Source organism: Falco peregrinus, chromosome 12 (genome assembly GCF_023634155.1).
Source record: "Falco peregrinus isolate bFalPer1 chromosome 12, bFalPer1.pri, whole genome shotgun sequence".
NCBI lineage: Eukaryota > Metazoa > Chordata > Aves > Falconiformes > Falconidae > Falco > Falco peregrinus.
The window spans coordinates 13,787,054-13,931,232 of NC_073732.1; the positions used below are offsets into that span (position 1 = coordinate 13,787,054).

Genomic DNA, 144,179 nt, shown 5'->3' on the forward strand with positions numbered 1-144,179 from the left:
AGGTAGTCTTGGATCATTGGTAAAATCCACCTGAAATCAGAGATGAACTTTGCGGCTGGGTTTCACTGTTGCCATAGGCCAAACCAGCATCTCAAATCCAAACATAACCTCAAACTAAGGAAGTGGAGGTCAGACAATTGTGGCTTGGGTTCATGTCTAGTTTCTACCAAGTCAAAGGCTTCCCTCTCGAAAACAGAGTGCTAATGATCAAGTGACAATCCAAATGCAAACAAGAAAGAGGCACCAAGAAAACATCTGGAAGCAATACTAGTAGGAAGAGAACATGGAGACGTGGCCAAATGCTTCACTGCCAAAATGGGGGGAAAAAATAAAAATTAATGACAAGGGGCTTTTCCCTGCCTGCATTCAAACAGTGTCAACACAGCATCTGTGTAGAATAAAAGACTAGGAGAGAAAGTATATACGTGGCTAGGGAATGAGGAAAGAAGAAACTGCTAGAAAAGCAACTCCAGAGTAGCTAAGGAAAAGGCAGCTGATTAACATGCAATCAATTGAGGTCTACACAATAAATAGCATAATCAACATTCACATACATCTGTCCAATAAAGCCTGTAAGAGACACCATTTTTCCTAAACCAAGTTTATATCAGAAACTACCATCTGCTGGCAAAGTTAAATTTCTGAAACCTTTCTTGCCACAATCGATCTGTTGATTAAGCATCAGCATAATGCAAGGAGTCAAATTAATGAAAGCCGGTGGAAACTTTTACATTAATACTTAGGCTACAGTGGCTGCTGACACAATGAATTTAAATGAATTCCAGAGACTGGCTGGCAGGGAAAACATGTTGAAGCAGAGGGAAATTTTTAAAGCAAATCTGTGCTTTTCCTGAAAAGGTAATTGTTTCTGAAAAAACAGCTACTTTTCACTCCCCTGCAGCAGCTTGAACTTCAACAGAAACATTGCTCCTTAGTCCCTGGCCAGTTCTTACACACACACAGCCCTTCAGGACAGACTTCCAAATATTAGGAGATTGACAGAGATGCAGCATAAATATTTACTCTGTTCTGTGTGGTAGAAAGTGAGGGGCAGTAAAACACAGGTTTGTTACTTCTTATAAAAAAAGAGAGAGAAATGCACATTGCCAAGAGCACCCATTGCTTGATTTCCATTTCCCAGCTCCCAACCCCTCTCTGCTGGAGGCTGAGGCTCCGGGTGGGATAGGGGAAGCCCACTACTGCCCAGCCGCAGGCAGGGCTCTCCATCTGCGTCCTCAGGCATAAGCTTTGGCACACCCTTCGAGCCAAGCTTCTTCCTCACAAAGGGCTGCAAATACAGGAGCCGACAACCCCTCACAAAAAGTCAGGACACCGAAAAATCTGTTGTCCATACGAACCACTTTTAGAAGAGCTGGTTCTGCAGCTGAAAGCATGTTTAACCTACTGTCAAATTATATAATGGAGCAAGGCACAAATTACGGCCTCTTTCCAGCCCCGCCTGAAGCAAGTTTTACAGGCTTTATTCTTCCTCTGAATCACTTCAGCTCTGGTACAGTCTTCCAGTTAAAAAGCCATTTCTGAAAGTACCCTCATCCAAGTGACAATTCAAATAAAATATACTACACACAGACATTTATTTGTCCTTAATAGCACCCTCCTTGATGGATATATACTTTCCATACATCTAGGAAATGAAACTTGACCAGAGATGTGAAGAATTTGCGAGGAGGCAAGATCCAATGAGTAAGCAGCTGCTTTATTAGCAGCCATACAGCTCTTGATTTAGAGGCTTCATTCACTTAGAGCTGAGGAACATCTTCTGTGCCTGATGCTATAAATTTCAGTCAGAACCAAAAATGGCAACAGGACATTTTTGTTGTTGTTCCCAGCTGTGTCACCTGAGTCCAACAAAGCTGAACAGGTGACAGAGGATCCTCTGGCAGCAGCGTAGCAGTCCCATCCCTCGCATCCACATCTCCTCCTTCGCTCCTGCAGCAGGGATGGCTGTCAAGAGAAAACAGAGCCATGAAAACAAACGGGTCTCCCAGCGACCGCCCGGCAGCTCTGCATCTCTCAACTTTCCACCGATGTGACGAAACCCTGGTTTCTCCAGAACTGCTTCATACTTTCAAAACTATCTGGACTGTCAGATCTGCATTCATCCCTGGCCAAGAATGACCTCTTAAGATAAACACAGCATGAGTTACCCAGCTGACAGCCCAGCTGTGGTTGAAGAGTGCTGTAGGATAACCAGGGCATCCAGCAGGACGCTGGAGAAGACCAACACGGTGGTAGTTGTGAAACAGTGCTGACACGTGGCACAAGAGCAACTCAACGTACCTTAATGTTTCCAGCAACCTGCTTTCTTTTGAAAGAAAGCTGTTCTTTTCCCTTACCCCAGAAGTCCGCTTTAACCTGACTCAGTACAAGCAACCACAGAAATCCCTGGGCAATTAAACAGATACTTGATACGTTTTCCATTCTTATAGGAAAGAAGATTCTTAACCCTTTATGGTCCTTTGGTTTTTAGTGAATTTAGAAAGAGCAGAACCTTAAGTAACCACCAAACAAAATAAGGATTTTTTTTTACTGGATTAATCTTTAAGGCTAGTTTAGGAATTTATTTAGTTTCGGTTATTATTAAAAAAAATGCTATTTCCTGTCACCACATCTAGAAAGGAAAACCTACAGCATGAAAAGGCTCCATGTGGTCCAAAATTAACTTTTCAGCTCACATAGAAGAGGGAATTAGTAATCTCTAACTAGAAAACAATTCTGCAGCTGTATTCTCTGATCTGTCACACCCGTAAATTCAAACACCAATCCAAAAAACTCAAACCGCCTTTACTCTCCAAGAAATTGCCTTTTCTCCTGGTAATGACTTCCTTTGACAACAAAAATTACATTGAAACAACTGAACTTTGCCAACAGAGAATTTATGAGATAGAAAGTGAAATCTTTGTGCTATCAGAGTCAGCAGCTCAAGATCTAGTCCAGAGCAGTTAAGGGAAATAGAATTATTAGCAATGAATATTTATAATACATAATAGCCCAAGTATTTTACTTCTAAGGTGTAAAATGTAAATCATTTTTCCATTCTGTTTTTTCCCCTGCAGCCTACAAATGACATAACCAGTTAATATACTCATTGAAGTATACAAAGAGTTTCCATCTAACTTCTTCCTACTTGACTAAAATGAGTAGGCAAACCCATCAAACTATAGCTGATAAAAATGGCTCTACCCAGCTACCTCTTGTTGAAAGACTTCAGGAAATGTTTAAGTTCTTTTTTTCACCTAGCTTTGACAAGGTACAACCAAACATATACGTTAGTGGTCACTTGAAATATTTGATGGTGTTTTGGTAAGGACTGGAGATATAAAAATAAATAAATTTAAAATATCAGGGTTTCAATCTTTGAGACAGTAACTGATTTCAAAGAATCAAGATAGCGTTTTACATTTAATGTGGTGAAGTAATGGTTATTTTCTCACATCCAAACAATTAGCAGAAAGGCTTAGAATAGGGGTACCACCTCTCCAGGTACTTCACACTTGCCACATGCACCATACTTAAACAGCACATCCAGCCAACATCTAGGAGAACAATAAACAAGTTATTTGCTCCATCATGTATTAACATGACCCCTATATATTAACATTCAAACGATGGCATAAAAGTTAGAAATAACATTTCATTAGAATGTCAAATGAGTGTGTGAGTGCCAGGCACAGGAAAGATTGTGTAGCATAGGGAGGTGGAGGGCTCCCCGCAGACAAGGCGAGGGAAGAGAGGAGATGCTTCCACAGCATTGCTTTGGCTGGCGTCACTCTTGGCTCCTGCAGTCTGGGAGAATTTGGTTTCATACCAGAAGTCATTTTTAGAAAGGCACAGAATAGGACCAGGGAAGAGATCCCGCACTAGACATCAGCTTGTTGGGAAAGTTTTGTCTTACTTTTTGCTCTGCACGTTGAGCTGGCAGAGAGCTCTGTCTGGTATTTGAAGCATGTCCCTCCTCACAGCCCCCTCCAGTCCCGCCGCCCCCAGACTCGAGTAGGGCTGCTGGGAAGGCACTTTGATGAATCGTGGATGCTCGCCTGGCTACTGAGTCACTCAGTTGGAGGTCAAAGCCAAGACTGCAAACCGAGACTCTGCAGTCTCTTCCCAGATCTGCTGCCAAATGCTATGAACAAATCAATTTTTCTGAGCCTCAGTTTTGCCATCTACTTACAAAGTACATTGACGCATTTAGATGAAAGGCTATACAAGTACTTCTCTAGTACCAAACACTATTTCATCTTCTCTCAGGTTATAAATTGCAACTACTACCTAAAAATGTGGATAGGCAAGTATTTCTCATGGGGTTTTGGGTAAACATGTACAAACGCACATGGCCCAAATGCGAATATATTACTTAAGACAAAGTTTTAGAATTCAAGCCTAGTACTATGTTTCAGTATTTTTGTCTATTAGGTCTATCCTAATTTCTATTATCCAGACCCCATCCTGTCTTTAAAAGCATCTGTAAAATTCGATTTTGGCCACAGGATGGCAGACAGAGTATAAAGGCACTATTTTATCTTCAACTTTTACTCACCAGGAAAAAAGTATATACATAAAGAAAAGGCTTTTTTCTTTCCACTATTTGCTAATATTTTTATTAACTAGGTTAAATACTTTGACCTCCCCAGCAAATTACAGAATAGAGTTTATAGACCAGACATATCATGAAATTAAATTGAGAAAGGTCATTTCCAAGAAGAACCTTAAGTCAGATGTGCAGAAATTCATTAATTTGCAGGTATGCCCCCAAAACAGATTGTTCATACATAGTGGTATTTCATGTTAAAATTACTGTTTCCTTTTAACAGATTTTTTACAGATTATTCTTGCAAGCAGCACTAAGTAACCACCAAATTAATTAAATTATGTTGTTGTGGTATATTTACCCAATACATACCCAAGATAGCAGAATAAATGACCAGAAGCTTAGCAGAAAGGTTACTGTAGGACTAGCCAAAATTCACTCCTAAATTAAAGCATTTTTTCTTTCTGCTATTATACTCTAAGTTTAATGAATTTGAGATTTTGAACAGCCTTCTGCCCCAACTTCTAAAAAAAAAAATGAGAACAGAAAACACAGTTAAATATTGCAGAGAGCTTTCTTTGAGCTTCATGTGTTATCATTTAAACAAAGGATAATGCACTCCAACTTGCAAAGGGCAGCAGTTCAAAGAGTTATAATGCTCTTTCAAATAATTTCCTGAGTGATAAATAAGTACAAGACTGACACTGTGCAAAGTCATTAGTCTACCATCAGTGCAAGTCTTTACACGGCACTGAACCTATTGCTGTTCTGGAAAGGACAGGGAAGTTTTTCTTTGGCATTTGGTTTCAATACGTTAATTTCCGAACCGAAGGCGGGAAGGAGACAAAGAGAGGAACTGGAGCCTGGAGAAGCATACCATGAAGAAACCATGCTTCACATTTAAGTAGCATTTATATTGCCAATGGTATTGGCTGTGTTGTTGGAGTATTTTCTCCTTTCCCACAACACTCTTCTGCAAAGAAAAACATTCATAAATCAAAACTTAAACAGATTGGAAAGCTAGCTGAAAAGGATGATTATTCTCTTTATCAAGGTTCATTTTATACAGAAGACTACCAACATGCTGAACTAAAGCCAGGTGGGAACGCAGAAAGCAGCTCTGTATCCACAACCAATTTCCAGGAATCTTAGAGGAAAAGTGAAATGTTTAATAAAGTGGTAAGGAAGGACTGCAGACATCTCTGAAATTGCTTTACCAGTGGACCACAGGCATTTAGGAAAACACAGGATTCAAGAAAGAAGTTGGCATGAAGTAGGGAGAAATGCCATGTCTTAGTATTCTGCTTGTACCACGAGACATTCCACCAAGCAACATACACAGAAGGCAGCACTGTACAGTAAAAAAATACTGAATCAAAGTTATCTAAAAGCTGATGACAATGAAACATAAAAAGAAAACTTAAATTGGGCTGGAGGGATGGAGACTTAGGCATTCCTATTAGTTGCATTATGAATAATCCTCAGTGTTTCAGCTGGCCAAACATGACAAATGACAGCACAGAAGTTTGTTGGGGATTCAGCCCCTTAGAGCAGAAAATAAAAGACAGCAGAGGATCTAACTTCTGACATGATCAACACATCTCACTGTCCATTATAGCTTGGCAAGTAGACTGAAAATACACACTACACTTACTGCTATTTTTCTCATGAATGGCAGACCGTGATATGCAATGTTGTCGCTAGCTTACTCAGTTCCACTTGCCTTGCACTTTTTCTAAACTCATTTCCTAGGCATGAAGATTTGTAACTTTGTTTACAATCACTTGGCTCCATTATAAAAAAGAAAAAAGTTTTGTTTCCTAGTGAAAAGCAAAACTGCATCCCAAACTAGTTTTCTTCAGCAGTTTTTTTTTTTTTGGATCTGCAAGCTACATTAGTGAAAGGAAAACATTCTTATGATTAGCAATAAATACTCTTATCTCTTTTTAGGTATTTAAAAGAGAAAAGATAAAAATCCAGTAAAGTTTGCTGGTTTTGTCATGAGCAAATGTTCTGTGGAAGACATTCAGTCCAAAAGAGCTTCCTTGGCTTGTCTTTGAAGTAAAAAAAGTAGTACTACAATACAGCATGCTGCACACAAAATCTTTAGCTTGAAGATAAACACATCAAAAACAAAAGAGCAGAAGCAGTATTTTTACATACGGGAAAGATAAAAAATCCAACCTACATTTATAAAATCAAATTAACTATACAGTAGCAGTATTTCATGTATGAGTTACTTATAATAAACACAAGGTTATCCTTCTCTACAGTTTCTTCGTGAAGTAAGGAAATATTTTTTGGCCTTATGAGACCAATTCCTTTTGTGTTAGCAAAGAGTTGCAGTTTTACTTTGTGCATATTTAACTCCATTGCCTAAAGAAATAATTCTTTATGAGCATTTGCAGAAAAAAATAAGCTTTGCTTACTGCAGACCTCCTATATCCCTATAACAGGAATTTCTTTATATGTGAAAACTCAGATTATGCATTTCATCTATTTCCTTGAAAGAAATTGTTCACTTCTCATGTGCTAATACATTTCTATATTTCTAGTGATTTCATCTCATGTGCTAATACATTTCTATATTTCTAGTGATTTAAGTTGCTCAAGAACTCTATTAGTTTCTTTCATTCCCTTTCAAAAAAAAAAAAAAAAAAAAAAAAAAAAAGCATAGCAAAACACCCCAGATCAATGCCATGGAAAACCCACAGAGAGTACACTAAACAGACTCCTCTCTTCCCAGGGCTTTACTCTGTCTCAGTGCCTCCACTTGGATGTCCATCAAACCCTGGTGCTACTCTACAATTGCCAGCCTGCTCCTACAGGTTCACAAGAAATGCATCAGAAACAGAGTGCTCTGGCTGGATTTCTAAAATACCAAGACAAGAAAAGCTTCAGTCACCCCTGTAGCAAGGAAGGTGTCTTGAATTCAAAACTGTAAGAACAAGGTGAGATTTCAGCATCCTTTGAGATAAGCCTTTCATTCAACAACTGTCTTATTTATCCTAAATGAGGAGCTTCTCCAGGAAAACCAAGAGAACAGAGTTGTGGGATTTATTTTATCTCAACCCTTGGCCGCAGTGGTCTCAATATAAAATAGTATCACCTGCTTCACAGGAAGCAGATAAATTACCACTTTAGATGTAAGTATTTTGCAAAAATGTTATCAGCTCTTAGGTACTTGCAAGCAAAGGACACTTTGAAGCCTTACGCACACACCAATTCTAGCTGAAATTAACTTGTATCAACAACCTGCGTTTACAAATGTAGTCAGTTTCAATTGCTTCATGCATGAAATCTGTTGGGAAAAAAACACTTCTTTTTCCCCCTCCCCCCGCCCAGTTAACATTGATGAACTTACTTGCCATAGAGCTTTAATGCCAAGCGTGAGACCTGGTGGGCATTAGAGCTCCATGCAGTATTGCATGCTGGGGGCTTCTCGGCTAAGGAATGGAAACCAGGTTAGAAGTTTGCCCTTAGTTTTTAATACATAGCTTTAATGATTGTTATGGATTAATCCCAGCCGGTAACTAAATAGCACGCAGTCACTCGCTCACTCCCCCACGGTGGGATGGGGGAGAGAATCAGGAGAGTAGAAGTGGGAAAAATCATGGATCGAGATAAAGCCAGTTTAATTGGTAAAGTAAAAGTCACGCACCCAAGCAAAGCAAACCAAGGAATTCATTCACTGCTTCCCATGGGCAGGCAGGTGTTCAGCCATCGCAAGGGAAGCAGGGCTCCATCACACAAAATGGTTACTCATGAAGACAAATGTCATCACTTTGAATGTCCCCTCCTTCCTTCTTCCCGCAGCTTTATATGCTGAGCGTGCCACTCCATGGTACGGAATATCCCTCTGGCTAGTTTGGATCAGCTATCCCAGCTCTGCTCCCTGCCAGCTTCTTGTGCACCTCTTCAATTTCCCATGCTCTGCCAGTGAGAAGTCCTTGATTTAGAGTAAGCATTACTTAGCAACAACTAAAACATCAGTGTGTTATCAACATTATTTTCATACTAAATCCAAAACACAGCTCTGGAATAGATACTGAGAAAAAAATAAACCCTATCCCAGCCAAAACCAGGCAATGATCACATCATTTTTGGTTGTACATGGAGAAAAGACACTTCAGGAAGAAAGTCTGTGATTAGGAGCTCTCCCCATGCTGTTCTTTTTTAGTATTATTTTTAAAGAAAGTTAGATTTGTATAGGAATAGGTCTTCAGGCTGCAGTATTTTAACAACATTCCTCAAGTGCCTCCTCAGGGTTCTGGTCATAAAAATACTCCATGTAGGGAGTAGTTTTGTTGTCTTAATGCCTGCAAAGTTTTCCTCTCCTCTGCAATATAATCTCAATTTATTTTTATTTTTTTAATGAGCTTCTGATTCCCAGCATTTGAATGCTGCTATAGCTTTATAATGTTCTTTTGTTCCCTTCAGACTAAAAGTAAATAGGAATGGGAACAACTTGCCAAGAACAGATCCATTTATTTGCTCAAACAACATTTCATGAACACCTGCACAGTCATTTTGGAAACATACTGGTATCTCCATTTAGCCTTTCGTGTCTGTGTTACCCAAACTCAGGTAGATTATGTCTACCTAATGATGAAAAATGCACAGCATTTCCCATACCTCTGTGTTCAGCTAAAGAACATCTCATTTTCCTGCTTTTGCCATTTGAACAACTAATATGGATCAATTAATTAACAGAAAGTTCATATTCCCTTTGTGTCAGTGATATTTAGAGAAAAATCAAGCCTTGCCTTTGTGCTGTTCTGTGCTCTGTAATTTTCAAAACAAGGGAACCATCTTTTTTCAAGTCTTAGCAGCACAATGAAAAAATCCTCTTTGTAGAACAAGGCCAAGATACAGCTAGGCTACGGAGAAGATCCAGCATGGGTTTGTGTTTGTACACACACACACACATACACTGATGGACTAAAAAGCTCTCACCAAATACACATCATGACAGTGAAACACCGCAGCCTTCACTTTCTCCAACAGCCACCAGCGATGCTGCAAGTCAGGATGAAAGGCTCGCTTGTAGGATCTGAGACTGCACTCACCAGTGGTCCTCTGTATCCATCTCATCCCACTGGCTGTATATACTACAAAAAAAAAAAAAGTTTAATCGGGAAACATCATCTATGCTTTTCTACAGAGCGTATCCATCTCAGTTATACCCTTGATAAATAATAGCTTCCTAGATCTTATCCTAAGGCATCTTTCATTACCACAGAAGCAGCAGTTTAAAATTTACATTTCAAGGACACTTCAAAATAAAGATCCCTTGTCTCTGTCTTCCTTGCTCCTGCCTGCATTTATGCAAAAGCCATCGGCCACCCGGGCTTTTTTTTCCTCTTTTTTTCTTCTTTTTTTGTCCCTGCTGGAAAGCTGACATCTGGCAAACACATGAGATGCAAAGGGGGCACAGCTTAGATGGAAAGCGACATGCACACATATGCCTGAGTGATGGGGGCATGGGCAAGGAGTCTAAAAGAACAAAAAGTTCATACTTCATATGGCCAAAATGCTCTTATGCAGATAAATGCATGTGATTGAAGTACCAGAACTGAGAATTTCCACTTTTTGCAAGTAATGCTATCAAAATCTCCATTCTACAATTCATGATGGCACAACAAAGACAATTCTGATACAGCTGGATCTGGAAATAAAGGTGAAACACTATTTTATATACCGTGACTTGTCCTACTTTATATGGTACATTTTTGAAGAATGACCAAATAGCTCCCTGGTGAATCACAGTTTGCAAAAGTGATACAGAGATTACATGACTCTAAATTTGGCTGTGCCAGAAGTTTGTTGTTACATTGTGCACCCACCTGCCTCTTATATTCACCCAGTACTTCCAAAGGTAAAAAACCTAGCTTTTAGTAGCTTACGCCTAATACTTTCTGCCTCAACTTCTCATGCTTTGCCTTTACTTCAAGCTGGAAAACCTTCCTTTAAAAAGCTCCAATGGCCTTGTGGTTTTGGGACTTGAAACTCATTAAGGGACACCACTTCTTACAGAAACAGCTTCAGTTACCACTATGCCAAAGTTAGAAGTCTCAGGGGAAAAAAACAAGTTAAATCTCCCAAAATCCTCATGTCCTGTAAGCTCAAAGACTTGATAGAATTCAGGAGCTAAAACACCAGAGGAGTTCATCCTTACTAAGCATGCTCTGCTTTCTCCAAGCTTGCTATACACACCCTGGGGCAATAAGCTGGATGCAACTTTGGCAGCAAAACAAAAAAACAAACAAAAATTCTCTGTAATCAGTGTGCTGAGTGCAACCAGGGACTGCAGCAGGATACAGCTCTCTCAGGTACCCTCACCAGCTCCATCTCCCCACCCTCACTGCTGACATGGGAGGATGAAGAAAGATCTATCACTGAAATATTAACAACCACAGTTGGATACACCTTCCTCTTGCAGAAAAATAACAATTGTTATCAGTCACCAAGTTACTTTAAGGAAGAAAGACCTGAGCACAGCAATTCCGCTAGTTCTGCTGCTATATTACATGGAAAAAATCATTTACTTCATATGCTTGGAAGAATATGCTTTAATTTAAAACTGGAAGCAGTAAGGTTTCAAACCTCTTTTTCACATACCACCAGTGGATGACGGTACACTGTGAGAGCTTAGCAACCCAGGTCTGAAAAAGTTGAGAGCCTGAAATGCTAGTCAAGCCCATTTTGAAGGGCAGGTCATGATGTCTTAAGGTATTAAGCATGGTAACCCATCTCATGGGCTTAAAGTATTCCTCACATTAACTGCCATTCCAACTGAAGCTGTGAAAATGCAATGTTTTCATGCCCAGGCTGTACTACACATGTTGTAGTAAGGAAGTAGCTTATATTAAATTTGCTCTACCTTCTTCCTCTCTATGCTCCCCACTTCCAAAAGAATGCAGAAACAAAATTGTGCAAAGCTATTACTAGGTTGAGCAACTCCTTTCATGACTAAGCAAAATTCTTGAACATACAAGAATTCTGATTTCAAGCCAAAAGACTTGTTCCTGAATAAATTAGTTACTATGCAACTACACATCTCACTTGCCAACTTCAAGCACTCTGAGACATTCAACAACTGTGAAGCAGTAGTAAGTGGAGCAAGCAAGCGCAAAGGGAACAATATTCAGGACCCAAGACACAAGTGCACTTTTTCAAGAAAACGCATTTTTCTCAGCTACCAAGGTGGCATGGCATGGCCCCAAAGCACTGCCTGTGATACGGCCAATATCCTCCATGCTGGCCGGGCTCTCAGCTCTGGTACTTCTGAAGTTGCACTGGTACCAACAAAGGCTGTAACCATGCTGACTGAAATCCTACTTTTTAACTGTTGCCTTAATATATTAAGTATCTTAAGATGAATATGCTTTTATCAGCTGATCTTTCATCCAATTCCTGTGCAAAACAATCCTGAGGGGCATTGCTTTAAACAGAGCAAAACAGCTTTTCTGAAGCAAAGCTCAGTTCAGAAGACTAACTTCCCAGAAGCAATAAATTACCAAGGGAAAAAGAAAATTATGATTGTCTCTCTACATTTAGCAGCCTTAGCATCATGCCAGGGTATCAACTGCTTCTCAGACCTCCTCCTGTTAGTTTAGGACCAAGGTGCCGTGGGAACACACTGCACAGCTCTGTGCCAATAGCTGCAGAAGGAAGCGATTACATGGGGTGAATTTTGAATTTTCCTGAGCTTTGACCCATCCCCTCCTCATCTTGCCCTTCCCTCAGCCCCAAAAATGCACTAGGACAGCCATCATCGATGTATTTATACAGATCTTAAAAGAGATGTCAAATGGGATGATAATTACAGGGGGGGGAAGAAAAAAAATAAAACAAAAAAGCCAAAACACAACTAGCAAATAAAATGTTTCACTGAAGACAAAAGCATCTCTTTCCAATTGTGTTTAACATTTGATTTGTATGCAAGAGCAAGGTTCTTCAGTACTGTTGAGCAGGACTACATACTTCTTTAGATCCAGAATAAATTTTTACATTAAGAAACAGAAAGTATTTGGGAAACAATATTGGAAAGCCAACTGAAGTGACATTTCCACTATCTGGGTACAACAAAATCCTGCACCATCAACTCTCATTTCACTTTTAGTCTTGGCTGGAAACTGATTTTCTATCATCAACCATCTTTCTTGGCAGCAGCTAGAGGGGAGAAACAGAACAACTGGGACTTCCTGACAGTCATAAATAAATTACATATTCCTGCAACTCTACAGTTAACTCTGCTAGCGCAAATCTCAGCTTTATGTTGTTGCCAATACCAACTCTACACTTTATGAAGGCTCTCCCCTCTAATTCATTTTCTGGTATGGGATCAAAATATCACATATTAAAAAAAAAAAATTGTCGAGTAATTTATCTGACACTTGAGTCACAGGGGACTACTGAGACAGGTATCGTCTTCCCTTTCACTCACAAAAACAGCAGAGCAATCTACTCTGCCATGCAAGAAAGTGAGGATCCAGGGAAGTGAAGATTAACAAAATACAGACTTCTTTCAGAACTGGATCCACTGAAGAACACATCAGAAATAAATCAAAGAAAACTGAAATCCATATATTCTTTAAAAAGCTCATTGCAGTAGCTGAAAAGAAAAATCTGAACAAATTCTTTCAAGCAGAAACACAAAAGCAAAACTAATACATGCACGTGGGAGGAAGAAATAATACAGGTCCTTTCTAGACTTTTCTTCCCCTTAAAATGTCTTTGTCTCCTCATTTCTTACACACTGCAGAAGAGAAGCTGTTGTGGAAGCCCTGCATTGAATTAATATTTATTCCATGAATGCAGTAGATGTGGGGAGAAAGCTATTACAAAAGAAAAAAGGCACAATCAAATAGATTTCATTATTATTGCCTCACTGAAAATCTATCTTCTTTTGGGGCTTGCCATAGTCTTAGTCCTATCAGCTCACAGTAAGAGTGGAACATTAATCTTTTGGGAAAAAAAATGAAGAGACAAATGCATACTGGTATATACTTGTTGCACAGTGATGTTAAGATTAAATGTGTAAAATACTACCAAATGCCCTGAACATTTTTTTTCCAGAGTACAGTTAGAATAGCTCATGAATATGAAATAAAACTAAGCTACACTCAGTCTTATTTTAGTTAAAAATATTAAGAATTCTCTTACCTATATACTGCTCTCCCACCTCTTACCCACACCACAGTCCCTTCAAGTACTTAACAGTGAAAAATAAAGCTAGATGAAAGCAGAACAAATCAAATACTTTACAAATGTCTCATTTGTTGCAAAGCACCTTTATGTCCTTGTACTCCCAAAGTTTCTCACACACGGCTGGAATTAAGGTTGCTGCTTCCCTCCTGATGCATATATCTTCTCTGTCCCAAAACAAACTTTGTTAGGAAACACAATGAGTCTTTAAGTGCTTTTAAAAGTGATGAAAATTAAAAATAATCTCCTAATAGTGACAATTCTGTTTAGCCTGTGCATGCTTGTGTACTCACATGCTAACAGAACAGCAGAGCTTTCAGAACTAATTCAGGTGTACTGTTAAGAACAAACTTTTTTCTGGAATCTGTCAGTTCCTAAGAAGTTAATGAGGACACTTGCACACATGCCGCCACCCACCTTAAAGGCAGTTGTCGATGTTCCCAAAACTTCATTAAAAGAAAAAGAGAGAATCTTAGTAACATGAGCATGGCAAACACGTTTTCCCTTCCAACAAATGTGCAGCACAGTGAATGTAGCATTTTGAGTCACTACATGACAGAGTGAATTAATAGTTGCAAACAGAGAAATTTAATAATAAGTAAGGATAAAAATAAACATTTAAAAAAATGACCAAGAACTACAAAATACAAAATTAAAATACAAGTTATGGGGAAAAAATTGTTTCTGCAAAAGAACTTCCCCTTTGTGTTACAGGATTATATTTTTGTGGGTTTTTTCCAAGGAAGCTCCTCACAAAATTAAACTGTCTGTAACTGATCCAGTGGCAAAAACATTATTGTGTTCTGAGTTATCCTAAGAGACCACAGGGGAATGCTCAGAAAAACATGATTAACAAAGGCTGCTTTCATTCTGAAGACCTGAAGATTTTCTTATCTGTAAAGTTTGCCTAAGCATACACTCACTAAGACAGAGATGTTCCATGTCTGGAAACAAAGTTGAGGGATATCAATCTCCAAATATTAACCTAAAATGAAGAAAAGTTGACAATGTAAAAAGAAATTAAAAGAAAGCAAACAGTTTCCTGTAAAAAGTCATTCCTTTTCAAGCCAGCTCATTTTAGTACATTATTGGAGTCACCACATTTTGATGTATTTGCTTCAGCATAACTTTAAGTATGGCTACAACCCATTCCTCAAAAGAGCAGAAGAGGGAAATAAGCAGACATGCTTATTTTTCATAAAACAATAATCCCTGAACTCCCCTCCAAATCCTTTCAGCTCCAAATAAAGTTTCTGTTTAGGAAACTTGATATTAAGCTTCTTCAAATATTACCAGGTAAAAAGTGAACTACTGTTTAGATATCAAAAAGTCTCTATAGAAAACAGGAAGGTTGGTACAGAAGACAAGAAACATCCAGCCTCCTGGGGTTGTCCTGAAAGTGTAATGCAAGGTTTGGTACACAGGCACCAGCCCACATAAGAAATAATTTCAACAGTAACAGAGTAAATAAACCAAAAACTGACACATAGAGGAACCTCTGTTCTAAATGTATCTACAGCTCTTTTAAAACAATTCTTTAAAAAAATTAAATATAATTTCTGTAAGAACAATGACAACATGCAAAGAAACAACCTAATACAGTCAAGTGAAAGCTGTACATTAATTTAAAATTACCCTTTATTTTTCACAAGTTTTTCCAACATGTTGTGCATTTTAGCACGGTAGACTTTGAGATAGTTAGCTTCAAGTTTCTTTAAATTACAAACAGTAGATACAGTAGGAATATTTTAAACTGATATCTTTAAAATAAACGGCAAGTTAAGACCCTTAGTTTTAAAAGAGAGACTGCCACCATTTCATTTTCCTGATAAAAGATTCAAGTAATTTATGTAAGAGTAGAAAATTGTCTCTATAAAACATCCTATTATTAAAATTTACCAGCATTCTGAAAATAAACATCAATTTTCCAGTATCAATTGGGTGCAATTACACATTTAGAAAAATAACTCATTTTAAATGAAGGCCACTTGGTGAAGAAAAGTAAATTTTCAACAGGATGAATTCTCAAAACAAATTATAAACCATTTTAAACTAAATTATTTAATCCTTGCTTCATCTCAGCAATTTATTTTTTTATCTAATGGTGTACACTTCAGTATTGAAAATGAATGAAGAAAACAGGCTACTGAGAAGTTTTCCCTTCAGTATATACCAGCATGTGGGATTATGGCTTATCCCCAACAACTGTATACCAGATTCACTTAATTTTGGTTTTATGCTGTGGTTTTTAATTGGTTAATACCAAATACACACCACAAAAACTTCAGCTGTGTCACTTTACTAAATGAAAACCACAATAAATTTTTCAGACAGTATTGTATCTAGGGTTGTTTGGGGTTTTTTTTCAACAAAGAAATAGATTCATCATAAAATGTTTTTCCATTTTCCCTCCTTACCTACTCTTCAAGACAGCAGAATGGAAAAACAAGCAGGACATGTTTACTTTACGACTCAAGGCTCAGAGCAGATATTGAGAAATCTTCAACAATTTTAGAATATTTTCTCTTTTTTCCATTCTTTTAGCCCAAAGTAACTCTGCTGTCTAGGAACAGTAACTTAAAGTTTCTTTTATCACCATCTTCCAGAAGAAATCTATAAATAAATGTTTACATAAAGAATCAAACACTGCTGTTGGAGACGGCAAAAAAAAAAATAAAATAAAATTAAGGATCAATAAATGATACTGCAATGTATCTTGTGCCATTCAAGATAGGAAGTCCTTCATGTAAATGAGTAAGTCTTCCTGGGTGCATGAAACTCCATCCTTTCCTGGGAGACTCAATAGAGCAGTTGTACCTAAGAAATTTACATCCACCTCCCTGTAGTAAAAACACAAACAAAACAAAACCCCAAACATTTACCTTGTGTTTTAATAGAGTAAGTTCCTTTTTATTCATTCATATCTGCAAATATTTTGCTATTATTAATAGACTGTTAACTATTCTTCCCACCCCTATTAACAAGGTTGTTTAAATGACACCATCTTCAGAGCAAAACATAACAGACATGCATTTGCAACCAAAGATTTCTCCTTGCTTTGCTTTAGCATTCCCTGGATAACAACTCATTCAAGCAGCAACTCTGACAAACAGGTCTGTAATAACTTTACTGTAGATGACACCAGAGAGAAGCAAATCATGTTCACAGGCCTTGTTCCAGAACTGCATCCCTGCCCAAGACCCATTTAAACAAATCTTAAATTAATTAATCTGGCTGTTGCTTTCAAACTGAAGGTGTATCTTCTACTGCAACCCTGCCCAAGACCCATTTAAACAAATCTTTAATTAATCTGGCTGTTGCTTTCAAACTGAAGGTGTATCTTCTAAAATACTAACTTTGACAAACACAGTTACAGGTGTTAAGTAGGACTGTGAATAATACAGGTTTATAAAGAAAACAGGTTAAGTTTCTCTGCTAGTCAAAGCTGGCTATTACTGCCACTGCCCTGCCTCTGGGAACTTTTCTTTGAATTGATATTGGAGTAGAAAACAGTTTATCTCAGAAAAAAAAAATCAGGAACAGCTGAAAATTTTCATTCTGTGGCTGCTCTAAATAAAGAATAACTAAAAAAAACTGTTAAGAAGCCATCTGAGTCAACTTTGGACTATTGAATGTATTTTGAAAAACTGTTTTTCACTGTAGAGAAATGAAGCATTTCAGAAATGTTAAAAATGAAATTGCTAACATCTCCAAAGTTTTCTGCCCCACCATTTGAAACCATTTTGACCAACTCAGCCTGACTGCATCAACAGTTCGAGATCGTGCAATCTAGTAAATGCAATACTTGTCAAAAAACACCACAGAATAATACCTCTCAATTTGGGATGCACATCTTTTTTCCTTTTCAGTATGGTCTTTAAGTATAAACATTTGCGTTCTAGTTTGGAAATTCTACTAGACACTCAAAGGACAACATTTTTTAAGACAGTAAGTTGTCAACTTACTTGAAAGTCCTCCCCTACTTTGTTGAGAGCGATGTTGATTGTGAATGTAGAGGAGTCATGGTGAGGTCTGAGTGACCGTTGTCTGTCAGGGCTATATTTTACAACAAAATTCAATAAAGCATAACCCTGAAACAAAATACACAGTCAGACTTCAACCTGTGAACTACTAAGTCATACATAGGGTTCTTGGTTTGGTGTTTTGGGTTTTTTTTTTTTGTTAGGGTTCTTGGTTTGGTGGGTTTTTTTTGTTTTGGTCATTTGTTTTTTTTGTTTAAAGCCAAGTTACCAACTCAACAACATTCTATAACTACTGTTACATCATGTATAAACTCCCCAACCAAACCAAAGAAGGTATATTCAATAAAATACTTTGAATCAGTCATGCCATGAAATTACCTGCAAAAAATTTAAACCCATACCTTGGTATAATAGCCAGCAAACACTTTCAGTGTAACTGGTGCAATGAACTCTCTTATGAAATGCAGCCATTCATTATCCAGTCCAATTTGCTTCATATGGATATCATCAGTTGGGACGTTTTCATAACCTCCAGAAATACGGCTGTCCTAATGAAAACACCATAAAGAGCCTTGAAATATGGATATGGAATACTTCTGGCACTTCTACAAATGCTTATTTGAAATCTACAGAATCACAAAACTGAAACAAAGCAATGCTTTAGTGGGTATATGTGAGCTTCTTGCTGTACAGTAATTTCACAGCTAACTGCTGAGGGGGGAAAGAAAAAAAAAAAGCTGAGGTATCAATGAGGCTACCAGTAAGCAAAATTTGTACATTTTTTAAAAGGTGAGTCAATATTTGGATATGTTGCCTGTAAATAAGGACTTCCTGAGGTAATGGTTTTATTTATTAGAGATGCAGATGCAACTGAAGTTATATCAGATCAAGAGAGTACACTGTGAATTACTACTGTTATAAATAACATAATAAATTAGTCATTAAGGTCATGCTTATATAGTCTGACACTTACTTGGTGTTTTCCACCAGACCATTGTCCAAAATGTTCCATTTCTTCTACCAATTCATCACAGGCAGTGTCAGAAAATATGGGAAACCAAAACACATCTGGACATGGCTACAAAAGAAGAAAAAAAAAAGGGGCAAGAACAAAGGACATCTTCACTTTTCCTGGTCACTAAAGAATATCAGCTCTTCTCATCTGAGACATAATTCAGATACATTTAAATAATTAAATTTTGTCTTGATCCACAAGCATCTTCTCACAGAATGAAGCAAAAACTACAAGCTACCTTGTAAGCCATGACCCAGCATTAACCACTGTGGCAGAGTACCCATGTATTCTGTGCCTTGGTTGCTCTAAATAACTACCCTGATCTTCCACGTCACAAGCTATTAGAAAAACAGTTTAAAAGTTAACATTTTTTTGAACACAAACCCAATTTGTCCCAGCTTCTTAAGGAAGTTCATTAAGTCACTGTCCCTAATCGTCACAGTCCAACACTGGTACAGCAATTACCACCTTAGAAGTGTTCTGTACAGAACAGTTGTCTAAAGCAAGTAGCCAGGCAGAAAACAAACAAACAAACCAAAGCAACAAAAAAGCCCAAAAAGACCTCTGTATCCAACGAAAGGTTTTACCTTGGATTCATGGTTGTCAGACCTTAGGAATCCATACAGAAAGGCACACCCCAAGGAAAGTATCTAGATGGGCTTGCCTTCACTAGACACCAGAAAACACAGCAATCTCCTACAGAAATTTTATTAGGCCTTCTGCTAGTCGTACTATGTAGTTCAAATAAATAAGCTAAATACATCTGTATTTTGGAGAAGGCAGTTATTTGCAGAACCACATAATTCTAAGCACTCCAGCAATCATTTTTGGACTCTTCTGATCTAGTTTTCAAAGTGGCAAAAATCCAGTTCTGATCCAAAACATCAAAAAGTTGTTCAGCCGAAGACCAAAACAGCATTTGCATGGAAATAGTTACCATATGTCAATTTATTATCGGTCAGTTCCACAAATTTTAAGACAACTGCTTATACCCACCTGTTCCACTATATTATCAGTGAATATCTTTGAGTAGTTGGGATTTATATAGGTTTCCTTCCAATCCTAAAAAACACAATTTTAAAACATTAAAACAAAAACTAATTTATAAGTGACAAAAAATAATTTATATTCCACTAATTTGCTCTACTGAAAGCATTGGAAACAATTGAACCATTTCTTACACCCATAAATGAACTGGTTCTTAACATGTTAAAAATCATGAAACCTGTTACATTAGGGCCATATCTCCAAATCCTCACACCGGTCATCAGTTGGCTAGTTGATATGATATAGTGCCATTTGCTTAAATGGGTGTCAGAGGACAACTTTTAGTACACACCCAGTATTTAGCACATAATGAACAATGTTCTCCATGTAAAGTCTTTAAATCCTGAGACCTTTATAATACATAAACTTTACAACTTTTTCAAATAAAATAACCATTTCATCAATAATTAGATGCATACCACAGGATTTTCAAATATCTGCCAGAGGTCATTGTTGTAGTGGGAGGTATTGTAATTGGCTGTAGAAAGAAGTCTTCCAAATTCATGTCTGTTGGTAATATACATAAAAACACCCTATATCAAGCAGAGAAAATGTCATTAGCGAAACTGTCCACCTTAGCAAAAATTATGTTTTTAAAAAGTCTGTTTATACATTTTATGAAAGTGTAGTCATAATACTTATATATACATATTATACGCATGCTGTTCATTCAGCTTCTTTAATTTTCAGTGGTTGATTCTAATCGCCAACTAGCATTCGTAATTTGTTTGCAAGCATTTTGCTGAACTTATTTTCTAAACACATTAAACAAAACCATACATTGTTCATAATGTAAACCCACACACAGTTATAGAAAGGAAAATACAGAGAAGCGCTCGGCTGATTTATTTTCCAGAAAACCTAAGCAGACACACTGGAAGCACCTGTTCTCAAACTGAAAATACTCATACAAGAAAACCAGCATCTAGGGTTTGGTTTCCAATTAAAAACTGAAAGAATAAGCTAACAATAACAGGGCTAATGGAAGTCAGAAGAAACTTATTTCAGAGTATTCACTACATGATCCTTCTGGTGATCTGGCCTGAAATAAAAAGATATTGGCAAATACAGCATATAAAAATATTCAGATCAGGATACAAAACAGCTCAGCAGTTTGAAGTATGTTCACCTGAGTAAACATTGTAAAATATATGCAAGATATCAAGTGTGGTAAGATACAGCTTTATTATCAAGCTCTTAACAGAAATCATCAACAAAACTCTTGATTAAAAATAGTAAAAGAAAATAGTCTTTTTTAAAAGAAACAAGTTCTATGGGTTGTTGGGTTTTTTGTTTACTGTTTTTCAGACTAAAACTTAATTTCTTAAGTGTTTGTGACTTTTGGATTTGCAGTAGATGAAGACATTACCATTTGGATGATTTGGTATTTCTATGTTTTTGTCTGAAAAAGAGTTAAACTGTTAGAAAGGTAATGATTATGTTAAACACATGCCCACTTTTGGGCACTTACCAAATCGTAAAATAGCTGCTGCAGGGAGAATAAGGAGGGTCTGGGTACAAGAAAAACAGCTTCAAGTGACAGTGTGGTGCCTGAGGGGGCCTGACAGACCTGCTAGCGATTTGAGCTTTAGTCCTTCCCAGGACTGCTGAATGAATTTTAACTACAGAAGCACATCTTCAGCACACCTTGACCTCAGAAGCCCTGAGAAACCCCGCTAAGGAAACAACAAGCCTCTCTAAGATGCTTTGAACTGGTCACCTGTCCCTGGCAAAAACTTGAACCTCAGAAGACTGAAGAGAAAGCTAGAGCAGTATTTCATTAGAGTAAGTGGACAGAGGAGAAGTATCTTCTGGTGGTAGAGTAATACTGCAGGTAATAATAACTAATGAATAAAAAAAAATAATAAAGCAACACCTTTGGGGGTCTGAGCATATGGAATGTTTCCGAAGAAGGGGAGTCTTTTTCCCTTTGTAAAGTCTAAAATGAAGGAGAATCATCACATCAGTTTTCTGATACATCAGCTCTTTCTCTTTTTCCGACTACTATTAGGTTTCCACAGTCACATCAGGGAAATAGCAGCCTTTGATCTAAAGCTGATATGCCTTTACAGACAACATGCATCTCCAAGCAAAGCTCATAATACACATGTCAAAGCTGTTTCCACCAGCCCCTTCTTATCTGCTGCAATACAAAAACAAGCACGTACCAGACCATCTTACAGCACAGACTGAGAAAAAGGAAGAGAGAAAGCAATTTTCTGATGAGCCAGTCAGATTAGTTAAACGAGCGCACAGGAAGCACAGGTTTGCAATAACTGATGCTGGGAAGGTTTGAGTACAACAGAATTGGATGGGGATGTTCTGAAGAATCAGTACAAACAAAGGAGATCATGCCTTGTTATGAGGGAATAAAAAAATTAATACTTGCCAACTTTTCTTGTTCAATTCAGCAAAATTATTTTTCAGTGCTATAGTGTCTGGAAATAGGTCTGGTTTAGGTCTTATTTGTTTCTGTGCTGAAACTAGTGTAAATATCAGTAGAAATGTGGATTTACATATTCATAATTTTACAGAACAAAGAAGTTTCCTCTCATTACTTACAGCTTAATGCAAGTAACAAATTGCTGATACAGTTTTAATCTATCTGGAAAAATTAATGAGTAATTCATGCTCCTTAAGAAGATTCCTACCATTTCATAAATCACTTAGGCTTTTTATATCAACACTGCCCATCATTCATTTAAATATGTATCTACTTAAATATAAAATTGCAAAATATTCCAACTTAGTCTGCTAGAAGTTTTACATTTAATAAAAACGTGCATTATAGAGATGCTCTAAATGCATTGATAAGTTTGAAGTCATACACAGCAAAATAGTTGAGCCCCTTTTTCATCTCTTGAGGTTGCACCAATAAGGAAGGTATTTTAACCTCAACAGGAATTTTCAGTGAGTTTAAACAAAAAACATCATGCAGTCAGTGCACCAGTGCACTGGCCTTGCAAAAACCTCTGTTCTCAACAATGTCAAAAAATACACCTAAAGTTTCTATGTCACAAAAATTGGCCAGTACTTTGAATTAGAAAATATAATATCCAAGATCAATCAAGTGAAGCAGTCAAGTGTAGCAGGACACAAAGAAGTCTATGTGTATTTAAAGGCAAGCTGTTACAAATACACCTTACCATTTCCCTGGCATTCCTGCAGAAAGCCATATCAGGATCCAACTTATCACGCATAAAGTAGTTCTTTTCTTTCATCTCTGATCTGAGAGTCTGTCCCTTAATTAAGTATATATTAGCCATATAAGGAATGTTCCATACTCCTCTGTAAAAAAAATAAAAATCAAATGCAAATAATTTAAATCCATGAAAACTAATTTGTTGCGTATTCTATCAAATCAGTGCCTCTGTATTTGCTGACAAGACTGATCAAGTTTCAAGGAAATGAAGCTGAAAGGTTCACAAGACATTTGAAAAACTACAGCTGAACACTATGGACATCTCTGACAGTAATTCAACTTTTATGAAGTACTGTTAAGAAATAGAAAGGTCAAATTCTGTAAAGAGTTTTAACTACAAATGTACTTCATGCTTCCATAGTTAAGGCAATCAGTCAATCTTATAATATTATTCTACACTACCAGATGGAGAAAGTAATTCTAAACTCATTTAACAATCTCTTTTAAACTTCACTGAGGTTTTACACAGCTGGTCTGACCTCCTCACACAGAAACACACGGACCACAGCAGGCCATGTATTTATGTGAGCTGGGCCAATATCAACAAAAACTCATTGCTGTTCACAACGCTCACTCTGCAGATTCCCTCCCTCCCAGTGCCACGAGCACATCTTTCAGTGCTTTTGAAAATGAGCCAATCCTATTCAAACAGTTAATCTGTTTCAGACCTCTTTGTTCTTCCAGGGCAATGAAAAGGCATCACCACATGGGAAAGTCAAGCTTAGAACAACTTACATCACATTCATTTAGGGGAAGGATAAACCCAAAAGGTTATGTGAAAAAATGTATTTCTCAAGAGCTCCTTAGCATATATCTGACCTAATATACAGGAAGAAACACATGAAAAAACTATAGCTGTTCAGTTAATTATGCATTTGGCCAAAGAAATTAAGAAGTCATTTGATGAATGCAACAGTCACTTCTTTTGACCAAGGTTCCTGGGATACAGAGTTTTGGATTTGCTATTTGTCTTGCCATTTTCTATGTTATGCACTGCTAGAGTAACCAGACACAATCAGACAGGTACCAGTAATGACTATGTCCATTGCTAATACCAGCTCATTGTGTTAAACCCTTTGCTTTTTTTATTCAAGCTGTGAATTGGTAAAAAACAAATGGGAAAACAAATGCACTTCTATGAAACAGGAAAATCTAAGCTATATAACTAACCTCTTCAGGAATAATACCCTATTACATGAAAATCTACGAATATTTTCCTGATCATCATACTGGGTGCCTTGACATTAAACATTAGTTCATATTACTTACACTCTGTTTCCTTGGACAATATCAACATAATCTTCCGATCGAGCATAATAGCCATCTGGGCTCAAAGCACCCCAGAAATTGGACCAAAGCTTCCCATGACGAGTTACAAGTGGAGCAATTATCTTTCTGTAAAGTGACATATTGAACAAGAAAATATGAACTGTAATGCATAGACTACATGTCAAAATATACCGGCTTTACTGTTTGAAGTATAGTGTAGTTAAAACATCAATGAGCTGAACTCAAAGCTGGAAGAAACAGCATCCAAGCACCCACTGCCCAGAAGCAACATCAGTGTAACAGAAACAAAATTTCCTATAAATCAGAGGTGGTTTGATTTTCAGTCACACACAAAAAAAAAAAACCCTGCCCATAATATAATGGCAAAAAGCATCACAAAGTCAAAGGCATGGAAAAAACCCCCAAAAAACCAAAAAACAAAACAAAACAAAAAAAACCAAAAATAAACACCACAAGAAAACCACAGTGAGACTTGGCTTACCCAGAATTTAACAGTCAAAAGGAGAAATATAAGTTGACCAGAATAAAAAGAATAAAATGACACTTTGTTTCAGAGGCTGCCTACTGCTACTGCTAGATATATTTTGCAAAGTTTCTGTTTCTTCCACCTAGTGTACCTGGCTTTTAGCCTGTTTCTACAATAATAAATAGTACAAGTAATATAGTGCAAAGAACTGTCAGCCACATCTTCACTTAAGCTCCATGCTTCTCACCAGTAGGTCAAAACAGACATTGATAATTTATCTTTCTGTGATACACTTGAGATTCCCCAATTTGTTAGGAACAGGCAAACACCGCCTACCTACTTAACATGGGACTTTACAAACTGGCAGAAATGAAGTGCACAGCATTCCCAGTGGGCCCAGTTTGCTGAAAGCTACTTGCTGGTGAAGTCACAGCTTTGTATAACTGAAGAGATCGTACTAATACAAGGAGAAATTAGTCATTAAACTGCTTCATCTCCAACAACCTTTCACTATTTTATTGTGTCTGTAATTTAAAAAGAAAGCAATAATACTGCAACACCAGAGTAGTAAACTCTGGGGAGTTTCTGTTTGGTTTGAGGGCTTTTTTGTTGTTGAGTGGGGTTGTTTGTGTTGGGTTTTTAAGTGTTTTGTATATGACCAACTTTGACATCATTAGTCAGTGAAATCCTAATGCATTTCATAAAACTTGCTTACACCATACCATTCTCTTCAGAGGAACCTTGAAGCATTTGAAATTCACATCAAGAATTGCTGTTTGCCAGGAACAAAATGCTTTGTGAATCGTTCACCTCCAAGCTCATTATGAACTATGGCAATCAAATACCACAGGTAAACAAAGATAAACAAATAAACAAAGGTAAACAAATACCACAGGTAGCTCTGCAAGAACAGATGGGATCTTATTTTCTCTGGATGTGCCCCAGAAAATCCTTTAAAGCTAGAGGAAATTCTGTAAAATCAAGAGATATACTACACCTGTTCTGTTCTATTAGTAGCCTTAAAGTTTTCGGGTTTGTGAGCACGACATCTGCATCTATGCTGAAGTAATATTCACATGCTTTATGCTGGCGACAAAGGTCCCTAAAAAGAAAAAAGGGAATGATTAACTCACACATAACCAGAAAAGATGAACAAACAACAACAAAAAAACAACTCAACAACCCCAAACCACAACCAAATGCTCTACTCATACATGGCAGTAAAAGCCCTCTGCAGTATAGTATTGTAAAAGAAAGGTGTCTTTAGGCTACAGTATCATGATCATCTACAAGAAGATTTAAAGACATGGATCAGATGCCTTATATTTTTATATTTTAGGTCTCTTTGTTCAAACTTTCTTCTGCTCAAAGGACTTAAGAATGACTTTGTTTGTATCACAGTAGAAAGCAGAGCTTTTTATACCATAAATTTAAGCAATCCCTGCACTTCAAACCTGATCACTGAAGATGTAGTAGTAATTTGAGCCAAATTTTTAAAATACTGAAATGCAAAAATGGTCTTCCCACTACTGCTGAAGTCACGGGGTTTAGACACACACCTATAGTTTAAATCTTTAGCCAGTTTCTGGTTTTGTCTTCACTGACATCTTCACTGACAGTTTACCTTATGTATACATGTTTTTATGCCAGCAATTCCTTAACCAGCACTTCCTCACATAATTGTCCCAATTGAAACCAGCAGATTTTATTTTGGCCATAACACAGTCCAGCAATTAAGTGTTTATGGCACTGTCCATTACCAGCCTATTCAGTCCGAAGTTTTACAACTACTGAACACAATGTAAGTAGCTTTATTTACAATTATTAATAGTAACCCAACTTTTATATTGCACTTGACATTAGATGTTAGATTTCTTCCAAAAACATTCCATTCCTTTATCCCCATTTTACTAATGAGGAAACTAAATCTGAGACACCAAAGAACTTGATGTCAGTCTGGGGTTCCTGACAACACTGGCCAGCAATTCCCCAAAAGCAGCTAAACCTTTTGCTGCTAACAAAAATATGAATGGAATTAATGTTTTTAATTATGAAAATGTGAAAAAAACCAAATTGTACAGATTTATATACAGTTGTAAGCAAACTTGACTGAAAAATTGATCACATAATTTAAAAATGTACAATCCTTCAACTTTTGCCTTTTTTTCCCCTCACTCTCACCTCCCAACTTTAAATGCAGAGCCAGTGAATTCTATTAAAACTATTTTTATATATATATATATATAACTATTAAAACAATATGTTTAGTGTTGAAAATCCTTCTGTTCTTCATTCACATAACAATCCAAAACACAAAATGCTAAATTAAACGTTTTGGTCTAAGTCACACTAAGTCATGCAATAATCTACTGAGAACTCTCAATTATTGAGACTATTTAAGGCATTACTGCCTTATTTAGCTGTAATACAAATCACCTACAATGAAGCCTTCAACTTCAACCTCTGAAACCAAGAATATTAAAGATATGTATTGATATTCTATATATTTATTACATGTGCATATACAGATATAAAAAGACCAAAACTCAAGGCTAGTATGCTGACTGTACTTCAACTCATTTTCCCCCTATTTCTAAATAGCAATGAAGACTGCATCACCAAATGGCAAAGCTTAACATTTAAAGCATAATAATTTTCCTTGCATTCCCAGATTCAAGTCACCAAGTCAAATGTGAAGTATTAATTTTGCCCTTGCACTTTAAGGTCATCTCCACAAAACACTTCAGGCTTCAGATATACAGAAAAAGAGTTGTAAAAGTTTGTGTCAAAACTTACAAAGCAAGCCTACTCTCTCAAGAAATTCATTGGCTTTCAATATTGCCAAGTAGCTTTCTCAAGAAAATAAAAGTAATCCTGCATATTCTCATGCTTTAAAATATTACCTTCTCACAGTGTATGCTAACCTCTCCAGATGCAGGAATCCCAGATTGTATGTGAAACTACTATGTCCAGGTTGTACCAAAGAACAAGTGAAAAGTGCTTTCTAGCAATACTCATAAGTTCAGTAATATACTTCCTAACTTAAATTCAATGGCTAAACCGATTTGGCTAAAATCTACTTGCTTTACACTCCACCTGCTTATAAACCAAGAGCAAATGTTAAAAAGAAAGCTATATTTTTGTACGTAACTTAAAGCCATTTCAGTGTAGCAATTAACAGAAATCTAGTAGAAGGCCAAGATTTTTTTGTTGGAAGCATTAAGTGAAGCTCAGCAAATCAGTTTAAAGTATTTTGCAATCAGAGAAATGTTTAACTTTGCTTACAAACCACAAGCCCATCTGGAAGAGTGACCTCATCCAAAAGGGAAAGTGCCACTGCTCTTCATCAAACTTTCCACTGAGACACTCCAAGGAGCTAGCTGCTTTTAGCAGTAAGGTACATGGTCTACCCAATTACTTTACCATTGAGTCACTTAAATTTTGGGTGGGGTTTGCTGGTTTGTTTGGGGGGGGGTTTTGAGACAGTTTGAATTTGCAATTAATCTATTTATCATTTTTATACCACTCACAGTTTAGAAATAAAAATCCAAATGTGGACTGTTAGTCCAAAGGGAAAGCACTTACAGCATTTGACAGACCTCTGAAAGAAAACGTGTCCCAGATAAAAGGCTGCAGCACTCACTGAAACACTGGGTGACACTCGCTGCCATTTAGGGTTACATTTTGCATCACTCCAGATAGCCACAACAGTATAAACAAACTCTTATCAATCATCACTAAAACCAAACAAACACAGCCACAAAACAGATAAAGCACTAATGTTTAGTTTTGCATCTCAAGCTTCAGTATTGTTACCACAGTTACCACACCTGGAAGCTACTGGTATCAGATAGGGGTGGGAAAGCTGGTTTTCTTCTGCAATACTCAAATTTCAAGCTGTTCCACTTCCATCTGAGCCTGAAACCCAAAACTGCCAAAGTGTTCAGAAGAAGCAACTCCAGAAAACCCAAGTCTCCACCAGATATCACTTGACATCTGGGAGACACAGGTTTAATTCCTGCTCTTTCTTCAACCATATCCAAGATACTTGCCCTGCTTGAAGGACTGAAAGGGAGTCCACCTCACGGCTGATCAATGCCAAATGGGAGCTCAGAGACAAGGACTTAATATCCTTTCTCAAGAAACACACAGGAGACTCCAAATTCAGCTCAAAGTTCAACAGTGAGGTCAGTGAACTCTCTAACCAATTCTGATCTCTCTACTATTCTTCCTGAAACTTTTGAAAACTTCCAATGTACAATTTCATTAAAATGTGCATGTTCCTACTCAAAGTTGAGTTAAATCGTATTTTTAAAGTTCACAAAAAAGTCCTAGCTAGTTCTATTACTAACATTTTTGAGTGAGGATAAAAAAAAAAAAAAACACTCAAAGAAAAAGAAACCCTGAAAAACTGTAAGTATTTGGGGAAAAAAAGATTATGGAAAAGCCGCCTTTTATAAATAAAACCTCAGAGATGTGAATGAGGTAAATTCCTGTGTTTCCTCAGTTTCTGTTATTACTTGAATAAATTTCATATTGTTATTTTACATTATCTGCTATAACGAGTCGTGTAACAGCTGGGTGAAATCTCATCCCCAAGCAAGGCGAAACCACAAATGAGCTTTTTCCTAAAGAAAAAAAGAACCAGCTGTAAGAACTCTAATATATTCCTTGTAGACAAAGGCTATAAAAAAAGACATGGGAATGCTATTTTAGGGTTTCAAGTGATGTACATGCAGAGAACAGACTTTGACAACACGCAGCTAAACTCCTCTTTATTTTCCTCCCTTTTTATTGTTTCAGCCCACAATACAGAAAGCTGTGCACTCCTGTTTGCCCGTCTTGTTGGATTGTAACAGGTTTTTGCTGACTGCACAATTTTAGGTCCTTTTCAACACCTATCCAACTTTCACAAGCACAGAAGAGAGCTTTCCAAGTCAAGAAGCAGCAAGAAAGTAAATGCTTCAATTATTCTTTATTGCGTAAATGAGAAAATTAGACAGAGGTTTGCTGCATGGCTACAGGTGATTTTTTTTTTAAAAAAAATGTTATTTTCTCATATCTATTTTGTCATAAGAGAGTCTCATTTACCGAGAGCCTCATTGTGATTTAGCATCACTTTTTACTGAGCCAAAAAAGGGAAGAAAAGAAAGAGGTAAGGAGAAAACTGACCCAACTGTGTTATATACTTGAAAGTATTCTGCTGAAAACAAACCAGAACTTCAATGCTTGAAGTTCCCTCTATCTCTGTATAATTTGAAGCCTGTTTTACTGCTTCAGATGAATAGATTTTGTGTGGAATGTGCAAGTGAGGAGACAAAATTAATTCTAAATCTACTGGAAAGTAACAGAGACGCTAAAATCGGCTAATTTGGAAAAAGAGAAAGCAAGTGTTTAAGGCAGATGGAACAAAACTATCAGTCAACAATGCAGATAAAGGCAGGAGAAAATTAATAAGACCACCAAATATATCAATCTCTGTAAATCAAATCATCAAAAAGGTTTGAAGGATCACTCTTTTCAAGTTATTCCCATTGCAGTATTAGTTAGGAATAAATGAGGTTATTTATGTTGGAAGCCAGCTGAAGGCTGAAAGCAAATATTTTTTTATGGTAACTACCTGCACTTCCAAGGTACTTTTTTTGAGGAAAAGTAAAATGCAGTTGTGCCAGAGGAGTGGCAATGTTCATAAGGGCAGCCAAGCAGAGCAGAAGTACAAAGGAAGCAGCAAATAAACTGAACTTGCTTCAGTCAAATCGAAAGGGGACGTCAAGTTGTATCTATATTGCTCACATGAAAAATCCTACTAATAACACTCATACTTTCAGGATGATTCAGTATTTTGGCATGGTCTCATTCCATATTTTCTCTATATGGTACATATCTCTAAGAGAATCTTTATTAAGGAGGCTTTTCAAGGGAGGAGCAACATGGGTGAAATTCAATCTGGACAATGGATAACACATCACAGTGTAGTGTATCCAGTGGTACTCACCACAAGTATGTATGATTATCTCTCTGCCTTACATAACAGAATTTTGAGTGATTTTCTGCAAATATACATTTAAATCACTATTTTTTATCCACAGATCAAGCAAAGACCATATACCATATCAAAACCTCTGTCACATACGTCAGTAGGTTCTGTCAAAAGATGACAGGTTTAAAGATCTTCAGGTGAGATTTAGTTACAGTACAGAAATTTATTAAAGATTCTGCCTTATGGTGTCTATATAACAAAGAGGAAAAGGCAACTGCAGAAATTCTACCTCAGTTACATGTAGTGTACGCTACTTCAAAAAGTTTGCAAACATGATACATTTGTTTAAAGTTTACTGGAAATAATGATTTGTAAACACATGAATGGCTGTTTACACTAACATTGGGCAGCCGTAGTGTTTCATAGAAAGGCTACCGGAGAGGCTTGGACCTCAGCCAAATATCAGTTTTTCAGTGGCTTCAGCACAACAAAGCCCCATTCACACAAATTTCCAAGAACATCATCACAGAGACTCAGGACTAGACCTTCATTCTTTCAGCTGGTGCCATGAACAGCCTATGCTATGCTCTTGGCCTCTGAATATAAAAGAAAAGGGCCTTTCAAAATTAATTTCTCTGCTCTGACACTCATGGAAGATTTGGGAGAAAAGAGTGGAAGAATTATGTGAGGACAGAGCCTGCTCAAGAGCCACAGCGATGTCTTGGTGGGATGCTGGTGTGTAAAATTCCATAATCTGACTGACAGGACATACTGGGAGAGGCACAAGCAATGCTGTGGTAGTAGCCAGTGCTGCAGCCACTGAAGAGACATCTTGACAGGCAGGTCTGACATGGTATGCATACTCCAAAGGTCACATTTAGGTCTAGCAAGTGCCAGGTTTAAAAACTAAAGATCTGGATTCCCTAGTAGGAACAAAAGGAAAAAAAGAAAAAAAAAAAGCAAGCAGGACCAAGTATCAGAAAGTCAGTTGCCTTCGCAAGTCCTTTTTTCTTCCTCCTGAAAGCAGGAACTTCTAGTAGAACACTTCTAATGGATATTCCTGTCCTTTGAACCATAGGAAGAAATATAGTTCTGTCACCTGTATGGCCAGGTCAAGCTTTAACCATATTTTCACTTGAATATAATACCATTTAAAAAAAGAAAAAGGGAGTTGGGGGCAGGTGTGCCAGGGCTAGATGACTAAGACAACAGAAGTGCAATTGTTAAATGCATATCCAGTGCAAGAGGAAATTCTATTAGAAAAAACACTCTGATGTTAGCTTGAAAAGGTTTTGGATTAAAAAAAGAAACAAACATTTTTAGAAGATACACTGCAATTAGAATTTCAATTTACATTTGCATCTGCTTCCACATTTTTTTAAATTACTACTACATATAATTTTCTGCACAAACTTTAATAAAAAGTTTGTTGTGTTGTATCATCCATTTCAATAGCATTGTTTGCAAAATAAATATTTAAACTATACAGTTCATACTCATCATGTTTTAACATACACCCATGTTTGAGATAACCATAATGTAAAAAAATTTGACACCTCTTATTTCTTTGTAGTCTATTGTCTACGCCTTCATTAGAAGGCATGATGACAGATTATCACAGTAGTCCAAACCAGAGATGTTTTCACAATGACCAACAGCTTTTTATATTACACAGAAACTATAAAAAAAACTCAGTTCATATCTAGATGTTGTTATACCAAAAAACTTCTGCTTCTGTATCTTACAATGTAAAATTGTTAGCGTTTAAGATGCAAAATAGTATACATAAAAGGTGAAAAAATGTTAGTGTATGCATCATTATAACAGATTTATAAATTAGAATTTACATTCCCATGTTCCGGGCTTCTGCTTGACTGAGATTTTCTTCAGGTCCAACAATTTTTATACTTCTGATAATGTTCTTGGCTTTTTCCCAGAATTTCTTGATGTGCTTTTCATGGTAAACCTCCTGTAATCATGTTAACATTGTTTTTAGTGAAAAGTACAAGTTGTTGTGAAATCATACACACAGAGTCCAAGAACACATTGTATTCTATCCTAAACATACAGATGGCAAACAGCATTTTAAGAATATTCCAGTACAACTGTCATTAAAATGAAGCTTGTCTGTTCAAAATTTCAGCAAAAGAATCCAACACATCAGCAATATAAACCAAATCCATACTTCCAGACCAATGATGCAAGGTTCACAGAATGTTTATGCAATATTTTTTTCAGAATATTTTATGATCTTCAAAACCATCCTACAACCTCAGTGGCACACAAGTTTTTTATGGTGTTCCAGAATGGCTTTAGAAAGGGAGCTGCCACCTGTACCCAGGTGGACAGTCACAGCAGTCATTGTTTCTTTAAAACATGGTCACAGTGATTGTGTCTAATTTCTAAGTACCCTACCTGTAATTTAAAGACCTCAGCTGCAAGCAATGCTTCCAACCCAGTGTTCTCATTCACAGCTTTTATATATTATGGCCGATATTAGAGTAAGTATTGGGTAGGCTTTTCCCCCCCTTTATGATAAAAAAAAAGCTATTCAGTTTATGTTCATTTCAAATACCATATGACTTCCGGTTGAAGCAAAAGAACCTAGCATAGCCTACGATTCCTATGTGCATATTCCATTTAACATCCCCTTTATAAAACACACTGAAAACTTTAAAGATAAACTCCACTTCTATTCAGACTTTTTGTGCTACAATATCAACAGTATTGCACGCCAAGTGAAAAAGGGCAAGATTATATTTTTCCTCCTATTTCTCTTCCAGCCCAGCTGGGTTTTTCTGGTTTATGGGTTGTTTGGGTTTTTTTTTGTTTTGGGGGGGTTTTTTGTGTTCCCACCCCCAAAAAAAGACTTACACACATCTGCCACCTCACTCAAGAAAACAGCAATACTGAAGTCACTGGTGAACTATCAGTGACACCAGATCATTAGGTAATTAGCAAAAAGCATTCAAAAATATTCAAAAAAGCAATTCATCTGTAGTGCCATTCAAAATACACTTTGATATACATGTCTTTCCCATGGCACCGAGCAAGAGAACCAAGAGAAACATAAACGCAGTGGGGTATCAATGGAAAGAAAAGCAAATCCAGTGTCAACTATTGGATAGTAGTTTATTAATAACATGCTCTAACTTTTGGTCAGTCCTGAAGTGGAGAGGCAGTTGGCCTAGATTATTATTGTGGGTCCCTTCAAACTGAAACTATTCTATTCTTACTCTACTTTGTTATCAGTACTTCCCCCAGAAGCCCACACTTTAAAATGCAAATTTTTTATTAGTGAAAGAAAGAATCTAAGCAGCTTCTTTCAAGACTTCAGTAAGCACTGACACTATTTCATTGCATTTGTGTATTTTTTCCACTTCTGCATACTGAATTCTGAAAGATTATCTCTTCCTATGCAGTTAACTATGTACATATATAGAATCCATATGTTCTCTCACACACTTTCATTCATAGCATAATTTCCAAAACTGAAGCTTGGCACTATAGTAACATCATACTTACATTATTATGAATGAAGATACTGAGTGCCTCCTTTGGGTAGTCCAGAGTCAACAGTCTGTCTAAAAATTTAGGTAGGAAAGGAGTGGGTTGTTCAATGAAAACACCAATTTTTACTCTTGGATATTCCTAAAAAAAATGATATTTTGACACAACCAATAAGACTTGCCTCCTTTCTAAGATTAATTATACTAAAAAGCAACTTAAGTCATGTTGTAGTAACTTAAGACTACACAGTCTTCAAACAATCAAAACCAACTAGCTCAGAACTGCTATGACCCCTTTTTATTTACACTCACTTCATTAAATAAGCAAAGACAATGGATTTAATATTGCTAGAAAACTCTTCAAATTCCAGTAACAGAAACAGGAAGTAGAAAATAACATATTATGTTTTTTTAAAATTCTTTCTTTAAAAAAAGTATTATTAAAATGTTGAAAAAATATTTAAGAAAATACACCTAGAACTACACTGTAATTTCATTTTTTTTGCAAGTAATGTACATACGTTACATTTGCAAGAAAATGTAAGGAAGACTAGGTTTTTTAGAAGTAGTTAAAGAATAAATACCACAAAACATTTTACTTATCTGATTATTTTTTATTTTTATGTGTTTTCACATAAAGCATTTATGTTTTAACGTGAATTCACATCTTTCTGTACAGTGGTATTAATTCCTGGTTTGTATGGGCTTGATAGGGAGATCATGACTACTAAAAAAACTAGACAGCACTTCTGTGTATTCCTAATATATATTATTACACTATGCAAGACAAATTTAATCTTCAAAGGCCTCGACTTCTACACAGACATAAGACTATTAAACAAAAAAAATTTCCACCTCCAAAACAATTAGTATAAACGTCTAACCCACTACAAGGCTTGGAGAGAAACCTTACACGAGTATAAAAGGCTGCAATTTAGCTTTCCTTAAGCAAGCCAACACCCACTTGAAAAGTGTCTGGATAAACCATTAGTGCATGTTGAGATTTTACTGCATCACTGTCTACATCAGAAATCCAGAAACATACTGGCAAATGCACTAGATTGGAAACATTAGGCATCAGTGTTTACCCTGACTACCTCCTATTCACAATTTCATCTGCAAACCTAATACATACTCATGCAGACATCCTAATAACTTGAAAACTGATGAAGACAAGTACACTGACATGTCCTGAAAAATGCAGCTGTGATTCTCTGGCAACCACTCCACTAAGGCTGGTGTCATGGTAATTGGTGCTGCTGATTGCAAGCAATGAGGAAAACTGTGTGTGCCATCAGGCTTACCAAGCTGCACCTGCACATTGCTACCAATACTAGAACTGCTGCATTAACCTCTTTTGACTGTTTCTCTAATTCTGAGCCATTTTCCCCTTACTCTCCAGGATAAAGAGAAGCAGGTTCAAGCTGGACCTGCAAGGGTTATAGGGACAAAAAGGAATTACTGACACTCCTGCAGCACACTCAAGTGTGAACTGCTTGGCTCTACGCTAAGATCTGTGTAGGATGACTGAGGTAAAAGTAAGTGTTTAAAGAACCAAGAGTAAAAATTCCGGCTAACTGTATCTCCTCAAAGCAGAACGCTCTGCTGTGTCTCCCATTTCTGATGCATCTCCCACCACATCTCCTCAAAGCAGAGAGCTCATCAATCTAGATCCTGGCTCACCATACTATAAGGAGTTGCCACTGCATAATCTGAATCTAGGTCACAATGGACAATTTTAATAACCAGCATTTTGAGTATATCAAGTCAGAAATTTTGGTTCTTCCCAGTTGTGCCTCAGCAAAAACACTTTGGAAATATCCAGTCAGTACCAGGATGTAATTTTCTCAGTTTCACTAAGGTCATGCATTTGCCTTTTAAAGTTTACTTTCTCACAAGCAGTAGTTGAGCATATGGCAATTTTTGAAAGAAATACAGGATAATGTCCCAGTAAAATCACACTAAGTCCAGGAACTCTTGCACAAGAGTCACCAGTGAAGCCAAAAGATGAGCGAGGTCATTCTTTCCACCTGCACCAGGAAGTCTCCACACCAGTAACAAGCTTCAGGATTTAGGAAGTAGCTCTCATTTAAGAGACTAAATCTGTTTTCCAGTTTAATTTAGGTTTAAGCAAAAAAACCCTTAAGAAGTGGCAAAAATTTACACTTATTGAGTCAGGGTGTGTTCTTCAATTTATTTTTCATTACCCTACTTTGTCTCAGGCAGGTAGCTAATTTGGGGGTGGCACATGCTGCTGACATTAGCAGAAGAATGCAATTACTGAGTGCTTCCACACTTCAGCTCTGATCAGAGCACAGGAGGTCCTACTTCTGTGAAGATGACAAGGACTAAAAGCAAAACACTCTGCATACATGGCTCTCAGCTCCTTCACAGGTAACCCTGAAGCTCAGCTTTTCACAGGTCATGCTCCCAGCACCTACTCACACTGACCTTGCTAATGCCTTGGGCTCTTCTGCTCATCCATCACAGACCAACCTACATACCCTATGGCAATGCTTCCACCCATCTCTGCCTTGCACGCACCTACCCCTGACCTCCACAGAAGGATAGATATCCCCATGTCCATGATGGAAAGCAGTATTATTTCAGCTCCTTGTTCTACAGTGGAGTTTATCCATTTTGTACTGCTAAAAGCAAGATCTGTGGGTAAGCCCAGCCCAAAACATTGAATTTGCAACACCTAAGCTCATCAAGTCAAGGACCCATTCATGTCAGAATTCACCTAAAAGAACTCAAAGCCCAAAACATAGCTGGTATCAACAAATCTTATCCTCTACTTGCTTATGAGAACAAGCAAAATCCTCAGATGAGTGTATCAATGTATAAAGTTAAATAAAACAATATGAGAAGAACTATTAGAGGCACAGAGCTGGTATTCTTCTTTTCACTGAAGATTTCTTGTTAAGTAGCAACCAGCCAGGCCTGAACAGAAAGCGCATTCAGAAAATGAAATATTGCTTGTGCTTAGAAATGCCTGAAGTAAACATTCTACAGAGGCCAAGGAAAAGTCTCGTTATTTCTGCTGGCAGAGTGAATGAGGTATGAAGTCCAAAGAATGAATTACAGTAAGGAAGACACATTCCAAGTAGATGTACATAAGCTATAGGAAGCTATCCAGTAAATCATTGCAAGTTACTCCCTATTACTGGCTTTAAGATTTAACTGCTTCCCAACTACATTATAATTAACACCACCATTAGGAAAAACTTAGACAACTTTTCCTCAGGTAAACTGTATCTTGGGACTGCAAACACTATTTCAGTAGAACAATCATTCAAGTGTTGTAACTTCAAAGCAAAATTAAAATAAATAAAAGATGTAAAATAATCTGAAAGTTATTACAATTCCAGCAATAACTTTTTTAGATTATATTCCAGTCCATAAGCTACTTATTGTCCAGAAAATTTTTCACTTTATTCTTTCATTGCAAAGATAGTATGAGAGTAGTAGTGGATTGTTATCTTTAACATGACCTTCTAAGACCTGTTCTAATGCCAATCTTCAATACAGAACAGAAATGAAACAGCTGCTGGAAACAGCCTATTAACAATAATCAGAATGTTCTTTAAGTACAAGCCTTACATTTCAGCATGGTAGATCTTAGTATTTACTTTGCCTAAAATTTACTGAGTACAAGCTGAAATATTCATAAAGACACTAAAGACGTCATGCTTGGAGCCCGAATACTGGATACACAGAGTCATGTGTACGTGTATGTTTGTCCTACAAGAATTCTGAAGACTGAACTGATATCCAAATCTCAATTATATGAGATTTATTCTACAGAAACACATTTACATATACAATACAGATATCTGTATCATGCTCTACAAGGTAGTTTTGACTGTTTCTCAGTATCTCTCAGAAAACAGTAACTAATCGTGTTACAGTTAACTTCTACTCGTAACAAATTGTTAAATTGGTGCATATCAAGTTTTTTGTAGGCCTGCAGTTAAAAATCTGAAATATCTAAAGAGCTTTTCTACATCCCCCCAAGTTTTCATTATTCGCTTGAATCTTGCATGATTCAAAAATCATTCATTCACCCTCAGTGAATAGAGGTAAGGATCTGGAGGGCTTTTGGAGATGGAATCATCTTCAGTAATATGGGGGAAACCTATATTAAAATGCGTGACTACAAACATTTCTGAAAGTACTGATATTTCCAGTAAATTAAAATTCCATCTTTGCAGTTTCATATACCAGAAAAAAAATGTCCTGAGGTGTCTACAAAATGTAATATTGCATACAAAAGCCACTGCCTCAGAAATCACTATAAACCTACCAACTGCATTCAAAATAATTTTGTTCTAGTGAAAAGTATTCTTACCGTTACTGTTGACAAGTCTAGTAAGTCTAAATCACAAATACTACAACCAGTTTCCCGTGTCCAAGCATTAGGAATATAGTTTCCCAAATAGTTCAAGTGAATCTGGTAAATAAACAAACAATTCAGATTAATGAAAGGTGCTTGCAAATAGCGTTTTGTAGTTTTTAAATAGCATTCAGGCTTACTCATTGAATCTCTAATACCTACAGGCTATTGACTGTCCTTTTTTTAATGTAAGATTTAAAAAAAAAAAGCAAACACCCCAGCATACAAAAATATCTGGGTAAAAGCTTTTTCTTCTTTTTATTTACAAAACAGAGATTATATTCTCCTAGCATTTACATTTATTGCTTCAGCTAAGCCAAAAATTTGTTGCAAATATAACAACTACCAACTAAATGCTTGTATGACTTTCAAGACACAGACAACAGAACATTCAGCTCTCAAAAGCTACTAGGCATGATTTCAAGCCAAAAGAAAAGATTATAGTTTAACTCTTTTTCCAAATCTGAGAATCATTAACAATTTACACAAAACAGAAGGAGTGAATATATGAAACACACACAGAAAATGCAGAAGACAAATGCCCAGATGATGTGTTTTTGACAAGTCATGGCAAGATTCAGAAGCCAGCCAAGGGGATACTTTTTAAAGCAGCATCTAGCTTCTTAACACATTTTTAATTGGTACCAAGCAAAACATGTACTTTTTGATGGGCTGCCTGGGTTGCCCTGTTCACCTGGATTCCACAGGAAGTTTGCACAGAACTTCACTCTTCTCTACTGCCATTTGCAACAGTAAAGGGATCTCTTACCCCAGGGAAAGTCTGCTATTCATTCCTGCTCTACTGCCCTCAAAAAACTGGAAGGCTAGAATATTATTTTGCATAGGAAACACTCCGGTGCAATACTCAGTCTTGATTTTATGATATTCTGGGTGTTTGTTTATGCATATTGAAAATCATTCTGGACAGATTTTAAATAGAATTGCTTGACTTTAATTTCAGAGATGTACCATAAAGTCTACAAAAATTAATATTTCACGAAAAGCCATTGCACTTGAGGGACACAAAAAAATAAATTACATGTCAGTATAATTTGGTATCCATTTCAAAGTGTCTCTGACCAATGCTACTTACTAATCTGCAAATTGAAGAGATTAAATATTAAATACAAACCTGAAGATTCTTATGAACAAAGAACTTTTACTATTTGGAGTTAATTCTGGGATTACTTTCATGCTAGTTTTTTCACTAGTTAGTAAATACTTTTTCCAATCCTGCTATGCTACTGTCCTCTTAATTCTATTCCATGTTTAAAACAGAAGAATCTAATCACATTGACAAAGTGATATTTAGCAAGAGTTTCCTCTATTTTTAAAACTACATCATTACATGCAGAGATTGATTTTTGTTTAATGTAGCGTAACTCGTGGATTAGTACAAGGAGCTCCAACCTCAACTGCTTGCCCAACTGTAAAACACAGTACCTTTCTTTTCATTGGCAAAGTGTCAGCAAAGCCAGTATGATAGACAACTTGAGGATTTAACTGAGGGAAAAATAACTCTAGTAACATGGAAGAAATTGGTCACGTATTTCACCACTGCTGAGTAGTTACACACCAACCAGATAGTGGTATCAGTATATTCACTAATTCTAAAGATGAAATACAGAACAAAAACTAAGCAGCAGCAGTCATTGGGATATTAATGAGTTTCAAACTTTGATTCTCCTGGGAGGCATTTTTCTGAAAATAAGGAGCTACACTAAGGAAAATGTATTCAGAAGAATTTAGAAAGTGGCCATGCCCCATCCTTCAGCCAACAGAAGCTGCAAGAAGTGGTACACCTTTACAGTTCTTTGCCATATAACATAAAAATGACCAAATGTAGCCGTTTCTCCCAGAGAAACTGTGCCAGGCCCGCTGGACCACTGAATCCTTATACATGGACAGAATCTGCCAAAACAGCTATTTCACAGGACAGACAGTGCTCTACCACGAACCCAGAGCTCATGAGCCATTGGTATATTGCAGGCAGTGAGCAGTGACACTGAAGATGCGACAACAGAAGCCAACCACGCATGTTCATATATATACACACACACTTACACACATACTTTTTTTTTTTTGCTTATTTTCTTATATATGTGTATACAAACACACACCAAGGTCTGTGGTAGAATCACATGTGTTATTGTTTTGTACCCTAGGCTGTCACTCTTTAGACTTCTCTCACCCTGAAAACCTATTCTTCTGATTACCATTTAATAACCAGATAGACATTCTTCACTAACTTCAATAACTGTTTTGCGATAGCGAACAAATTAACATAAGCTTACTTGCTTCTAATAACCCATGCTACAGTGAATTTGGGAGCAGAATGAGTTGTTTCAGCAGCGATATCAAGTTACAGTGACAGCAGAATAACATGAGAGCTATTAGAATGTGGGGGTTATCCCTGTAATTCTTATTAACATTAATTGAAAATGAGCAGTGGTGGTGTGCTATGACTGTTTCAGACTCTTCCACCATTGTTTTTGCCTCTATTAAAATTGCCATCTCTGCAAAAAAAATAAAACCGAACTGTCACTCACTTTAGTCGGACCATTTCCATGAATAGTGACTGGTAATGTGTCGTACACTGAATTCCTTGCTCTTACTTTTCCTTCTTCAAATTTCAAAAGCACTTCATCTGCAATTCAATAAAGATTGCACAGTAATAACAGTTTATAAATAACAGTTAAAATTTCAGAGCTCTTTAAGATCTTGCTGATACAATATACCTTGCTGTTGCTATTGTTGTCCATGTTACTTAATTGGAAGCTTTTGTCCATCTTTTCAACTAGATCTTGGATCCTAAGCCCTTTATGCTAAATAAGGTTACATCAAAATTCAGAGTTTGTCATCAGGTGCCTTCAGTATTTGAACAATATCTGCTTTAAACATAAAACTAATTTTGTGCAAATGTTATTTATATAAAAGTCATAGTTATTTCAGATACGATCTGACTATTCTTGCTCCATAATTGGAGGTTAAAGGTAAGAAAGGCAGTTTGCACAGATGCCATTTCTCAATTTAAATTCATGACATTTCAATAAAGGAAATTCTACATTATTCCACATTCCATTTCATTACATATAGCTATTTGCTTAAGAACATCTAAAAAGGCATTTTAATTACAACCTTACTCCTGTAATTAGGTTTGTGAAAGGCAGATAGAAAAATGGTTCTTAACTTTGTGTTTATTGCTAGCTTCATTTATGGAAGCTTATTTTTGTTTATTTGAAATCAAATATTTTATAAATGGGAAAAATCAATATTAAACCCGAAAGACTTGTAACTAATCTGACAATCAGGTTTACATCCAAATACTTCTTTTAAAAAAAGTATACGTTTAGGGAATGCTATTCATGGTTAAGCAAAGAAAGCATTAATAACAGTTAATAGAACACATATTGTGCAAATCATACACTTACCAACAGCTCCATTTAGAGTCTGGAAAATTGTACATTTGTGGTCCAAAGTGATGTTAATGCGTTCCTGAAATAAAAGTACCAAAGATGCTGAGGCATTCTAAAAGCCAATGTTTTTACAGCAACATTGCAGTTATACTGCAGTGGCAGCAAGTATCAAGCAAAGCTACCTATCAGGCTGTTAGATATAACTCATAATTTTATATTGCTAATTATTTTATATTCCTGAGTTATGCACCTGTATAGCAATCAGTTTTATATGTGTAAAGACTTTATATAAACTTGAAGGATAAAGGTCATAACTCTCCAAAGAGACTACGGTTTGGCAGTATAAGCCAAATAAAATCTGTGTCTTATCTTAAAAAAAAATAAAAACTAAGAAGTCTTGGCCAAGCAACAAAACATACGGTGTTTCACAGTCTCAAAAACGCAAAAGCCAAATTTAAGTATCATGTCAGAATATAAAACACCAGTGGTTTCAAAACATGTTCCTAATACTGTATTTACTAATCCTGCCTAGATCCTTATTTAAAGTACCATGTTATCAAGTTTCAACACGTTGATCAAAGCATATAACCTCTAAACCACGCTTAAAAACCCTTCTGCAGATAATTTTGGATGACCAAACCAGAGTGTTTTGTTACATATTCTACAGCATTAGACAGTACCATACAGAGAATTAGTGCCAATGTATGGTACAGTATTCCAAGTTAAGCACCATGGAGGTATTTTGAATCACAGTGCAGCAGCACACTGTGTAGAGGTACACATTTTTTGCCTAGAAGACAATCTGTTTAGACAGCTAATTATATTACTACTGACTTTGGTGCAGAGTCAGCTTTAATGTCTCTACACTCTGTCTTTTCAATTGCATATGTAGCATCTGACTTACATAAAATCAATTCAAACATTAAGCGCTGGAAGGAATGTCCTGTGAGGAGCAGCTAAGGACTTTGGGTTTATCTAGTTTGGAGAAAAGGAGGCTGAGAGTCAACTTCATTGCTCTCTACAGCTCTCTGAGGGGAAGTAGAGGAGGAGATGCTCATCTCTCTTCCTTGGGATCCAGCGTCAGAACATGTGGGAATGGTTCAAAGCTGTGCCAGGGGAGGTTTAGACTGGGCATTAGGAAGCATTTCTTTGCCAAGAGAACAGTCAAACACTTGAACAGGCTTCCTAAAGAGGTGGCCGATGCCCCATGCCCATCAAATATTTAAGAGGCATTTGGACAATGCCATTAATAACATGCTTTAACTTTTGGTCAGCCCCATATTAGTCAGGCAGTTGACCAGATGATCACTGTAGGTTTTTTCCAACCGAAATATTCTATTCTATATCTGTACCTGTATCTAAACATGCTTGATGTTTCAGGCATAACTTAAGGGAAAGCATACATGTATTTCAGAAACTTAATTTCTTCCTTAAGCATACAAATGCTCAAAATCAACCTCAAAATTCTGCAATATCAAATTCTTTTTGCACCAATACATTGTAAACTTTCCTTAGCTCTTTTCTTCCAGCACCAGGGCCATGCCTCTGACATCTATCACACTCTAATGCTGCTACACAGCAGAGAACTTTATTAAGCTAGGGCACAGAGAGTCTTCACCTGAAATTTACATTGCAGCTTTATTGAATCATCTGCACAAAAAGCTGAAGAGTCAGAGGCAGCTGCAGGCAGTATCTGAAATGGCAGAGGGCCAAAATATAAAACACTGGATCAGCAAGTAGTTCAGTGACACCCTGGAAAAATGCCACATTCTCCAGCCATCAAACTGCCAAGTACCTGCGACCTTCATTGAGATGAATGCGTCCAACCATATACCTCAGAGCTGTTATTTCTAACAACGAAGTACAACCTGCCTGGATCTGCAGACAGCCTGAAACAATATATCAAGTCATGACCCTTTGGAAGCCTGTTCATCACTCCGACAGTAGGAACCTCTGGAGAACAAACGTAACTGTCAACATGGCACTCAGGAATAAAAAGACAGCATTCCTTTTATTTTTATCTCCTGATGTTTTATGAGGAGCAGCATGTTATTTCAAGCAGAAAGAAATGAGAAAGCCAGTCGCTACCTACCCTTGCCAATGGGTCAACATAGATTTTGGTGTAAAACAGCTGGTCATCATCATTATCCTGCAGATTCCATTGCTGCACAATACGATTTATATATGGAGCATAACCAATAAATCCTGCAATATAACACACACATAAGTTATTTCTATAAAAAGCACTACCCTGCCAATGTTGTCCACCAGTCAGGGACTTCATTCTGACTGTTTGGTGCCAAATGAAAAGTATGAAATTCATACAACTTGGCTCAAAATCCAGCTTTCTTCCTGTGATACGTACCAGTTCTGTTTTCAAGAGTTCATAGTTGAAGAGTTATTTTTATAGTAATGCTATATTAAGGGGGAAAAAATACGAAACAGATCTTTTCAGGATGGTCCTGAGACCTCCAATGCATGAGATTAGACTACTACTGTTCCCAAGAAGCCCATCTGTGGAAAAAGTTTCATTTTCATCCATCACTTCTTGCTGGCAGAGAAGCCCGAATCTATTATTGCCAGAACTACAAAGAAAATTCAACTCAAAACCAATATATGTTTAAGCCAAAAAAAAAAAAACCAAAACAAAACACACACACAAAAAAAAGAAAAAAGATAGGGCAGACAGGCAAGGTAAAGAAGTGAGGGAAAGGAATAAGGATACTCCCAGATCTGCGTGTCACCCAGACCATGTACCTAGAAGTGACATACTGCGCTCTGTAGCAGTTAAACAGTAGTATCAGTGTCAGAACACGTATTAACCAACTGCAAAATTACCACCAAAGCTGGCATTTAAAGGAGGATTCCAGAATTAACATGTCACAGATTGCCAGTTACTTCTGTTACTTCCCTTGGAATGAACTGCCCAAGCCATGCTCATGGGCCAGGCAGAGCTACCTGTACACCTACACTGTATACAGAGATCCCCAAGAACAGAGTAGCCAAGTCAGGAAATTCTGTGACCCAGCTAAACTGTGCCTATAAATAGCATGTAACTGCTTTGATTGGGGTCATACCCTAGGTTGAATCTGCTTCAGAAACCATCGGTGGCAACTGGGTCATCCCTGGACAGCATTTCATTGCAAGGCACAGTTGCTTGCTAGGCTGTTACTTTATTTACCTGCTTTTTACAAGTTATTTCAAACTTAAATAATATTGGTTGGCAAGAAAACTATTCCTGAGCACAAAAGAGAAGCTATTCAATTGGGGAGGGAGAGGGGAGGTGGTGAACAGCAAATCCAGTCCTTGATTTTATACTTGGGGAATCCAGGAACAGTTCCACATACCAATACATAAAACAGATAACAGAAGTGAGTCATGGTCAAGTTCAAGAGTTTAAATGTGTTCCAGAATCACACTTACCTCCTGAGTTCAGGAATCGTTTTCCACTCCGGACAACAGGATACTTGTCAGCTAGCCTTTTGTCGGGCCAAATTAGTCCATCTGCTGCAAACACCACTTTATGATTAGTTGCCTGAAATTTCTTTACCAGTTCTTCAGGACCTCCCGCAAAGATAACATCATAGCTGAGAATAAAGAAAAGATACCCACTAGATTAGTTTAATTCTAATGCTTCTGTGTTCAAAACAACAAGTGGTTGGACTATTCAAGTCTTAAAAAATCATACAGACAGCCCTTTTATTCTGAAAAATGACTCATTAAATCATGTTTTTCCACCATGTAAAAGTCCTATACCTTTCTCGAAAAAAAATTTCAGTCAATCCTATTTATCTAGTACAGTTTCCCCTTCTACTTACTTTTTTTAAAACCTTCCACATTTTAGACATCTTTTCCTCCAGATTTTGTCTACCTGAAATTGATTTTACATTTCATGTATCTTAAGTTAAAAAAAAAAAGTACTTTCCCCTTTAGAAAACTGTTTATGTGTTTAAGAAAAAAAACAAAAAGTCAAAACAGCAGATGAAATAGACTAGGACTGAAAGGTGATTTAGGCAACTCACTGGGAAACTCTAGATGTTCTTGCTCTAAAACACAACAGCATTGACTTCCTTCTGAATAGTCTTATCAAGAATGTACTTGGATATTTCTCAATAAAGTCTAATTACCCATAAACTTAAACTGTGTTGCAACCTGACAACGTATAGATCTCTCCTTCAACCTCTTTAGTGTGGTGAAGACTTCAGAGGGCTTCAAACTTCACAATATATATTTATGAAAAACTTCACCTGCCTTTACACGTTCATGAGATTTGACTCCCAAGTCCTACTGAGGACAAGACCTAAAGGTGGAATGCTCATCTTTAAAAACAGCAGTTACCCACAGCCAAAGGTCAACACTGCCCCAAAACAGGAAGAAACACGTGCGGGTTTGGCAAAGGTCCTGTAAGAATGTAGTATCACAAGCCTAGTGGCTTCTTGTTGTTAAACTGCATCTAAATTAATGCCTCAAAAATAACAAAAGAACAACACAAAACCTAAAAAAAAATTATATATTATTAAATTATGCAAAGTATAAGGTTTGTTTCTTTGTGCTTGAGATCTCTACATATAGCATTAATGTGCAAACTACTTCAAGGTTCATTTTACACAGCATGAAACCCTGACACAGGAACACTGGAATGTCATAGATTAGTTTCTGGCTGAAGAAGCAGAATATTTGTATTTAATGGCAGCATCTCAGCCGCACAACTTCCTCATCTGAATGCAGGTATATTCTTATTCCACACATCTACCTTGGTAACTGAAAATCATCAGTTCTGACACATAAAGGAATGTTACAGCTACCAAAAAAAAAATCAAAAACTCTAATCTTGACAAAGATTTTCTTCTTGCAAAGTCTTTTAGCTGTGCTAAGAAGGACAGCAAAACCCCCATCTGCAGTACACAGAACTTTTTGCATTGCAATGTATTACACGGCAACATGGCCAACAGATCAGCCATTACTGACTTCTGGTACTTCTTTATTACAGTTCTGAAATTATTCAAAAAGTCTTCTTCAAAGGGGATTTCATGCAATTGGCCTAGAAGAACTGAGTAACAGCTGGCTTACAAATGCAAAAGAGAATATTTCCACTGCAGAGCAAAGTACGAACCCTGGAGAGGAAGTGTGTTATGTAGTCTATATAAAGTAAGTGGTTTTCTGAAAACTCTCACTGTTTTGTTTTTCTGTAACTTTGGCAGAAGAATGTATGAAAAAAACACTGTACATTTTGGAGCTTTCCCAGCTTTGCAGAAACTGCCTGTTTCTGCCCAAATATACAGGAATACAATTCCCTCCCTTTTCCATTCAATTGGTGTAGCCCAATTCAAAGCCAGAATGAGTATGAAGAACAAGCAAGAAACAGGAGACAAGCTGAAGACAGACAAAAACAGAGATTTGTCTGAGGCTTTAACTTAATAGCTTATGGCAGGCTGTGCTTCTCCACTTTGATCAGGTTAGTGCTGCCGCTGCAATGACTTACAGCTGTGGGAAGGAACCAAACACCCCTGAACATTGCTTCCAAGGACTGTCATTCTGTAAAAGAAAGCTGAAGTTGAGGAACAGGCTGGGCTAGCCACAGGCTCTGCTTATGAAAGGGATATGCTAACTTAATACAGAACAATTTATAATACAACGCACAGTACAGAGCTGCTAAACTGCATCACCAGTTACTGTAAACTTCACACACTAATGGATATTATGCAGGAGTATGAATCCAGCATGGACTTACATTTCCACTAATTTTCATGGACCTGTGTTTTGTCAAGAGATGACTTACTGCCATCACACCTCCTCCTGGGAAGGACCTCTACCAGCCTTCAGCCCCTTGCTGCCAGTCTCCCCATCAGCTGCTTTATGAGGCACCTGCTTTTCTCTCCAGGCAGCAGGAAAACTCCTAGAGTCAAATTGAAACCTATAAATCCATCATTTGCCTTGCTTACCTGCTATGTCAGATTGTGTTCAGTCTATCCAGCACTCAGTGCTTACTGTAAAGGGGATTCACCTCAGGTCTACACCACCAATCACAAACTGGGTCCCAGGACTATCCTTGCCAGTTTATATTGCTGTTATGGGTGATGCACATGACTTAAATAGGACTTCAAAATTTAACAGGGCATAAAAAGCGTGGCTATATCCAGGAAAAAGCAGGCTGCCTTGGCAAGCTGGAAAAGCTCAGATAGTCTTCTATTTATTCTTCATAAATTCTTCCAATTAAGTAGAAAGCAAGAAGGAAGAAAAAAAAAAATCGGAAAAAAAAAAAAAAAACAGAAAGTTTCCACAACTCCAATCCTATTTCCTGAAGCTCCCAGATGGCAGATGCTTGGGGCTGGAATCCACCCATCCCTCCTCCTCTTTTGCAGCAGCAAAGCATACCAGCTACGCACCCAACGCTCCCAGAAACACAAGGAAATGGCAACAGTGGCTCAGGTCCTCTAGAATCAAACAAGCAATTTTTACATCCATAGCTTTTGTAACAAGGACTTGTTACTATTGGAACTGCAGGTTAAGAGCTCAAAATACAAACAGGAGAGGGCTTTCTAGTAACCTGCAATTCGGGTCCGGTATCTCATCTTATTTAACTAGGCTGTCCAGCCACACTGCCATTTTTTCATTTACACTGTATCCCCACCAGGATCGCACCTCAACCATTTCAACATATGCAGAAAATGTAATTACCCCTTACCTCTCAACAGATGTTTTAAAAACACACACACACACACACACACACCCCAAAAACCTGAAAGGTTTCAAAAGTGTTTCACAATACAAATAGATGGCTGTGGGAGTTCTGGATGAACAGTCACAGCATCCACCATTTTATCCAGTCTACACTGGCCATTAGCCAGTTCAATCTGAAGTGGTCCAAAGTAAACCAGTAGTTGGCTCTTGCAAAAAACAAGGCTAATTTGAAGAGCAAAATGCTTTGCCTGCAAATGGAACACTATCTGCACCTAGACACAAGCTGTCCACAGTTCAAACTATTTCCAGAATTGAGAGCCATATAAAAAAAACTGCTAAGAAAAAAAAAAAGAGCCCAAGAAGCTAAGTTTAAGTAAACAGTTCACTAGAAATGCTTTGCCTAGTTACAGTAAGTAAACCAGACATTTCCTTTCCCCACCCCCAAGATTAATATTCCAAAAGCTTCACAATGAACATAATGAAAAACATTTGAAAAAGAAAGGAAGTTCACTATATTTGTCTTTTCCAAACTTATCGCTACATTGATCAACATTTAAACTGCAAACCAGGACTCCTGGAAATGAAAAAGCCCCTTAGAATTAAAACATGATGTTGGAATCTGCAAACTATTTTTTTTTTCCCCCTATCAGGCATCAGTTCCACCAGCTTTAAATCAACATGTACTTGGGATTATGGACCTCAAGAACTCGGGAGGCCTTAAATTCTGTGATTTTCATGACAAGAAAGATTAAGGTATCCACACTTTGACACACATGGTCCTCTGTATTCTCTCATTCATGCCAGCAGACAGTCTACCCCTTGAGAAAGTAAATTATATGGGAGAGGAATCTGAGCTATACCCAGATCTGATAATAAATCAGCATATTTTACCATACAGGGAGAAAAATGTGGTAAAGCAGGATAATACGTTTGAAAACAAAGAAATTCAATGTAAGTAGCAACCATTTGGGAAACATTTGATTCACCTGAGCATTTAGTAAAGAACAAAATCTCCCAAATTAATCTTTCAAAGTTTGTTACTGCATGACCACAGGACAACACTATGAACAAATGTAACATATTTACATTTAGAAAGATACTTTTTTTACTTAAACTGATCAATAAGAAAAAAATTACAAATTGAATGTGTATCCCCAAACCCAATGTTACTTTTACTATCAATTAAGTGTACAAACAAAATATTCAGCATAGTAAGTTTCCCTTAAAATGCTTCTTTGTAAATTGGTTAAGATTATTTAGACATTGGCTTTCTAGCTCCATCTTCTACTCATCACAGCCAGTAAAATTGAAACAGAAAACTGAGTAGCATCTTTAAATTTGCTACCAGTTTAATACACTATTCCAACCGTCCTGAACTCTTACGTTATGCAAAACCACAAATTAACTTCTCAGTAAATAACACTGTCAGACCACTTTCCCTCTTGTGAGGATGTCTGCTGTACAAATCCTGCTGAACCTCTACCTTGCAAAAGGCTCCCTAAAATTCTTCAGCTGTCAAATTTTAATAAGCAAATGACAGATTAAAAGCTGAAAAAAATTCTGGAGCATGCATTCAAACATGACTTGGTAACAACGTCATGAATCCATACACAAACTTTTCCAAGCTTGCACTCCGCTACCTCCCCCAAGGCTCCCTGTCGGCAATCAGGGCTTCACGTCCCTGACTCAAGACTTGGTCCCGTACCTTCCTTGCAGCCATTCTTTTAGAGCTGTTATCCCATTCTGGTCGATGCCAGCATGGAAGAGCTTAGGCAGCTGCTGTGAGCTGGATTCTTAGCTGCTCTGATCATGCTCTTGTCACAGGAGCAAAAGAGGGGTGGGGGGAGGAAGAGGAAAGCAACGGAAAAAGTGGGATTTGAACATGTTTGAGCTCCCTGTTCTCTGTGACAGGGAGAAACCTATCTGGCCTCCAGTGAGATATTCAAGCATAGCTGTGCTATGAGCTATATAATCTGGCACCTGCAGCAGCACCATCCCTCCAGCCTTCCATCACACAGCGCAGGCACCAGGGGTATATCTGGCATCAAGCCTCTTGTTTCGCTTCTCTAAGATGTAGAAGAAGTTCTCCTGTTAAGTGCTTTCCTCAGGGACCCATTTACCAGCTTCCTCTATGTCACCGTTACTTCATGGAACAAGATCACACCCTGGTCCCTACTGGCCACTTTGTTACCAGAGCTCTTTTGCTCTCCCCATCCCATTCCAAACTCCCAGCCCACAGCCACGTCCTGCTCTGACCACAGCTGAACAGGGAGAGGATGAATGCTTGCCTAAAAGCCTATCAGCTCCCAACATTTTTTCACCCCCTTGAGGCACAACTATGAACACCTCTTACATCTGTAAATCTATTTAAAAAGTAATGATTGCTCAAAGAGCAATCTACTATTTTTATGAATGGAGAAAAATGGACGTAAAGTCTCTCAAAAAAACAGTGAGGGGGGAAAAGCGGCATGCACATCAGAGCAGCCACGTTTGCATGCCTACCCAGACTAAAACATAAAGGCAACAAGCCAGGTTTGCTCACCATTCAACAAACATTACAACTAAGTCCTCTTGATCAGCATAGCTTTCTATGGCTTCTTTCAGCAAACGAACTTTCTGCCCTCCACCAATAGAGTTAGGCAGCTCACCACCTTTCCACTCTTCACCTTTTCCAAGTACCTGGGAAAAAAAAAAAAAAAAAAAAACACAAACAAACCACTTTTTGCTAGTACCCAACAACAAGAGGCTTTTTAAAGCAGACTCTTATTGAAAACAGATGTTAAATCAGAAGCAACACATTAAAGCATAGCAAGCCAGCATTTCCAGCATTGTACATCTTCCATGTCAGAAGCAGCATTCAGCACAATGACATCACTGCAAAAACATGAGACAGACATTTCTTAACCAAATAAGAAACCAGCAATTGCCTGCTAGCACCATTTATTCAAATGTAACTACTTCAGAGAAAAAAAGTTAGTAATTGTATTGGGAAAACATTCTGCATGAGACCTTTAAAAGTCAATACAATCACTTTAGGAACAGAAAGTATAAAAGACCGTGGTGGATCAGGGTATCAGTAATACAAATTGCAAGCTCCAGTCTTTCTGAAATCCTTTCAGAACACTTTGGTACAAGGAAAGCATAGGTTCCCCAAAATACAGCTGGCTGCTAAAAAGAGCTAAACAAAACCCCTCCATAGCCAAGCACTATAGAAAATTACATTTCCAAAAAAGAAAATAAGACTTAAAACTTTTTGTGGGTTTTGAATATAATGTTTTTGGAACCTAGAAAACGCTACATTGTATGATGTTTTGGACATCAACTTGCAAAACCAATAGATGTATCCAGAGCTCAGGCTTTTTGAGTGCTTTAGTACAACATTATCATACTATAGGTTCTCTCAGTCTTCCAGTTCAGTGGTAAGTGTCAGACTTCACAGACCCAAATAATTTCCCATTTATAGTATAGACCAGGGGTCCTCAAACCTTTTAACCAGGGGGCCGACGTGCGGATGAAGTGGCAGGCAGTCATCTGCGACTGCTTGGTTTCCCCCCCAACCCCTGGCGGGGGGGATGGGGGGGGGGGGCTGTAAATACCGGGGGCCGGATTGAGGACCCTGGGGGGCCGCATCCAGCCCGCCCCTGGTATAGACACTGTGGTAGAGTAAGGCAGAAAAATTTCATAACACCATCTGAATTCCTGGATTTTCCCTTGCAGAACATATTTGTGGGTAACATTTAGAAGAAGGTTAGTACCCTCCCTTTTTCCCAAGGTCACGCAGAGGCCAACCTCAGTATGTGACATACAGAGACATGGAGCAAGGCAGAAAAGTCTGGCAGGAATGATAGAAACATTTTGTACTCTTGGAGAATTACAGGTTCCGGGTAAAGACTGAAAGTTTCAGTTGTGACCCTCTCCTCTTCCCCACAGGAGGGATCCAGCCTTGTTTAAGGAAGGAGAAGACATGCAGAGCCCTGCATAGTGCAGTGCAGCTTCCAGAAGTATTCACACAAACAACATCAGCAACACTGAAAAGCAAGGCTATATGATAAAGCATGACAGAACCTTTAAGTGACTGAGGATGCTTTTCACAGTAGCTACTAATCTATAAACCAGTTCCTAAGGAAGTGGAAGAAGCACCCTCCTGTGGTTGTTCAGAGGGGGACCAGCAGTCAAGCAACAGGGGCAGCAGCAGGGCCACATGCAAGTGCCTCAGCTGCCCCTGAGCTCTGTAACTGTTTTACTTTGCCCCATCATGCAAGGAAGCTAATGCAACTTCAGTTACTACTGCACTATTTCAGTCTTAAAAAGCTGTGTAGTATAAATATTTGGTATGGAAACACACAATACCTTTACTGTGTAGTTGAAGTGCTTTGCAGTTTGTATAAAACGGTGAAAGCCATCGGTTTCTTTAGTTGCTACAGTAAAAACTAGTAGTTTATCTGAGGGAGGAAAAGAAGAAATGTGTATTAATATGTTTTCAGGACACAGTCTGTAACAGAAAAATGCACTGAACAGCACTGGATCAAGCAAGGCGCTTTATAACTTGCCTGCATCTCACTCAAAGGCAAATATACTGTCATATTATAGGTGTGAGACAGAATCCTTGTCCATAGCAATGGTTGTTTGATAATGTTTTAAAATTATCCTCAGGAAGGGGAAGTAAAGAAATCTATCTACTCTGTAAACAACTAGCTCAAGATGTGAAAACAAAGCTCGTATGACTACTAGACAGGAAGGAGTCTTCAAAACAAAAATAACTTACTACTTTTTGGTCCGAAATAATCCTGTGACCTCTTATCACAGGAATGAATGGTACCATAGAACTTCATCCAACCTCACTAACTCCCCTGAAAGCAAGTGGTTCACTTTCTTCATGAAAACAGGGCAAAAAAAGCAACCATGGAAACCAGTCCCCCAACAGGCAGCATTTAGTGCTTTTACATGTTTGAGCAGAGACAAAAGAGCCAGGGTTTGGAGTTTTTATTCAGAGCCTCTGTAAATTATAGCAGTGCTAATTTTGCCCTCTTACTGCATGCAGGCAAATGACTGTGCAACCACGTTGGGTTGGTTTTTTTCATATCCCTGAGCTTTTAATATAGTTCAAATGAGGCCATGATTTCCCACTGAACAGCTTCCAGATTAAACTATTGAATAACATTCAGCACCCTATGCAATACACTGCAAAATCAAGGTCCATAATTCAAAGCTATGAGAAAGACAGTACCCCTATCCAACATCAAGTATTTAATCAGACCAGCCTGGATCCCAGAGCACACTGCAGTTCCCCATTTGGTCTGAGTTCAAACAACAGCTGTCCTCTAAACAGAGCTCATGAGATCAATCCTTACAAGAAAGTAAAATTTATCACGTCTAGTGAGCCTTTCACAGTGCCTGTTGTTGTTTCACTTGCCCAAAGAACATCATCTGGGTTTATCTTCACCAGCACAGTAACATGTGCTAGAAGTGGCTGCTGTGAAAAACATTATTAACCCTTCAGCTCTGTCCACCACCACAGACTTAGCAGCCATCAGACACCAGAGATGTTATCCCTGAGTGTATTCAAATTTATCACCACTTACCATTTTTTTTTATTTGACAAAATTAAAAAAGATGATGGTCTGCTTCCCACTTTGGAGAAGTGCACCTTGCAAGTTACTCATGTGATGCTCTACAGCCTAATACCAGGGCACTTCAAGCATAGCTCTGCTTAATAGTACCTGTAAGAGCACAGACATAGTTTGCAGAGCAACATAAACCACACTTTTTCTAAGGAAATTCAATTCTGTCTCAAGTAGTCACAGCAGGCCAACTATGGAGACTAGTCTCGGGAGCCAGTGATACCGTTTCCACTTAGATTCAGCCCTAGTCAACAGGTCACTTCCAAGAGCACTCCCACCAGGGTCAGAGTGGTCTGGCTAGTCCATCCTCAACAGCAGCTGTAACAGTGTACATGAGGAAGAGCAAGGATAAGACAAGTATGTATGATGCCTTCTCTGCTTTTTCTACTAGTCTCAGTTTACAGGTTTTCCTGACCTGGATGGGGTTTCCATATATTCTGAAACACTTGGTCTACCCCCATGACCTTGCTCTTACCTAGTCACTCCTTGAACTCACATAACCTTTAAGCAGTGACAGTACCATGTGCCCAGCACCTACTCCACAAAAAAATCTTCTGTACCATCAGCAGGGCTCCTACAGTTTTTATCTGACACTGCCCAAGTTCTTCAACTACAGCCACCGTCTCTACCTGCCCTCCCCACCAGGCACAATTATTTATTTTTTTTTTGGCGGGGTGGGGAGGGAGGCTCCGTTCCCTCAGCAGTCCTGGTGAAGATTTTAACTCCCAGCTCTACTGAACAAGACTGACACTCCTACAATACAATACACAGCAAAGCAGAAACTTGAAATACCTGAAATGTTTCAATCAACTGAACACCCAAAAGTTTTGGGAAGACAGTTTTGTAAGATTAGTTGCTCCATCTTTCTCCTAGTTAAGTGCTAGCAGTCTTTTGTAGGCAAGAATCAGAAGAAAATCCCATGAGTACAAATGGCCAGAGGACCTCCACAGAGGACTGCAGTACAACCCGTTCACAGACACACTGACTCACAGACAGACATAAACACAGCAATAACAGCTCAATACCTTCAAACTTGTTCATTCTAAAGGTCATGCAATCTAAAGTAATTCTACAGGAGTCACCACAGAATAAAGAAAGAATGTGGTATCTTACACTGTGACTAAAACAGAACTGAAGGCAGAGGATAGGATTTTTCTCTATGGAACAGACTAAGTTATGATTAATTTTTTGTTCATGCACTGCATTTTCAAATTAGAGGGAAGCGGAAAAATCTGATCATACCAGACTGCATCACCAAGCCAAGTGAACCCATTATTGAAAGTTTCCTAGTTGACCAGTCAAGCACTGACTATAACCACAGAATTTGGTTTGAGGTAGACATATTTCACACCTACACCTTCCTGAGGAATGCTAACAGCAGGGATTTAAAAAAAAAAGTATCTGTACTTAACAACTTAATGTGAATGACAAGATGTGGGCTGCATCAGATTCCTCCAGTCACCAAGTGAAAGAAAATACTGTCAACATACAAGTACAGTTTGGCAAGCAAAAAATAATCTACTGCTCTTCATGGGATATTGTTACTCTCTTTTTAATGGAACCCACAGTAATTCCACCCGTATGTTGTTCATGTATTTCAAGATTCACTATGCAGCCTGGTATCTTACTTGAGTTTTGTGGAATAGGAGGAAATAAAATGATGTGCCAAATCATAAGCGATTTCAACCTGAGCTATATAAAAAGGAGAAATTTTGAGCAGACAAATAATGCGGTTTATATTGGTGTGAGGCTGCAACAGAACTTGTACAATGCACACAGCCAACGAAGCAACTTAAGCAGGCTGACTGATTCAGGTTTGCAAACAGTCACAGAACAACGAAAAGCTATTTTTACAAAGGTATTCTTCACATTGGGAATGTTTGGGGGTTTTTAGCATGCTTGCCAATAGCTATTTTTTTCAAATTACAAACGAAGAGGTTTAAAAGGCTTTATTTCCATGTTGTTGCTGCACCACAGAATTTTAGGTGCACACGGTACTTAAGTAATTTTTAAGTGCAGCAGAACTGTAATCATAGCATTTAGAGTTCCTTTAGAATTAGTTTCTTTATAGACTACTTGGTCTTTGTGGGAGTTTTTTTAGCAGGGGGGTGCAGTACATGTTGGTTGTTTGGGTTTGTTTTATAGGTTGTTTGTTTCAGGTTTTTTTTTTTTCTCTCCAAGTAATCTGTGTCTGATCAAAGAGCAGAGAAACATGCTTTTATTCTGTCTACAGTATGTATGGACAGGCAACACAAACTGCATTAAATGACCGTTATCTTGGCACGTTATAAAGGGTATTATTAGCCACATGAGAAAAGTAGCAGCCTCTCTTCCAGCCAGCAAGACATTACAAAAAATATTAATGCAATTCCTGTAGGCTCCTGTGACTTTATATGTAGGTGACAACTTGCACCAGTTTCACTGGCAGAGTTCTACTGAGTGTAGCATGGGATGTATTTGTTTCTTCCAGCAGAAGAAAGTGAAGAAAATGCTTCTGGACCACCAAATACTTCAGGTCATTTCTTTTTAACCTCTTAACTTCATTCACTTTGAAAAATCTATTCCTTGTTTGCTACGTTTAGGTACAACCGCCTCTTAGAACATCTGTCCCATTTGCATCTAGTAACACAAATCTAAAGTGACTTCCATGAAGTCACAGGATTGTCAACGTGCAAGCAACACAGATCCCAGGGGAGTAAGTTTATCCAAGTTCCATTTTCATTTCAGGAGGGGCTCAGCTACATCTGTTTTAGCTGCAGCCACCCAGTGTCCCTGCTGTGCAGCGCAGGTCTGCTCCCAGGAAGAGCCCTGCCAGTGCAGAGGTTCAGTGCAGCACCAGAGCCCTTACCGCAGGCTGATTCACACACAAAAGTCGCACAAGAGGTTGAGTGACTGGCCCAGAGTCCCCAGCAGCATCACTGTGCTGGCTCCAGGGCTCCAGCTGTGCAATGAAGACCTAGGCGTAGCAGTGGAAAGCTGCCTGCAATTACGGAGACCCCAAGTTACCACTGTGGCCTGGTATTCCCCAGCCAGAAAGCCACAAAATTCTGTCTTTGCAAAAATCCCACCATGAATTCTAGCTCAGCTAGACACTGTTCCTGCTTCACCATCCACTTTGGCACAAACCCCTGCCCTGCCCTCCACCCAAGGGTCTACCCTAAGGAGCTCTGCCCTATGGTCTTACATACAGACTTGAGCTACCCAGTTTAAGTCTACCCCACTCACAAGGGAACACACACACTCTGTAATATTTTCCAACAAACAGTAACAGCATCCTCAAAATGCCAACATATATGAAACCAAGAACACAGCAGGCAGTCACAGCCCTCCACACTTGTGGGGTACTGAGATGCTGCTGCTGAGGGTATGGGCTGCTGGGTCAGGCTGGGCTCCCCCAGTGTGCCAGAGGCATCTTAGCAGTCACTGGAGGGGATTACCAAGCTTGGCATTTATTCCCACAATTAAAGTCAGTTTGTGTAAAAAGGAAATGCAAACCCTATACTGAAGTTCAACAGGAAGACATGGGGGAAAAAAAAAATTCTGAAGAGTTTCATGCCAGGTATGAGGGTGCTGAAGTTACTACAGTGCAATTACACCAAACAGCTTTCAGATAGTTACATTCACAAAACAGCTGTTCTGTTTTGAGAACAAGCCTCAGAGAGCATGCATTTGGCCAAGAAAAGTATATCCAGTGACAAATAGAATTAATTTTTGCATGCAAAATAGGAAATCCTTTAGCACTCAAGTTGTGAAAGACAGCACTGCATATAGAGCACATGCAACATATTAAGAAAGCCAATGAAGGTTTACCAAAACATCTCACTCTTCTACTCAATCTTTTGTGTTACTACCATCAGGGATCTGACTACACCATAAATATTTATTTCCAGAAATAAGAACTGTAAACCAGAGTCTTTGTCTTCAGTGAATTGCCTGGCAAAGTCTCAGTTAGGGACTGTCACGGCAGGACTGCTTTAAGTGACCTCTCTCTTTGTACCTTGGCAAAGTACGCAAAGCAGCGCAGTCATTCCTCACACACCCACATGGTTCTTATTTATCTTGAATGAACACTGACAGAGATCACTACATAATTTCTACCAGGGGCTGTGGGCACTAATACAGTAGCTTCAGAGCAGCCAAAAATGAGGATATTGCTCACAGCCACACAGGAGCTGACATTTAGTCCTTGGATTCAAGGCCATGGATTTTGCTGGAGTAGGAATGAGCTGTAAGATCAAAGGACATCTGTGCAAGGTACCACATTATACCATTAAAATCTGTCTCTCTAGAAGTAGTATCTTGCAGTGGTAAACAAAGGATATTTGGTACTGGGAATATGGTTTTATCCGTATTCTAGTGTCTACATAAAACACAGCCTCCTTTCTTGTTTGCAGATTACATCCCACTCAGAACTGCTCAGAGTAACAACTGTGTATTAATCTGTCCAGTCAATGAGCAAAGAGATGTACAATTGCAAAATAATTCACCAAAGGTTTCCAGAAAGCAAACTGTTGCTAGAGATCATGGAAAAAGCTTATACTTCCAGCTCCCAAGAGTAGCTCTGTGGATTTAAAAAAAAAAAAAAAACCAACAAAAAACCACAGAATTAAAAAAATGCAGACTGTTAAAGTAATAACCTTGGCAGTGATCTGCATGACCTTAATCTAAGGCACAGGCTGGACAGATACCTGGAAAAGAATATGGATGAGATGGATACCTGGAGGAGGCACATGGATGCATGCCCATCAATTAAGCTATGTAATTGTGCCTATTATTATGTCTCCTGCACCTCTGGACACATGGGAGACCAACAGGATACAGTTTCCCACAAGCACAACAAAAACAAAACAAACAAAAAAATACAACAAACCCACAAAGAGGATTTACCTTGCCTTTACACCACATGGAAGCACGCTTCTTTATCATTGAGAGACACACTAAAGCACAATACAACTGAAAAAGTGTACAGTAATGAGGAATGTTCAAAAGGAAGCTGAACTGAGAAGTAGCTGTCAGAATGACAGTAAACAGCCCCAACTAACTGCAAGACTTCTGATTGCATTTCCACTATTATTTCTTGTTTCCACAGGTTAAATGTTTAAAACAAAAATAAATAGCAGGGGGAAAGTTTGTTTGGGTTTGGAATAAAGTTTTCAGTATTGAAATTCAGTATTAGCCTTGGAAACAAACAGGCAATCTACACCATGCATAATCATCATTTATGAGTCCCGACTTGACCACGCCACTTTCCCTTCCAGCTTCTGTACTCAGCCAGTAATGAGAAGTTGAACTAGGGGAATTGTCCTCAACAAGTTCTATTTTTCCTTCCTTATACGCCTCACCTAAAGCACATACCCCATCAACAAAATCCATGTTCTGAGACTTTTACAGTAGTCTGAGTTAGAAACAAAAAGTAATTAGCAGTTTCCTTGACCTTCCCATCCACTCTGCTCCCCTAAAAGGGGAATACTTTTGCACCTGGAGGAGAAATCAGTCCTCAGCTTTGCCCTTCAGCTTCTGGCACACCAGAAGCTCCTGGTGGGTGCTTTCCAGCATGTCACCAGCCCTGTTTGGAGAACATGCCATCTTAATATCATTGCCCTGATAAGCATATCGAGTACAACATGTTTGTGTTCTCAAATGAAAGGATAATAGTGCAGGTTGAGCTGTGTGCAAGTCAGCTTACAGTATGTGAAGGCATGATCCATAACTGGGATTCAAGATCTAGATTCTCATAACTTCATAATAGAACTGGTAAATTTTGGAAGAATAAAACTTTAAACACTATTTAGGAATACAGTGTCGCTATACAACTAACATCCTGGGATTTCTCTAACAGATGAGTTAGATTTCTGGAAAATAACCTGGAAAACGTACAATACTCTACAATATCTTCTGAACAAGACAAAACTTACTGAGATTTAATAAAAAAAAAAGCCAACCTGCCGATATAAAGCTTGTTGGAAAATATTTATAGGCTCAATTGCTGTTTCCGCCATAAAACTGAACAACATAACAGTGAGTTCCCAATTAATTGCAAGACTGTGAAAGAGCTTTTAAAGAGAAGGCAGCATGAGGTTTAAGCCCACAACAGTAAAAAAAGCATTCAAAAAACTGAAATGGATCACTGGACTACACAATATTGTATGGAGTCAATACAGTCATGATAACCAATTCTCCTCCCACACATTTGATGACTTTACTAAATCCAATTCTCTCATATGCTTCTGAGCCTTGCTGAAGGTTGCAGATAGCTGAAGAGTAACAGATGGTGCCAGCAGTAACTGCCCTTCCCTGTTTATGTGGGCTCATACTGTATGTTCAAAACCCAAAGAATTGTTATGCCAGCTAAAAAGTTGAAATATCAAAGAGCACTTTCAACAATCCAGATTTTTAGCACAACATAGTCTTCCACTCAAGAAGGCAACATTAGATTCCTCCAAATGCAAGACTGACTTCCCCCCCCCCCTATAAATAGGAGCTATAGCTTAAATTTAAGATTCTATGTCAAATAAAGCTTTTGAAAACCCGCATACTCTGAAAAGATGTCAAACAGCTGGAGGCAGGAGAAACCCATCATATGCAATGGGACCATGACTGTAAGTTATACCTACGCACATATACTTGGTTAATACAATCCAGCAGCAAACAAAGATCTTAAGTACACAACTGAAGAACACAAAGTTTAAACACATGTATCTACCCAGTGCCAGTTTATATGACATACATATGGTCAAAGAATGTAATAAGCCAACAGAAGAATTTCTGGTCAAATAAAATTTTTGGCATAAAGACGGAGAAGATCGAACCATCTGACAGCTGTTTATTTTCCCCTGAAATTCTTTAGAAACACAACAATATGCTGGAATAGCAAACATGACAATCTTCTCAGGAAATAAATATGCATTGCACTCCAAGAGGGGGAAAGATGACTGGTGCATAAACAACATTACTTCATATTTGAAAGTTCTAAGGGTTTTTTAATCTGATCTTTATACTCTACAGCCAACTTCTATTCCACACCGAACAATTTGCTGTGTGCCTGCACTCATACCAGTTTACCACTTCCCAAAGAGACAGGCTAGGATTGCTGTTAAAAAATATCCTTGGAAGGGAGACAAAACATTGTTCAAAAACTCATGAAAGATTGGAAAGTATTAAGATTTAAAATAAAAGATGAAATCAGAATTAACAGCAAGTTAAGAACAGTCATTGGTTGCCAAACACATAGTATGTACTGATTTCCTATACCAATATATGTTCTTGCATGGAAAATATGGATTTCTAAGAACCAGTGCTTCAAACAAATCTTAAGAGACAAGATTTTGAAGAAGCGAACCTTCCTGTGCAGACCTCTTCTGGAAGTTTGGTCAGTTTTCCTCTGTATCACAAACCTCCTGTTAATCACTGCACCTCAATACATACATGTCTTTGCAAAATACAAAGAGCAGCACAAACTTTATTTATGTAATTTCCAAAAAAGTACGATCCTTCTTCACTAGCTATTAGCACACTTGTACTTTCTCAACTTTAAACCAGACAAATTAAACCAAAGTAAATAGAAGTCTGTCTTTTGATGGTATAAGCAGAGTTATTGCAGAACTAATGCAGGTACGCAGGTATCACCTCTGCTACCACCTGATCCGAAAATAGCTCAACCTGCAGAATAAGAAATACTACCGCCTTTAAACTGTTGGAAACAGTCGGCATTTATAGTTATCAGGGATCACTCAATGCACGGCCTGTCTGTGTACAATCATTCCTATGCTCCTCCAGGTTATTTGCAGACCTTGCTAAAGTTACAGAGCAATACCTATTGGTATCAAAACTCCCAACCGTCCCAAGCCAGGGAGTAGAACTGGTTATGGCAGGAAGCTTTCAGAAGCTGTCTAGGGAAAGAAATATACAATGTATAAATTCCCAGTTTCAGTTACTTGTGAATAGCTGGTACTGTTGCAACTTCCTTAGTCACAGAAAATGTTGCCTGTTACAGGGTTCTCCCTCCTCTCATGTGTTTTAACGAGAACAAAGAAGCTGACTTAGCAGAAATGCGTGCTTGTATTAAGCAATAGCTGCTCTGAATTTTTCCTCATAAAATAGCATTTATGCTAGATTAGCATATGCCAACTGACAGCCCCTAGACAGGACACTAAAAAATTTTGGTTTTGCTTTCTACCAACTGAGTCCAAACTGAAGTTCTCCAAGACTTAGAAACTGACTCATTGTTCAAGAGTCCCATTATCATTAAATGCCACCTGCAATCTAAATCCATTTAGAAAGAGGTGAACAGTGCTGTAGCAACTGTGCATTTCAGAATCTAAAGGGTTTTTTTATGAAAATACTGAAGATTTCTCATGCAAAGAAATTCTCTCATGCTTTAACTCACAGGCCATAGGAATGTGAACAGGCATTCCTCTCTTCCATGCATACTGCCTCAAATGGCAAGCCTGCTGAGCTGCTGCTTACTGCCTGTCTTATCACATCATTTCTGATGTCATGTAGATACAGAGTCTAAAATGTTTATAATGAAAATGATCAACTGTTGAATACAGCCAGTTTAAAAAAAAATCCACCATTCACAGACTACATCTATTTTTCTGTATATGCATATATACATATACACACTTTCAGAAAAAGATTAGCCATTACTCTCAATATTAATACACAACTGATTTCAGAAAACATTTAAAAGCTGATTCTGTCTCAGTTTTTCATTTACTTTCTTTTCATTTATAAGTATCAAATACAGTCAACAAGAGCTCATTAAGGCCTGTATGTGCACTCATCAATCACCCATGTCAGTCCTGGGTGCACCACTGGCTGGTGCTCAGGTCCACAGTCACTCTAATGCAAGATTTCCTTGTTTTGATAGCTGAACAAAACCAGATACAAGCAGCAGTAGTCAAGAGTTTTTCTATCAGTTTCAGCAGACTTGGAGGAGACCCTGTTTAATGAATCAGTTATTCAGTAGTAAAGTAACAATGAGACACATTCCTTAGTTTCCAGATAAGGAAACAACTAAAATCAACTGTTTGTAAATGACATCATTGCCATGCATGAAGCAACTCAGTCAACAAAAGCTGCCTAACAAGTGGGGAACAGATCAGGTTACAGCTGTTTATTAGTGCCCAGATAGCAATCAAACCACAAAAATCTTCTGGAGAGTGGGAGCAGATGGAGTCATGGCACAGGCTGGGTCTTGCTTGAACACGCTGATTGGATGGCCCTGCTATAAACTGTCATTGGGGCTGTGCAGCTGAGAGCAGGACACAATTAACATCAGCTGTCTAAGTGAGAAAGTTTACTCAGCTTCTGCCTTGCCCTCTCTGTCTCTCTCATAAATATGTATTCAGAGAAGAGCACGCTTCTTCTTAAGCTGTTGTCTAGCAAATCCAGCTGTTTAAACAGAAGCGGTCACACACAGCACCAGGCATTGTTAAAGTCCATTTTCTGACTGCCAGTCAATCCATCAGTGAAATTCAGCAGTTAAGATCTGCAATAACAGTTTCTCCTTAGACTAGTCTTTGCTTAAAAAAGGAAAAATTGAAGCTGGAACAGGAGCCATCCTGAAAACACATTAATTGCCCATGCCTGCACCATGGCTCATGTTGTCAGCAAATGCTACCCACCCCCATTAGTCAGTTCCATTTGAAAGTGCTGCCCTGCAGCTTCACATCTGGCCCCTATGTCCAGGCACTGGACGTGTAAAATTCCCCAAACAGGAACACAGGCCATGCAACCCTGGAAACAGAAAAATAACATACTTTGTAAAGATCCATCCTCTGTATGAACAAGCAACTTAAACACCACACTTGTAAGATACAGGTAGTGCACTGCCTTGAACAACAGAGTCCTTCAAATCACGAAACAAGCACCAAAAACTTCTGAACTACTTATGACACAAGACACCATGACATGTCATGTATGACATTTAATTAAAGATGCTTTTAACATCCAATGCTTGACCCACGAACTTCAGTTACTAAGTTTATTGGCCTGGTTCTGACTGAACACATGTACAATTGCTTTACAGTGATGTAAAACAGAATTAATAAACTGCTTACAAGGACAGCCTAAGGAAACACTTTGCTGTATTGAAGTGTCACGTGAAATTACAAAACTAAAGGTAAACAACCCATTTTTACTTTTTTGCAAACAAAAAAAAAAATTAAGAAGATTACAAAAATAATTCTATCAGATGCAGATTATTTTCTGCACAGGTGATTTTGGTGAGAAACCCTAATGGCCTCACTCAGTACATCAACACTTAGACCCACAGGTACAGAATTAATTCTCAGGAATGGCACTTAAATGCCAAAACTATTTTTGTTCCAACATTTTTTCTTTTTTCCTTACAGTTTGTTTGCATTAAGTACAAATGCTGCATATGTCAGCTTTAAAAACACTTGCAGTTTTACTGCAATAATTAGTACTACCATCAGAAAGAACTCCCCATGCCCTATCCACCATTTTTTTTCCTCGTATCTATTTCCTAAGAAAATCCACAGTAGACCAATAGATTGCAGTTTGTCTAAGAAGGAACCCTGGAACACTTTCAAAGGGCAGACCATAAGACCTGGTGAGCCAACCACTAAAATAAAGTAGGTTTCTTCAGAACTGTCCTATAAATTTGCATGTAACGTTTTAAGCCAAGGCAGAGTTCTACTGTTTAGCCTTAAACTATTAAGGAAATTGGTCTGTAATTACTTTATACTCCATTACAAAAACAGTCATGTGTTTCAAAAGAAATTATACAGTAATCAACAGTACCTTTAATTTTGGTTCAAGTAGAACAAGAATTAAATGATCAAATATGTCAACTATATAATTTGTCAATAATCTAAACATTTCAACAATTAGTAGGTATCTAAGTTTCTGAAGTCTCAGTGCTCAACTGAAAATATATCATTACAATATTACATCAAAAACAGGCACACAGGCATGCACACATGCTGACAACACAAAGCCAAATTACTCTGATCACCAAAGAAAAGATTTACTCTGTTTCTTTAGTGAACTTCTGATTTGTTAGATTTTAATTTGTTTGGGTTTCCTTCTACTACAAATTGTAAAAGGAATGCCGGCTCCTGGAAAAAATATAATATCTGAGATGAAACAGTGCCCTTACATATTTACTCTCCTCATAACTGGTATAATCCATATTTTGAAAACTGAATTCACCTTAAGGAAATACTTCAGAAGCAGTTCTATTAAACCACCTAAAGTTAGTTGTGGTGTCGGGCTGTGCTTGCAAGCACGTATTCCTTGATGATTAAGTGTCATTTATTCTCTAGAGCTACAACATTCCCACACATACAGACACATTCCTGCTACCGATCTGTTTGGTCAAGTTCTGTTTTGTGCTGGAGAGAACCATGCTTTATGTCCCTCAACTATAAAAAACTGACATTATAAATGAAAACAAAAATGCCCTTACTGTGACCATACTTACTCTTCGTGACAAGGGACTTAACTTGAGTGAATATAGTCATGTAGCATGTCAAGTAATTTATACTTCAGAATAGCAGCTCTACACAAATGGAAAGATACTGCTTTTGATTACACAATGTAATACTGCTAATTCAACAGACAAACTAAACGCTTCCCCATGAAGAGACTGAGTCACTTTTGCTTAAGTATGCAGCAGTGAGGGAAACAGCCAAGAACTCTGACATAAATCATGATTCTCTAGAATATGCTACCAACATAAAGAAAGCTTTGTTAAATAATCTGCTAGTTTAGATCCTTGACAGGAACACATTTCACATAAAGCCTCCCTGGTAGTCATTCCACTGTATATTTACTCTACAAATTACATCAAATGCTGATGATAGAGGTCACAACTATTTTACTTTTTCTTGTTTTAATTAGAAATTAATTTTACCATCAAAGTTGCAGTTATCTTATCCAATGCCACTGTATATTGCAAAGAGAAGCAATGTCACATCCACCACTGTGGTCTCCCTCCACAGTCTAATCATTCCCTCCACCTTAGGAAAGAATGAGAAGCCTGGCCAAAAAACTTCTAAATTTTTACTTTTTTTTCCAACAGAGACTGGCTTTATATAGTCTCTAAACCAGATGCTACAAAGAACTCAGACTGCCAACTTTGGGTGTCTTCAAGGAAGAGTATTTTCAAGGCAAAAACACAAGATAGAAGAATGACTTTGCTGCTTTGCACCTCCACAGCCACATTCACTTACTTTTCACTAATTTACACACACACGCTACACACCGTTTCATTTCTTATTCACCATTTATTTCAAAGCTAGAGCCTAAATGTATCTACACGAGCAATCATCACCCATCTGAAGTGGAGGACACAGATGCTACACGCATTTCTCAATACTCCCCGGGCAGCTGGGATGATGGTGCCCCAGACACAGGCAACCCAAGTGCTGTTTCCTGCTGGATCGGGTCCGGGGTGCGTCTCTCTCTGCCTCTCTCCTTACCTGTAAGAGGTGAGGGGCAGTGTTTCCATACAGGCCCCACAGCAAGGGCACAGAACTCCCATGAGACCTAGAGGAAGTTTTTCCCAACACAGGCTCACATAGCACTTTTAGATACTGTGCTGACAATATGGGGCGAAAGTAGCATCACTAGAGAAGCAACAAACAGAAAAACCAGGCAGAGACACGGAGGCAGGCATAAAGTGCTGTACTTAGTGCCTCTATTCCACCCAGCAGGCCAAGTACTTTCAATACTTGTAGCAAGTTAAGATGGTTGAATGACCAAATTCCCTTGCTTGCACACCACAGGTGCCTCAGAAGGAGAAGCCTTTCAACCACTCACTGCGATCACTTTGGCTGAGCCCAAGAAAAGTCAACAGAAATGGCAGGAGCACATGCTGTATCTCTGAGGAAGTCCTCCTGCAGTCAGGCCAGGCAGCCATTACTGCCCGAAGCATTTCTGACCGGCATTCGAGGGCACCAGGGCGGAGTGAGGCCTGCTGGCTCAGAGCGCTGCCGAAGCCTGCCCAGCTGCCTACACCACCTGCCCGGAAAGCCGGCCGCTGCCGGGGCCCTCCCGGTTCAGGAGCACACGCAGGCAGCAGAGAGCACGGGGCCCACCTCCGAACCTGCTCGCTTGCCGCCATTACAACCTGCGGCCCCAACACCTCAGCACAGCCATGCTCCAGCCAGCCAGGTGCCCACAGCCGCACTGGGGAACAGCCTCAAAGGCAGCAAAGGTATTTCCCATGCAGACGGCTCACTAATAAAACATTTTAGGTGGGAACATCACGTACGTCTGCTGCCAAGAGCAGCATCTGCTTCTAGAGCAACAACAAATGTCTTTTCCACTCGTGCTCTGCACATCCTGGATGCATTAAGAGATAAGCAACATGCGTGCAGCAAGCACAACACAACAGAAGCATTTTAACACTATCATTTTAACACAGAAACTTTTGTATCTTCACTATGCAGAAGCCTGTTTCAGAGCTCAATGGTGCTCTCGGCAATTTCTGGAAACACAAACCTCCAGTGAAGGAGCACAGGGGGACCCCTGCAAACGCAGCTCACTGCTCCAGTAACCGCTGGTGTGCAACAGGCAGCTCTCTCACTATAACTTCTCCAAGTCTGAGTGAAGCAATAAAGTCTCATTAAGAAATAAAGACGCAGCTTGGCAAGTCAGTTTCAGACACTCTTGTTACAGCTTACTTCCGAACCAAGAGACAGTTATTTACTGACTGCTTTAAAAGCCAATGCGCAAACTGCAACTTTGCCTGCTGCTTTACACCATGTTGTACAAAGTACCAGGAGACTAGAAATTAAAAAACAGATTTCTAGAACTGGAGGCACAGTAAGGGTCTGCCCCTCTTCAAGCAATACAGCACAGACTCAGGGCAAACATTTAAGGGTTAAAACTGGAACTGAAAACAAGTAATGCAGCAGGCAGTGTCTGGGGTCACGAAACTACTCAAGCAGCGGTTCCGAGCAGAGCCTTCTACAATTCAGGCTACACAAGTTTAAGTCAAAAAGAAAAACCTCCTGTGTGAACACCTACATACAAATGTATCAGTACTTTCTAGCACTATAATTTGTGTAGCATCATTGTTATTATTTATATATACTAGTAGTCTCTTTTTTTGTTTGCTGAATCACACAGTGTTGTCTGGACTATGTACTCGTTGCTTTTCACGCCTTTGAACACCAGCAGGATTAAAGAAAAATCCTTACCATGCCAGCTATTAGTTTATATCAGCTTAAGATCCCACATCTCAAGTACACAGTTAAAATAAATGCATTATTTAAATAGACATGTTTGAGAAAATAAAACTATGATTGCAGTAATGGATTTCCAAAGGAGTTTGACTTGCAATCTCACTGCCCTGATGACAGGCATAGGAGCTCAACTTTTTACTCCAAGCATGGCCCCGTAGGCTGCACCTCCCACCTCCGAGGGCCAGCAAAGGCTGAACGGCAGTGCTCACACGCCCCTGACAGACTGCAAACTACAGTGCACACACAGAGAAACCCTCTGAAGGACCAAAAGCAGTAAAGCATTAAGAAAACTGCAAATGAGAGACTGATTGAGTGGAGCCTGGTATTCATCAACACTTTTTTTTTTTTTACACTAGTTATCAAGCAAGTCAGTAGTTTTCCTACCAAAACTAGAAGTTGTTGACAAAACTTGCTTTAAAAAAAAAAAAAAGGAGTTTCCTTCTGCCCACCAGAAGAAAATTAAGCTAGATATTAAAAATAACCTGATTACACTCTTGAGTAAACAAGCCAAGAAATGAAACTATTTTGGACTTCATGTGGTAATAATCTAGCAGGATGAAATACCTTCATATGCCTAGAATAGAAATCAGAAGTACAGATTCTAAAACAGCGTTAGAGCAAGAAACACATTTTGGCATCCAGTTGGACATACATGTGTTTGGACACCTCTGTGGGCATTTCCTGTATACATTCTTTTCTTTTACATGCTGAAGATAAAGTTTCTTTCCATCTTCTGGCTCCTTAAAGCTAAAGCGACTGCAAAACAAGAGGAGCAGAAAGCCAGCGCAGGCTCTGCGGGGCGGCCAAGGGGCTCCGAGGTCTGCAGCTGACTTTGCATGAAACAGAAAACTTCACCAGCGGCTGCTACAGTTTAAAAAGAGGCGAGTGACGCTATGCTTTTCCCAGCCTTGGAAAAACACGTTCACCAACACCTTGTCACAGGGAACGGGAAGAAAGGGGGGGGGTGGGGGGCTGTGCGTGAAAGTCAGGGAGACTCACTTCCCAGTAAGGAAATACTTTCTTTTAATGTGGGATTATGCATCTACGACCCACCCCGGCGGGTTAAAGCACTTTCAGCCAAGCGGTTCCTCCCGGGAGCAACCTGGGGAGCCCTGCCCGGCCCCGGCCGGCGCCGCACCCCCCTCCCGCAGCCCACAGCGGCATTTTAAACTGCGGGGCGGAGGAGGGGGATGGGGAAAAACCGAATCCATCAGGACAGCGGCGGTTCCTAGGCTGCGCACCGAGGCGGGAGGGCTTTCCCTTCCCGGCGGATGTCACCGAGCCGGGAGGCACAAAGCACATCCCCGCCGCCACCCCAGGGCCGAACACACCCCCTGCCGCCCGACGGCGCCGCGGGGCTCCGCCGCCACACCCGCACCCCCCCGCCACGCCGCGCCGCGCCTCGCCTCACCTGCGGGGCCGGGGCCGGGCCCGGGGCGCCGCTCCGCCGCCGCCGGCAGCGCCAGGGCCAGCAGCAGCGGCAGGATGAGGCGCGGCGACCGGGCGCCCCTCCACGCCATCTTCCCCCTCCGCACCCGCCGGCCTGCCGCCGCTCCCCGCGCCGCCAGCCCCCACGAGCGGGGGGAAAGGGGCCGGGCGTGGAAAACGAGGGGGAAAGCCCGGTGCCTGGGAGGGGGGCAGACGCCGCGCCCGGGGTGCCGCTCCTCCTCTGCAACGGGCAGCAGCGAAGGGCGCTGCCGCCCGCCCCAGGCTTTATACGGCGGTGGGAGGACCCGGGCAGCGAGGGCACCCGGCGGCGCAACAGGAGCCGCTCGCAGCCGCCGCCCGGGTGCACGCTGCTGCCGCCGCCGCTGCCGGGGGAGGAGCGAGCCGAGCGCGGCCAAGCCCCGCCCCGGCCCCGCCGCCCCGGCCGCCGCGGTAGGTGCGCGGGGCCGCCGCGGACACGGAGCGGGCCTGGCTGCGGCGCCCAGCTGGCCCTGGGGGCGCGCTCGGCGGGGCCGGCCCTGCGGGAGCTGCACCCGCCTCCCCCTCCAACCGTTTCCTCAGCGGCGGACTCCCGATGAACGCACTCCCGAAACCTTAACGTTGTTCGGGAGGTCGCGGGCAGCTGCAGGCGCTCGTCTGCGCGCCCCACAAACCAACCCGATCCTTTCGGGGCTGGTGGCATGGGGACCGCGCTGCATGGCCGCTCTGCTGGTGACCCACGTACCTGTCAAACACCGTCATCTTACCATTCAGATTTCCATTGAGAAACAGTTCCAGGAACACCCCAAGAAATCACCACATCACTGAAGGCAAGCGTGGTGACAATGGAGGTGGTGTACTGGCCCACCTCTGCTCTTTTTCCTACTGTGAGATGAGGTACATTAACAAAAAATACTGTAAACGTCTAAAAGTCATGTAAAATTATAAAAGCAGATGGCAGACTATTGGAATCATCGTGGATTTACACCTTGGAAATACTATTTGAGGACCAAGGGCATAATCCAAACTAAAAATTAGTGCTGAAAGCAGGATTCATTTATTTGAGATCCACCTATATAGTCGTCAAATAGACACCTCATTTTTTATCCTAAATGTCACTATGGGCCTAACAGATGTGGGTTTTTTTGAGGCACGGAGGAAAGGAAAAAGGGGGAAAGAAGGGAAAACTTGACCTTGGCTACTGCAACCAGAAGAACTGCATGCTTTTGTTTGGAACCCAGAGCCGAAATCAGAGCCTGCGTTATGTGCCCAGATGAATTTACGATTAATTGGGGGAGCTCATTCTTCCCGAACCAGGCAGCACACACAGCAGGGAGGGAGGTACAGCAAACCAAAGTAAAAGACTGAGTCCTCGGTCGGAAGGAGCTCCTGCAACAGAAGGCCCATGAAAGCAGCACCTGGGAAATACTGAGAACCTAATCCTCCAGTGGGGAAGCTGCAGTTGCTAACTACAGGAGAAACAGACAAGACCTTCCAGTTCCTGGTCAATTACTCCTGACCTACTTTTTCCTGCCACCTCTGTCAGGCAGGCAGAGATTCACCAGAGAACAAAAACTTTTGAACACAGACTATGACCACACTTATGCATGCATCCATGAACAGCCTCTGCTCGCTCTTCCAGCACCACTGCTCCCATCAGCGTTTGTAGGCACAATAAACTGCATTAGCTGAAATCAAGCAATGCCATGAGTGGGATGATACTGCAAGTGCTTCTAGCTTCTTTTTTTAAAAAAAAAAACAAAACAACAAGTTCAAGAAATTAAGCCTATGAAAAATGAAGATGGAAAAAATAGTTACTATATCACAGCTATCGTTTTAAGGTAGAAAACAGGTTAACAAGCATTCCAAAAGAGATCCTCAACAGATCAAACCTCACCTCAGATCCAGAACAGCTTAACAGTAACACTTGGAGACAAAAAGGAAGTGTGATTACAAAGCTGAAAAAATAAGAACTCATCAGGAAGGAATTAAATCACAAGAGACACGTAGAACATACTTACCACCACCAACCATGAAAAAAAATGACAGATTTCTTCAATAAAGTCTGAGGGGAAAAAGACAGGACCATTGGGCATCATTTCAGAATACCATGGAGATGATGTCATGGCTCTCACGGATGGGACAGGAAGCAGACAAAGCTTCAGCCCTGAGAACTGAGAGTAAAATCAGCAGCTGAGTATCACGTACATACACAGGGCTCTGAGAAATCACAACCTGGCACCTCACCTCTGTCACAAGCAGCTGGTTTCATCAGAGACTAATACACAGGTGCTGGAACAGCACTGTTAGGTGGAAACCAACATGCACAAAGAAGAGGGAGCACCTGAGAGAAATGCCAAGAGACATCCTGTTATGTACGTGCAAACAGTAGCAGAGAAGAATGAAAAGAATTAGTGAAAGACTATAAATATGCAATAACAAAAGAAAAGGAAATATCTGACAAAGACAGATTTTTAATTTATGAGAAAAATGGGTTGCGAAAACTGTGATATAAACACTGCTCTTACCTGTAAGTGCAAGCCCAGACTTTGATGAAATACTTCTACATTTTCATGTTATTTTCTTTGGTCTCTTGAAGGCTAATTTCATTTTTAACTGTTCTTATAAAACGCAAGCTTTGCCCTCAGAGAGAAAACAGAGCTGAAAGCTACTCAAAACACTGCTTTCAAACTGACAGATGTGGCCAAGACATCTCCTATCCCCAGAGGCTTCGCTCGGACATTGGCTGATGGAAGGGAAAATGCTTGTGAAACTTCAGAACTGAGCTCTGCCAGCTGTGCAGTGCCCAGGGGCTCTGTCTCACCCTGCCTCCACAGACACTTGAGTCATAAATGCTGCTTTTGTCCAGAAATACCAACTTCAAGGCCTGAACTGGCAGCTGGTGGTTAGCAGAGTCTTCAGCTCACCTGATGGTGTTGCAGGCCGCTTCAGTGCTGTATTACTGTTGTAGCCTACTCAACACTTAAACCTCTGAACTTCTAAGTAGGAACTTACCCTCGGATCAAAATAATCTTAAAGAATAACATAGACAGTGTGTAATGTAATGTGCAAGTATGCCTGTTATGCTACAGAGGTTAACTCCAGAAACAATTCCTACAAATGTCCCAAGAAACAATCTCACATTCTTGCTACTGCCACCATTTCCTCCTTTGACTTTTGATTTTATCAAGGCTTTTTCCCTTTCCTCTGCAATAACGCAACTTCTTAATGAGAAATTAATCAGTTTGGTTAAGCAGGCACGGAGGAGGGGAGAGCATGCATTGATTGTTAGTTGTGGAGCTCTGAACATGGGAGGCCAAGGGGTTTTCTTGTCCTAAAGCTCCAGCAATAGGGAGCAAAACCAGAAAGGAAGAACTGCAAGCAGCCCTCACTTCAGAAAGTCACTGTGAAAAGTGATTTTCTAACCTCTCAATCAGTTGCCAAATTAATTTATTTTTTCTTCAGACCCAGTGCATTTTCAACAGATCAGCAATAGTATCTAGGATTCAGCTGACACATATTTGGGCAAAATTCTACAGGACCTCTGCAGGAGACAACAGCTTCCTGAATCGTTAGTAATCTCCGTTCCTTCAGTGCTTTTTTCCCTCAGGTGTCCAGACAGTTCTTTTACCATCTCAGTAACTCCCTGTCTGTATCTGCCTATCCCTGTGTCCTCTTCCCCATCTCTTTCCTAGCTGTCTGTAAGAAATCAGAAGGTTGGCAACTTCCATCTTCCCCAAACCACCAACAGTTTTATATTTCAGAATGTGTATAGCTGGTGCCATATGGAATGGAAACAGACAGGATTCTTTGCATCGCCAGCCCATCACTGAAGCCAGAGGGAGGGGGGTCCTGTCGTAGGAAGCTGCCTTCTAAACTACAGAAGCTTCATACGAGAGACATTTTTCACATCCTCTAACTACTCTACATTTCACTCTTTACAAAAAAATATACAGTCTGTGCTCCTGTTGTGCTTTGCCTGTCCTTGAACTCATCTCACCTTGAATCTAGGCCTCAAAATATCTTCTGTTATTCTGGAGCTGCACTAGAGTACCTTTTCCACAGATGCTAAAATGTAGCAGTGTTGGTCGCATGAACTTCCTTCCCTAATCTTACGACATTGATATTGTTCATTATACAGTAATAAAAACAAAAGATAAGAATAACAAGATCGGTCTGTGAAAAGCCATGGGACAGAAGGAATTCTCAAAAATTCACCAGCAGCAGTATTTCAAGAATAAATAAAAAAATATTCAAGGATCCTAAATCTTCAATAAAGATCATAAAGAGTTTTCTAACAGATTATATATTTAACATATAGCAGCCAAAAGTCTATTTTGTCTGGGCAAAAGTCAGTCATTTCCCATGTATTTTCAACAGCAGCAGATCATTAGTCATTTGTTATGGAGAACAAATTCATTCCTCTCCCATTCTATTCTAGCTTTTCCTCTCAAATATCTTTCTAGTTGCATAAAGTTTGTCCTCCCGTTGTGTTACAGAGGTAATTCCATAGCCCTGTGATTTTTTTGCCAGGGTCAAGTGCATACAAACTGTAGAATTAAACAGAAGGTTTTGGCTTTTCTTTGTTGTATCGGTGATCTAATTTATTATCTAAAAGTAGTTACCTGAGTTCATCTTTGAACTTAGATTAGTGAAATGCCTTTAAGTTAGTAAGTCATATCTATTTTTCCACTTAAATTATTTGTGTGACCTCTAAAAAGAAAACACTAGTTTTGAATTCAACACATATCGCTATTGTACCTGAGTTGGGGTAGCTGAAAATAGGTGTTAGTTATAGAATAATACTAATAGAAATTAGCATTCCAAAGTAATAGAAAGTTTAAAAATCCCTTTTCAGTCATGGGAAAAAACGTTCTTCACATATATTTCACTTATATGCTCGTGGCTATTTTAATTTGACCACAAGCCAATGAGACACTAAAATTAAACTAGAATTAAAAAAAAAATTTCTGTGCAAATTACATCAATATGAAGGTGAACACCCATCTGGCATTAATATGGCATTAAAACGTGCATTGCATTGCCTGACTTAGTATGTGTATGTGAGCTTTTAATAAGGGCCTCTTAAGTACTTCAACCCTAATAACAAATCTTCCATAGCCAATTTATTTCCAAGAAATCAAGTTAAATGTTATTGAAATTCTACTCTCGCTGTCTGAAAATAGTTTCTCTTTGGTTGCCTCCCTTTAATTTACCCTCAACTTCACTAAGAAGATTTCTTTGAGTTGCTATCCCAGTCTTGTTATTACGGGCACAATCGAGCCCATCGCTGAGATGTGCTGAGCACTCCGCAAGGGTTCTGAGACCCTGCTGATTTCAGTGGATGCTCAGCACCTTTTGCTGTTGAGTACTGAGTGAATCCTTTGGGCTATAGTCATAGTTTCTTTCCCAAGCCACCCAATCAGAAATTACTTTGTTTCATTCACTCATTTATAATTATAGCTATAAACAGCCCATATGAGAAAAAGATTAATAGTGTTAGCAAGCATTTCCAGGGTATAATCGGTTGTCATCCCATAGTTACTCAAAAGATTGAATGAGTGGCTTTGAAATTACAAGGAGAGTTACATTCTTTTACTGAGATGGAGCAGCGAGACGTGAGTGCCCATGAAAAAGCCATGCTACGTTTTTGTCTGTGGTCCATCCCTTGGCATTTATGACATGATTGCTCCAGCCTCAAGGTCCTATCCTGCACTACAGAAGTCAGTGAGCATTGCAAAAGAATAAATCCTGCTGACCTGGCCTTAAACCAGATGCTTTAGATCTCCACCACTGCTTCTGGTGGACCCAAAGGTCTGAACCCCATTTTTTGCTTTCATTGTATTCATTTTAATGTGATTTATATAGGCACAAGCAACTGAGAATTAAATCCTGCAGAGTGTGTCTTGTAAACCCTGCTGATCAGGGTTGATCTTGTAAAGAATTCAATCCCATCACCCAATAAACTATAAAATGCTTCCCAGAACCTCAAATAAGAGGTGCTGAAATGGATAATTAATCATAATGACCAATTTAAAGTCTTGCTTTTGTTATAGTTTAGGGATACAGAAAAGAATATAATGGAAAAGGAACTGACATTCAAGAAAACTGGCTGAAAAAAATGGTTGTAAACATTTACTGTGGGATTAATAGGAACTAGTGGAAAAATGTGTTTATGAAATTGTCTGAAGCTGGGAGTCTATGTGAGTGCTCGTGTCTATGTCAACAAACCATCATAATGTAAAAAATGTTCCTCTGAAGTAAGCCTGTGGCACTAAACAGATTGAAGTGTCACATGCGTATGACCAATAGAGGGGGGAAGGTCAGTCTGTGTTTTACAATAGTTACCCTAAAGCCTACTTTTTTTGTCATTTCAGAAGCTTAATGGAGACTCCTAGAGTGGCAATTTGGGAAAACCGCTGGAGCAGAGAAGCATGTCCCACAAGTATTCCCCTACGGGAAGACATCAGATTTCATACTCTCTATTACTGGAATGGTTTCGGGCAAAGTTTTTTTTCCTGCCACTGCTCTGGGAGTTTTATGACTGTTCTGCCTGTCCACAATGATCTCATTCTCTCCAGCTGACTTGTATAAGGTAAATAGAAACTGCTGTCTGACAAAACCCAATTTTGACAGGTAGGTCCTTTTAGTAATATAGTTTGATTTATAACAAAATTGCCATTAAGTTCGTCTTATTTCCTACTTCCATTATGATCTAAATGAGGAATCCCAGATGGCCCCAGAACAACTTCTGGCAGCATTTCTGGAGTGCTGGATTTGAGAGAGAAAGAAAGGAGATGGGCTGGCCATTATTTTGCTGCTGCTAGAGTCCCCTTGCACAAAGCCTTCCAACTCCCACTTTTCAGCAGGCATTGTGTGAAAGAGCAACCACGGGAAAGGTGAGGAAAAGCTAAGAGCCACAGATCCTAATTTAGTGCCTCTCTAAGCTGGTCAAAATACCATATGGCTTTGCAATACCCAACTATTTTGCCTCTTGACAAGAAAACCTTTCACAGGGGAAAAAAAAAAGAGGTAGCAGCCAATAAAAACAAGGCATGGAAAGTAAAAATACTATCTTTAAATGAACAGTTAAATACAGTCACCAGGAAAGTTGAGGCTGTGAGCAGTGTCCCTGACACGAGCAAGAAAACAAGAAAATCTCATGACTGAATCAGTAGGAGATTGTACTTTAAATTTAGAAACATTTAGGAGCTAAATACTGCCTTTGAGAGTTTTTTTTCTCATCCTCTTCATCTTGCATTGCATGTGCCCATAGTTTTATTTGCTAAAAAGGGATAGGAAGGGAGGCTACATTCAGATCACTACTAGGGAACTTTCTCTGCAGAGCAAGGGTCACAACTGTTAACCCACACTAGTGCACTTAATCACTTAACTCAGTGACTGATAGGGCAAAGTGTGAGAGCAGGACGGATTCAGACCTTCAATACTAAAATAGGCAGGAGTTAATCAAGCAATGAAAAAGTTTTAGCTTCCATGATGTGTATTGTGAAAGTGAAATGCATTCAGTCTGGCTGCTTCTTGTCAATTGTACTTCTTAGGTCAGTGAGCAAAAGTACGCATGCTTTTTTTTAAGGCTGGGAACTTTACTGTTCTCAGCTTACATGGGAAGGGGCACAGAGGAGGCAAGCTTTGAATAGCAGCATAGTTTTTTATAAATGTGATCCACTCTGCATTCAAGACAACTCACCTATCTGCTGTTCAGAGAATGACTGGAATAAATTGAGATTCTCAAGAGGGCTCTTTTCGAAGGATTTGGAAATTTAATTATTTTTTAGCACATCATTCAACAGAAGCCAGAAGAATGGCCACTTTGAATCTTTGAAATAATTTCTCAGAGACTGCAGTTTGTGCTTCTGTAGTTGGGATGCTCAGATAGATGAAGTCTCTAGCTAAGGTAATTCTGATGACTTGTCCAGGTTGGCAAAGCCTGACATTGGACATCTTGTTCCTGTAGTCTGGGCTTTAGGAGGGTAGTTTCAGGGTGATCTGGCTACTTCACTTCCAGATAATCTGAAGACTGTACAGTTCAAGGCAACATACAGATTGATTCTATATTAGGGAATGTGATGGAATGAAATTCCTTCCTATTTAAAGGAAATTACACAAACTTACTTTATGTATTGGAAGAAGGCAGCAACTTCCTCCAGAATGGAGAGGAACGTCATGATGAATAAATAGCAGGAGACACAGGTAGCCCAGAAGTGCTCCAGCACTATGAATAGCTGTTCATAAAATCCCAAGAAGAATTAAGAAACTGGCCAAAATCACACAGAGTCTGAGCATCACATGCGGACGAGCCTAGGTCACTGTTGTCTTCTACTCTTCCCTCTTCCTCAGCCTTCCTTCACTCCGTCAAAAAGATATGTGTAGTATGTAAAGCTGTAGCCAAAATCACTTTTGTAGGGTTTAGAAGAATAAAAATTACAATACCCAACCTAATACTGTCTTCTGATAAACTGTGCAGGCAGCCTCTGTTCCAGGGTACCTAAAAGAGGAGGGAAACTTGGTAAGCACAGAGCCCACATCCCCGGGATGCTCCTAGTAAATAGCCACAAAATAGCCATCCTGTTGTCATAGCAAAGAAAAGGAGTAGACAAGTCTCCTTTCTTTGCATCCCTGTACCAATGTAAGGATATTCGTGCCTTTGAGATATTTATGCATTAACAATATCCTTTGATGTAGCCAGAGAGAAATAAGGAAAATCTTATAATCTCTGTATCTGACTCTGGCAGGCAGCTACCTAGCAAATTATCACATCTGTAAAACCCTTACTTACAGGAGAGTCTTATTAATGCGTCTGTCTCATTGTGCTTACATTCTGCCTGCTAGAATTCAGAATTCTGCTGAAATAAGGCTAGTAGAACTCACTGTAGCTCAGCTGTAATGCTTCCCACATGTAGTGGGGAATATTGATATTACTTGTTCTTGCATTTGGGTTCCCAGGGTGGGATTTGTACACCTGACTCAGGAAAAGAAAAATCAGTAATTGCTACTCTTCTTACTCTGCTTGGAAAGGCTGTGTAAACAGTTGTGTTAAGCCTAAATTGTTTCTAACCAAAGAGATCTGAAACAAATTATAAATAAAAATATCCTTTACACCAGTCATTTTCATATTATTTGCCTTGTGTGCATCCTCATTTTCAAGAAGCTGCTTCTTCACCTTTTCTACTAAAATATGCTTATGCAATGTAGCCAGAGCTGTGTTAGTACTGTATTAGCTTAGTCTCAGTGTAAAAGTTCTGCAGGTCCATACGTACTTCATTCTCTGTGTTTCATGACAGGGACATGTGACTACCTTTTAGCTCAGTCCCCTTTTATCGTGTATCATCTTTTGTTCTGCCAGCTCTGCATGGAGATGGCTCAACCACACCACCTCTAAGTCTGCCAGGCTGCTCCAACCTGGAACAGCACTCAGAAACATCAACACGCCTTTCCAGCCTTCAGTAAACACAGTCAGCCATGAGTACACTATTTCCAGTCACATGGCCTTCACCTTTTTTTCATGATCTTTTTGAAGCTGTTGGTTCATGAGATGTGAAAGTCAGATCCCAAGACTGTGGATCACTTAATCTTCTCACTGTGCATGTTTTTTTACTCCAGTCATTTGGAGTGTTTGTACCTCAACTGAATGCAGAGCAAGGGAGATGTTGGATCAGGCCCCAGGAGGTTAGTGCTATCTGAAAGATTTCAAGCTGCCAGGTGAATAAAAGCCATGTATCCATACAGTGTCCATGAAAGTCATTTTGAAATTACATTGTGTGCAAGAAACTAGGAACTACTACAAATGTTACTAGTGCTTATTATAAGGCAAGGCATTTTTTTTTCAACCTTGCTTTCCTAAATAGCGCTTCCATATTATAAACAACTTTTGAAGTTTTTCCAAGATAAAAACTGTTCAGTGAACATCTTTCCTCAGACAGGAGCATTAAGTAATCCTAATAGATTACTATTGTTAATAATAATTTAATTTTATTATTGCTATCAGTTTCATAAAGCTGGTATTGTTTGACTCCAGAGGAGCATCAGACACATTGTGCACAGCTTTGTAGTGACAGTCTGCAAAGGCCTACCAAGCACCATCTGGGCTAGCAGGGCACTAACAATCTGAATGATGATGTTGAGACTAATATTAAATATTTACTGAGCCATCAGGACTCCTCAAGTCACTATATAAAGCTGTTGTGAGGTATTAGTATTGCCACAGGCTATTCATGGTACTCAGTTTTAAAGTTCACCCCCCTAAAGACAATAGTGATAACTTTCCCAGCTTTCCCATCCAAAGAATCACTTGCTCCCAAAACAAAATATAATCTTTAAATTGGACCATGCCTGAAGTAGCTACCAAAGCCAGAGAGCGCACTATGTTGCAATTTCCAAAGGAAACCACAGACAAGATAAAGGCAATAAAAATTCCCCTTTAAATCACAGCAATTCAAGAAAACCCATACACTGCTTAAAGCCAGACTTCAAAACCTCAGTTGCAGCCTGCTTCACTTCTTGGTACCTTGTGTGTCTTTTTCCAAATCAGTGTCAGAGAGGATGAAGATTCTTGTTGTAGTAAGAGTAGGCCATTTAATCCTGCTCTTCGTATCTTCCAGCTGCTGTTCATGAGCAACCCAGCTTGCTGTATATCAATATGCATTTGTTCTTTTGAATTATTATAAATAATTCTCTAGTTCTCAAACATTATTTTAACATTTAATTACCCCTGTGCTCTAGGACTATAATTGAGACAGCTAATGGTGCAGCTGAATATAAGCTTCCATAAACAAAAGCTGTGCATTTGAACTCAACTGCACGTACACCATCCACACACTTTTTCCACTCTGGCTGTTTCTCCCTGCAGCCAATTGGGGAAGATGTTTTCGCCATGACCCCACCATAGATTACTCCACATCAGACCGACAACTAATTGGAGTAGGGAAAAAACTACTGGTGAGATGTCCACGGTTTTCAGCCAGTGTGCCAAGAGCCTCAGACGAGATGCACTCCCTCTCTCTCTTGAAAAGGATCAGCGCTCCCAGGCTGACCTTCAAAGCCGAGCTCTGTTTGTGGGAGTGTGTACTCTTCACCTCTAACAGAAGGAACTCAGTGCAGCACTGACTGTATTTGCCTTTCATATAGTGCAGACAGGGGATATTAGGCAGGGATTTCCTTTACAATCACCGTTTATATCATTTACTCTTTCCTTTCATCCCGGAGCAAGCCTAACCTTTTTCCCATGGAATTTCTCTTAAGTGAGTCACAGAAGTCAACTGTTGCCCAGGCACTTACAGGAAAGATGGATTTACATTTTATGTCTGTTTTTAGGAACGCTCTTCTGTCACGCCATACATTTCAATGACTAAATTAGGTCATTCCTTTGTTTTTTCGCCCCTTTGCATTGTAGAGGAAAACAGACGTGATTTATCAGTCTGTCATTATGGAGGAGGCTTGATTCTGAGTTTGTCCACCCACTTCGAAGTCGTCCCAAACCTCAGTCTGTGATTCCCATCATTTTGGGGCTCCACAACTGGAGAGCATGACTGGGCAGAGAAAGGCTTTGATACTTCAGTGATTAAACATTTAAAAAACACCTACTTTAAATGATGGATGGATGACAGCAAGTAAGCAGCATCTCTCTGTGACGTGGTCTCCCCATGACCCACCAAAAAATATTTGGCAGTAAGAAAAGATTCAGAAAACAGGTCCTAGCAAATATGCTTTGTTTCTCCACGTATGCTGTGCCTCAGATGGCTGTTCATGACAAGTCACTGGGAGACGGCGTGTGCTACTGGCAGCAGGACATACAGCCACTACGCACAACACCTTGGTCCTCCCAGCTGCTCTGAGATTGCACCCTATAGCAGGGCTACAGGGAACCCTGTGCCTTTTCAGTGGTGATAGAGGAAGAGAATACTGCTTTTAAGATGATTCCTGTGAATGCTTTTCAGCCTTCTACACATTTTAAACTTAAGGAATAAAAAAGTCTTAATTTTGCACTAAAATTCATTCAGGAGTTGCATATGTAAACTTTTAAATGAAAGTAACCTTTTGCACTAGTCATCATTATTAGCAAGGAACTGATGGGACTTAGAAGAAACTTAGTTACTACTCCACAGACACAGAAATCTCCACTAAACAGGGCATTGTAATTAAATTTAATACAGTCATTAATTCAAGTATCATTATTTAGGTAATTCCATCATATATGAAAATATAAAAACCTTATGCACAAATAACAAGAGCATCTTCATAATTCTAGCTGATTGCTTTTTTTCCCCTTTCTTTTGGGAGAAAACAAATTGTAGTTCTTATATTTTATCGTGAGAAGAGACATTTGATCAACTGTTCTGACCAGAATGTCACACTAACATTGCATTCCTCTTGCATATTACAGACAAGAACATGAGTTAAATTGAAACATTTTGGTCCCCAGCAGAGTAAACTGTTGATGCCATGCTGACAGCCTGTTAACAACAACCATCAGTGGAATTGCTGTGGGAGTCTGTAGGAAGGCATATGCAAATGCTTTATCAATACAGATTTACCTCAGCAGCAAAAAGGGCAGACAGCATCAGTTGTTGTGGCCTGGGTGGACATGCCATATTCTTCCTTGTAGCCAAAGAAAAAGCTCTTAAATCAATGTGAACTGCAGGTAGATAGCTTAGGTGGAGTGGAAGGTGACAATCTCAGGGAAGGCATGACCTTTCAGGAATTGCAGTGGTTTTCCATGCACCTGTAATCAGGCAGCAGCAAAGCATGTCTCCAAGGAAAGCGCTCATCATGCTGTCTTATCCAGTCACTCTAGCCTGCAGCTTGATTATGCTGGGATTTGAAGCCCTAATATTTTTAGCCCCTTCTCTTGCTTTTTTCCATTGTCAGCAAGTATACTTGTATTTTTAAATGGTCACATTCTAACCTTAAATGTACGTTAACCAAAAATCCCTGGATAGAAATACTGGTGTGGCTGGATCTGAGCTGAGATGCAGAGGTTTATCAGTGATGCGAGGTGCCCTCTGGACCAGGCAGCTAATTGCCTTTGACTTCGCCAAGCTTTGGCTCAATAGGATTCTGAAGTCAAACATATTTCATAGATGTTTACACTTCATTACATCTTTCTGAAAAGATAAAAACTTGACTAGTGCATATTTCTGTTTGCAAATTTGGCTTGAGTTTATCTGATAGTGAAAGCTTTTGGTAAATTTCACCACATAATTACTGAAGTGCAAATCCCCAGGAAAAACAATTTGCTGTAAAGATTTCGTATTTGCAGCTTCAGAGGCATTGATTACTTGATGTTTTACTCTGGCACCACATTGTAGTAGCTCCCTGAAAGCATACCTAACCACTGACATTTTTATAATTTATTTTTCATTACTTTTCTTTAATATGCATGTTTGCACAAATATTTCCTTCAACTGAATTTATTGCTTAGGAAGTTGAACACTGTAAATGGAACAAAAACATATATAAATTTAGTTGATTTATTCAACAGAGATTTTACCTTCCTCTCTTGCTTCTTCTTTACCACTGAAATATTAACTATTTACTCTTTCCTCTTCTTTTTTCCTTTTTTTCCCCCATGCAAAATGTGTGCTGCAACGCACAGGTAAGTTCTTGTTCATTTCAGTGGCTGGCTTTAATTCTTGGTGCATTTCAATATTAGCTTACTACCTCTCATGGCCTTTCCAAAGTTTGTTCAGTGGAAAAAGAGGACAGGGCACAGTGAGCCCTTGTCTGTGTTGAACAACTTCGCTTGTATTTCTTTTCTGTCCTAAGCTGGCAACAAGCAGAATACGGACATAAACACAGTGCCGGCAAGCTCAGCCTCAGTCCACTGAAAGACCTGTATGTTCCAGGAGCCACAAATTCTGCTTCCTGAAAAATGAGAATTTTTTTGACACAATAAAGCCTTGGTTCTACTGTGCAGCCATACTCACTGGGGTAAAAAATAGTTTTAGACCAGTTAAAAAGTTAAAAAGAAGGACTGGAGGACTGCAGGAGTAAAAGATGACAGGATTTAGCTGCTAACATGCAGGTCTTTGTCAAATATACAAAACCCTTGCAGTATTAGGATTCATTTTGTTCAAATTCCCCAGGGCAAGTGTTGCTGTGTGTCATACTGTGTGGAAAGAACCACAGTAAAACCAGGAGACAGAGCTTGAGCTGAAATATCAACTGGGGGGACTGGGAAAGATCATAAAGAACTGAAGGAACAACCTATAGAATGTAAAGACAGTTGGAGTGAGCTCATCAGTGATATACATGCCAACTCGGTTGTCTAGTAGGGTATAACTACATAGAAAGTGGATCAGCACAAAGCAATGCTTGTGCAAGTTCAGATACTTCAGGAGGTTGTGCTAATCAAATTGTGGCAAAAAATCCCAACATTCAGGAGGAACTGTACACTTACACAAGAAGGACTATACTTCAGAGCAGGAACATGCAGCCAGGACCTCAATTACAAAACATTATTGCACTGACATTCTGGTTATACACACCAGTAAAATGCTGCTGTAAGCCACCAAGTCAAGGCAGCCCCAAGGTCTCTAGCATCTTCAGGATTAAAATCTATGTGACTGGGTCATTTCAATTAGCAAGTTGCCTTTTGTTTATACTTTTCTTCTTATGAATAGCTTTAATTATAGCCTTCACCACAAACCCTAGCTTCCTCAGTTTGCGTAGGAGTTTTCACCAGCATTTGCCACCCACCACTCGCTCTTGCGGCTCTGCGCTGGCTCGCTGCATCAGCATGGTTCCAGCACTGCAGCGCCAGCACCGTCTCCCAGCTCTGTATGCAGTGCTATGGCATCGTTGCAGTATTTGACCACTTACCTCTGAAATACACCTCTGTCCATGCTCCTTGCAGTTGTGATGTAGGTGGCACAGGAGTTTTCCTGCTGCTGAGCTTTGTGTCACTCCCTCTCCATAGCACAGTCAACAGGAGGCTTCTGGCCAGGAGGCGGCCAGACCAGCAGTCCCTGCATTGCACTAGCCCACTCCCCAGGGTTTTTTTGACATGCCTTTGTAATCAGGGACTGAAGCTGGTTGCACAGCAGGACCAGCAACACTGGGAGATGCTGAGGTCCTGGCCCATACAGCACCACCACAGGCTCCCCTCTGCGTGTGCTGCCCAGCCTCATACCAGTTTCTGTTTGTTCCTCAGCAAATGGCAATCAACAAAGGAGAATTATTGACTTCCTGAGATGCTACTAGCTACCCTGGTTCAATAACTAGGTCAGCTGAAGTTAAACCAGCTGAGGCTTGAGCAGCAAGTTTAAATCTAAAAAAGAAGAAAGAAGTAAAAATACAACAAAAGCCCGGGGGGAAGCCTGGAGCAGGTTTCCAGCCCCTGGCCCTAGGTCTCTGTCCCATCCCTCACCCTCTCCTCCACTGCCCTGCTGTGCTCACCATCCGTGTTGCAGCTCTGCACACTGAAGCCATCTCATGTCTAGGCTAAATGCACCTCAGATGTAAATCAGTGACACTAAACCAGCCATGAACTTATGTTTGCTTTGATGTATCCTACTGCGATAAGATTAATAACTTTTTACGTTGTGTAGTAAATTATGACAGAAATCAAAGTCCAGTTCCAAATTCTACCATTTACCAAGCCTAGTGCAACTTTAAGAACATTACACAGTACTTCTCTGGGGTTTTTAAATCAATTGTTGTTTAACATACTTTCACACACATTTTTTTAATTTTCCTAGTGACAGATAATTGCATTTGAAGCTTAAGATTTTGCAGTTTTGGTGGGAAAGACACATCTAGCTTTCCACACTCACGGAGAGAATACATACTTTGGAGATAGTGTAATACGAAATTCTTCCACTTGAGAAAATCAGAATGACAACTAACGAAACTGCCCGTGAATCTCAGAGCAGGTTTTAAGCAGTGAAAAAACAATTCCTGTGCTAACACTGCCACCTATTGCCGCCCATTGAAAACCGGGAGAGAGCCCTTGTAAATCCCTGTTCACACCTCTTCCCCCTCTTTGGTATTTGTTGCAATGCTTTGATGTGTATTTTCTCCTCATTGCTGTCTTTAATAACATAGTGTTATCAGGGGAAAAAATGCAAATAAATCCAAAACCAAGTGATATGTCAAATGTATCTGAAGAACAGAGGATAAAGTCTCTCCAGAACAAAATCAGTGATGTATGGAAGTCTCCCTGTGAGTGGTGACAGGGAGCTGCCAGAGTCCTAAAGCAATCTGATCCAGTACATAAGCATAGCATGTATAACTATATATATATATATATATATACACGTTATCACAAAAGCACATACAGAGCCCTGATCCAACACAACAGAATGTTTCACTAGCTGAGCTCTTCCCTCCACCTTGTGAAAGGTGCACTTTTTTTTTTTATTCTTACCCTCTTGACCTCTTTCTATTTTCTGTGGGGATTTTATACCTTTTTTACCTCCAGTCTCACTAATTTTAAAATCAAATATTAATTACCATATGATTGCTTTTTGCTTGACATGGCTTCTTTATCTTGTGGTGTAGTGGTTTCCCCTCCATGCAACCTGTATCTCTTGCCTTGCCCTGGTCATGAGACGTTCCCTGCAAGTTTCTGATTTCACAGTGTCCACCCTGGCATCATCCTTTTACCTTTTCCATTTATCAATTTCATACATATTCCTGTCACAAATTATTAGCATTCATATCATACAATGCCCATTAGTCAAACACTTAAGCCATGCAATTTTACAATACATTCCCTCAAAAAAAGATTTTATTTTCTTTATTACCCCTAGCATTTCCAGTGAGTTACCCCTGCAGCTACAGTAAATAAGCTAAATTCAGTTCAGGAAAGCCAGTTGCTTGCTTCTTCCCTGACTCATCTTTTATTGTGCCATCCCTACTCTTGCTGTCAGCTTTTGGTCAAAGTTACTTTCATTAGTAAAACCAAGATGAAGTACATGAGGAATCTAAGGGCTGTCTGTGGGTCTGCAAAAAGACCCAAGGAGGCCTTTTCATGAATGTTGCTAATGTAAATGAAAATGTTTTTAGGAGGCCAACTGTAATACAATATACTTAAAAAAAAAGTGTTCCTCCTCTTCTCCAACTAGCAAAATTACCCTCTCCTCAGTTAGCAAAAACCCAGTCTTGAATTAATGATGCTTTTCTACTGAGAAACATCATTTAAATTATGCCTTTCTGTACTGTATAGACCCCAGGGTTTCATGAAGTGACTGTTGAAAAACTTACAGGGATGATACAGATGGAAAGGTCATTAACAGAACCGGAGAAATCCATCTGCAAATATAATTCTGTAAAAGTTTTATATAACAGTTCTATCTAACTGAGATGGCATTGAATAACAGGCAGTGTGCTCAAAGTCTTCTAATGCTTTCCAAAGCCTGCATTTGTGGGTAAGGGGATAAATCACTGTATTGCTTATAGTCTGACAGATGAATAGTGGAGAGTTCTAGAGTCTGGTGACTTATTAAATATGCGTGCTGTTATGGGTTCTTCCAAAACTGAGAAAGACAGCTCAAAGAATTATTTATTCTGCAGTTAGCACAATCAGTTTCAGAAATGAGCAAGTGAATATAGCCATCTCCAGAAGTTACTGAAAAATTTAAGGAATAAGCATTTTTCAATTAAATGTCATTGTGAGAAAGTGAAAGATACTACAAAGGTGCTAAAATACTGTTTGGTTAACTAAAGAGTTATCCCTTCATCACTTTAGTTAGGACTTCTTATGCAATATTTTTACCTTCATGAGACACGTGAACCATTTCACAAGACAAAAATTTATGAGCTGTGTAACCAGTATCACAGTTATCCATTTACCCAACTGATGAAAAGTTCCCCCAGTCCAGTGTGCACTCTGTCCTTTTATATTCTGAGGTTGTGGAACTTCTTTCCTGTTCTTACAACAATTCTTCAAATATAAAAGGCTTGGCTTGAACATTTTACACCTTGCTATGTAGCTGCATTCACATACTGATTCTCTTGGGTTATCTAATTCTTCACCTTATTTACTAATTTTGCTAAATACATGGTAAGGGAATAAGCTGTAGCAACCTGACCACTGATTTTATGGCAGCATAAAATCAAAAAATCTAAATGACAACAGCACAACTTACACAACTTCATTGATGGGTTTCACTGTATTTGAGAAACCTGTTTGTAAGCAAAGATCTTTGCTTTGATTACACTTTACAGAATGTTACTGCTTACAACTGCAATTCTGCTGAAGATACAAGAGTTGCAACATCTTTTCCAACACATCTTGATGTGAAGCTGGTTGGTTTTCACTGTTTGCATTCTCACTCCCTTACTGCTCTACAGAAATGTACTTGGATTTTTCTACATAATTTTGTATGCAAGGTTGTTGGGGCAATAGTGCTTCCAGGACTTACTCACTTAGGTGAATACCTGAGCACAACACGTGAACATAAAATTTTGAATTACTTGGAGGAATGAAAAGTCAGCCTCCTGGTTATGTCCCATTATCCCAAGGTCCTAATACCTTATTTAAATTTGCATACACTCCCCAGTTTATTGTCAAGGGATGAATTTATAATGCAAGAAGCTTTGCAGCATAGGCAAATGTATCACTGTTTTGCCTACTTGCAAAATATTATTCCATCCATTCTTCAAACAGGCACAAACAGACCTCACTCTAATGCAAAATGTAAATTGAAATTCTATACAGGACCTGCCAAGGAATTAAATAGGTATTTTCAAATATCTCTGAAAAGTGTTTATGGAATATTTGAGTAACTGTTCTCTGATGAAAGTGCAGCTATTGAACATGCTTGAGCCTGGGACTTCGAAGCTACAGGCAGGCCTGAAGTTGTGCATCACCCCTTGCAGGAAAAATAATACTGATGGGCTTAGCCATGTGAATCCCTACAGGACAGGTCTGGTCCTGGTTGTGTTACTCTGGTTTCTATACGTGTAGCTTCTATCCCTCACTGAACCAATCAGAAACTTTTAGCAGATTTTAGCAAGACTGAATTTTCAGTATCTCATTAAGAGCCAGCCAATAAAGCACAAAATACTTTCAAAATAACAATAATTAAACTCCCTAAGAAGAGTGCTGATGAATCAAAACTGCACCTCCAGCAATCCTTATTATTAAACACACTATATTCAAGGAATTTTGCCTTTAGCAGCAGAAGCTATCTTTAACAAGGCATAATATACAATTCTAAAGACTTTCAGAACAGTCTAGGTTGTTGTCATGAGTTTGTACAATTCTTATAACATCAAAGAGAGTCCAGGTACCTAGAAGCAATGGCACTCCTCTTTTCCTCTGCTTTTGACTGATCAGGAGTAATCGATAAATTGAAAATACTGAACAAAAGGAATCTTTAGCAGAACTCGAATACAACTGAAAACATTGGCAAGGACCTCTCCCCATAGCTGGATCCCAAGAACCGCTATATGCACAAGCTTGTGTGAAGCTGGGGTAAGAAACTGCAAATTTATCTACTGCTTGCACATTTAAATAAAGCTATAAATGCTAAGAAATAGAATTGTCAATTCATGCATCTGCTTTTGAAGTGGAATTATTCTGTTTATTATTCCTGAGCCATCACACCTACAGACAGACTTACAATCTCTGAAAACCATGGACTAAATTAAGAAGAGCGAGCACCGGAGAGACTGAAAAGTAACTAACTAGTTTTTCCTTGCCTCAGGAGAAAACACACTCATGCACAAAGCAATTACTAAAGGATTATTAACCAGAAGCAACCACAGGCATTTGTATTTCCTGTCTCCTCTAAACTTTTGGTGAAAATCAAAGCTTTAAGTTTCAAACCAACCTAAATTATGAAACTAAATTACACTGAAGGAGTCATATCTAACAGCAGATTTATCACTAGATGAATACAATTTTACAGTGATTTCTGATAGTTCCATTCACTTGGATTACTTTGTTTCAAACGTGTATACTTGGTAAGAACTTGGAAACAACTGAACGTGAACACCAAGGCAAAGGCAAAACTGGTAAAGAAGGATACATGGGAAAAGATCAGGACTCTTTATTACGCTCACTGCTTATATTAATATTGAATATAATAGTAGCTCTCTTTTTTAGGAATTAAAGTAACTATATGAGTAGTTATTTTACAATTCCAAATTTCTTGGAAAGAGAAGGCTGCTAAAAATTTCTATAAATTACAGTATTGATATGGACAGACAAAGGGTTCTTACTTGAATACTACACATTATTTAACCAGATTACACAAAAAGTTATTTCATCAGATTTAAAAAACCAAAAAAACAAAAAAACCAAAAAAAACCCAAAAAAACAACCAGGGAAAAAAAAAACAAAAAAAAAACCATAAATTTTGAGTTTATAGAAGTATAACTACAAGCACAAGATATACATTTCTCACATTCTTAATGGAGCTCTTCAATCAACTGGGAAGTTGAGAGATTTATGTTCTTCTTCCCTCTGTATAGAAGTTCTGGATTTCATTGCCAAACTCCTGTTCGCTGTTGCTTATCACCAGCATGCTCAAAAAACATGAAGTCCTAAGAAGGAAACAAAAAGCAAAGTAAACAAATACTCTTTTAATATAGTTCCTAGTTCAGAGATCTGGTTGCTTTGCAAGATATTCAAAGCACCTTCCTCTCCGAAAGCTCAAATGACGAGAAGGTGGGAGTACCTCTCTCCATCCCCCCATCACCTGGGTCTCTCAGGATAGAACACACACAGAGAAAGAGGTGGTGAAAGAACAACAGGGAAACTTTAAATTACTGCTAACTGAAACTACGCTTCCGTTTACTCAGGATTCCTGCCGTGGCTTTGTTCGACCCGACTCAGTCCCTTAAATTTTACCTCAGGCTGGGGTCCATCCTAATGGTGACTGCCTTTGGTTTACACCCGGGGGCCCCTTTTCTGTGGCTGGAGCCCTGGGCTGCTCGCACTTGTGAACACTGTACTTCACACACATGGTAGCACATGAACACGCACAGCTAAGGAAAACCTGGTTTGTGCACAGGGCTGTGAGAGGCTGGTGAGAACCTCCCAAAGTCAAGGCGCTTCACATGCCACTTTCCTCTCTCCGCAGCCCGGTCAGCACAGAAGCAGTGCACTTTTTGAAATGCTAGCTGATGCTGAATTGCACAGGCAAATGGAAACACAAGTGTGTTGCACACTGTTTTCAAAGAGCAAAGTCGCTGCACTGCAGCATTTGACACGGCAGGGTGAGAGGGCAGCTGAAGAGTGCTGTATGAAGTCAGACATGCTTTGCCTCCACCGAAGTCCCTCTGATCAGAAACAACTCTTGTGAGAGCATTTAATCCTGTTCAGCTCATTGCTTCACAGACTTCCAAGAAGGGGAGTCAGGAGGAACCGGCTGCAGCATTCAGCTGTCCAGCTCACCAGCTCAGCAAGCTGCTCTGGCTTTGGACGAATCTCTTGACTATTGCTGATCTGCTTCTCCATCCCCGTAAACATGCTTTCCTCTGCTAATAAGTCTGTAAGGAGTCTTCCCTTTACAAGCTTTCTCAATCTCATCACACGTGAAGCTCTCCTTAAATACAGTTAGCACTTCATGTAGTCTACAGTAAGCTTATTATCTGAAATAATTCCTTATTGCCCTCCATGGTTAGCTTTACACACAGGTAATTCACAACAAGCTGTCACCCACTTCAAGGAGCTCAGAGTCAAATCCTTTACCAGCACAATTTGAACACGGAGATGAAAAAGTCAGTACATATTCAAGCATTAGTGACTATTACACTTACAATAAGGAAGCAAGCACCAATCATGACAGCTTTCATTTTTACATCAAGGTCCATTGGGAATGTGATTCCAAAGTTATCAGCATCTGTAAAGGCTTCTTTCACAAACCCAGTCCACTGCTTAGAAATCCTCCCAACAGTAGCAGTCTCATCCACAGACTTCACCTAGTTTAATATAAAATTTTAAAAAAAACAGCATCAAATCTGCCATTCATAACATTCCCAAATCCTTTTCAGGACAGATCATTTGAAAGCATCAGATTGTGTTATTTGAATTGACACAGTCATTGAATGCAAAGTCTGTCTTAAGTAACACATACATGAACTTAATTCTAAATCTGACTGTGGAGTTCAATGCTGTAATGGTGTTGGAAGGCAGCTACTGCACACACACACTCTGCTGGAAGTATTGTCTTATAGCCAAAAGAGTGAATTAGTTTCTCCTGCCATGTATCAGGAGCTGCTCAAGTGGAAACTAAACAAATCACATTCTTCTGTTCCAAAGCAGAAATTAGCCCTTTGTCAGCATCAGGTTTCATAAAGTTAGATCCAGTCTTCAGGTCCCAAAATTAAAATGATACAAAATATGCTTTAGCAACTATTTGCAATGTCATTTCAAATTTAATGCTAGGCTAGCGTATCTACTACTTAATGTGTATGAAAATAATGATGCAGTAATCACTATTATTTTTAAGTGATAGTTGTAACGATTTATTTTACAAATAAAAAACATCATTTGTAAGGTAAAATAGATTCAAATCTGTATTTTAGGTCTAAATTATCTTGATTTACTTGGTCAGTGAATGATTATTAACCGATTAAATGAGTGGTTGTAGGAAGCAATTTTAATTAATACTTGGTACAGCTGAGAATAATTTTTTGTTAGGGCCTAACATAATAGATCCAAAACAATTTTGCTGCTGAATATTTCAGTGAAGTGATTTATGTGCAACCATAGGGAATCAGCCATGCTGATCGCTGATGAGTGGCTTTAAGATGTCATTTCTGGAAGTTTATCTAGAGTAATCTAGATATCTGCAGAAATGAGTTGATTATACTAGCATTAAAAGATTACATACTAATTACTTAATATATACTACAGTTCAGTTGCCAGATAATAAGTAACAAACTACTGTCAAAACTATTATCTGAAAGAAGACACATATAAATACTTTTTAGCATTGCATACCTCAAAATTGACGTCCTCACAACAGCTGCAGACAACACATGGGCCAGTAATTTTCAGTATATCCATTCTTTTCGCATCTTGAATGGTAAACTTCGGCAGGCAGGCATGCCAGTTCTGGACAACGTAACCAACTGGTGTTCCTGGAGGCGCCTGAACTTCCAGCTTCACAGGAAAAAGAAAACCTCCAAGTGAATGCTCGTGCTTTGATATGCCTTTGGGACAAAACCCACACTAGCACACAAAGCAAACACATCTTATTTTTCCATAGCAATCTGGCTTTCCAATGCATGAAGCTGCATGGGGTTTTCCAGGAACTTTTTCAGAAAACTGTACACACACTGCTGACCTCATATGCAACTTTTGCCTTCACTGAAAACAGTACGATACTTCTAAGGCTGTGGAGCACACAAGCTATGCATCTACGGTATGAAAATCAAAGTCCAGTGAAAGAAAGGCTGTGAGCATCACGAAAGCATTCCATGAAGACATTACAGGATGCAGCTATAACAAATCCCACCGTAAGAGCTCCAAGTAGGCTCACCTTTGAGGTTTCAGAAGTTGCATCACCCCATAATTATTTTAATATTAAAAAAGCTCATCATCTCGTGTGTTGACTTTCACTATAGCTTTCACAGTAGTAAAGTGAAAACTCTAGCTGTTATTTTAAAAGAGCCATTGCCTAACTCTTATATTGCAAGCCCACCTCCAGCGCAGATTTTGGCACTAGCCACAGGTTCCCTGACATGCTGTTGAATCAAATTTTTCATTACTGTTATTAGAAGCGGCCAGAGTGCATCTAAGTGTTGCAGCACGCTTGCTACTTCCCAGACCAAGGACTCCATGCACAAATCCCACAGATATCTCTCTCTCCCCACAACTCAGAGGCAAAACCTGACTTCTTTCACCTCGCCTCCTGATTAAAGACAACCCCATCTAAAACCTGCACAGTTGGACCATGTCCCATGTGAAGGAGGATGGTGAGAGGGAGCAGCTCACCTCCTGTAAGCAGCAGGGAAAGCAGCACGAAGAACACCGGAGGGGTCTTTGCAGCGTTATCACCTCGTGGCCCAGGTTGTCTATAATCCGGAGGGTGAAGGGTCGTGATGGCCCACAGCAGTTCCTGGTACAGCAGTCAGTGTCCTCTGCTGCAAAGTATACCCTTTGCCCCAGCGTATTCTTGATTTCATATTTGTTGTTTGTTTCAAAGCCAGACAAAACTGAAAAGTAGGAAGAGAACTGTTAAAATTTCTGAGGTGCATCTGGTCAGAAAAGTCACCACACTAACTCTGAAGCTACCCTTTGGGAAGGCAGACCTTGCTCAAAGTGTGTCAGAGGCACCTACTGGCAAAGGGAAGCGGTGGGGAAGGACCCTCGAGCACAGCAGCCTGATGGAGAAGTTCATGGTTACTTCCCCGCTCTGAACATGGCAACGCGGAAAGAGCATGGAGATGTCCATCAGTCCCCTCCCACCAGACATGGACACCTACTGCCAGAGCAAGCACCACAATTATAAGCGACACAGCATGGAAGCTTCCCAGGAAAGGGCTGAAGGGATGAGAATTAAAGAAGCTTGTGAATTTGGGGGTGAAGCAAGAAAAGGGCTCTAGAGGGCACAAAAGCTTCCAGAATGAGAAGGCTGCAAAAAAAGCCTTGCAGCCAAGATTTACAGCAGCCCAAATAGAAAACAACAAGAGCCAGGGCAGAAATTCTGATTAATTTCTCTAACAAATGAAAGTACTTGTTGAAGCATTATGGAAAGAAAACGCAGCAGCATTAGGTGTCAGCTGAGACAGATGGTCCATTTCGTTTCTTCTATTTGAAAGACACTGATAACATGACTTTGATATTGTTAAAGTAAGCAGAATGAGGGGGGCAGAAGGAAAGCAGTTGAATTTGCTAAAACAGCAGGATTGCTTGGAAACAAGATCGGAGCCACATGCCAATCTATGGAATTAGATGAAGTAAGAGAGGACAGAAAAGAAGATCTTTAAGTAGGGAAGAGAGGCAAGTAAAAATCACGTGAATGAATAACATGGGAAATGTGTGACTTCAGCCACAACTAGCTACCAAGATCATCCAGTTGCATTGCTATGTATTTTTTTAATATATCAAACCTGCTTAAAATCCTCTGCCCTCCTATTTTCTCCCTGTTCTCCTCCACAACTTCTGCAGGAATTGAGACAGATAACAGAGGCAGGAAAGAGAAAGATGCGATCCATCTTAAATAAAGAGTGTCAAAGAAAGTCTAAATTGTACCGTTCTTGGGGCTATTAAAGATTTCTCTGCTATAAATACTTTGCACTTACTCTCAAGAAGTTCAATTTGCTGATGAATTAATATCTGGTCAATCTGTTCGCGGTTGAAAAATTAAACAGAATAAATAGTTAACAAGCTGTAACTAAGACAAATCTAGTTTTAAGAAGCACTCCTGTTTCATTTCAGAATGCAGATTTATGGATCAATACACTGTCCAGAGGCAGATCATCTACCAGTAAAGCTGTGGAAGTAGCTCACATACCCCCCTGTCCTGTCTCCTGTCAATTTACCAGAACAGTGTTTCAGAGCACAGGAGCAGATGGCAGAAGTTTTACCCAAGCTGGTCTGGTTACAAGCACACAGGGCTCATGTGCCCGTGCTCCTTTCAGGAGTCAGGCTAGCTCAGCTACAGAGCCTGACAGAGCCTCTGATACCACATTTCCCAGATGCCCACAACAGGAGTCCATACAGAAAAAAGCAGGAAACAAATTCTACAGCAGAACCTCAGCTATGGCTCAGCTCTAAGTGAAACTCCAGAAAAATCAGCCTCTCCTCACTGGTGCTTGTTTGTTGGGTTTTTTTGTGTTGTTTTTTTGAGCGATTTGCAAAACTGGCAGCCATGTGTCAGTGTTAAGCCTTGATATTTGCTCCCAGTGATGAGATGAACTGTACTTTTACAGTACAGGGACATCTTCTGTAATGTGGAAACAATTCTTATTTCACTATTAACATTCTCTACATTGTGAAGTCTGACTAACGCCTCTCCTAACAATGTTACAAAGAGGTGCAAAGAAAGCATCATGTAGAAAATTAACCACCTCTAATGTGCTACAATTGCCAATATTATACATATTTATTACATACACCTTGCCAAATCACATTTTGTGTCACCAACAGTAGCTTCAGAAATGGGAAGGGTGTATGATAGCCCTGTGCCCCCAGGCCTTTAGCATCTCACTTGGCAGGAGAGTACTCCATGAAGTGCTGCAGCCATAACAGGCACCTCCACACTCAAACGTGCATCAATCACATCATAAAAGGCTTCATTTAGTAGCCCAAAAGCAGCAAGCCATGCAGCTGATGCGTTTTTTAGCTTTTTCATGGCTACAGGCTGCTTCTTAGGTGAAACCTCTTCTCTGGAGAAGGAGAAAGGGTGCAGGTACCTGTGTGAGGTATTCCAGTCCAGGAGGGCAGTTGGGAAGAGGAGGAGGGACAGGCATCCAGATTGTCCTCTCACTCACGATAGGCTGGTTCTGGGTGGGTGGAAAAGCAAATCCCTCTGGGATTCTTACGTCCTGTACCTGGAAGCCATAGCTCCCTGCACCTGTGACGCCTGGTGTGGTAGGAGAGATACAGTTATGAAAATTAGATGCTCACAAAGATTTGTCCCATGGATCTTCAAAAGATAAATTCATTCACTACTTTGAACTACGAAGATCCTTACACCTACAATATATTTCAGTTATAGTATATACAACTTTTGTGAAGGAAGTTACACTGGATTGGGATGTTCTAATCCCTCCAGATGAAATCAAACAAAATAAATAAATGCATCATTCTTGAATACAGTAGTAATTTTATTCAAATAAAGACTGGCAATTCAAAAACCAGAAATAAACAAATTAAGGTTGTTTCTAAGTAGAGAAGACAGAATACCTTAAACTACATGGTAAGTATTGGCATTTAACAAGTTGCAAATTGAGCAAATAAGGAATTTTAAGACCAAGTTTTCCTGGAATTATACCTTCTACTTATGTGACAGGAAATGTCCTTTTAGCAAAGTTCATCTGCGTTTTTCAGACCAGATGAGTGTGATCTAAAAACTGCACTTTCCCACTTGGTTAGTGCATTCTGTTTCAAAACCCAGGAAATCCACAACTCCTCCATGCAGGAGGCGTGTAGCAAGGGAGGAAATAGCTCCACACTTGTGAATGCCAAGTAAGCCTTCTCCACTTAGCACTCAATAGGAAACAGAAGCTCTCATGGAGCACCTCAGGGTCTCAATGCTCAGCGCCCCACCAGATGGCACACACAGCACTGCCTCAGTGCTCAGAACCCCCCACGTCCCTGTACCCCGCCCCCACCGGCTGAGCACAGAGCCCTGCCTTGCTTGCAGCAACACGGCCTTTGCACCTGAAGCTGCTATTGAAAATTACAGAACAAGAAATCTATTTTCCTTCTCGTTTAATACTTTCCTGCTAGGCAACAGGCTTTCAATATGATACAGACAAATTTTATATTTTAGTGGGAAGCAAGCACAATGCAGGACCCACAAAAAGGGTTTTGTACAGCTGTACAAACAGTTTGAGATACTGACTTGCAGACCTCTCTTTATCCCAGATCAGTTCAGCACCAATGTTTCACGCTGCATTACAATGCATGGACTGTTAACACGTGAAAGCTCGCGCTGTGGCCATAAGCAGAACAGTACCTCAGGTGATGGGAACAGCTCTGGCTTAAAGCCCATGGGTGGGAGGATCACCCACCCCAGAGAAGGATCTACCCTCGTGGAATCACTCTTTATGTTTGAACACAGGCTTTGCACACAAACTATCTACTGCTGTTGTGTGTGACTTACACACATATGCAATTATTCAAAACAAAACATGCTCCCCAGACGCCCACCGCACAGGCAGCACATGCTCAGTCCCCACTGAAGCTAACTGTGCTTACAGACCCCAGGCTGCCCGGCCACACCATGCACAAACAAGCTTTGACTTATGAATGGCACAGTAACTTGGGCCAAACTTTTTGCGTTTTACCTATAACTTACACTTTAAGCCTGACTGTTAGATATTGCTCACTGTGATTTGGTTTTTCAGAAAGTTACCAGAACACGAGAAACTATTCAGGAGTGCTGCATTTTGAATGTGGAAGGGAAAATGAGACAGAAGAAAAGCAAGTGAGTAAAATCACATGCAAGTACAACAAGAGAGTAGGAAACAGGAACCGAATTCGTGAACCAGCAGAACTGCAAGAGGAAAACGATTCTTTTTACAGTTCTGGATAAATAAAGTGAAATACTGAAATCACAGAATCACAGAGTGGTCAGGGTTGGAAAGGACCTCTGGAGATCACCTAGTCCAACCCCCTCCTAGAGCACATTCACCTACAGCAGGTTGCACAGCATCATGTCCAGGCGGGTTTTGAATGTCTCCAGAGGATATGCCTCTCTGGGCAGCCTGCTCCAGTGCTCTGTCATCCTCAAGGTAACAAAGTTCTGCCTCAGATTCAGATGGAACTTCCTGGGTTTCAGTTTGTGCTCATTGCCCCTTGTCTTGTTGCTGGGCACTACAGAAAAGAGCCCAGCCCCATCCTCTTGACACTCTCCCTTAAAATATTAGTATGCATTAAGATCTCTCTCTCTTCTCCAGGCTAAACAGGCGCAGCTCTCTCAGCCCTTCCTCATAAGGGAGATGCTCCAGTCCCCTCATCATCCTCACAGCCTTCCACCGGACCCTCTCCAGTAGCTCCCTGTCTCCCCTGACCTGGGCAGCCCAGCACTGGGCGCAGCACTCCAGATGTGCCTCACCAGGGCAGAGCAGAGGGGGGATCACCTCCCTCCACCTGCTGGCCACGGCCCTCCCAGCGCACCCCAGGGTCCCACTGGCCACCTTGGCCACACGGGCACGCTGCTGGCCCATGGGCACCTTGCTGCCCACCAGCACTCCCAGGTCCTTCCCCGCAGAGCTGCCCCCCAGCAGGTCAGCCCCAGTGCTGGTGCGTGGGGCTGCTCCTCCCCAGGGGCAGGACCCTACACTTGCCTTTGCTGAACTTCACCAGGTTCCTCTCCGCCCAACCCTCTGGCCTGCCCAGGTCTGGCTGAATGGCAGCGCAGCCTCCCGGTGCACCAGCCACTCCTCCCAGTTCCGCACCACCCCCAGACTGGCTGAGGGTGCCCCTGCCCCTCCACCCAGGCCGCTGATGGATGAGCTGCACAGGGCTGGGCCCAGCACTGACCCTGGGGAACACCGTGAGCTACAGGCCTCCAGCTGGCCCCTGCGCCGCTGGTCACAGCCCTCTGAGCTCCGCCATCCCGCCCGTTCTCAGCCCACCTCGCTGCCCGCTCGCCTGACCCACACCGCCTGCGCTCACCTGGGAGGGTGTTACGGGAGACAGCGGCAAAAGTGTCAAAATAAGTTAAAAGATTTGCCCATCAGCAAGAAGCTGCCACACATTAATTGCTTTGCATCAGTAACACTGCCCTAACAAACTCCCCATGGCGACCACTGAGGAACACCCAACATTTTTAATGTTGCTCAGCACACACTAACGTGTAACACCAAGAAGGAAAGTGGATGACTTTTCAGCAAAACAGAAATTAGCAGAAACTCTACAGAATTAACAGCAGAAAAGTACATCAGAGATGGTCACCCTTGTGAAACCTACTGTTCCCATGCTTATTTCCTAATGGTATAGCAGACCTGTAGCCAAGCAACCTACCTTGGTAAGTCCCAGGTGCGTGCTGAGGGTGGCCATAGGGGACTTGATATCCTGGCACATAGTTAGCACTTGAAAATCCAGGTGCTGGTGAAGGTTTATGTGCTGGAAAAATGGAAGAAACGCTCTGAAGTATGGCTCGTTTCCTCCTGCCTTAGGGTGAAAGTTCCCCAACATTGCCTCCTTTTTCAGAGCAGACACATAGCAAAATTAAGCAGCTGTTTTCTGTACAGCAAAAACTGTATAATAAGTTCACATTTATGCACAATATGTATATTAAACACCAGTATAATGTAAACGAGTCCTGATTTTTAAAGTGCAGAAAAAATGCAGGTATTGCACATGATGTCATGAAGACATCACAGAATCATTTAGCTCAGAAGGGACTTCTTGAGATCACCTAGTCCAACGCCTGCTCAGCCAGCATCAGTTTGCTCCCTGTCTGGACCAGAAGTGCCTTTGTTCGTCTCTATTTAGGAGGCTTTAATTCAAAGGATTGCCACGGAACTGACAGGCTGCCCTTCTGTACAGAACAGACTGGTAAAGCGCCATTCTCCACTACATAAAACATTTTCCCCAAATTTCTTCAAGTTAGGACTATACTGACATTTCACTAACAGACTCAGAGGGTTATATATTTTAAAACATTTACTAAGTCCCGTTTGTAAGCAGAAATAAGCTGAATTTTGATTTTTTTTAATTTTTTTATTTAACTTAAAAAATCAAGATCTGAAAATGTAAGCTATGTATTTTGCAAATGATTCAATTTTTAAACGTAAATAATTTCAAACAGCCATACATATTTCATAAAAATAGAAGGTAAACTAATAGCTAAGTTCATATACCTTGAATACCTCAGAAGGACCCACATTATCTTTGATATTAACAAAAGATGACATTTTTTTTATATTTTACTCACCTTGCATTGCTGTGGATCTGCTTAGAGTTGTTCTGCAAAACAACATTTTTTTATTTCATGGGGTTTTTAATACATAATTTCACAGAAGAGTTATTCAGCGTTCTTTATTTATTATTGTTAAATGATACTTGCCCGTCTAAACCTTATGGGAAAGGTGAATTACAAATACAAGCTACAATAACTGTAAATACCTCAGTTTCCTTCTGACTATGTCTCCACCACAATGCAAGTCTGAATTATGTATGCCTGTGTTCATGCTTTGAGTGTTCTGAAATCATCCTCACTCTGAAGAAAGCATCAGGAGGTGCAGTTATTTCATTGCAGTGCAAGACTCCATTACACAGCCATTCAGAAACATCACGCAATTCATATGAACAAATTACTGCAGTAATTTCAGAGCAACTGGTTTAGCCTATTAACATCGACTACAAAACCTGCTTGGGTAAATCCTGGAGTAGCCGTGATGCTATGCTACCACCTATTCTGTTCTTTATGCTATTCCACTTATGAAATTGGAGTACTAAATATCATATATCCAATTTTTGTCTCCATACAATAATAAAGGGTGGGCTTGCACAGGTGTGTGGGCTTCCACAGAAGAATACCATGAGTGAAAGGGCAAACTGCTTGTCTTTTTCTGTCTACTCTTTCAGGGTTCCCAAAAGGAGTTAAAAAAAAAAGCAGAAAGAACATTTACTGATGCCATTATCAACCTTCAGAGATACTCCTTTCAGTCTCTGGGGTAACGAGGGAAGCAAGACAATGGCGGCAACTTCTATTAAAGACAGGTCCAAAACAGCCAGGAGATCCATAAGTTGAAGTATAAAATAGAACGGTTATAGGTATTCCTGTTTCTAGGATCAAAAGCTTCAAAGTAAACATCCTTTAAAAAGAATGCAGTTCAAGTTAAACTAGTCATATATTTTGTCTGTTGTGGTTCTTCCAACTAGTTCAGCTTAATGAAGATGGTCGTTCAAAGCTGGAAACAAAACTGAAACTACTGAAAGCAGCTCCTCCCTGTTTTTCACTTCATGAGTAAAAGCAGATATGACAGAAGGATGTTTAATAGTTTTAGAATGACCAACTTTACATTCAAAACCCCCATCCTGTTTTGTGTACTTTAGTTGTATCCTGGTCCTCATATGAATATGGGTTAAAAAAAAAAAAAGTAAGAGGCAATAATTTAAAATTGTATACCTAATTTAAAAATCTGGAAGAACACATTCAAACTACATAACTTAAACCTTGTTCTCGCAGTTGATCATACAGAGTGACAAGTTTAATATATGACGTATTAAAAAACATTGGTAAAACTACCAGCTTGTAGGAATAGCACAAATTAAAGATGAATAAAAAACTTGTTATTTAAAGTAGCAAAAGATCAGTTTATCATGTGAGATGTTCCAGCTACCTGAACTTCAGTGAAATACTGAGAATTACAACTGAACTTTTGGTAAAGGGAGAGTAGAGACAGAATCATATGATTTATTTAAAAGAAAGTATTTATAGTAGCCCAGAATCTTTCTTTCTCCCTATGATCACACATATATGCCACTGTGCAATGCAGGATTTAGAAAACGTTTATATGCTTTAGAGCTAGAAAAGCAACAAGGATTTTAAAAAGTTCAACTCCCATTTCATCAGACATAATGCTAAAGAGAACAGTTAAGATAATTTATTTTATTAAAATTATCTTTTCTTCCATTCCTTTTTATCTAGCCTCCTTCTACCACCTCTGCTTCAGTCACCAAGATTAACATGTGTCAGTCACGCCCTGCTTTTCATCTGAATAATTTATAAAGAGTGTGAAATAAAAATCTGAAAAATCTGACAGGAATGAGGAACAAAACCTCATTTCTGTCAACCTTTATATTGTGCAATATATTGTTCAGTTACATGTGCAGAAACCTCAGTCCAGAAACAGTAGTAAGGGGAAAACCAGACACTTAAGAAATGTGTTGGTTCCAGCTGCCTGGGTTACACAAAGCAATGATTTGAAGCCTATATTTTCATTTCCGTTTAATAAAATGAGGCTTTGCATGAGGATCCTTTACATTTTATTACATTACTTGCAATATTTGCTGATCAAACATTCCCCCCAACCTCCCAGCAGAGTGCTGAAGGGCAAGGGGAGGGTGGAGACCAGGCTCCAGTTCCCAACACCTCACCCCCCACGGGGGCTATTTCGGCTTAGGGCTATATGAAGGGAGCCTGTGCTGGGAAAATCCATCGAGTTTGCCCTTTCCTGACAGATTCCCATAGTAACTCATAGCTCTGGGTCCACTGTCCCAAAGGGAGTACAGGTGAGATACAAATATTCTCTCTTCTCTGGAAAAGGGGCCGTATCTGGGTTCAGCTTTACACAAGTGAAAGCAGAATCGATTTTGCTGACAGAAAAGAAGCACCAGGGGAACTGGGAATGCTTCATGCAAAGCAGCTGTCTGGTAATGAATAACCCTTGTGAAATACAGTGTCCGGAGGGTCTGAGGTCCCCCCACTGTGCCTGTGCTCCTGGAGTGGGAAGGGTGGGCACTGCCAGCCGCCCCGCCTGAAACACACAACTTGAACCCCGCAGCACAGCTCCCAGCTTCAACCACTGCAACAGAGAGGAAACGAAAGGCAATAGAAGTTCCCCTGCCCTCCACACAGTCCGTCCTTCAGCTACCAAGTTCAGCTGCGGGTTAGCAAGCTGTCAGAAGACCTCCACACCCCATCTGCTGTACCGCTCATGAGAGAAAGGAACTCATATCAAGACATCTCGTTCTTCATACCCTGTCCCTATATGTTGTACTATCTAGAACCCAGACTCCCTCCTCATCCGCAGGAGTTCCCAGACTTCTTCCCTTTGCTCTCAGAAGCAGCAGTCAGTTGCTGCAGTAGCCTAAACCCTCTCACCCAGCACCAGCACACCCAACCGGTTCCTTGTTTCTTCCTCACTTTCTTGAATCGTTATTCGAACGGGTAACATGGAAACAACCCTCAGAGGCATCCAGGTGCCCATGGAAGCAATCCTCAGGGGCATCCAGGTGCCCAGGCACAATGTTTCCCCCCCCCAGGAGTTTTGAGCCCAGGCACTTAAGGACAGCCAAAAACTTTTGGGAAGGAAACTGAGGAAATACTGGTTCCAAAGAAAGTCAGAACAAAACTGTTGAACAGCAGGGAAATAACATCCCTAGATTGTTCTATTTTAAGGAATGGCAGAATGTTTTTTTTCAGACACTTTCTCATTTTCAGAATTGCATTACACAGCTACATCTCCCTTACCCTGATGTGTGTCAGTAAATACACTGCAACTGCTTTAGAGATGCCTTCATTCAGTTAACCAGAGCTTCTGCTTTTTATCAGAAAACCAGTGTGCTTGCACAACAATCAGTTTCATTTCTCAACAAGCTCACGAAAATACTGCCAAGAGCATGTTAATGTAAGCCTCGAAGCACAAACATCACGCTTGGTGCCATTTAAATACCAAGCCAGGCCCTTTCCAAGAAAGCTCATGATTCAAAAAACAGACCCAGAAAGCCAAACAGCTGTGAGGCACGCATTAGTTCACCCTAACTAGCTTTGCAGCACTTCTTTTCACCATCACATTATACTAAACTATTCAGCCACTGGATTTTAACCTCAACTGCTGGAGAAACCGCATACTGCAAAATAATCTAGTTGATCTGATTAAACAGGTTATTTTCTGCTAACATGAAGGAATGAAACGAGCTAGAAGTTGACCTAAAATTATTTTGTTCTGATGCACAGAGGTGGCCCCCTCCCCTGACACCTGGCAGTCCCCACCAGGCAACACTGGGGTACCAGCCCCACCGAGCCCCAGCAGGGCTCCCCCAGACAGCCTCGGCAGCAAGGTTTCCGTACACCTGTCTTTGCAAGCGAGTTACTTTGCTAAAGAGCGGCATCTTCTACCTCAACGTGCAATCCCCAACAGGAAAACGTGATTAAGAAAAAATCATCAGGATCCTTTTCACAGCCCTTCTCATCATTAAGCATCCCTGCGCTGAAAAAAAACCCGGCTCCCTGAAAGGACCGCCTGGAAGCAATCATACACGGTAAAGGCATTTCTATTCACAGCAAAAATATACCCGTTCAGAGGGACGAGCAGCCGCTCCACGGCGTCCCGCAGCGACCGCCGCTCCGCTCCGCAGCGCCCGGCGCAGCCCCGGGGCCCCGCCCGGTGTCCGGGGGGCGGCGGGGCCGGGCGGGGCCGGGCGGGGCGGGCGGGCGGCCGGGCTTCCCCCACCGCCCAGGGGCGGGCCCGGCCGCTCGGGGCTCGGGCAACCGCTTTCCTCTGCCGTGGGAATGGAACACAAGGTCAAACGTTTGCTTAAAATGAAGCGGTGCCGTTATTCCTGGAAGGCGCTCACGTCGCTCTCGGTGTAACTTCTACAGCTGGAGTAAGTCGGGTGTGCTTTCGTGAAGGAGGCACTTCAGATTTGCCCGCCTAACCGTGGCCTTTATGTGTATATCACATGATTATTCACAGTAAAATACAATTCTAAAAAAAATTATCTTCGGTTTCCTATAGTCGTTACCCCATCACCTTCCCCTGCCTGAACAAGTTCCCACCGTAACCCAAATGCTGAGCAAAGACAGACAGTTTCTGTGAAACAGCTATCAGTGGAAGGAAAAAGCAAAAAAAAAAAAAAAAACCGGAACCCCAGCCCCCTTTGATTAATGCTTACCCTGATGCCCTGTTTCTGCAAAGTTTCCTGAAAATACAGGTGATCTGAGGGAGTGTTTACCTTGGGTTCATTACTACAGTGATACTTCACAGTATGATGCTACCTAGAGAAGTACAGGCAGCACAGTGCATTCATGTGGCTTGAGGAAACACTTTTTCAGTCTGAAAAGGTCCAAAGTTTCTAAAAGTTTCCCAAAACTTTTCAAGTTTTTTTGCGTTTCAGAAACATTTGCCTCTGGATAGCTCCCCCAAACATGAGCCTTAGAAAAAAGGACAGTTCCATGATGCAGAATCCAGACATAGATGATGGTGAGAACGAGGATAAGGAATAGTGACACCTATTAATTTGTTTACTCTTTCAATAACAAGTTTATCCATACAAGGTGAAGAATCCCAAAAGGACAGAGAGTACCTCAAGTTCAAACCTGGCTGTATACAAATGCATTTTGTCTGTGATCCCAATTTTACTACACTTTCCTGTTTTTCCATGCAGGCGCTGGGCAGCCACTCACTGTGCTTAATCCATTAGCTGACGTCCTTTAGTGCTGAAGAACAGAGAAGCCCAAAAGGAGAGTCTCAGGAGAGCTGCTGAAGGTCTTTCATGTAAAAGTAGCTGGAGTTTTGGACCTGGATGATCACTCTAAAAGAAAGGCTCATCAGGATTTCTGGTAAATAAGGTTTACCATAAAATTATTTAAAAACAAACAAACAAAAAAGACATACTGTTACATCTCAAAGTGCCCCAATTTGTTGGTGGATTTGCTGCTGAATCCTATGAGATTAAGACAGGGAAGTGTTAATTCCTCACTTTCAGCACACCCTTTTAAGAAAGAAGCTACTTTCTTACATTCCAAATATTTTCAGGTTAAAGCTGATCAAAGGATGCAGCTAACATCAGTGTTATAAGTACTGTTATATTATGTATAACATATATATATTTGTTTTATATATAAACAACAGAAATATATATGATATAATGTTATCAGTACATAGGCCATTGTGTGAGCCAGCACAGGCAGGGCACAGGAACAACCACAAAACCATGGACGAAATGCAAAGAGTAAATATATTTTCATTACCTTGCCAGCCAGGGGATCCCTGAAGCAGCACCCAGGCAGAGGCACAGAAACAGGGATGTGGGCACCACGGAGCTCGGTCCATGCTAGAAGATCACCGAACCTGCTGGGTTTGCCTGTGTATCAGGGATTCACGCAGGCGTAGTGTACCACTGTGCTTTGATCTTTCCCACAGCAGGGCAGGAATCTCAAGCATGTTCTATAGGGTGCCTCTAAGTCTATCACAGGCCTATATTATCTAAACACAGATGTTCTACTTGTCAAACACACAAAACTAAACAATTAGTATGATATATGTGCTTTTGTACACCCCAGCTGCAAGTCACTTGAGGATGTTTACAATCCTCCTCACCAATCTTCCATTATTTTCCCACAGCCATGAATATATTAATCTGAATTGCCTGATTTTGCAAGGGTCATTGTAGATTTACACAATGCATTTTAATGATAAAACATTAATTGTAAAATGTTCCAGGACTACAGAGAAATTGGTAAAATATATTGCAGAAGATTGGCTTGTGGAAACATTTCTTTAAATGTTACTGTTCAGATTCACATGGAAGTTGTATTGTCTACAAACATGTAGTCTATATTTTCACTGTAATGGATTGTTGTTTATATATTAATGATTTCTTAATCTTTAGATTGTATAAAAACAATTACATTCTGTATTTTTTTTATAACACATTACACTGAATAACAGAGCACTTTCTTGGGTTTTAAACCTAAACAACAAATTTTCCTGCTAGTTTCTTCAATGTTTTTGGTTTCCAGATCATTCAATAAACATGATAAATGAAACTAAAAAAAAAAAAATTACGGTCTTTTAAACTTCTGTTCATATTGTTGAAAGTCCTATCTTTCATTCTTCAGAAGCCTTTGGACTATTACATGTACAACGTGTACAGGTGTAGATAAAAGCTAGTGAGATGCAATATGCAAGTCTTATTTTCAGGATAGAATTATAAAACAAAGCAAAGAACAGTTCTGTCAAAGGGTCTAAATAATGGATCTATGATAGCAAAATGCACTTTTGATATTTCCATCTCTAGTCTGCTGCTCTCCTTTTCTTTCATTATCCATTCCTACTCCACAAGGCTTAGGAGTACTTCCAGACAAGTACTAGTTACCTATGAAGAAGATAATCCTGTTCGATAGATGACTGGAAACAAAAATGCGTGATGCTTTCACAAGAAGGGAAAAAGATAGTCTGCTGCTTCTGTGTTAGGGACTAGCTAGCTAATTCTTAAAATCAAATGATCACAGTGGCAAGGGGGCTGCAATAAGTAGATTCGTTCTGAAATGTATCTCAGATGGCATCAAATATAAGCCCCTTGCCCAGGCAGCACAGCAAACACAGGCACCTCTTTGCCAGATTCCATGGCTTTCAGTACCTTTGCAGCAAGGTAGTAACTGCAGCTCAGCTTCAGTCACGTGTTATGTACCATGAAGTAACAGATGAAGAATTCAATGCTCAGAGGTTATAAAGCCTAAATTAGAGTCTTACAGAAAGAAAGTCAGCACCGGTTCTGACAGCTTGTCCAGGAATACCAGGGGCACAGGGAACACAGGGAACTCCTGATGGATAACCCTGAGCAACAAAATTACCTTGTCCTCAGGAAAGAACAGTTCGGAATATCAAATATTAACTTTACACTACTCCAAGATAGGATGCCAGAAAACAGTATGAAAACCTGTCCCACCTATCATCTCTTGCAACCTACAAAATTAACAGCCCAGTTTTCACAGCCTTTAGTCTGACCAAGATCGCACTCGGCTACACTCAGGGCTGAAAATTTGACAAATTGCTCCCTGACTATGGGGTTTTGAACTTCCATAGAAATACCTGAGAGGAGGCTCAGCATGAACTAAACAGTCAAATTGCTGAGGGGTTTGATGATCTGCACAAATTAGTGTTGTATCACATGAAATCATCCAAACCGCATCGCTGACCGAGCCTCGTGGTGTTCTGCCTGCACCGCAAAGCCTCCCTTGCTAGCCTCAGGAAGCTGGCTCACCGTGCTGACCCTAGCTGTTTGAAAACCTGGATACATCTGGAAAAGTTGTAATAACTTTTCTGGATTGCCTTAAAGTCAACTTTGTATGAAAATTCAACAAAGAGTGGTACCGAGGCAGCCTGCAGCCTCCCCTTGGTGGCAGCCAGCCAGTGCTCCCAGCTCTGCCTCCCCGAGTCGAGCCCCACATTTCAGCGGGTGCCAGGCAGGAGCAGTGCCCGGCCGGGCTTCAGCTCATTCCTGGAGCAAAGCCAAGCCCACAGAAGAATGGCATTACAATGCTGTTGATACCAAAGTCCACGCAGTTTACAGATCCAAGTGTTTAATATCCACTCAACCCCACCCCACCCCCCCAAAAAAACCCCAACAACAAAACAACAAAAAAACCCCAAACCCTCTATCAAAATGTATTACTCTGTTTCAATGGAAAAAAAAACCAACCAAAACTGATAATTTCACTTTCAGGGCCTTTGTTTCCTCTGGCAGAGCGGAAGAACAGAAAGGACATTGTGTATCTGAAGGTAAAACACACAACATTTCTAAAGATTAATTACTTTTCTCCTTATGATATTTACCATTTCCATCTCAAAACTTAGAATATAATGTTTATTCCTTTTTTAAAATTGATTTTAATTTTTTTATTATTATTATTTTTAGCCACAGAATACCTGATTACATACAGGTGATAACTACAAGCTGTATGTCCACCTTGAAAGGGAAATAAATCATATCTGAAACAATTTTATCTTGCTTATCGGGGAAAAAATACATTCATGTGGGCTTCATAGTTACAGGAACAAGAACAAATGAATACTGAATTGTTCAGAAAACAAAGCACTTGAGCCACTTGGCTCATGTCCTGGTTAACAGTGTTGGTGAACTAACCACCTTCTGCATCCTTTTCTATACATTTATGTATGTTGTGGTTTGACCTCAGCCAGCAACTAATCCCCACCCAGCTACTCGCTCACTCCCCCACGGTGGGATGGGGGAGAGAATCAGGAGAGTAGAAGTGGGAAAAATCATGGATCGAGATAAAGCCAGTTTAATTGGTAAAGTAAAAGTCACGCACCCAAGCAAAGCAAACCAAGGAATTCATTCACTGCTTCCCATGGGCAGGCAGGTGTTCAGCCATCGCCAGGGAAGCAGGGCTCCATCACACAAAATGGTTACTCATGAAGACAAATGTCATCACTTTGAATGTCCCCTCCTTCCTTCTTCCCCCAGCTTTATATGCTGAGCGTGCCACTCCATGGTACGGAATATCCCTCTGGCTAGTTCAGGTCAGCTGTCCTGGCTCTGCTCCCTCCTGGCTTCTTGTGCACCTCCTCACTGGCAGAGCATGAGAAACTTGAAAAGTCCTTCATTTAGAGTAAGCATTACTTAACAACTAAAACATCAGCATGTTATCAACATTATTTTAATACTAAATCCAAATCAGAGCTCTGTAATAGATACTGAGAAAAAAATTAACTCCATCACAGCCAAAACCAGGACAATGTAGTCCATACTGGAGTCTCTGCAAAATAAGCTCTACATAATCTAAACCAGAGAAATCTGATAACGTTAATTTGTGAATGCATGAATCCCAAGCCTTGGAATTAAACTTGAACCCTTAATAAATAAAAGAGAAATTAGTAAGTGTGGGTCATTTTGTAGCTTTACATACCCTGTAGCCTTTCTTGTCTAACTCCCAAAATAAGGTGTCTATTTCAATATTCAATTTTCCATAAACAAAAAAACCTGTTATTCTAGCCCTGCACTGAATTTCATCTAGACACCAGATATGATCAGGATTTGGGGATTTTATTTTGCTGTTACCTCAGGTATATAAGAATCTAATCTAAAGCTGACTAGCATTTTTCCACATACCTGCATTGAGTCCATTAAGAGGATTAATATCAGACACCAAAAAATGGGTTTTAAATATTTTTTAAGAAATAGGTATAGAATTATTTTGACATAGTTGGGAAATTAGAAATACATGGTGGCAATTTCATACTGCCTTTTCTTGTTAACAGGAATGTAACATAGTTATACTTAGCTCAGTTCAGTCTTACACACAGAAATTTAGATATTATTGCCCAACTATGACTTTTTGACATAGGGAATAATGTTGTTTTTTAGATGAGAATATCTTCATCTTATCAAAGAGAAGAGAGATAGCAGCATATCTTTTCCTCTTCCTTTCAGGCATTTATCAGTAAGAAAAATCTATTCACCTGTGGTGGCAGAAAAAAGGAAACCATGATTCACACAATGCAAAGTAAATTCTCAGTCTTTGCCATATCAAATAATGCTCCACTTCTTTTCTTACCCAGCTAGGATCGCTGGTGTTATGACTGGCAGCCAGTGTTATTCTGTTAGATAAGTGGGTTGAAATGCTCAGTACCTTTTTATTTTCTCCAGTGAGCAGATTTAATCAATGCCACAAGGGAACCCCTTAAACATTGTTGGACTGCTTCAAAAGAAGCGAGAAAGGGACCATGCTTCTAGCGATTTATTCTTTTAGGTTTAAGCATGTTTACCTGAAAAGAAACATTATTTGTAGATTCTTGAGTCCATTCTCTAATTATGTTGTTTAAAGTCTGCATATTGAGATTACTTTCTACCACACTGGCTTCTGATGCCCCTGACTCTGGCACCTCATCTGTGCCAGATGGGATCCTATGGTACCCAACACCAGAAATGGGACCAGTTCTTCCACCAGCTTCTGACACAGAGGCCTCCAGTAACCTGATTTGCTGGATGGCATCCTGATGGCCAAAGCAGCTTTCATCTTTCTTTCTAACATCACCTGAGCAGCTCCTTTTCCCTTAGTGCTCAGGCAGCACAGCCTGTGTGATGGAACATGGGAAGAAATTCACTCATGGCCTTTATGCAGCTCAAACTGTGCACAACTGCGCTTAACCTCAAGAAGGGCAATATTTGCATGCCACAGGAGATAACAGTGATTACCAGCAGGTTGGTCTTTTGTGCCTGTGGACATAATCCCACAGAAGACACAAACTCACTTTTTCAGTGTTTGTGATCTGGAAAGCAAAACCCAGAACAGCAAGCAGCCCTCGCAGCCTTAGTAGATGCAGAGAAAGATTAGCTGTGAGTAGTTGTGGTTGTCTTCAATACAGAAAGGACAGAGGATGTGAGGTCTGAGGCACAAAATTGAGGGTGCTGCCAGGAAACAAGTGAACAGAAAAGAAGGGAGGGGGGAGGGGGAAGGGGGAGGGGAGGAGGGGGAATAGGGATAAAGATGATACCCCCTTCCTCATGGCAGGCCAGGAAATGTTCCTGAGCTGCACTGGCAGCAGCAACACATAGGGGGTACACTGGTTTTTTTCTGCTGCTTCCCATCCCTCACTTGTGCACAGCCCTGACAGGCTGGTGTCACTCAAACTGCATGTGCAGGGGGCAGAAGGTACTGACCAAGTCCAGGACCTTTGTTTTCTGACTTAAGATTTAGGACCTGCCAAGCAGCACTTGGGCATCAGCGTTGTGAAATCCTTCCAACCCTCTGCGTGGGAACTGGTGCCAGGATAAGGCAGAATGGAGTAAATTGGAGTCAGTATGATCCTGTATGGATGACGGGGCAAAAGTGAAAATGGGTATCAAATACTGGAAGCATTTTGGTGATTACAAGCAGAACGGTAGGTCCTGACTGTTACAGAGACCACAATATTCACAGCTCTGCACTGCACAGGCTTTACTTGCAAAGACCACTCAATTTCAAGTCACACAAAAATGCATTTTTAAAATCTCACTACAGTGACAATTGCCCGATATGATTTTCACAATACTTAAAACTCAAGAGTTTGGGTTTTAAAAAGCTAACCACACCCCCAGTCATTCACATTTTAGGAATCATACCCAGAATCGATAAATTAATTTTTTTTGTATTTATACTCATTGTTGTATCCAAACTAGTAGTGGTTTTGAAAACAGATAGAAAAATAATGAAATGTTCCAATAGGCAAAATTTACATTTTGCTGAAACATAATGAGTCTAATATAAGATCACCCCCAGTGTGTCAGACATGATGTACGTGCAGTAAAAGACAGTTTAAATCCAAACATTTTTAGAATTAGATAAATTACTATTATTATTATTTCTTTGATGTGGAACTGGGGCAAATGGATTCTATCACGCTAACAGCTGACAGGCACCTGACATCTCCTGAGTCCCAGTGTAGCTCTCTTTTTGGTTTGATAATTAGGCCTTCACTAAGATAATAAAAAATGTATTCACGAAACCAGAAGAGGCAGCTAACACCTTATCTCTGTATTAAAGATTTGTAACTGGTAACAGGACTGTTAGTGTATTTGATTTCATTTAACAAAGTCAAGTCAGTCATCAAGCTGCAGTCTAACAAATGAGTTTTAAGTTCTCCTTTGGGAAACTGGCTGAAAACAGTTTTAGTATTATAATAACTTTGTTAATTCAGCATCCAGATAGCAGGATTGTACAGTCAGGAGTTCCAAACCCTATAAAGCAGCAGTCCTTATATTTTCATATATACTGACCAGCAACATGTCCTCTCAGGCTGTCACTAATAATTGTGATAATCATTTAAACAGGAAAAGCAATTGCTGCAGGGAACTGTCAGCCATCATCATCGGTCTTTCTTCAAGATACTTGAAGGAAAGAGGAAAACAACAACTAAACAACAATAGAAACAGTACAACCATTTGATTTTGCTACTAAATGGTTTTGTGCCAAACCAATTTATTTCTTAGGCTGAGAAGGAGGCTAAATAAAGTTTTACTGCTGCCAGTCACACAAGTTTTTGAATGTCAGCACAGCACATGAACCTGCATAAGCTGCTTTAGTGTGAGAAAGCGGGATACAGGGAAAAAAAGAACAACTCGACATAAAGGAATAGGCCATTACAGTTTACAGCATTTAGGATTAACTGTGATACCAAGAGTTTAAAATGCAGGTTGTGTAAATCCTGTTTTCTGCTAAAGGGATACTGACACTGCAAATAGATTTTTACAAGCAACGTTCTCCTAGGTATGATTTTTCTCCTAAAAAAGCATAATTAATACAATACACTAGGAAAGCAACTTGGGCCAGTTCCAAACGGCCCATCCTGCAGATGTCCAGCTCTGCCTGTTGAAGCTGGCACTCTGGATTTCCAGGCTGCTTAGAGCTGCCTGTGGTTAGGGGGGCTGGAGGTGTTTGTGTGGGTTTTTTGTTTGTGTTTGAGAGGTTTTTAAGTTTGTTTGTGTAAAGCCAAGTTCTTTCATTTAAGCACTGTTGCAGGCAACGTTAGATCATGGATCGGCATGAAGTGTTAATAGCCCTTGAACGCTCCCTCCCTCCAGCCCATTTCCTCACGAGGGAGGAATGTGTGTGGGAGGGACCCACTGGCCCATCTCCTCCGGAGCTGACCTTGCTGGCTGCTGCAAAACTGGAATCACATGAAGTGGTTATGTTAGGACACCCGAGGCCATGAACTGACATCTCCCTTTTTAAAAAGCACACAAAATAAAGTGGGTAAGCAGCAGCCCATTGCCGTGGTGCCTGGGGTAGCTTTGGCTCGAGGGGTGCAGTCCTCTCCGCACCCTTTGCCCGTCCTCCGGAGCCACACCTCTCTTCCAGCACAGAGAAGAATATCCAACAGTATCCACCCTCATATCTGCTTTTGTTTATAGTATTTTAATCTTTTGGATACTAGCATTGTGTTTCAATTCAGCTTTATGAAACAATAACACCTTTTAATTTTCCTATTCTTGAATAAGCACCCTAGGCTTGTCAGGGAGCCCCTGATAAAGAAGCAGCTGTAAATGAGGCTGGGTTTGATTAGGCAGTGATATACACTGGCACTTCTTTTATCAACCTGAGGACGAGTAGTGAACACATAACCAAGTTGAGGAGATGATGTTATTAAAACAAATAAAGTGCAAGTTAATGTGTTTCGCAACAGTCTTGTCTGATAAAAATATACTGGAGACACTGAGGCTTTCACTAATTAGGAAGATAAGATGTTGTAAAGGTGGAAGGCCACTAGATCTGCAAGAATTTATGAGGGGAATTTATAGGTCAAGGAAACCCAGCACCATGAACTGCTTCTCACACAGAAAGCTGGGGGATTTGGGGAGGAGAAAACATAAGAGAAAGGCAAACAGATAATTTACGTCAGACATAAACCCTATTCACTATTAAGACCTAGCCACCAAGGTCAGGTGCAATAAACTTTTTATCTCATACTGATTACCTGGGAAGTGGAGTAATTACACATGAAGAAATTGCTTATCAAAGCAGTGACCTCACGCTCAGGCCAGGACCATTCCTTAGAAATCCTGAGCATAGCTTCCAGGAGGTTCACATTTAGTCCTATCACTTCTCAAATCAAGTTTGCCCCATTTGTTACAGCCCAGGAGATATTTCTCCCTGGTTGCTATGTCATATGGTATTAGAAATTGTATTTGCCACCCAATCTTTGATACAATTGTTTAACATAATTGAGCTGCTGTTGCTACTGATGGAGGAGATGCCCTCTCCTCCCCCCTAACCACATCTCACTGCTGAAAAGGGGAAAGCAAGATACATTCACCCTGCCTGCGCAAGGACGGGTCCTGGTGGGAGATCCTGGCCGAAGTCTGTGGTGTCTTTTCCAGCTGCAGCAGGTTTGCAGTGTGCTGCTGGAGGACACCACACACAGGGAGCCAGCCCTGCTGAGACACACGATGCTGCGGGGGGAGGTTTAGTGCACAGTCCTGGGAAATGGCCACTCTCAACTGCTGGTGATGGGAGGTCCAATCCTCTGGACTTGCAGCTTCTGCAAGCTGGATGGGATGAGTTAGCCTGCAAGTCTATGCAGGTAGGCTCTGCAGGTTTCTGGAACCAATATGCTCTTTAGGCAGATCTCAAAAATTGAGGTAAAAGCCTTTTTTACTCTATTATTTACGATTATTCTATATGGTTCTCTTTCAATGATCCTTCCCGGAATTTCAAAGCATATAATTTCTGCCTAAGTGGATCTGTATTAGCATTAACCAGTATTTTCTATAGCTTTAGAACTAGGACAAATGTTTTACACATTTACTCGTTATTTCCTCCAAGTTAATAATATAAAATACTTGCTGGTAGAGCTGCGTACAACTACTCTGGTCTCATCTGACAATAATGACCTGATCCAAAGGCTAACCTTTATTGATCGGGCTTTGCATGAAGCCCTGTGGTTTTAATGCTTCACTGTAGCATTGGAACTCTAAAGCATTCTATGTCAACAAAGTTTGCAGCTAAGATGCTGCTGCTTTATAAACAACAGACTGAACAAAGCTATTTACAAAATCTAATTTCCAGGACAGTGTGGAAAAGAGACAAGTCTGATCTCTTTAGTACAGGTTATTCATTTGATTTACTACTTCTGCTATGATATATCTCCATCAGGAAAGGCTTCTATTTTAGGGTTTTTTTACAGTTAAGTGATTTAGAGTACAAAGTTCACCAAGAACTCTAACACATATTTGTAGTGATAAATATATATGGTGCCAAGCACATCAATGCTGCATGATGCATTTTGCTTCTCTGCAGATTTCCTTAAAACATTTTTCCTTCTTAATCATCTTCTACCACTGATATTCCTCAAACATAAAATAAGAGAACATTATAGCTTGAACAGATCAGCAGTTCATTGGGTAACCATGACTTCACCAAGCAGATGTTTATTTTGTAATGAAGATCTATCATTTCCACTGAGCACACATTTGTAAAGATCATATTAGACTTCACAGTTAGTTGAAAGCATCCATTTACTTCTGATAGAAAATTTTTTATTCTCCATGTGTCCTTCTCTGCCTCCTGCTCATTTTGTTCCCCTGACACTTGCTTTTTCCTTCAGCTCAAGTTACCCTGTGATTTTACAGGGAATCATCTCAGTCAGACTCCTCTTCCCAAGCTCCACAATCATTCCACCTTTCCCTGACATCAGGCCAACGGCCTTACCCAGGGTGGTGACAGTTCAGCTAAAACACCGTGTGCCCTGAAAAGTTTTAAACCTACCACTGCCAAGACAGGATTGAGCAAAAGACTGAAAGAATTGAGATAAGTAATTTTATGAGACTGCTTATACAAACAGGTGATTCCGAAGTCAGGTGACACGTACAGTTTCCCACCCACCCCTGCCCCAGCCCTATTAACCACACCGCTCAGTGATAATGCACTCCCAGCCAGTGTGCATATGGACGCCATACTCATATACACACCGGAGGAGGTAAGTTTTTCTGTTTGGAAAAAAAAAAAAAAATCAGGATGAAATGCCTATTCCCACCGGTTCCAACCACTGCAGCTAAAAGCAAACAGTTTTAGCTTACGGAAGTTTTTGTGGATGATGCACACACACTGTATTTAGGTGTCACACTTCCTGGTACATTGGACATCAGCATATCAGTAGGTGTTTCTCTGCTTGTGCTGAACAAAGCCTTTCCAAAAGGCACACCCAGTCTGTTTACACAGCACTTTACAGTCCTCCTTGGCTTTTATGCCTCTTGTCCTTACCTTATTGCTCCGAAACTTGCATATTATTTCCTCCTGGCTGCTTGCAGTTATTCAGCAAAGCCAGAAGCAAATGCACCCATTCAGGCTATCCTCAGTGGCAAGCACAGCACCACTTCACATGGCCTGTGTTTTTAACAACATTGGTCCGGTACCACTGATATGAAGAAATAGTGTGAAATAGGGACAATGGACAGCAATTGTGACTGTATATGTCTGCTCAAGGAATGTGGGTATGGTGACTGGTCACGGGTGTGGTGTCTGGTCACATAGCCATACAGCTTTGAGGAGACACCTACTCTTCTTCCTCCAACAAAGGGGCTATTTATAAAAAGGATGAGAAAAGGATGAGAGACATTCCAATGTTATCTAGAGGGAGCTCTAAGTCTCCTTGCTGGAGAAGATCGGGTGGTCACTAGGACACGAATCACCTACAAACCTGCAAGACCACCACATTCCAGGCAAAGGACTGATAAGCTTATTAACATACAAAGCCAGAGTAAGCGGGGTTTAGGTAACGAATATGTATAGGCATTAATTGAATATTCATTTGTTTTATTGTATAAATGTGAGATGGATCATCACTTCGGGCATGCACGCTTGTGGTGGAGCGATCCCCCGTGCATCTGCGCACAATAAACATACCTACTTTATAACTTTCGAGTTATAGAGTTTAATTCCGTACGTCACCACAATGATGAATATGATAGGGGCGTCCAAGTGGATGCAGGGCATCAATAATGACACATCTTGCAGATCACTGAAAACTAAAAATGTCTTTATTTTTCTATTAGCCTCCATTAGGAAAGGAAAGGAAAGGAATCAAACTGTGGGACTGTATTGACTTTGCTGGGACAATAGCCACAACCCTGTGTCAAGGACAGAATACATTGTACACCACTAATTCTTCTTGGGGTTTCACTTTTCTGCAAGCTTGTATTAGATGACACCATGTTATATCAGGCCTTCGACAGTCTGCAGCAATAAAGGCAGAGATAAAACAGCTCCTGATAGGGAACTATTGAATTCACTTATTTACTAAATTGTTAACTTCCACTGAACTTGTTTTTATCTGAGCTGTTGCATTTTTAGAGCGTTAGAGTGATGTTACTGAGGTATGGCAGGCTCAAGTGAAAACATTTCAGAATCAAATGTTTATCAAATCAGAATTGTTCCAAATTCTAAGGAGTTCAAAACGCACATCTAGCTCTTGATTTGAACGCTGACATGTAAAAAATTCCCTTGAATTGCAAACAGAAAGGACTTGTCTAACCCTAGTCTTATTTTCAAGGGGAACTTACAGTTCCAGGTGCAGTGTTGCTGCCCTGGTGTTAGGCAATGCTGAAGGCTGCAGGAAGCATCATTTGTGGCTCTCGGTGCTCAGGTGCTCTGAGCCTTCATCTACAACCATATGGAACTAGAGATAGGAGAGAATCTAAAGTGAATAAATAATTGAAAAATAATCTTTTTTACTCCTATGCTATAGCACTCAGCAAACTACTCTATATAATAGCAAAAATATATCCACTGGATTTGCAAAGCAAATAGGATTTTTTTTTTTTAAATAAAATAGTTTTTTGACACTTTGGGTTCTTCATGAAACCCAGAGGCAATTAGAAAAAAATGCTCAAAACTTTCATTTGAATTCTAGAAAAGTACGAAGCATGCAAGGTATTTCTAGTAGTGGTCTTTATTTTGGTCCCAGGCTGTATTTCTTATTTCAGTCTTGCTTGGTATGTAGGGGAATTATCATAAAAGCTGCCCAAAATGATTTCTGATGGCAAAACATAATTCTTCAAGGGTCTAGAAAAAACACATGGATAGCGAACTAATGCAGTCGTTAGCCTTGCCCAAAAATTCACCATGCTTCTGCAAGCAGTCCATTAACAACTAAGAAAAGACTTAGGAAGCAACACTTGACACGCACTGTGAGATTTTCTTTCTCTAAATGTCCTCATCTGGAGGTGGGGAAGGAGGGGCAAGAAAAAAAAATAATCCAGGATCATTTCTAGATAGAAACAGGAATTTCTCTGTAGAGCAATGCCTGCAACAGAAACTTGTGGGGTTTTTGCAGTTTTGTTGGGTTTGTGTTTGAGGTCTTTTTAAATGCAAAACATCCGTAATGTAAATAGGGCACTTACCTGATGTAGTTGGCCCAGAGCAAAATAAGTGCTTCAAATTAATATCTTAAAGTGGAAAAACATGTCGAGCTAGCAAGTCCTGTTGAAATGACTTGCAGGAAGATTTTGCCTTCAATACTCACCCAGCTGCCAGAATAAAAGCATTATTAGACATACTATGACTGGCCTATAGAAACTTAAAAACAGAAAATGTGCAGTGTGCAACTCCCTATTTTACAGCATCATGCACCCGAAGTGAAAATTTCCATTTGGCGATGGAGGAGGGGATGCCCCAGCCCAAGGACGGCTATGAGTCTCTCTCGGTGCTGCCTCATGGCTCACTGCAGCTGGTCCTGCCTTTTGTTTTTCCATAGTGCTATTTTACTTCATGGAATGCTGAGCCTGATCTGTCAACCGTTACTGGAAAGTACTCCTTCTTTAGATAAACAAGCATCAGAATTAATGAGGTCACTCAAGTAAGTGGGGACTTTCTTCTCAATTCAGATTTTATGTGAGAGCTCAGGAGCTTTTGTCAACATTTTTTATTTACATAGTTATTAGAGGATTAAACATGCAAGGTGTTGGGTTCTTTAGAAATAAGAGCATGCAAAGTGCTCACTTAGCTTAAAGCATTCAAGCACCCTCCACGCTGATCTGCTTGCCATTATCCAGATTTCAGGACCTATTCTGTGCCAGAGCCCATGTAATAAGAAATACGTAGAACTGAACCCGCAACCTGTGAAAACACTGAACTTGGGTTTATATAAGATTGCCTCACTTATTTATTCCTCATGAATGAGGATATTAAATGGAAGGGATAAATTTAATCCGTGCAATACAGTACATTTATTTCAAAACCAAGACTGACAAACCCGCTGTGCAAGTACCGGCACTGCACGGCTTCGTAGCCAGCCCCAGGGCTCCACACTGCAAACAGCCACCAACAACAGAACTTCTCTGTGTGCCTTTTCGATAACCGGTGAGACTCAAGGTTCCTTGGATTGAACAGTCCTGTGTACATCCACACAGAAGGTTTCATATGAAACCTGTACCTTTCAAGTAGATCTGTGGGGTATTGAGGCAAATGAGGTCAGGACTCCGAGCCCTACAGCAACGACGTAATAACTATGTTTAGCCTTTGCCAGAAGAAAATGAAAGCAAGAACAATGGTGAGAAGTCTCTGTATGGTTTTTGCAAAGAGAGTCTGAAGAATTAGACCTGATTGTGAACTGAGATGAATTTTCAATGGCAATCTAGGAGATCACAACTATGTGAGGTCACCTGCAGGTCTCCTTTTCACAGTGGCAGGAGTTCACTGTCATTTGGGATAAAGAAATGAACGTGCTTTGGGGGCACAGTCACTGGGCACCTATCAGTCTCTGTCCTTCTGACCTTTCTTTTGTAAAAGATTACTGTGGTTTTATAAGCATAATACTAACAACTGTGGAAAGAAAGCAGAAAGTTGTATCTGGCCAAGGCTGTCTTGCTCCAAAAAGTAGGTATTAGTCTCTTTAAAATTGCTTTTTAAACTTCATTTCGGAGGAGTGAAGTAGTAAAATGCTGATAAATCATGAATAAACTGCTGTCTCATGGCAGCTGCTAACAGAGTACTTCAATAATGATTTGCCATTAAGGAAGTTATTCCTAGGAAAGATGGAGTTTAGAAAAACATCTAGGATTCCAGAAAAAAAAAACCTCAACAAAAAACACAAACAAATGTTCTTTCACAGGATACGTGGTATTTTTCCCTTAGGAACTAAAGTCTTTTTTGCGCCCTAAGAGCCATTTTTAGGGAAGAAAAAAGCACATTTGAAAACCTAAAGCTGATCCTTGAATTAAACTAGTATATATCATTCCAACATAGAACATACCATTCTAATCGAAAAGACAATACAACTAAGAGAGTCAGGAGGAGGAAATTGCTTACTTCCCCCTCCACCCACCCCAACAGGTGCCACTTAGGCAACTCCATTAGAAAATGTTTATTGTGGATCATTTCCAGGTTTGTCTAACCCTAAAACAAATAACTCAACTGAAACAAAAAGAGATTTTTCAATACATACACTAGAGTCCATGAAAATAATTACTTTTGCACCCACTGAATTATTAGATAAACAAAAAATCTCTGAACTTACAGAGATGCTGTGTTGTCACTCTCTCACAAAAAGTGGCTGATCTTCCTATGGACAGACCAGCTCCTTCCCAGGTACTGGTGTCATCTGGGTTTTGGTGCTCAGGGGGTTTCCATCCCTCTGCCCCAGGACAGCACATAGTAATGGGCTGTGATGACATGACATGGGGGCAAAGCAATTTACCCATAGAAACCTTCCCTGTTTCTAGGCACTCCATCGCAAAGCAATCTCTTTTAGACTAGCCCTTTCTGTTTCTGCAGAAGGTGGGGAATGTCCTGGGGCTGGAGCATCTCCTCTGTGGAAGCTGAGGAAATTCTCCAGGTGCAGAAAATAGGATTTGGGCTCACCAGAAAAGCTCACTTTGTGATAGACTGGATTCTGCCTATGCACCTTCCAGATCTCGTAAAATACCAGTTACCAATAATTCAGTTGTAAATTGCAGGCAATAAAGATAACCCAGAATCATGTGACAAAGGTTTAATATCACAGAAAGAAAATAAAATCCTTCAGTTAAGGGGAGAAATCAATTGGAGGTTAGAGGTGTGTTGATCTTCAGTCAGTATCCTGGGTACAGCTTGTGATCTGTGGAAAGCTAAATACTGTAATAACGAACTGTTGCTGCCATCTACTGAACACAAGGATTAGGTACTACACGGATTTACAGTTTTGCTAGTGATCAAGTGTGAAACTATTTACTTGGCTGTATTAAGTAAAATTTCTGTTTCATGAGAATAATCATGTTTTTTCTAGAGGACTTTCAGGACATAAATCGGCTTTAGACAGTACCTGTCCGCCTTTTGGAAAATACTGAATTCTCCTTTGGAAAGCCAGTCCCAACGCACGGAGAAACCGTGAAAGGTGAGATCTGTAAAGAGCCTACGTAGCTCCCACAATGTGAAACACATTGCTATTAATAAGAAGGAATTACTAGTTAGAGCTGCAGCTTTTAAACATCCTAGTATACCTTAGTTTTTCTTCAGTAATACTACGCAGAAGTCCGTCGTCTTTACTGAGGATGAAAACCTGCCCACACATGGCAGCTGTGGTTTAGACGAAGGAGCTTCCAGCTGAAAAAGCGCTGACATGGCCACTGAGTTCCTACCAGGATACTGAAGGGTGGGACCAAGGTCAAGCAGGCTGCTGAGGAAGTTCTAGCTGGCAAGAGCTACCCCAGCCCCAGTGCTGTTTTATCCAGGGACTGAACCTGTTCCTGTATGTCCCAGAAGCTGCCTCTGGGTATGAATGGAGGCATTCAAACATACTTATACACATATGCAAGCATTACACTTCAAAAAGCTGTACTAACACAAAAAACAACAACAAAGTCACTAAGTGCAAGAAATATAGTACTACCATCCGGTTGCAATACATACAAAAATATATGTGTGTATTGCTTACCTACAAGGTATATATGTGGGCCCGCACAGCCAAGTTCAGCCCTGCAGGTAAATAAGACCCTGTTTGGTAATGACTTCAATGGTGGTTGGATGCATTTACTTCAAAGATGTCTTTGACTTGCTGAGGGTCATAAGAAGGCTGGAGATTGCAGAGGGAAGCGGCGGATAGCCAGGGAGCCTGCTGACCTCACCAGGCACTGCGCTGAGCCGGCTGGCTGGGGACACACAACGGCGCAAGAACGTGGTTTTGCACGAGACCCAAGACTGTTGCCTACAATAATAGTCACTTCTGCCTAAGGCGGCGAAGGGATTTAAAGATAAAAATTAATATAAAAATCTGGCTCTTTTTCTCAGTCTGCATTAGAGTGTATTAGGAGTGAACGGACTGAATTCAATACAGTGAGACCAGTGCGGGAGCAGTGAGAACTGCAGGCCGGCGTGGGCTGTGCTCTTCTGCAAAACTATAAATTTCCACAGGAGGGAGCTTCTCGCCCGTGCAGCTCACAGGGTGCTTCTCCTGTGAGAGGGAAGGGTGACAGCAGCCGTTCCCTCTGGGTGCGTAACTTCTGCAGATTGCGGTCTGATTGCACTGCTAAGAATCACAGCGAGAGCCAGCAATGAAAGGGTTAACAGATAATGATGATTGTCAGAGCTTGTTAACCGCAATTATTTTCAAGACATATGTAAATCTGTATAAATACCTAAGTGTGGTATATAATCTAAAACATACTGTTTAAATCTATAAGCATTCCTGAGTTAATTTCACTATGGGAACATTAGTTGCGACTTCCTGACTTCACCGTGTTTGAATTCATATCCATGAACATTAATTTAAAATTAGTCTAAATATTTGTTGAGAATTAATCACCTGATAAATTTAGCTCTTTTTCATTTTAATGAATTATTCATTATCTCCTCTCCTTTCCGTTGATGTGTTGGTTGTTTGCAAGAATTGAATTACTAGTTCATGCTAAAAAAATATTTCAGCATTCCCAGCAATTCGTGAGTTGTTTTCCTTGGGAACTTGACCGTCGACTATGATAGCATCTGTTTTTACCACCACTATTGTATAGTACTGGTTTACGTCTTGGAGGACCCATTAGAGTTTTTAAGAGAGGCACAAGCAAGTTCATACAGCAAATATTTCGCAACAATTTTTTTCTGTTTATGTCTTGTATGTATAGCATGGAAGTTCCTACAAAGGCAGCTTGTATTAGTAAAAGCCTGGTGGTGGGAAGGTCTGGGAATAGTAGGATGAGGTGTGACTGCAGGAATGAACAGCCATGTAAAACTGCTGTCTGAAATAGAAACAGCTCCTGTTGCACAGTCCTGTCATAGAAAATACCTGCACTTGCCAGAGGAAAAGACTAATTCTGTTCTAGGGTGGCCTCAGACAAGTCTGAATGAGAAGTGATCAACCACCAGGTATTATAAAGAGGAACGAACCTGTTAAGGGAAGCCTTGAGTGGATGGCAGTAAGGATTCTTAGCACTGGAGAGTTCAAAGTGAAGTGATTTGGGCACCTCTAGCACATAGAGGACCATCTCTCAAACCTGATGGCCTGCCTTCAGTAAAAATTGTGGAAGGCAGATCTCCTGAACAGAGCTTACATTCCCCAGCCTAGCGCTGGAAGCCTAACTTCTGGCTGCCACTCATTAAACAAATCTTTACCGTAAAATTAATTTACTAGAAAACGTAACTTCCCTTCTTTCAACTCACTCAAACAGATAACATCTTGAACTTCCCATTTGGTAATGTCTTTATATTTGTTGCTTTCAATGTCAGTTTGTTGCCATTAATTAAATAACAAATCAGAGAATTACTTCTAAAATTATGAAAAAGCAAAACCCCCAGTACACACCCTCATGTGGTTAGTAACTGGTACCAGCACTTGCAAAACATCAAAGGCTTCTCTAAACATAGACTTTCATCAGTGATGCTGCAAGCCTTCATCTAATCTTTCATGATTTCCCATGCAGGAACATCAAAAGAGAAAGAAGAGAATAGCACTGTTCCAAAGCAACAGTGCTCTGTGTGAGAAGTGTGTGTTTAGCTACAATGCATATAAAATGTAAGTGCCAAATTATTATTTACGTGAGACATATTTTAATAAATATCATCATTAGCTCCCTATCTTTTCCTATAAGGAACAAGGATTTGTGCAGTTCAAAATCATGTCCAAAGCTCAAGGGATTTCTGGAAGAAAATGAAAAAGAATTAGAAAGTATCTAATGTATAAGTCTTCAAAGCAAGAAGATCAATTTATGTTCATTTTTACTTACTGAAACACATTATGCATATTTTATTGTATCTGTCATCTTGTTATAATCCATCCAAAGAGTTTTCAAAGAACATTAAGTCCTACAAATAAACAAACTGTGAATGATTTGGAAGGTACAAAACCTCAACAATTACTGTAAAGTCTTACTTGCAGGGTTTTACTACATAAAGTAATTAGATCAGTCAATCGTTCTCTATCACTCTGCCACTGAGAAACAGGAGCTTTGGAGGAGACAATCTGAAAATTTTAAGTGTCATGAAAGTTACATTTCTAGCCTAATAAAAGCAAAATTTCTGAATTTCTAATTATTTTAAAGCAAACACTCTCCAGTGAATAATTTAAATTTATTTATTTTATATATATTTATAACATAAATTTATATTCTCTGATGTAAGTATCACAGATGCTTTTGAAACCTTTGTGTGTTAATATTAACACAGTAGTGTTGGCAAAGGAGGTACACAGCAAATACCAATTTGTAATTCTAGAAAATACGGATCCTTACTTCATCCTTACCCCCAGCGGTGAGTATCCTCCCTTTCATATCGTTCTTATATTATGTTTATTTTAACAAGGGAATTTTTTGTAGGAAATTTCATATGACCTGAAGGTCAGGTCTTCCATTCAAGGATCAACAGAGCTATTGAAGTGGCACTCACAGTTTGACATTATTATTAGAAATGACATAACTTTTGTTCGGGTTCATACACCCATTCAGACACAACAGGTAAGGAATTTGGGGGAGTTTGGTAGGTTTGACATGTATGTTGGCATTTGATCCTGCCATGCAAAATATTAAATACTATTCCACATGTAGTTCAAATGATTTAATAAACAGAAATTCAGGAACCAAAAGAAGCTCAGAAAATAAGAAAAAAACCAAAAGCAGCTATAAAAATTAGAAGTTTTTCAGTTAACTTATCTTTTAGGTAGTGGGTTTGGCTTGCCACTGCACTTAGGGCTTTGTGGGATCACAGCTGATGGCAAAGTCACCTTTGGTCCTAGTCTACCCACCTCTATAGGTCTACCTCTTGGTTTTGCATACTTACAATGAGGAAACAAGCACCAATCATTACTGCCTTGATTCTCACATCAAGATCTACAGGGAACTGGATCCCAAAGTTGGCAGTGTTGGTGAAGACATTGTTTACAAATCCAGACCAGTACTTGGAAATTTTGCCAATTGTTGACGTCTCGTTGAGAGCTTTTACCTGCACAAATAAAAAAAAGGAATAAAACTAAACATAAATAAATCAAGTACACACTGATTGTATCGCCACAGAATTAATGACTGCGCTCTGACTCTGAGTATGCTATAGCTGTCATGTTCTTCTTTTATTCCTATCATTGAGATGTTCTATTAGTGTCAGATTTGCCTTTAGGAGTGGCACACAAGAAAGGGTCTCAAGTTTGGAAACATCAGCTTCTTTAGATCTGACAGAAAAGTAAAGGAAAGCAATTGTGAAAGTCTGTATCACTTTTGCTCTTCTTTCACAATGATTTTTCCCCCCCCGTCTTGTGTTTCTGTATGCTCCAAGTCGCATCAGTACCATTGCTGTGGACCACTGTCCCCTACCACTGACAGCTATATTCTCAGTTATGCAGCCATCTGCATGTTTCTCACAGTGTACTGAAATTTCGGACAGTACCCACTGAAGTCTTCTGATTTGGCTAATGAGTTAATCAACACAGAAGCTCTTTTATGACTCCTTAACTAAGGCAAAGCGCTTTGTTCACATCAGAAAACTCTGTCCAGGGTTTCTTTGAGCATCTCACATTCTCCCTCTCATCTCTTAAATATCTTAATTGCTCCTCAGAATTATTTATCTCCTGGTGAATGTTGTCAAATGGATGTAAACATATTGGACCATAATCCTGCCCATGGTTCTCAGTCTGAGATTAATGAAGGGAACAGATTTGATGCCACAGGCTCCACGGGACTATGTGTCAGGTAACAATGAACGCACGTGGGAGGAAACCCCGAGCCTATCAAAATGAACAGTTGAGTGCTCATGGGTTGCAGAGGACCAGGACTTCACTTAGTGACAGGTTTATTTCCTTGAAGGAATTGTCATTCCTGTCCAGAAAACATCTGTAGGAATCTGGGTGTACAAGTCAGGAACTCCAATGCATATTGTTGTACTTCTGTTCCATAATTATAGCAATATACATAATATATTTAAGGGTAGAATAACAGGATTTTTGAGTAAGAAATGTATTTGAATGACTAAAACTTCAAAATTCTTAACACTGATAAGAAACATACCTCAAAGTCAACATCTTCAAAACAGCCACAAGTTGCATATGGGCCGATTATTTTTAGTACATCTTCTTTACTTTCATTCTGTATAGTGAACTTTGGCAGGAAAGGGTCCCAGTTCTGTACAACATAGCCAGCTATTGTACCTGGTGGAGACTGAACTTCTAACTAGCAAACAAAGGAAAACAAAAAAAATCTTACAAAGTGATTTTATATTAGCGTATTTGTCCATAATAATTTATTGTTTATATAAAGAAAAAATATTTATTTATAGACTATAACTATATATAATTTTATCAGACTCTGAAATGGGTATTACAGGGTTCTCTAATGGTGTTTTTAAATACAGTGGATGATATAAAGCTCCAAAGCTGCACCAGAAGCTAACATCTTACATATAAGGTATGATAAAAGCCATATGCTGTGAAAGTTTTTGCTATTGTAATCAGTGAGTATCCTATAAGTCTTTTTATACAGTAGCTGTGCTACCAAAGGACCTTCTTATTTTCTTTTAAATCCTGATGCAGTACTGAGAAGGTAGGCAGATGAGTTAACCTATAAAACATTTTTGTAAAACAAGACAGACATGTGAACAAAGGAGAGTGAAAAATAAGGAGAAAAGATCTGATACTCTACAGGATCTGCATTTTTCACTCAAAGCAGCTTCTTTCCAAGTTCTACAATTCCCCAGAGATGTATGGCCTTGAAGAGGTAGAGCCATGGTGCAAAGCACCAGCCTCCTCGAAGAGCTGCTTCCTAGTCATACCCACAGGCACTAACGGCCATCCTTCACCCGCCAGGAGTGCAGGGGGTGGCTTCCATCCGTGGCACCAGCAGATGTGGTCTGTCAGGGCAGGCAGTGTTCTGGGGGGTTACCTGGCTGGGGAGGCAGCTGTATCATCAGACGCCAAAACTTTATTTAGGATGTCAGGAAAGTAAGGTCCCACAAAAGGGAGGAGGCGTGCTGGGAACGTAACTCAGAGGGCATTGTGTACCTGTAGCTACATCTAAACAAAAACCTCCACGCGGTCCCCCAGGCTGAACGGAGGGTGTGCATTCCTTCCTGCCATCCTTGCAGAGGCTGCAGGAGGCTTCATTAATGCTGTGCACATACAGCGAGGTGCTTGGACAAAAGGCAATTAGGATGCACTCACCTCTTGCAGGAAGCAGGGGAACCAGCAGCTGTTGCATCTCAAGGGTCTGTTCACTGTAATCACTTCTCGGCCGGCGTTATCAGCAATCCGTATGGTGAAAGACCTTATAGGCGAACACAAGTTACGATCAAAGCAATCATTTTCTTCTACTGCAAAGTAAACTCTTTGTCCCAGCTGGTTTTTTATCTCATATTTGCTGGAAGTCTTTGTGCCAAGTATAGCTAATAAAGCAAAACAAGTAGAACATAATCTCAGTATAATGTTAATATAAACATATATATGATATTTATATAGAATATATGGAACAGAGACTGTTTAAAAAATTGTTTTGAAATAATGACACTAAAACCATACAATTTTAAGGATATAATAATGTCAGGTCTGTATTTGGAGGAATGTTTAGTTCAACAACTTTAATTTGCTGTGCAATAAAATGTGTATCACAAACCAGAATCCAGACCCTGAGTTTTGGTTTGGGCTTTTTTGTCATCTGTGAAAAATAACAGTATGAGTTTGTTGTACTTCAGTGACAAAACTTTCACCCAGTGAGGCATCCAAGAGTCAGGCCCAAAACTTGTTGAATGGGAGAAATACATTAAAAAGGTGTTTACTTTCAGAACTTAATACTTGTTCAGTACATTGAAATTCTGAGAACTATGTAAACAGAAACTCTTACACTTTGTTTTGTGTCTTCCAGCCTTCCTGTCTTTATTTCCTTTGTTTCTTGTAGCATGATAGCTATTGTTAAATAAAATGACAATAAAGTTTTCAAAGGATTGGAGAGATGGTTAAACTTCAATAACTTTGAGAGGAAGGTGTCAGGGAGATAATTTAGGAGTGGTATAGAGATTGCTCCCTGGAATTTCTCCCCTCATTGATTTGCTGCAGAACAGGCATAAAAGAGCAAGCTTTCACCACACTAACTCCACACCACAGCCCTGATGTGCAGCCTTCCCAATGACTTCAGCGAGCTGGGGGCAAGACTTGGAAGCCTTTTGGAAACATCTGTGTACCAGCACCGTTAAAGAGCGACAAGGATTGCACCATACCTTCAAGAAGGTCCACTTGCTGATGAATAATTATCTGGTCCAGCTGTTTAAAACAAAAACAAAAACAAAAACCACAAGATGGTAGGTGCTGGAAAGGTTTGGGGCTGCCAGTGATCACCTGTCTGTTTTTATTGCTCAAGTCACTGTTGTTAGGATTGCTCTCCTTCCAGAGGTGCACAAACTGGGTGCCTGAGGGCTATCTCAAGTCACACTTTAGACATCTCTCTGAAATGATGACAGAAGAGTGTGACATTGAGTGCTGTAGTCATGTAATTCACCCACACATTTGAAGAAAAATAATCTTCACAGCAGGAATGAGAAGACAACAGCAATGGAAAGATGTCTGTGAGAAGCAGGACCCACTTCTCACTCCCGTTCCTCTCTCTCGGCCCTGGCAGCGGGGAAACCCCTTACCCCAAAGCTAAGGTCACCGTTGGGCACCGTGCTAGTACAGGAGTGAGTGAGTTTGAGCTCAAGCTCAAAACGTGCTGCAGGCACATCCAAAAGGGCCCCACTAGAGCAGCCCAGCAGGGCAATCGAGCGATGCCAACGACGGCACACAGGCTTTAACACTCTGATATCAGGCACCAGTTCTGCACCCTCAGTCTGGCAAACGGCCACACCAGGGTGCCAGAAGGAGCAAAACAACAGCTCCTCAGAGAAACCCTTGGCTGGCTGAAACTGTCTTCCCCTGTGAGCTGGTTACAAATGCAGGAGAAAAACTGTTTGCCATGATACCCAGCTTTGCTGTGCTTATCGCCCTTCTAACATTATTCTTCTTAGAGAGCAGCCATTAGTATTATAAAACCAGCAAGGCGTAGTTTCAGTCTACCTTTCAGTTTAATGTGACTTTTTATGCCTGTTTTATGTGATAGTTTAGGCTTTGCTAATCTCTTTTCCTTAAATTCCTAATGGGCAAATTCTTGGCACGGGATTTTACCATTACTCACAGCTGCAGACAGAAAGCGCACAGCAACCTTCTGACACCGGCATGTCATAGCTCTCCAGCATCTGTACATTCTACAATTGATAAATCTTGCCTGCTACATATTTAAACTGTTGCAGGCATTTGTCAGTTTTAGTCATCTCCTGCAGCTAGTTCAGTCTGCAAAGAAAAACTGGTCAAAAAAAGGAACTTCTTTATCCCTTTCATTAATCTCTGAAATGTGCGTGCCACTAACTGAAATAATAAAAAATATTTGGACTTAAAATTTTCTCCCAAGCATCTTTGCTGGTTGTGTTTAAGTTTCATGAGAGATGTGAACTCTTGGAGCTCATGGGAAGTGCTCTGCTGATAAAAAAAAGAATAAAGAAGTTAAAGGTGGCAGGGCTATTTTAATATTTTAGTATTTATTTTTATACGGATTTCTTTGCCCCACATAGACCTTCACAGGGAAAAGAAAATTAATGAGCCTGAACTGTTAAAAGTTTTGAGTGATTTTGGTCTGTGTATTGGCTTATTGCGAACAATGTAGAACCAATGTTGAGACAACACGGCAGCACCACTTGTTAGGCTGGTTTTGCCTTTCACTGGTTTCTGCAAGGCAGCTCTTCTGATGCATCATTTATTGCGGTGCTTGTGGATTAAGGGAATTCTGCATTTGTATTTGAAAACATCTAAAGCCCTTTGGTTCACAGGGGCCTGAATTCTCTTGAGTTCAGATATGTGAAACTTCCTTATACACAGCTAATTCTCAGGATTCAGTTTTGTGGGCATTACATTTACATCTGATCAGTCTAACCAAGTCTAAACTAAGAAGCTTTTTACAAAATCGGTTAAGCCTGAACAGTGGTACAACATGCTGTTGAGCTACTTGGAAAATTCTTCTCCAAAGTCTTATCTGTCTATTCCTACTGTGGGAAAAGGTTCCTTTGATTTTTTTGTGATGGATGCTGGACAATTCCTCAAACTATGGCTGTGATCTGGAAGATAATAATGAGGTTTGGTAGCTTTTCTTTGTAGGAAATTGTTTAAGGAGTGTCACTTCTGTGATAGTTATAGAAAGCATGGTATCTATTTGCCAAGGCAGCAGTTTGTTGCCCTTCTCTGGTGCACCTTGAACAGCTGAGCAAAGAGCTCTGCAGGCTGACTGACTCCAGGTCTGTATTTGCGGAGTGAAATGTTACTCTCTGGCCTTAACATACAGGACAGATATTTTCTTTTCCTCTCATCCAACACTATATGCTGTGCTCTTGAGTTGCTGTTTAGAATAAGACTGTAGGGATCTCTGAGATTCACTAAATTTGGATTCTTGTTTCAAAGTCAAACACATCACGGACTTATTAAGAAATATATTCAGCTTCCTCAAATCTATCCAGCTATCTTCCCCACTCCTGCTGGAGATAATCCCAGAACCTCATTTCTATTTGTTATCCTGTATTTATTCACAATTGCTTTCTATATAATCTTTCCTTGGGTAATATAATTCTATAAAATAAATGTCTCTCTCTTCCACAGGCTGTTCAGTCTTCTAGGTACTCTGTCATGGTTCCCTCTCTGGTAGCGTGGGGTTTTTTTGGTCTAAAGATGAAACAACTGCAGTCTTGTTTTAAAGCAGATTCTCTATCCCCCACAACCTTCCAGCAGCACTTGTCTGTGCCTGTTTCTGCTTGGACCCACCTTTCCCCAATACACACACAACCAGAAGGATACACAGTATTCTAGTCTTCCCAATAGCATAAAAAATTCCCAGTTCTGCTAGAAACATCTTCATTTGAGAATTTCATTATGTGAAAATCTCTTAGTCCATCAGGATAAATCCCAAGGGATCACCCTGGCAGCTGTGAATCCCACATTCATTCTGCCAGCAGCCCTCTCCCTGCTGGTCAAATCTCTTTTATGCGCCAATCTCTCCTGTATGAGCTTGTTTCATTAGTCACACAGCCGGTATGACTTCAGCATCACACACCAAAATGTTCTGCAATGCACAGAAACTCTGGCTGTGGGTATGTGCCAATAATCAGCATTGCACACATGCTTTCCACTTTCAGACTGCGGAGAAAATTGAGAATAATTAGTGAGGGCTGCAGCACAGACACATGGTTATTGGGCCGAGAACAAGCATGAATGGGGCCTTGAGTTCTAGTTATAGTTCTGACAGTGACTTGCTCTTTCGTCTTTATGTCAGATGTAAAGGTTCTATAGAATGGAGTAATAGAGAATTTGCTTGCCCACATTGTATGGGTAAATCTGAGGTATAATTCATGTTCATACAGGAGACTGAATATGTAACCTGCCAAGCATTTACTATCACCATCACTTTTAGACTAAAAAATGTAGCTCCCACAGTCTGTGAGCAAATGCTCATGTAAATTGACAACACATATCATTTTGCGCATGGGCGCCATGAAATGAAAATCATAACTCCGCACGGCAGATTATTTCTGAAGGGTGTCCCAGTTTCATTAACTATCTAGGTAACTTAGCTCCAAATATAAAATACATTCAGTTTCTGCTTCTCTATAAAACTACAAGGAATATATATCTAAAACATAGACCTTGAGTGAAATAAACATTTCCCAGCACCACTAAAATACAAACACAGCAGAAGCGTGTGTATCTGAATCGCAACCTGACTACACCAGGGGCCTGATTCTGTCCCTGCCGCTACCAGGCAGCATGTATGACACTCAGCATATAAAAGAGTGGCAGAGTCCAGCCACATGTGAAATGCAAACTGGAGAAAGTGTCAAAGCAGCACCAGGGAGTGATCCTCCCAGTAAAAATATGCAGGAAGAGATGAAACTTGTGGAGCAGAGGTTCAGACTATCACTGGTCTGAGCTCCAGGAGCTGAGAGGTCTCACTGAGCGCAATGAACAGCCACACGTTCAGCAGTAGGACGAACGGGACTTTAGCATTATCTTTCCCTCCCCTGCCTGTGACCTACTTGTCTGCTTCCATTTCCAGGCGTTTCCCTCTCTCGGGCACTAGTGCTTTCCTGCCCCACGACCCAGCACAGAGGGGCTGGTGTGGGTTTGTGGCTACCCAAGCTCACCCTCACAAAGTGTCCCCTTGGGAGCTTGCCTCCCTGGGACCTTACCTCTAACCTGGAGAGCACTGTCCTTGGCAGAAGATGTTTGCTCAGATGACCTTTGTGTTCTTCAAAGCGTGGGTTATAAGGAGGTGACAATTCCTTCACACACTCCCTGTTATAGTCTTTTTGAGGCCAGCCAGAGTTTGATAGCTATATCCCTGAAGGTGAGCTCTTAAGAAGCTGGAAGGAAACTGGGGGGACAATAAGAGGTGCAATGCTATGACCTAGCAGAAGTCTTAAAGGGAAGAGAACCATGGGTTTGGTGCAAGGAGACCTGCATGCACTACAAAGGGATTTCTATAAAAATGAATGACAGCAATTAAGGAAGGGCTTGTCATTCCTACACTCCTTATCTCATAGTAATAGGCAAACAGCAAAAAGGCTTCTCCATCTCCACCTGCTCCTCCCTCAAGAAAAAAAACCCACCAAATCACCCCAATCCCCAAGGTATCAAAGAAGTCTACAAGGAAAACAGAACAATTCTAACATTTGGAAAGATTCAGTACCTGGTTCAGGTGCTCCAGACCAGGTGGCAAGTTATGAGCGTGTGATAGTTGCTTCCAGAGACTTGTTGGTTCAATGGGCTTATTCTGTTCTGAAAAGTCAGAAGAACCAGGGAGGTAATCCCTAAATGTTGGGTTGGTTTGTACCTGAGGTTCTGCAGAAAAAGAATAAAAAAATATATCAGAAATTAACAGAGACAAACAGCTTGGGTCAAAGCTAGAACAATAATGTTACATTCTGCCTGTGACTATATCAGCATTTTAGTTCAGATCAGGAGTGAGGATCTGAAACAAACTTCCTGATGGTCCTACACTTCGAGCATTCTGATTTACTTTACAAAGCAGTCTTAGAGCATGCAAAGTGGAATCGCTGTAGATGAAGCTAAACCAGGAGATGTGGTCTTAGAGGGCACCTAATCCACTCTGACAGCTTGCGAGCACTGAGTCTGTGTGACGAGGCTGGATCTGGTGTGGACTTACACACAGGGTGGCCACAAGCTCCTCAGCACAGGCTGCTCAGTCCTGCTCCCTGTGCTAATGTACACGGAGCTGCTGAGGGCTTGCTTCTGGCAAGATGCTTTCTAGCACCTTGAGGGCATGCATATCTTCTTTTAATTGGAGATAATCTTTGCAGGGATCTCAGGTTCCCCAAGCTGGATATTACCACCCTGGTATCAAAGTCTACGCAGCCTTTTAAAGTGTAATATTCATTATTATCTCAATGAAAAGATTAGATACCATTAAACTATTTGCTATTGCTATTGCATTTGCTATTGCTAACACATCCTTTAGGACACAGTGATGATTACCTTGGTTAGTGCTGTGATGATAACGAGAGTATTTACTGCTACAGCACCTGTATGCCCACACCCCTTCATACGCACAGGCACAGCCTCCCACAACACAGCAATTAACTCAGCCATTTGGTTCTCAGCACACTCCTACTGGTTTTACTACAAGCATCTTTCCACAGCCTTCAGTAACACTGGCTCTGCCAGAACAAGAAAGAGCAAGCTGAAGCTCTCCACATCTAAACGGCAGCTCCTTTTATTAAGCTGAGCCCCTGCGCTTCGGCAGTAAAGCAGTCCCCAAACTGATCGTTTTTCTCTCATGTGTGACAATACTTAGGCACGATGGGGTTTGAGGTCCACAAGGAATTTTGGCTCTAAGTCTGAAGCTCTCTTTTGCTGTTGTGGGTTTAAATGAAATCCTTTAGCATTATTTGAACTCACTGTGGCTGATTCATCGTTTAATCATATTTTGATCTTAATTTGTCTTTGCAGCCATGCTTTCTTTCAAAGTCTGAGACCACAGAAGGAAGTAACCCCTTTGAATTTGTAGCTGGCTTTTAAAAATGTATAACTGGGTAATAAATATTTTATATGCTCTTCTGCATCATTTTACCTCACAGGGTTCTGTTACTGCCATAACTCTTGTTGTTACATGAAATGCCATGAAGTGGCCGAGCGTTAGTGTTATTCTCGAATAATAAAGAGAAAAAAAAAGACAACAAATTGCAGTTCTACCTGTCAAATTTTAAGCTATACAAAAATCAAACAGTAAATACATTAAATATTGATGACAATCCAAGCTACTCTGACACTTTGTCTATTTTTATGGATGTTTCCCATTTCATTTGTGGTATGGGAAAACTTAAAAGTTACCATATGATACAGTGAGCATTCTGTTCAAACATAATCTGTAGTTACTTGTTCCTAGAAGAAGTATATTATTAAGTTTCTTCATTATGAAAACCATCTTACACAACACTACTGTTTTGCTGCTTCTGTTAACTACTATGCATTAAAAATATACAAAACCAGATCTCTTTTATATGGCTAAAGATAAGCAAAATTTTTTAAAAAGTATATTGCAAGAGTACAACAGTGCTGTAAAACCTGCTTGCTGCTGTATACTTTTTAGTGCTGTAAATGCAGAATGGAGTATTTTGGAGGCAACAAAGAGGGGTAAACATTTGGCAAACATAGACATTGCTGCAATTCCCTGGGCCAACATCTGCCTTTGTACGTCAGAACAGGGTGACCTCTGTGGAGTTGCGTTCATGTTAAGAACAAAGATATTTGTGTCCTTCTGCTTAGTTTAAGTGTTTGAAAGCATGGAGAAGACGAATTTAGAAGGTTGGCTGGATCAGCATGCTGCGATGGTTGCCTATAGCCCTGCATACCCCGCCGACTGCTGCTGAAAGACATTATGTGACAAAGATGAATGCAGGTAGGGGTAATTAATTAAATTCAGTTATTCTTCAGATATTTATTTTTCCAACTTGGTTATAGGGACTCTGGCTAGTTTTGAAAGTGAAAAGCATTTGCAGACTTGGTATTTTCAAAGTGGAATAGGAAAGAAGTGTGCAAAAATAGTGGTACCCTTGGCTCAGTACCTGCCCTTCCCACGCATTCTGTACTGACAGGTTCAGGCACAAACATACAAACACTGAATTTTCTGATTGAATGCAAATGCTAACATCTTCTAACATATTTTATTCAAATAACATTCTAGTATAGATTTTAGTCTCCTTAGGAGCCTCTTGAACGCTGAAAAATTAAAGGAAGCCAAAACAACTGTGCTTTGGCTGATGTGGTTTTAGCCTGAAACTCTCATTTCATCAGACTGCTGATTGCTGGAAACATACAAGACTAGTTTTCTGTAAACATGATCTAAAAATACAGACTATAGATGCACTTACCTTGAGAGGCCATGAAGCTTCCTGAGTTACTTCTTCAAAGGAAGCCAGGTTAAAAGAAAAGGCTTTTCTTGTTGCAGCAAAGAAAAAAAGAGCACAGCATGCACAAAACTTCAGAAGGTGTCTGTCTACTTCATATCAGCTTACAAAGAACTGGAGGAAATGTATTGCCTTTCTCATGTTCCAGAACACTGCATTTTATGTCGATGGACAACAGGGGGAGATGATGCTAACAAACAAGAAAAACATTATTCAAGTCGTTTGCACCAATGGAAAGAGGAAAAAGTGTTTTGCGAATACAAAGAGGCAAAACTTCAATGTACCCACCGGCTAACTGAAAACATTAGACCTAAAATTCTGCTTTATAATGTATGTATATATTCTGAGACTACACAAATTCTATCTTTGTAATTCAATATTTATGTTTCTGTTTCTTCAGGGTATCCAGTAAAGACAGAGGAGCTAATTACCTGCATTTCCCTACTGCTGGCCCCCAGTCAACATTTCCTGTGCACAGAGTAGGAAAAACTCCCTTGGATTTCTCAGTGTACTCCATCTGCATAGCATCAGCCTCCCCTACAAGGGATGTCATGCCTGCACCCAGACCCAAAAATGATCCTGTACTCCCTTCACACACACACCCCACCTGTCTCGGCAGGGCTCTGCTGATCTGTGTGAGGTGTTTAAACTGTATTTTGAGAATTAAAACAAACTGGCTGTACTTTGCTCCAGGCAAGCACCCTCCACACCAAAATGCAACACATGTAATCACCTGCATTGCACTGGGAGGAGAGGAGGAAGAGGGAGAATAAACTTGACTTACCAGCTCATAATTCTGCCTCAAGTACTCAAGTCGCCATGGAGATCATCAAGCACATGGGATCTGCAGACAGATATGATGCATGGCTACAGAAATGGCAGAGCCTATTCACAGAGCCCAGCAGAGCAGAGTGAGATGTTGGGGACCATTTTCTGTTCTCTCTGCTACTGCACATCCTACTAGTTTAAAACAGTCTGTATGAGCATGCCTAGCAGATTTAATTCCAGAGTTTACAGTTCAGGAAGATGCTAATTAGGATCCTCTAAGAGAGAATACAGAAAACCCTTCCCCCCCCCCCCCCCCCCCCCAAAAAAAAAAAACAACCCAAAAACATATGGAAGCTGATTTTTATTGACTATATTAGCAAATGGAAGAGCCTCAGGTCTACCTATGGAACACGTCAAAATCTGGCTGTGCAAAACTTCCCAGGAGTGTATCATTGCCTGCTTGAGAAGTCCCTGGGTGTGGTGGCAGCACAGCCCAATCCAGCAGCCAGTCCCTGCTGCGCTCAACCCAGGAAACACCAGTAAGGGACCAGGCAGCCCACAAAGGCTTTGGTTGCTGAAAACTGGGCACTAAATAAAACCTTCTGGACTCAGAAGAAGTTTGACATCACTGGAAATAAAGATGAAGAATGACTAACAAGTTTTGTTTCCTTTCTCTCTGTCAGAGACATGTTTCTTTGGAGCAGAGGATCTAACCTGGAAAGCAGACACAAAGCCTAAGCAAAGAAGAATAGAGGGAGATGGCTCTGGATAATTATAGTAAACCTAACTTTGAAAATGACAGATGAAAACTCAGGTGAGATAGCACTTATTTACCTTTAAAAGTGAATAAAGACATACTTTACCTCCCAGAAAACCAACCAACAAAAAAAAAATCCCCATAATTCTGTCAATACATAAAGCAAACGTAGTACATTAAGAAAGATGACTAAAATAGACAAAACACACTAAAAAATATATACTGAAAGAAGACATTTCAAACATTTAAAAAACATCTTTGAGAAGTCCAAGCAGCGCACTTGCTGGCCCAGAGGAACACACGGAGGCCAATGCAGCCTGGCTGGGCTGCACTCCACTTGTGACACTGGAGCAGTCCCAGCCATCCCCACCACGGTGGCGGGCCCTGGGACAGGACAGCCTGACTATACTGGGAGCTGCTGTGGCCGTGGCACAGGCACCCAGGCAAGAGCCACTGCAGTGGCACGACAGGTCCACCCTCTGCAGGAGCCAGGTTTCATTATCCTGCCACTCACGAGATCAACATTTACTGAAGCAGTTCTGCCCCAAAGAACTAATTTTCTGACATTATTTACAAAATTGCAGTAAACAGGTAATAGAAAGATATAAAACTTAGCTTGAAGTACACTTTATGTTTTTCCATTTCTTTCACAAATTTCCATGTCTTATACAACGTCCCCTCTTACCCTATTCTTAATGTTTTACACTGAAGCAGTAATTTTAATAGATGATATAAACAGATTTCTACAGGATTTTTAAACAATAGTCTTGCATTGGCATACGTCCTTACAAGTAAAACTATGTATTTAGCATTTCTTGAATCTGAATTTTTGGCTTTGTTAATATTTTTTTTTTTAAATATATACCCACATATTGGTCCAAGTCTGCTCCAGCTGTGATCAAAAGCCTCACTAAGGACTTCAGGAACAGAAGAATTAATCATATTTATCCAGGCACAAATGCAGCCATACTTTGGTGCTATTTAGAAATGCACAGGAAAAAAGTACTCAGGAAATGAGGACAAACATTTAAAGCATTGTGTACAGCTATTTCTAGTCAAGCCTTAAGGACTTCAGGAAGCAGAGCAGAGGGAAGCACCCAAAGGGGAATTCTGTCGAGACACTGAGCTCGCTGCCTCTGCCCCTTGCAGAAGGCTCCAGGGAATCGTTGCCTACATTTACTCTATGATTAGGAGTGGGAGCACTAAAATAGAGTATACTTCCTTCCTCTGTATGAAAGTGTTGGACTTGAGAAGTTTTTAAACAAACATAAAAAAGAAACCAAGAGCATGTACATGTATTCCCTCTACCTGCAAAATATACTTGTTCCATTCCACTTTTTCCATTTATAAAGCTTATAAAATTTGATGGACAAATCCTCAGAAGGCTCAAGTTAGCATGGATCCATTAAAATCAATAAGACTATTCAGATCAGGGCAAACAGTGCTTGGCTGGAGGAGCTGACGCATCTAGAACCTTCCTTTTTTCCTTTAAGAAAAGTTACATTGCATCTTTTCTATAACCACCACTTCTCCAGAAGCACAAGGATCCATCCCCACTAAACTGTGTAATAACTACTAACTGCAGTGGTGTTTGTACATCAAACTACTGCAGCCTGTAGGAAACCTATCCACGGACTAAGACATCCTTGTCCCGGACAGCACAGAGCCAAAACACAGATTTTCCTGTAGGAAGCATATAGTAATAGTCAGCCAGGTGGGGTAGATCAATAGAGCAAAGGTGCCATATGGCTCAGCATAGGTGCTGCTTTTCTGGAGCCAAATCACCCTTCTGTTTTCTACAGGCACCACAGCTCAAGTATGGCAATGGTTTCACAACACACACATTCACTAGTGGTCAGAAGCATCAGGAGAAAAAACATAAGACAGCAACAAAATTCAAAGTCTTAGGAAAAGCGGTTTGATTTCTTGTCCTGCTCCCTGCTGTTTGGAAAACTGCCCTATAAACCTGATGCAAGATATTTGCCCTTGTACTCAGCAGGGAAAACACAACACTGCCCTTTCCCCACTTGCATCACTATCAGCATTCCCAGGTAAGCAGGAATTGCCTCTCTCCCCTTGTCCCCACAGTCTAAAGAAGTGCAGGCAAGAGAGCTCAGCATTTCCCCGCCTGCCCTTACCAAGGTCCAAGCAGCCAGGGATGTGCTGTGCTGCCCAGCGGGCAGGTTAAGGAGAGCACACAGGAATCATGGCACGCACCCAAAACCTCACCAAGCAATGCCTGAGCTTCCCTGCTGCTAAGGAGGGTGACCGTTAATGCCCATTTCCATTTTAAATTTCCTTTCCTCAAAAATAGCAATTGTCATCAGCATGAAAATGTGTTGCTATTATCAACACATATTATTTTTGTAGGAAATTAAACAACCTTCTTCCCTTTCCTATACTTGCCTTTAGCACAGGGTGAAATGCTGAGTGTATCAGGCTGTGACCCTGTGCAATAGGAAGCTCCAGGTTACATATTGATACCCAGTATTGCTTTCTGCGCTGCAAGAAAAATAAAAAATCAATTCCTTAAATCAGCTACCAGCTCGCATGGATCTCACCTTGAACTTTGGTTTGCCAGGCGTCTTGCTTCAGCTTGTGTCTACAGTAACTCCTCCCCTCCGAAGGTGCCTGCAATCATGTTGGAATACTGCAGGCAGCCCCGGCAGCACTGACCAGCACACGTACCGCACAGTGCTGCGGAACAGGCAGCTCTCGCTTGTCTGCCGATGGTAGGTTTACCATAGCTGTTCCACAAGGTGACTGCTGTGCATGAATTAATAGAAAAATACAAGCTTAAAAAATATCAACTGTTCAGCAATCTGCTCTTTATTTTGCATTTAACTGAACTGGGAGAAAGGAGATCAAAATGGTAATCTTTAAATGATTGTGGAAGAAAAGATCAAGAAAGAAACATTTCAAGCACTTGTGCTTAGAAATGCTACATGGGTACTGAATAGGTTACAGAAATTGTAATGCTGCCCCCAGCAAGTACTGATATGGGTCAGAGCCTAAATACAGATGCTGGCAAAATACAGCAAACTGGAAATTCATAAACCAGTTTATATATTCCATTTTGACACAGCAGATAGAGGAGACTTTTGGGGCGGGGTTTGCCTGGCTGTTTTGGGGAGGAGGTGTTTAAGTTTCGGTTCTGTCTGTTTGTGGGCTTTTTTTGGGTGGGGTGAGGCTGTTGGTTTGGGGTTTTTTTGGTTTGGGTTGTTTGGGGTTTTTTTTATCATCTGTAAAATCTTGTTCTCATGAACATTCAGCACATTGAGGGGCTGTGGGCACTGATGGTGAGCACTGCCTCATGCACATTCTGGCTTCCTACGAGTTCTGAAACAACTGCATGAAATAATTAGTCCAAAATACTGAATTCAACCCCAGACCCAAATATTTCAATGCAGGATAAAAGCAGAGGAAGCATGACCATGAAGAGATTATTTAAGCAGACCAATGTGATTTAAGCAAAAATAAGGCTGGAAAGGAACATTGTGCCAGACCTGAATGCATCTTGCACTAAACCATGTACCAAACCTTCTCTTTGGTCATAAAGGAAGTTTGAAAGTGGTCTTTCACCTCTGAGTGAATTTGCCCTAATTAATGAGCACTCTGGGCGAATTTTTTGCAAGTGTATCCTGAAGCTATCCTGCTCCAGGTAAATATCATTTAATATTCATTAGGTTTGAGGGTCAGAGAGAATAACTTTATAGCTCTTGGCAAGATTGCTCTGGAGGTACATATAAAGTTCACTGCTTTAACTGTCTATTGGAAAAAAAAAATTACGTCTCTTTTCTCCTTACCTCAGTGAACAGTACCTGTGGTTAATCTATTTTGAGAAGCTGAAGTTAATTTCACCTGATTTTATTTTGGCTTGAAACTATTTGTCAAGATTAATTGAAATTCACAAACCATCTCAACATCTTTTTGCTTACTAAAAGGGAGTTGGGAATAAGGGAACTGCATCTTGCCCTTCCTCACATGTAACAAAACCCTCTGAACACTATTCAGGCTGAAAGTAAACAGTAGGCATTCTTCCTGGGAAGTCAGAAGCTTTCACAAGACTAACAAACTGCAGTTGCTCAGCAGCCTCTAACAATTAGATCTAGTGCTTGTCTCTAATTCAGTTTTACCCATTTAACCCAGTGATTAAAATGAGATGAAGTACCAAGCAATATACGCTGGTATATTAATAAAGATTATTTCTATCTTCTAGTACTTAGAATGACAGAAGTTTTGGACACAAATGCAATTAACACTCTTGGTGGTGATGCAGGACTTCTTTGTTAGCCTTAAAAATTAAGTAAAATTAGGACAACTGTGCTTTGCTGTAGAAGAAAAATTAGTGCTTCTGTCATACTTAGCTCTCCTTTTCCCTTTCTCTACACTCTGAAACATATAAATTGAGAGAAAGTGTACAGGAAAGTCAGTATCAGAAAACACCGAGTGTATTTTAGGTGCTTTCCCTTCTGTAAAAATGACTTAAATTGAAATCAACATTTGCATCAAATGCCACATCTACAGTCTGATCTCTTGCACTGGGTAAGTCTGGACAGCCCTAACTATGTCTGTGTTAGCCAGCCACGCGGCGCAACAGCAGCAGACCTGTGGACACTCACTGACACAGTCACTGAGGCACCCACAGAGATTCCCTTTGAAAACTCTATACGAACCAAACCACTAACATGGACGTACCCAGCTGACCACGGTATTTGCTGTCAGATGATATCTTCCATCCACGAAGGACGTTTCATTCAGGTGCAACACATCCTTGGCAGTCATTGTGATGTCTGACAGACGGTTGAATTTTGCCAGTTCCATCTCTGGAAAACATAAGCCAGCATTACTAAGTTACTCTAGTAGGCTACTGGAGCGACTCTTTACAAGTTAACTCCTGGCAACACAGATCCAGGGACCCAGAGGTGAACAGTTTTGTGCTCATTTAGAGCACAATCAGGTGAACAGCCCTGATAGCCCCATGAGGGCTGCAGCTATTCCAGGATTATCAGCTGATCGCCTCCACATCTTCAGAAAGTCACCATTCAATATTCTAATTCTAAATTCAAACCAAATAAAACATTTTTTTTCACTTTTTGAGGAAGAAAAATAAGATAAATGGATAAGACAACCACAAGATTTAATGACATAATGGTAACTCTATTAGGACACCAAAATTAATTTCAGTTTCCCTGAGGTATCTTATTTTAATTAACAAATCCATGATCCTGCTCTATTAATTAGCATACTGAAAGAATAATAAGTTTCAGATGAGCTTAATTCTAATAAAGCTTTTCATCCCCTAAAAAAATAATAAAAGGAGTTAAGGATCTCAATCCAATTTGTTTTCTACATTTAGTAGCAACATTCAGAAATTCTACCCAATAGTACAGCACAACTATTAGTCTTTTAATTTGAAAATGTTTTGGCTTTGTACTTATTGCATTTCAGACATTCTACCTATCAAAGGGATGGCAGTTGCCCAAGACAAGTAATTCACAGAGGGTAGCAGGTAATTTTATTTTTCATATTATTTCCTACTATTAAAACTGATGACAAATAGGAATAACACATGAGGTTTTTTCAAGTCCTTATCTGCTGATGTTCCAACAAACCCACACAACAGCAGTTACCCATTAGCATCCCAACTGGGTCAAATAAAATTCTAGGAATATATCTGGGATGCTAAGCTGCACAGCAGGTGCTGTGTGCCTTGTTTTACCTGGATTGTTCAGTGGTCACTGAGTTGCTGCTGTACTTTGGGTCAAATCATACATTTTTATAGATGTGTTAATTCATTAGTCTCCTCAAAGCAGATCTGGAAAACTGATTCTTTTTTCCCAAGTTTGTTTTATGTTGCTCTCTTCTTGTATCACAGTTCACTTAACCGGTGAAAAATCACAGCAAGTTTTTCCATTTGTTTTTTATTCCCAAAGCAGTAAATTTGTACTTTAGGTTCCTGCAAAGCACTTTGCACATTCCCTGTTACATGAAGTAAAAGGAGAGAAGAAAATATCAGCAAACTGCAAAAGGTTTAGGTTAGTAAAGAAAGCAAAGGAGAAAACTTCTGTATGAATTAAAATGTATTAATGTGCATCATTTCAGAACTTCTTGTCCTGTAAAGACAGCCTGCTTCTTTCACCTGGCACCATCTATAAAACAAACA

The 144,179-nt window shown here is 40.0% G+C and overlaps 3 protein-coding genes and 1 long non-coding RNA gene across 5 annotated transcripts; 1 reads left to right on the plus strand and 3 right to left on the minus strand.

Annotated features, from left to right (window-relative positions):
* Positions 1 to 15,379: 15,379 nt before the first annotated feature.
* PLOD2 (procollagen-lysine,2-oxoglutarate 5-dioxygenase 2) lies at positions 15,380 to 70,343 on the minus strand. 2 transcript variants are annotated; one of them, XM_055817340.1, is made up of 20 exons: positions 69,999 to 70,343; positions 53,095 to 53,186; positions 51,287 to 51,423; positions 45,487 to 45,650; positions 44,156 to 44,268; positions 42,079 to 42,142; positions 41,197 to 41,294; positions 38,603 to 38,704; positions 34,268 to 34,393; positions 32,590 to 32,711; positions 25,760 to 25,864; positions 24,276 to 24,401; positions 22,951 to 23,092; positions 21,681 to 21,743; positions 20,224 to 20,337; positions 19,754 to 19,819; positions 18,716 to 18,820; positions 18,144 to 18,290; positions 17,725 to 17,850; positions 15,380 to 16,599 (listed from the first exon to the last, which is right to left on the minus strand). In XM_055817340.1, exons 1-20 carry the CDS (start codon positions 70,105 to 70,107, stop codon positions 16,444 to 16,446), a joined length of 2,277 nt encoding a protein of 758 aa, XP_055673315.1. In that variant the 5' UTR covers positions 70,108 to 70,343; the 3' UTR covers positions 15,380 to 16,443. The 2 variants fall into 2 exon arrangements, with proteins under 2 accessions (XP_055673315.1, XP_055673316.1); XM_055817341.1 differs by lacking the exon at positions 21,681 to 21,743 and having other exon boundaries at positions 69,999 to 70,342.
* A 19,660-nt stretch (positions 70,344 to 90,003) lies between these two features.
* Positions 90,004 to 105,727, minus strand: LOC101910759 (phospholipid scramblase 2). The gene is made up of 9 exons (XM_027787252.2): positions 105,642 to 105,727; positions 100,543 to 100,574; positions 99,627 to 99,728; positions 96,347 to 96,516; positions 95,234 to 95,276; positions 93,924 to 94,144; positions 92,928 to 93,089; positions 91,742 to 91,903; positions 90,004 to 90,523 (listed from the first exon to the last, which is right to left on the minus strand). The coding sequence occupies exons 1-9, from the start codon at positions 105,716 to 105,718 to the stop codon at positions 90,464 to 90,466; spliced, it is 1,029 nt and encodes a 342-aa protein (XP_027643053.2). The 5' UTR covers positions 105,719 to 105,727; the 3' UTR covers positions 90,004 to 90,463.
* Positions 104,745 to 106,440, plus strand: LOC129785379 (uncharacterized). Its single transcript, XR_008749405.1, has 3 exons — positions 104,745 to 104,942; positions 105,723 to 105,897; positions 106,317 to 106,440. It is a non-coding gene; the product is annotated as an uncharacterized LOC129785379 (long non-coding RNA).
* Positions 106,441 to 121,608: 15,168 nt separating this feature from the next.
* Positions 121,609 to 140,664, minus strand: LOC101910936 (phospholipid scramblase family member 5). Its single transcript, XM_005237788.3, has 10 exons — positions 140,575 to 140,664; positions 137,273 to 137,332; positions 136,453 to 136,678; positions 133,752 to 133,903; positions 129,211 to 129,253; positions 128,162 to 128,382; positions 127,014 to 127,175; positions 125,797 to 125,958; positions 124,749 to 124,827; positions 121,609 to 124,662 (listed from the first exon to the last, which is right to left on the minus strand). The coding sequence occupies exons 3-9, from the start codon at positions 136,463 to 136,465 to the stop codon at positions 124,789 to 124,791; spliced, it is 792 nt and encodes a 263-aa protein (XP_005237845.1). The 5' UTR covers positions 136,466 to 136,678; positions 137,273 to 137,332; positions 140,575 to 140,664; the 3' UTR covers positions 121,609 to 124,662; positions 124,749 to 124,788.
* Between the last annotated feature and the right edge of the window lie 3,515 nt (positions 140,665 to 144,179).

Bases quoted from the DNA above. Each gene is read 5' to 3' on its own strand.
- LOC101910936 (XM_005237788.3), bottom strand. The intron at 127,176-128,161 runs GTGAGTGCATCC...TTTGTTTGCTAG, and splicing joins TCCCCTGCTTCCTGCAAGAG to TTAGAAGTTCAGTCTCCACC. The intron at 125,959-127,013 runs GTATGTTTCTTA...TTATTTGTGCAG, and splicing joins TTGAAGATGTTGACTTTGAG to GTAAAAGCTCTCAACGAGAC.
- PLOD2 (XM_055817340.1), bottom strand. From the start codon at position 70,107: ATGGCGTGGAGGGGCGCCCGGTCGCCGCGCCTCATCCTGCCGCTGCTG. The intron at 51,424-53,094 runs GTATTGTGTGTT...TTTTTTTCCCAG, and splicing joins ACTTCAACTACACAGTAAAG to GTACTTGGAAAAGGTGAAGA. The intron at 24,402-25,759 runs GTGTAGTATATC...GTCACTTTACAG, and splicing joins CTACTAATAGAACAGAACAG to AAAGATAATTGCTCCACTTG.
- LOC101910759 (XM_027787252.2), bottom strand. From the start codon at position 105,718: ATGGAAAAACAGGAAAGTGTAGTAAAATTGGGATCACAGACAAAATGC. The intron at 91,904-92,927 runs GTATGCAATGCT...ATATTAAACTAG, and splicing joins GTGAGGACGTCAATTTTGAG to GTGAAGTCTGTGGATGAGAC. The intron at 90,524-91,741 runs GTAAGTGTAATA...TTTCCTTCTTAG, and splicing joins TTGGTGCTTGCTTCCTTATT to GACTTCATGTTTTTTGAGCA.